The 121,261-nt window shown below is 40.4% G+C and overlaps 4 protein-coding genes and 1 non-coding gene across 10 annotated transcripts in view; 2 read left to right on the top strand and 3 right to left on the bottom strand.

Moving 5' to 3' along the window:
* bcl11ba (BCL11 transcription factor B a) overlaps positions 1–3,736 on the bottom strand; it is a 53,352-nt gene extending 49,616 nt beyond the window's left edge. For both annotated transcript variants that reach the window (XM_058399214.1, XM_058399215.1), the window contains exon 1: positions 2,680–3,736. In XM_058399214.1, coding sequence (XP_058255197.1) covers positions 2,680–2,752 — 73 coding nt within the window. In that variant the 5' untranslated portion in view covers positions 2,753–3,736. The remainder of the gene's footprint in view (positions 1–2,679) is intronic.
* Positions 3,737–27,226: 23,490 nt separating this feature from the next.
* Positions 27,227–47,732, bottom strand: setd3 (SET domain containing 3, actin histidine methyltransferase). Of its 2 annotated transcripts, none has more exons than XM_058399216.1 (13): positions 47,631–47,732; positions 45,719–45,849; positions 45,544–45,636; positions 45,308–45,456; positions 44,913–44,985; positions 44,047–44,303; positions 37,204–37,262; positions 34,884–34,998; positions 33,779–33,853; positions 32,351–32,517; positions 31,424–31,509; positions 31,005–31,165; positions 27,227–29,208 (listed from the first exon to the last, which is right to left on the bottom strand). In XM_058399216.1, exons 2-13 carry the CDS (start codon positions 45,819–45,821, stop codon positions 28,849–28,851), a joined length of 1,698 nt encoding a protein of 565 aa, XP_058255199.1. In that variant the 5' UTR covers positions 45,822–45,849; positions 47,631–47,732; the 3' UTR covers positions 27,227–28,848. The 2 variants fall into 2 exon arrangements, with proteins under 2 accessions (XP_058255199.1, XP_058255201.1); XM_058399218.1 differs by lacking the exon at positions 47,631–47,732 and adding an exon at positions 47,380–47,558.
* Positions 47,733–49,458: 1,726 nt separating this feature from the next.
* Positions 49,459–92,386, bottom strand: ccdc85ca (coiled-coil domain containing 85C, a). 4 transcript variants are annotated; one of them, XM_058399207.1, is made up of 7 exons: positions 92,199–92,386; positions 90,761–91,698; positions 65,440–65,516; positions 61,447–61,548; positions 55,685–55,780; positions 54,308–54,406; positions 49,459–52,722 (listed from the first exon to the last, which is right to left on the bottom strand). In XM_058399207.1, exons 2-7 carry the CDS (start codon positions 91,464–91,466, stop codon positions 52,633–52,635), a joined length of 1,170 nt encoding a protein of 389 aa, XP_058255190.1. In that variant the 5' UTR covers positions 91,467–91,698; positions 92,199–92,386; the 3' UTR covers positions 49,459–52,632. The 4 variants fall into 4 exon arrangements, with proteins under 4 accessions (XP_058255190.1, XP_058255189.1, XP_058255192.1 ...); XM_058399206.1 differs by having other exon boundaries at positions 65,440–65,519; XM_058399209.1 differs by lacking the exon at positions 61,447–61,548.
* Positions 92,387–97,558: 5,172 nt separating this feature from the next.
* hhipl1 (HHIP-like 1) lies at positions 97,559–106,681 on the top strand. Its single transcript, XM_058399785.1, has 9 exons — positions 97,559–97,921; positions 99,714–100,360; positions 101,114–101,257; positions 101,894–102,222; positions 102,330–102,456; positions 103,629–103,774; positions 104,558–104,639; positions 105,149–105,231; positions 105,905–106,681. The coding sequence occupies exons 1-9, from the start codon at positions 97,664–97,666 to the stop codon at positions 106,480–106,482; spliced, it is 2,394 nt and encodes a 797-aa protein (XP_058255768.1). The 5' UTR covers positions 97,559–97,663; the 3' UTR covers positions 106,483–106,681.
* Positions 106,682–107,798: 1,117 nt separating this feature from the next.
* trnat-ugu (transfer RNA threonine (anticodon UGU)) lies at positions 107,799–107,871 on the top strand. The gene has a single exon. It is a non-coding gene; the product is annotated as a tRNA-Thr (tRNA).
* The last annotated feature ends 13,390 nt before the right edge of the window (positions 107,872–121,261 follow it).

Here is a 121,261-nt window from a genome sequence, read left to right on the forward strand (position 1 = left end):
ATTCATGTAAGTGCACACTACATTAAAGCGGACTCAAATGATATGTTGAATGGTGTGTTCTCACACACACACACACACACACACACACATACACACACAGCAGAGTAAACTCTGGAAAGAGCTGAGCTCCTAAGCTCTGATGAGTATCAGCCAGCACCTGGCAGTGTAACGGCATATCTCAAACACACACACACACACACACACTGTTTACACGCTCTGTGGTTGTGTTACTAAAAGTACTAAAGGTACTAGGAAAGCATGTGGAGTGTGTGAGCATCGAGTTCGGCTCTCCCAACCCTCTTCTGGGTTAAAAAAAAAAAAAGTAAGAAAAAGAAGGAAAGGCTGATGGTTTGGTTTAGTAAGTATCGCGCTGTGTGTGTGTGTGTGTGTGCTACTTAGTGCAGCACATGTACACCGTATAATGCAATAACAGACGGAACACGTTACTGTAACCTCGTAACACACACACACAAAGAGACGTTAATCTGCATTAGCAATTTTTACGCAATTATCATTTCATGCTAAAACACACACACACACACACAATTAATTTTGCAAAGTGTTTAAATACACACAATATTCGGTCACGCCCTCGTGTCGTGTTTCGTGCCTAAGAGTTGTGCGAAAAGGTCAAATTTATCTCGTCACGAAGACCAGAGGACGCAGCAGATCCAGGCGGGTTTTTACGAATTAAATCGGATTTCCTTTAAATATATATTTTTATTAAAATAAATAAATAAATAAATAAATAAAAACACAGATTTATCGAGCTAAGCAAAAGCAAGCACTAGGTGGTCCTGCTGTTAGACCTACATGTTGTATACATCCCAGAGAAGGACAAAAAGGAAGCGCAATCAATCATTAACATCTGGCAACAACTGGATAGTCTCTTTTTCCCTAAAAGCCTCTTTCCTCAAATCGTCGACTCTTAACATTCCCAGAGTCTGTCTGTCTGTCTGTCTGTCTGTCTGTCTGTCTGTCTGATGTCTCAAAATCCTCGAAGTGCGATTTAAGGTCACTCGAGTCACACTAAAGAGAACGACAAGCTCGCGGTGCACTTTGTGACCTTTTGCAGAAATTTCAGAAAACCGTGGATTGTTACATACGAATAATGTTAGAAAGAATGAAAAGAAAGAGAGGAAGAAAGAAAGAGAGGAAGAAAGAAAGAGAGGAAGATGAACAGTTTTTAGAAACCGAACCGAAAGTTCAAACACCTCGATGTTTTCGGTCTGTTTCCTATTCCATCTTCACTCAAACACCGATACACAGAGCACACACACTCCAGCTGTAACACCTCGTAGATTTTAATCTGTTTAGAATCTAAATCATTAAAAAGAAAAGAAAAGAATGAAGAAAGAAAAATTGAACTGAATTGCAATTCAGAAGTAGCAGCGTGACCACTTACAAGCACTGCGTCTGTGAAAGATGGAAAATGAAAATAAATTTTATTTATTTATTTATTTATTTATTTTTAAATTACTTAAAAACTGAATTAAATCTCAGATTTCTTTTTATCTATTTATTTATTTATTTATTTATTTTTAAAAAATAGATTTTTATTTAATTTTTAAGCATGAAATTATTACAGGAATTTTTTTTTTATAACCTGATGCTCTTAAAAACTATTTTGACAAGATAACCTTTTTTTCTTTTTTTAAAATAATAATAATAATAATAATAATAATAATAATAATAATAATAATAATAATAATAATAATAATAAACTATTGCGAAATGGGGGGGGTGTACATTTTATTAGCATTTTTTATTATTAATGTTGTTTATTTCCTTGCAACAAGATATTGAGTTTTGACACACTAAACTTTATCTGCAGCTTATCCACAGGCCAGGCTTTATTAATATCATTATTATTATTATTATTATTAATATTTATAATTATTAATTTTTCTTTAAAAAAATAAATAAACAAATAAGCAGCATTTTACATGAAGGATTTACATTTACTTTAAAAAAAGAAGTCTCATTCTCTCTTTTTTCTTTTCAAATAGTATTTCTTCACTTGCAAGTCTGACATATTCCCTCTCTCTCTCTCTCTCTCTCTCTCTCTCTTAATATATAATCCTTCTTTTCTCAACTTCTTGCATTTTTAAGAACGATTTATTCCTACTAATCAGGATCATGATGCTACTGTTTTCTAAAAACCCTGTGTATTATTTAACCAAAGGCTGATCCTTTACACTTCTGCCTCTGTCTTTACTTTGCCTGTAGCTCGTGAGTATTATATGAACATGAAAATGGATGGATAGATAGAGAGTATATAAAGTAAAGATTAGGTGTTGTTGTTGTATTAAAGCAGATCATTATATATATATATATATATTTTTTTTTTTTTTTTTTTTTTTTTTTTTTTTCATGTTCCATATATTCGCATTCTGGGATTTAATTGTGATATTTGCCTTTTAGATTTAAGATCGGGGGGGGGGGGATAAAAAAACAATTTTTTGCATTGAACATTTGGAAGTGCAGAAACGTAACAGGAAAGAGAGAGAGTGTGAGAGAGAGAGAGAGAGAGAGAGAGAGAGAGAGAAAGAGAGAGAGAGAGAGGTACATTATGCGTGCGCGTGGAAAGTTATTTTTTCACGCTTTTACGTTAAAAAAGCAGCAAACAGAAAATAAAAGAAAGAAAAAGGAAGAATTATGAGTGAATGTTGGACTTACTGCTTATTATCTCCCTCTGTGATAGATGCTGAGGGTTTCCCTGCTTGCGACGGGACATCGCCCTGCCTGGCATCTACACTGGCATCTACACTGGCAGCTACAGTGGCAGCTACAGTGGCATCCCCGGCGTACTCAGATTCTCCGTGTCCTTTTTTTCCTCCTTCCTTGCTTTCTTTCTTTCTTTCTTTTTTTAATGGAGGAACTTTTTTTTTGGAGTTTGTTGACTCGCCCACGCGCTCGGTTTCAGGCTCTCACGCGCTCAGGTGAGGTTGAAGACGATGAACCAGAAGAAGGTTGAAGAAGATGAAGAGGGCGATGTGTTTGTCCAATATCCTTTCGAAATATTTTTATTTTTTTTTTAATTAACGATTGTTTTTTTATTATTATTATTATTATTATTAGTATTATTATTATTATTATTGTTATTATTATTTTATTTTTGACGACGAAGAAAGAATGCTCGAGGAATGCTCAGCTGCTCCGGATCATGCATGCACGTGCTGGTTAGAAAGAATAATGCATTAATCTATAACTAATCATGTGATGATCCCGGTGGCGTGAGTGTAAGTGTGTGTATGTGTGAGTGAGTGTGTGAGTGTGTGTGTGTGTGTGTGTGCGGTGTGTGTCCGCGGCAGAGCGCGAGCTCAGTGCTGGCGCGGTGTTTCCGACTGCGCGCTCCTCCGGCTCCCTGCGCTCTGCTCCTGTGTGCGCTCCGGCCACATCAGGCTTCACCTCCAGCACCACCTCCTCTTCTTTTATCTTCTTATTTCTCTTCTTTCTTTCTTTCTTTCTTTCTTTTAAATGCACCGGGACACCTGCGTGAAAAGCTCTCTGCTTTCTTTTCCTCTCTTTTCTCCCCGCGTGTCTTTTCTCTTGCGTCCTGTTTGTCCGGGAGCTCTCTGTCCTTTCTCTTCTCTCTCTCTTTCTCTCTCTCTCTCCTCTCTTTCTGTCTCTCCGCTCTGTGTGTGTGTGTGTGTGTGTGTGTCTGTGGCTCCCTGCGATGGGATGAAAATTCAAGTTCATGTGCGGACGTGACGTTTAAGTCCAGCATACAGTGGTGGTTGTGGTGGTGGTGGTGGCAGTGGAGGGGTGGAGGGAGGGAAGAAAAAAAAAGAAAGGAAAGACAAACTGGAGAGAGCAAGAGCACTGGGGGCGACTAGTGGTGGCTTTACACACAGCTAGGGGAGCAGAGACAGCGGAACCAGCAGTGGACACACACACACACACAAGCGCGCGCGACTGTATCTTCCTCTCCATCCTGCACTTTTTATTTATATACTTATTTATTTATTTAGTTAAATATCACTGCGTTTAGATCACTGCGATTTGAAAAAGAAAATGCATTTATTATTGCAAAAGGAAAGAAAATATGACACAAACACCAATTAAGGTGTGCTAATTAAATGAAAGATTATAATTTCTTCATTTATTTTTAATTATTTCATTTTCGGCGCGACTTCTGTTTATCTCCATAAACACAGCTTAAATCTTAAATATATTATGGATATGATGTAATAATGATGTTAGAGTGATATAGTAGTGATGTTATATGGAATTTTCATTTTTTTTACGCACCAGAAATAAACTAAAACCTTAATACACCCCTACAAAAAAAACAGATCATAAAGAATCGAGCGGTCAGACGAGAGACAGATGATTTATCTTCTTCATCTTCTTCTTCTTCTTCTTTTGTTATGTTAAGGCCTTTAGAATAAAACACTCGTGCAGGAAAGAAAGAATAAACCCGATTCGCTTCACAAACTTATTCATGTGGAATTAACGGAGTGTTTATTTCTGTGTCGCGTCTTAGAAAAAAATAAAAAATAAAAAAAAGGTTGTCGGTCACTTTCTTAATAAGGAAATTATTTAATTTTTTTTTGTTTGTTTTTAGAAAATATTTCATCTTCAAATACATTTGATGGGCCAAAAAATAAATAAATCTTAGTGTCACGGTATAAATACATGATTATTTTATTTCTTTATGCAACTAAAATATTGATGCGTATTTCCGCTGCAGATATGCATGCGTGTGTGTGTGTGTGTATGTGTGTGTGTGTGTGTGTGTTTTACCGGGATTAGTGATTAAAAATCATTTAGGAGCTATACAAAAAAAAATGGTGGAGGCTCGTGCTGTTCATAATCCTGTGCACAAAGATATACAGATTATTCAGGAATTCCACTAGACAAAAAAGTGGGTGCTTGTCTAAGCAGCAAGCAGCAGGAGGACCACTTAAGATAAGAAAAATAATCAAAATACTTTTTTTATGATATTTCAGATTGAGCAGAATGATGAAGCTTGTAATCATGAGAAGGGAAAGGAAAAGGAATGATGAGGGGGAAAAGAAAGGAGGGGAGGAAACATATATTTGAGAAGATGCAGCTTCTCATACACCGGAGGGATTTCTTTACACTCCATTTACACTGAAGAACACTAAGGTGTGTGTGTGTGTGGTCAGTAAAAGCTGTGATACAATATGTATCTGCAAAAATATCTCTGTATCTTGTTAGAACACATATCCCTACACACACACACACACACACACACACACTCCTCCACCTCCTCTATGTGAACACTAATACATTTAGGAGTATTCTATTTTCAGCTCAGTGTGTGTGTGTGTGTGTGTGTATGCTCATTTCCTATACACACAGTTGGACTGGTTTTATGCATCCATGGAGTGTGTCTTTTCATCTTCTTCCCTCGTACAAGAGGGAGCATTTAAGACTTCACACAAACTGGAGTCGCAACTTTTACTCTCCTCCAGACCGCAATTCTTAATTCAGGACTAAAGGCTAATATCAGATAGCGTAAAGTGACTGGATTCCAAACAGAAAGCCCCAAAGGAAGGTCGCTTAATTGAGGATTACAGCATTTCTGCAACCATTGCGTCTATTAAAATGTGAAAGCAAATGTGTTACAACTGTGAATTGTATTACACACACACACACACACACACAGAGGGAGTGAGTTTTCTGTTACTTTTCTATTTTATGCGCCAATATTTGCATCAAAATTTCCTCCTTCTATGCAAATTCAATACTATATATATATATCAATCATTTAATATAGTGTATCTGCATCTTGTGTGTGTGTGTGTGTGTGTTGCCATGGACATGTATTTTATCCTCCAGCATACAGAATATTATGTACGCACAGATACACACACACACACACACACACACACTATACATATATTCATCTATCTATCTATCTATCTATCTATCTATCTATCTATCTATCTATCTATCTATCTATCTATCTATCTATCTATCTGTCTGTCTGTCTGTCTGTCTGTCTGTCTGTCTGTCTGTCTGTCTATCTATCTATCTATCTATCTATCTATCTATCTATCTATCTATCTATCTATCTATCTATCTATCTATCTGTGTGTGTGTGTGTGTGGACCAAACTTCTTTGTTTGCCAAATTCATTCTTTCCTGCATTGAAAGTCATTGAAAAGAGCCGAAAATCCTGTGTTTAGTCTGTAATTGTGCTGTAATTCATCACTCATAATGCCTCTTGCTTGATTTGTTTCACTACAATACAAGATTGAAAGTATTTAAGCACACAAATGGTCATGTAGACGTCTGCGTATTGTTGTAAAAAAAAAAAAAAAAAAAAACTGAGAAAAAGCTGGAACAGTTGCAGTCAGATTATTGCTGCTGAAGATCTTCCTCTGCTGTTTGGCCTTTCAGGTGTTTTTGACTTGTAATGCAACAGTACCCTCTGTTGGCTAGCTGCATGTCAGATGTGAACCACAAGACTGGCTTGAATTAGGTATGCACACACACACACACACACACACACACACACTGTTCTTCCTCATTTCATCCTCTACATATATCTAAGAAATCTCGAATAGTGTGTAAAGTGAGTTCATATTATTTCAATAAAAAAAATGCATTTATTAGATCTATTAAATTGATCAGATCAGGAATATCCATAAATGACTCCATTGTTAGATTAAATAAATACAATAAGAGAACCTGAGTGAATGATTTCATTTTAGATTTGTGTATTAATTTTAACACATAATATTCTGTATGTGAGTGTATTCTAAACAACTACTTAAAAAAATATATTAACTTTATGATTTGAATGCATCGCTATGAATATTATAAAATGGTCACTTCCTGATCATAGAGATGTTTTTTTCTTCTTAACTAAATAAATATTTTAGTCATCACTATGATGTTTTTTTGAATAATTGATTTTTTTTTTTTTTTACGTTTTTTATTTATTTATTTTATTAATTTCTTTGGTTTAACTTTCCCTAAAATAGTGTAAAAACTCTTGTAAATAAATATTTTAGTCATCAGTATGATTTTTACTTTTAATAATTGATTTTTTTAATGTTTATTTATTCATCTATTTATTTTTTATTTTGCCTAAAATAGTGTAATAACCCTTATGGGTTAAAACAAAAAACATGATGCACACATGATGTGATGATTTTCACATTTTGTGACCCTGAAATGACGTGAAAAAAGAATAAATAAATAAATAAATAAATAGATAAATAAATAAATAAATAAATATTTTAGTCATGACTATGATGTTTATTTGATTTATTTGTTTATTTATTTATTTATTTTATTGTTTTTTTCCCCCCTAAATTAGTGTTCCCTAAAAGGGGTACAATTCCCTTAAGTACCCTCATAAAGTACCCTAAAGTTCTCTTTTAAAAAAATATTTTAGTCATCACTATGATATCTATTTGAATAATTGATTTTTTTTTTAAATTAATTTATTTATTTATTTTTATTTTCCCTAAAATAGTCTAATAACCCTTACAGAAAAGAAAACATGATGCACACATAATGTGATGATTTATTTTCACATTTCGTGACTGTAAGATCATGTGAAAAAAGAAGGAATCAGGCCAGCTCATCTGAAAAATGATGATCTGAGAGAAAAAATAACCATGAAACCATGTCAAATCTATTAACCTGTAAAGATAAATGAATCATCCTGGAAAAAAAGTCCTGATAATTATGTGGAAGTAAATGAAACAGGTGAAAAATCACATGAGAAAATGAATCATTTGAAAATAAGTGAATCGTGTGGGAGGGAGATGAATCTTGTATAGATAAATGAATGATGAAGAGTGGAAAAAATATATGAGAAGTAAATTCATATGCAGGAAAAAAAAGTCACATGCAGAGGAATCAGGTAAAAGTAAATGACTGGTGGAGAAAAAATGTGATGAATTTGGCTATAGATGATTATAGTGAAAAAATGAACATTGTATAAATAAATAAATGAGCCGTGTGGAGAGAAATCAGATTAAAACATCAAATGTGAAACATGAATCATGTGGAAATAAATGAGTCAAATGAGAAAACTTAAATTTGAAAAATAAATGATTCACATGGAAAGAAATCACATGTGTAAAAGGAATCAAATGAATCGACTTAAAGGGAGTCAAATGATATGCATGAGTCACATGAGTCGAGTTAAAAAAATGAAAAATGAAATGTATCATATGGAAAGAAAACACATGTGAAAAAATGAATCATGTGAGTCGAAATGAATCATGAAAAAGAATCACATTCATTCAAACCATAAAAGCTCTTGGATGGTTCAAAAAAGTTTTCTACTTTCTGAAAGGGAAACTTGCTTCAACGGTTCTACCTAAAACCTGTAACTGCTCTCGAACACTGAGCAATGCATTGTGGGATTTCATACATGAACTTTGTATTTCCAACATGGAAGCTGTGCTCGCAAAATAGTCCACTAAAGAGTGAACAGTGAACAGCAGTTTTAGACCTAAAACATATAAAGTAAGAAGTAAAGCACTCTGTTGTTGTTGTGTTACGGTAAAATAATGAACATGGGGGTGGTGTGTTGAAGCGGGGGTCACTCATCACCCTGAAGTTGATTATTTTCCTGTAACAGTATGTTCCTAAATTCCTTACTAATATATTGATTAGAGAACATCATGTTCTCTTTATGCTTCTAAAATAACATTTATTCTTGTTGAATTCAGAAAGCTTGAACATATCCATGATTAGATACATTTTAATCATCACCTTCTGACCAATCAGAACCAAGAAGTCAACATCGCTCTGGTATAAAATGTTATAACATTACAAGAAAGGATCCCTGATGGACTATAATGGCCTCCTTTTATCCCTGGTTTTGGCGGCCATTTTGAAACTGGCAGTCCCTCTTGGCGATCCCTTTCCAGACAGAGGTGCCCGCTTTCTCAAGCATTCAGTACAGGATTGCTCGAAAAGAAAAATGGTAGTGGAGTGTGACTAAATCAGTTTGCTTGGCAGTCGGATAGCAGTTTCAATTCCGTCGATCCCGAGAGAAAGAGACAGAGAAAGAGAGAGAGAGAGAGAGAGAGAGAGAAAACTTGGCATCAGATTGAAAAGTCAAACGCTGCCAAAGACACGCATTTACGATGATTAGCTACCTTTTTCTCTTATCCGTCCCATAGGTGGTTATCTAATCGGCAGTTTTTGTTTAGTGGAACAGCTCTGTTTGGAAACGGCACCAGGCCTGACATCACTGGAAGTGCTACAGCGGGTGAGGAAAAAATGTCACAAGGAAGAGAGAGAGAGAGAGAGAAAGAGAGGAACAGAGAAATATAGAAAATATATATAGAGAGAGAAGCAAGTATAGGTGAGGGCCGTCCTATCAGAGAGACTAAATCAGATAAGCCGGGATACACTCACTCGTAGAACTTCATAAGCTTTTAATACTTTCAGCTCCATCTACAAGCAGAAGTGTAAGCTCAATCTGTGGAGTTCACTCTTCCCGTACTCACGCCTAGCTTCCACGAGACCTACACGCTGAGAGCTGGAGCTGACGACTCGCACGGATTAAAGGGCGGAGAACGAGATGTTCAGATCCCCAGCAGAAACGCCGGCGTCTCGTGTGATAGCTTTTCATCCGAGTTTGGGTTTTGTTGAATCTCTGATGGCTCTGAGGAAAGAGAAAGTGTGTGTGTGTGTGTGTGTGTGTAGGGATTTCAAATCAAATCACACACAATTTAAAAAACTTCGCTTTATGTTTGCATAGTAAAAATTTAAATTACAGATGTAACAGTTACATCTTAAAAGAGAGAGAAAGAAAGAGACAGAGAGAGAGAGAGAGAGGGAGAGAGAGAGAGACAGAGAGTAAAGTGGCAAGAAATGGACAAAAATTAAATGCGCATGATATAATCTGTTAATTGCATTTAAAGATGTCGGTGGTGAGATAAAAAAAAAGAGGAAGAAAGTGAGTAAAAATGTGTTGTTTTTTTTAACAACAGAAATTCTCATGCTGTATAATAAAATAAATAATATGAAGGAAATTTAAAAAATGAATTTAATTATGATGATTATTAAATAAGTAAATTGTCTGTATGAATTAAATGTAATTATTTCTTCCAAAGCTCATGATCATAATACATTTTTTTTAATTGAATTTTAACTACTTAAATATAGAATTAAAAAAATAATTTAGCTCTCTCTTTGAACATTATTTTTTTAAATAATTATGTAGCAGAAGCCGTGCACAGAAATATCCTTTATTATATGAATATTATAATATTATAATTTTATATAAATTACATTATAATTATATACATATATATACACCGTATATATTATATATTAAATATTATATATTATATATAGATTAGTTTTATGAACGCCCCGTGCCTGCGTGGGTTTACTCCGGGTACTCCGGTTTCTTCCCACAGTCCAAAAACATGTACATTAGGTTGATTGGTAATTCTAAATTGCCCATAGGAGTGAGTGTGCGTGTGTGTGGTTGTCTGTTTATATGTGTGGCACTGTGATGGACTGGTGACCTGTCCAGGGTGTACCCCTGCCTTTTGCCAAATGTGTGCTGTGACTCCAGCAGATCCCCATGACCTTAATTAGGAATAAAGCAGGTATAGAAAATGGATGGATGGTTTTATGAAGCAATATAAACAAAGCTTAAAATCTAGGGGAGTGGCTATAACAGCGGTGGTGCTGACATCATCCCGGTGCTTCTTGTTTACTTCCATGTTTTAGAAATACTCCATAAACGCTATATATATATATATTGCACCATGACATGGCATTAAATTTAGACTACTTCCTTGTGAAATACTCGATTATTTTTTCTTAATTCAACATTTCTTGATTTTTTTTGTTTGTTTTAAATAAGTGAGGTCGCGTGTTATCCAATAGGATGAGAGCATTTTGGTCACGTGATTGAGACTTGGCTAATGGCGGTTAATTATGAGTCTGCATCTAATTGAAGTTTGTAACGGAGAATTCCCAGGAATTTGGAAAGTTCTGGAAAAACATTCTCATTATAAACGTCTCAATGGAGCCCAAAAGCGAAGAGTCAGAGCAAAAAGAAAGACAATGTAAGGGTTTGTTTGTTTGTTTGTTGATCTTTCCTCTGGATAGTAGGAGATATAACTAATAATTGCTAGCTTAGTAAACTGAATTAATTAGCAATTAGTTAGTTAACAGCTGTATTGTGTTGTTATGTGTATGTTTTGGATTTGTTGTAGCTTTTTTAAATGTAAATATTTGCTGAAAGGAAAGCTCCTGTCATGGCCTCCACACCAGTAATTTTGTGTGTGTGTGTGTGTGTGTGTGTGCATATGTGTGTGTGTGTGTGTGTGTGTGCATGAGGAGGTTAAGCAGGTGAAAACATCAGACACTTCCTGCCATAGCAGGGCTACTGTATTAAAGATAAACACATTCAGTGCATTAATATTACAATATCGTTGATGTTTTTAGTGATTCTGGTGTTAATATGTAGTTTTGTGTTATTTCAGGTATTTGTGTGAGATGTTTGCGGCTGTGCACTGTCCCGACAACACAAAGAGATGTTAAAGACTCTATAAGAGGCGACACAGATGTTCTTGACGAAAGGTGCAGATGAGGTGTGTTGAATTCGAATTGTGTTTACAATCTCAATCTCAATCACGATACTTTTCCTTCAATGGATTTTTTTGGAGCAGTTTGGTCACAGATGCTTAGAATCAAAACTATTTTCTGGAGAGGTCTCAAACTTTGCTCATAATGACACCAGAGACCCCAAGTGACCACACAGGAAGTCAACTTTGCTATCAGAGTTCAACCGAAACCTCCAGAACTAAACGCAAACCTACACTATATTGCCAAAAGTATTCGCTCACCCATCCAAATAATCAGAATCAGGTGTTCCAATCACTTCCATGGCCACAGGTGTATAAAATCAAGCACCTAGGCATGCAGACTGTTTTTACAAACATTTGTGAAAGAATGGGTCGCTCTCAGGAGCTCAGTGAATTCCAGCGTGGAACTGTGATAGGATGCCACCTGTGCAACAAATCCAGTCGTGAAATTTCCTCTCTCCTAAATATTCCACAGTCAACTGTCAGCTGTATTATAAGAACGTGGAAGTGTTTGGGAACGACAGCAACTCAGCCACGAAGTGGTAGGCCACGTAAACTGACGGAGCGGGGTCAGCGGATGCTGAGGCGCATAGTGCGAAGAGGTCGCCAACTTTCTGCAGAGTCAATCGCTACAGACCTCCAAACTTCATGTGGCCTTCAGATTAGCTCAAGAACAGTGCGCAGAGAGCTTCATGGAATGGGTTTCCATGGCCGAGCAGCTGCATCCAAGCCATACATCACCAAGTGCAATGCAAAGCGTCGGATGCAGTGGTGTAAAGCACGCCGCCACTGGACTCTAGAGCAGTGGAGACGCGTTCTCTGGAGTGACGAATCGCGCTTCTCCATCTGGCAATCTGATGGACGAGTCTGGGTTTGGCGGTTGCCAGGAGAACGGTACTTGTCTGACTGCATTGTGCCAAGTGTAAAGTTTGGTGGAGGGGGGATTATGGTGTGGGGTTGTTTTTCAGGAGCTGGGCTTGGCCCCTTAGTTCCAGTGAAAGGAACTCTGAATGCTTCAGCATACCAAGACATTTTGGACAATTCCATGCTCCCAACTTTGTGGGAACAGTTTGGAGCTGGCCCCTTCCTCTTCCAACATGACTGTGCACCAGTGACCAAAGCAAGGTCCATAAAGACATGGATGACAGAGTCTGGTGTGGATGAACTTGACTGGACTGCACAGAGTCCTGACCTCAACCCGATAGAACACCATTGGGATGAATTAGAGCGGAGACTGTGAGCCAGACCTTCTCGTCCAACATCAGTGTGTGACCTCACAAATGCACTTCTGGAAGAATGGTCAAAAATTCCCATAAACACACTCCTAAACCTTGTGGACAGCCTTCCCAGAAGAGTTGAAGCTGTTACAGCTGCAAAGGGTGGACCGACGTCATATTGAACCCTATGGATTAGGAATGGGATGTCACTTAAGTTCATATGCGAGTCAAGGCAGGTGAGCGAATACTTTTGGCAATATAGTGTATCTTCTAATGCATAAAGTTATACTTCTCTTGTGGTGTTAAGGAACATTTTCATATCCAACAAAGACGACCGAACTCTCCGTTCCACCGTAGCATTAGAGTTGCTTCTTAGTGACTTCCATTTCCGTGGTTACGGTGTGAAGCCTGATTTATTTCCAGTTGTTGTTTCTGTCCCTACATCCACCGTTGCTTAAAATCCCTGTTCCTAGAAGAGTTACAACGGTGTTTAATAAGGGGAAAGAAAGAAACAAGGTTATCAGCAGGTAGAAGTGTGGCATTGTGGGTAATGTAGGAAACCATTTATGTAATAAATAAATAAATAGACTGACATGCTGAAAAAAACTGAAGCTAAAACTCCATTTCCAAAAGAAATTTTAGAAAAGAAAGATTAATGCAAGCCATTAAAGTTAGATTTCTTTTAGCGTAAATGCAAATACTTTATTCAGAAAGGCACCATGAGTAGATAACACTCTGCTGTTATTTTTTTCATTTTTTATTAATTCTTTAATTCTTTATTTTGTGGCGCAGAGATTATAAAATGTGGAAATGTTTCTTGTTACAATTTAAATGATGCTTTGCTTTATTTCTCAATATTGCCGTGCGATTTTTCTGGCCCTGAAATAGGCCCTGCCCCACCAGACGAGTCCTAGCGGCTTATTCGCACAAATGTTACCTTAAAAAAACGACTCGTGGTGCCAGTGTTTCAGATACAGAGTACAGGAAAAGTTTGTTAAATGCTTTCGTTGCAGTTTTATTGCAATTCATCGCCCAGGCAGCAGAGGGCTCTAAGAAAAAATACAGACTGCTCCTTTAAAGCGTTCAGCGCTCACTGTATATGGAGATTAGTGCTTTTGATGATGCATAATAGATAAAGAAACACATGTTCGCACACATGTAGATGAGAGCGCACACACACGCAGGCTGCTTTTATCCAGATACGCTCTCCGATGTTGAATAATGGTGTCCTCTTTGGGAAGCGGCAGTTCCGGCCTTATTGCTTCCCATCCAGCTCCATCAGCACTTTAGAAGATTAAGTTCTAGCGTGTCTTATCGCCGCCGGCTCTGTGCTCCCGGCTGTGCATTGGCTCTCGCAGACCCGGCCACGTCCCCCTTTCTCCACCCCGCCATCTCCGCAGGACCTTAATTCGGCCCCTTCTTTCGCTCCTATCTGCTTGTTTCACGTTTTTTCCTCTCCGGCTGCTCGATTCATCAGCTCAGGATCAGGGAGAAGGGCCTCGCAGTCACAGAACGTTATCAGCCATCTCAATGTCGTCGGCGGTGCAGGACACGGAGAGACAGGAGGTTTATAGAAAGATGTAGAGAGATGTACGGCTCTATCGGTTGACCTTTTCAGCCGGCACAGACAACGCAGCATCTAGAGGAAGCGGGCCGCCTCACACGTGCGCGAACCTTAATCCGTTATCAATAGCACGCCTGCCCTTAATTATGCAGAGGTGACTGATAAATTAGCGTAGGCGGAATAGCGATTATCTCTTCAATCCGTCCTTTATCTGGAATTAAAATCACGGGCTCATCAGCAGATTAGCAAGTCCTAAAAGGGCGGCGCGAACACACAATCGCATCACACACACGTATCATAGCTCACAGCATATCCGTCATATCTCCTCCCAGAACAAGATCACTGTGCGATTAAACCCAGCACATCCTCATGGCACAGCTGCGTGCAGCTGGAATCCCGCTTCGAGACGTTTCACGTAACGACCGGGCCGCACTCCGAGGTCTCCGTCCCCGCCGCCGCGGATCACGGGTCAATCGACTCTCATTAATTACGCTCTTGCACGTTAACTGCATACCGCTGCCCTCTTCTGGCTGAACAATCACCTCTAGTGGAAAACCATAATGACTGAGAATGAACAAAAGGTTGAGTTTAAGAGTTTAACTGACTGAAATTCATTGGCAAGCACATGAGCAAGAAGTTTAACCCTTTAAATGCTCAGGTGTTCATTTAGGTTTGACAAAGCAGCTGATTTAATGAATATAAAAGGGGTCAGAGCAGAGCTCACTCTCTCTCACACACACACACACACACACATACAGAGAGTTACCTTATACTTTGTGCATCGTATGATTTAATATAATACACTTGAGTAAGAATTAACAAAAATTTTTTTTTCTCCCTCACCAATCCTTCTATTAGTATGAAGGTGCTTCAGTGGGGTGATCCGTCTTATATGTGGAATAAAGGGTAAGGGTATATGAATAAGTTATAAATAAAGACGCGTGTGTGTGTGTGTGTTTCTGCAGATTTTAATTCTAGATACAAGAACATAAGCGAGTCTCAGGTTGGACAAAGAATACTTTCCCGGTAATGTGCACTTTCCGCACTAAGGCTACACCAGGAGATGCGCCGGTGTCTCAGCGTATCTTCATCACCCACTCACCCGTTCCCTGTGTCCTGACCTAAAAACAAAGTTGTGCGGTGCTCAGGCTGACCGGCAGAGGAGTGACAGGAGCGCAGGAGCCGGACGCTCAGGTGGACACACCGCAGAGATGAGAGGAGCGCAAGATGAGATGGGTTGTGGCACGCCGCATCTCCAGCCGGCCAACTAGCCTTGCTGTCAGGACGATTGTCTGAAGATCACACAGAGGGATTAGGGGGATATATATATGTTTTATATATATATATATATATATATATATATATATATATATATATATATATATATATATATATATATATATATATATATATATTCGAGGCTCATCTATAAAACCCCTTTCATACATGCACCAGAAAGCGTTCCAGCAATTTATGGAACACCATGAGATAGAGTCAGAACAGGAGTGAAGTACTCGTGTACAATTCCCAGCAATGTTTTTCCCAGCTAAGATGTTTCACACGTTCTCTAACTTCCATCACCCGAGTCTTATCTGATTTCCTACTTGTTTTTAAAATTCAATGATTTTAAAATAAAATATATACACAATATATACAATATGTATTCCATGGATTCTATAATCAGCCATAACATTGTGAGCAGTGAGAGGTGAAGTGAATAAGACTGAGTATCTCCTCATCATGGCACCTGTTAGTGGGTGGGATATATTAGGCAGGAAGTCAACATTTTGTCCTCAAAGTTGATGTTAGAAGCAGGAAAAATGGACAAGTGTGAGGATTTGAGCGAGTTTGATGAAGGGCCGAATTGTGATGGCTAGACCACTGGATCAGAGCATCTCCAAAACTGCAGCTCTTGTGGGGTGTTCCCGGTCTGCAGTGGTCAGTGTCTATCAAAAGTGCTCCAAGGAAGGAACAGGGGTGAACCGGTGACAGGGTCATGGGCGGTCAAGGCTCCCCCACTGATGCATGTGGGGAGTGAAGGCTGGCCCGTGTGATCCAATCCAACAGACGAGCTACTGTTGCTCAAATTGCTGAAGAAGTTAATGCTGGTTCTGATAGAAAGGTGTCAGAATACACAGTGCAGGACGGGTCAGAGGAAATGGTCTGTGTATGTTGAGCTTGGAAATACCTGAAGCAAAGCTTTACAGAAATCCTTCACGTTCTTCACTGCAGAAGTGTTCCAGACCACTAGGGGCAGTATTTATCATCTACACAACCTAGTGCATTTTAAATTCACTTTCTTATTGCTTCCCATCCTCTTGTCCATACCGAATAGCCAACAAATTGTTTAAACATAATAAAAGATATCCATTGTGCTCTGATTGAGACACAGTAAACAAACCGATAGGCGTGAACTTCGTCCCAAGAGTAGAGGTGTGTGTGTGGGTCAACGACACACACACAGCTGCTCTGTATAAATATTCAGATTTATAACGAGATCTTTTGAACGTTTACTAGTTGTCCAGAATAATGCAGTGTTACATCACCTAATGCAATTTGCATATAAATGGAGTTTTGTTCTACTAAAGAACGTGCAGCGAGCAGTGTCGCCACCTCACAGCTCACCAGTTCAGGGTCACTGGTTCCAACATGAGCTCTAGAAACTGTCTGTGTTCAACGTGTGGGTTTCCTACGGGTTCTGCGGTTTCCTCCCAATGGTGACTCCGTGAAAGATGAAACAATGGTTAATGATGAAGTAGGAACTAGACATCAGTTCATGCCATAAAGCACAGACACGCCCACTCCGACTTCTTTTCTTTACAAGCGAAAAATCATCAGATGTCAAAAAAAAACCAGCGCCACACTTCCAAATATTATCTCTCGCCGCTCCAGCCTGCCATTGTCTGTTTCTTCCTCGTATATATATTGATCTCGAGATAGACACAAATTCATTTTTGCGTCCCCCCCCCCAACCCTTCTGTCCGTGTACCAGTGAAGAGATTGTAATACTCTTCGGTTATTAGAAAAACACACAGCGCAGAAACAACGACTGCGGAGCCTCCGAACACCAGCCGGAATTCTATTACAGGAAGACCGCTTCAGATACAATGAAGTACTTTCAAGGGATCTAGAGACAACAAAGTATATAAAAATGCCATAAATAAAAAATAGCAGACAATCTTAAGAGCATTAGAAGTTTGATCCTCTTCAAGGCGAGGCCACCGGGGACTTTCACGCCACTAATTATTCATAAAAATGAAATGGCGTATTAGTTTGTCTCCATCTAATTTAATTTTGACTTTGAGGTTGTTGTTTTTTCCCTTACAAGGCAGCTTGGCAAGACGTATGCGATGGATTTTTTTTTTTGGCTCTAAATAGAGAGATGGATGGATGGTTTCTGTATTAGTGCTCTTTAAAAAAAAACGAGTGAAGAATATAGATATATTTATGTGCGTATATATAAATATAGCCTACAGTCATAGATTCCTTGCTGAAGAATCAAAAGTCCAGGCGTAGGACCTGAACCACGACACCTGAACTACAATCTCGCTCTATTTTTGGACTTTTGGTTCTTCTCCACACGGGTAGGAGGAGCTTAATCAGGTCCGACTCCATCCCCGGCCTTGGGGTACTTAGAAACAGTGAAGTGTTGTGAATTTTTTTTCTCAATTGAAAAATACTAGTTTTAAAAACTATTGCCACCCCTTTTCAGAAATGATCAGACCTTCCTCCATATTCATTTCAGCACATCCACGTGCGTACACATGCCATCTTCGACTGGCTTTTGTTTGAGACCGAAAGTGGACACTGGAATGGTCACTGCACAACCACATCGTTTTCTGTATTGATCTGGATGCGTGTTCAGGGATGTTGTTGAGCCTTTAAGCATCAGGGATCCATCTTCTTGTATATAGTTTAGAAACATGGTGATAATATTAATAATAATTAAATAATAATAATATTTTTATGTATCATATTCCACAGCAGTTTGCCAAATCTATTTATAGTTATATTAATGATGTTTAACATCCATAAAACCAATCAGTTCCTGTTCTCACATCTCACCAGCCTCTCTTATAACTAAGACAGCTTGTCATTTTGTTCAGAAACAGGAAAGACTTTCCCGTGTGGGAAAACTTCAGTACAGCTTTGTTGCTCCAACACTGGAGACTGCTTCTATAAATGCTGAATTATCTAATCCTCCCAGAAAATGTCAACAATTTTCTAATACAAGTCCCTGTGTAAGTTGTTACTATAAAAACCATATTAAAACGAGTTGCTGAACCTACTGTCGTTATTGCTATCACAGAAAATTTATCAACACCAATCAGATTACATATTCGTGTTCATTTAGTTAACGATCAGTGAGCGTTCATGTGTATTTCACTGGAAGAGCGTAAAACAGCTCGGTTCAGCAGAACTCCACAGGCTTTGACAGAGAGGGAGAGGAGACTACGAGCTGCCCGGGATGTCCTCCGAGTCTCAGACATGCACCTTGTTAAGGCTGTTAGGATCAACGCCTTGATTGATCTACATGTCAGATCCTTAAGTGAAGCTCCAGTCTACAGCTCATTTTACACCCCGAGGTCAATTAAGGAGCTGCAGAGGTGAAGGAGGAACCCGGGCCGGCGGTGCCTTTGTCTCGTGCTTGGACTCTCTGTTTTCGAGAGCGTGTTTCAGTCCTACCGCCCACCTTTACGCATCCGTGCTGCCTCATTTGCCTGTCCTTCTCCTTCTGCACTCATCATGGGGGAGGGTTTGGCCCTCAAGGACAGTATTATGTGTCTTATGTATCCTGCATGCACGTGAAGCCAGATTTGGGGCCAACGTACACGCATACAAATGAGGGACAAGGACAAGGGACACTTGTTTTTGAGCATTTTTTTTTATTTATTTTAATTAGCGCTTTCAGAAGAAGTGTTAAACAGGAATAAACTGATTAGTCACATTAGCCTACTTAAGGCCACTCCGTCTGTGATGGACAGAAAAGAACGTCTTCAGGTCTTCATGGCATTAAATATAGATGCTGTCAGATTAACATATCACAAGAGAGCATGATTAATGGGAGGGTTGACTCACTAGCACCGTTCCTTATTTTGTCACTAGCAGGCTAATGGGCTTTGATTTCATTTAGATCATCCTTTGCCCATCAACCTAACTATCCGCTCTTCATAGGAAGAGGGGTTTTCCTTACCGCGCCATCCACCACTACAGCCTTGGAGTACAAACTAGACGAATTTTGACGGATCATCAGAAACTCGACATGAGGTTCCATGCCAATCTCTGGACCTGTTTTCTTCTAAACCGTTTATTTTCGAATCAGCATCAAATGGCCCGTCGATACCGTCAAACCTTCCCCTTTCTCCTTGAAAGACATGCCCGGAAAGGGTTAAAGCCCCTTCCCCCTGGCTTTGCCTCCCTCTCCATCTAGCCCTCTCCCTTTTTCTGTCTCCCTGCATCCATTTGCAAATGATCTCGCTTGTCTGCATATTGTCACTTGCAGCCTGCCTGCACATTCATCAACTGTCGGCCGGTGCTCGGCGGCGCCCCCCGCGCCCTCCACACTTAATTGTTCCTACTCTGACCTGCGAGAATAGAGAATGATGTCCCCCTCTCTTGTGCTGGTGCAGGGTGACGAGGATTAACAACTCTGCAGGGATGGACGAAGCCTGTCACGGTCACGTAGCCTCTCGTTTCACATACCCCCACCACCACCCCCAAGGGTTCTTGGGGGCAACGCCATCCCCCCAATACTGCACTATAGATTTGAGATGGTTATGCTTTGCTCTATGTGTTCCAGATCTGAGCATACAGCCTCCGGTTTCTTCCCCATGAAATGGCTCAAGTGTTGTGTTTTGATTCCGTATTTATAACAGACGATTTCACGATGAAGTGTTTGACCCTCAATAGTGTTTAAGATACCAAACAGCTTCTAAACATACCCCCCGGTAGTTGTTGTTCTTTTGGCTGCTCCCTGTTTGGGGTCGCCACAGTGGATCATTTGGCCCGCATGTCTTGATTTGGCACAGGTTTTAAGTCAGATGCCCTGACGCAACCCTCACATTTTATCAGGGGTTTGGGACCGGCACTGAGAGTTAACTCTTCAGTGGCTGCGTTAGCTTCCTGCCTGGAAATTGAACCCGGGCTGTGGCAATGAGCACGGGGCATCCTGCCACTGGACCACCAGGAGGCCCAAACATACCCCCCGGTAGCAATATATGGAGAACCAGGAATAGCTTGGAATAGCCTTTGTTTGAAGGAGGAGGCTTTTGCACTGCCGCCTTACCTTCCTCCACGTCTGTCTACTTTAACCAGAACCGTATTCTATAAGAGCCCGTGTGTTTTGTAGAGTTGTGCCCTAGATGTTCGTTAGCTTCAGCATCATCTACACTGACTAACAGCTTCAAGCCATCACCAGGGGGTGGAAACCGTCCCAAAATAGAGATGGTATATTAAGACGGAATTGCGTTCACGATTCGCAAAATTCTGACAACAAATGCTGGTAAAACGCTGCTATTTTAGAGCAAGACCTACCCCCTAGGGGTGAGACATGTACACTGAAGAGAACATGTATAGGATGCCCCGTTATATATCGGTGTCTATGCTGGATTCAAGGTGCCACATGAGCACAGCATTTGCTTGTATGAGTAGTTGCATGGCTCGGGCTCCAGGTCAAGACTCTGGTTTCACGTTCTCTCACACATCATACCGACTTCTAAACAACGCCGCCGCATTAGCTACGACAAGGCATCAATTATAAATGATTTCACTGTTGCAAAATACTATTTCCAGTCGCCTTAAATGGGATTAAAAATTAAATGCTACTGAAAAGGAATAGGAAAGCAGCTTGAACTCCTGCTACTTTCAAGCAGAACAGCTCGGGCCAGTGGGGAGCAGAAGAGGGGCTGCTTTTAGGCGAGAAACATTCGTTCAAGGCCACGCAATGCCAAAAATCTAAACCTTTGATGGCTGGTCTCTCTGAGCAGATATCCAGCAAATATTTACCCAAGTTAAGCCTTCAGTGCATAAACAAGCACAGCTTTAAAAAGTGCTACTTAAAAAAAACATACATAGCAAAAAAGTGAGCTGGGGAGTAGTTCATAATTCACTACCAGCTGCTGTTAGGAAGTGTAACTTGTGTTCAGATACAGTCCATGAGCCTGGCACTCATGTTTGTGTAGGTATTAGTTCACCTTTTTAAATCTTAAACAGCACAGAGAGAAAAGAGAGAGAGAAAAGAGAGAGAGAAAAAGAGAGAGACTTGATTTTCTCAAGAGGGAAGAAAAACGATGAGCAGGAGATAAGAGGAGCAAGTTCTACTGTTAGAGAATGAATACTGCTTTCTTTTTAGTTTTAAGGAGCGCTAGGTCACCATGTAGAATGTTCAGTATTATTAGTAATTATTATTATTATTATATTATTTTTATTAGTACATACAATTTTGCCTTCTGCATCAGACCACATGGCTGAGTCTGAGCAAACTTTTAGTTTTTTTTTCTCTTCTATAGATAAAGTAATAATAAAAACTAAACCTTTCACTCATCACTAACCCTGCTGAGTTGGTTGGATGGTTAGCAGATTTGGGTTGGTTAGTTAGTCGGCTGGATGGATGACTATCATCAACTAGACAAGTTAGATGTGCTGATGGATGGGTGAAAGTGCAGATAGTAGATTAGAAGGGTGGGTGGATTATGACTAGTTGGATGGATGGATAGATGGATGGATGGTTGGTTGGTTAGTTGGTCGGTTGGTTTGATGGGTGGATTAAAGGATGAATAGTTCATTAAATTTGTGGATACTTGAGTGGTTGACTGGGTGGGTGGATTTAGGATAGTTGATTAGATGAATGAATGTGTTGATGGGATGGATACTTTATTGGATGGATGGATGGATGGATGGATGGATAGATGGATGGTTGATAGGGTGGATGGATGGATAAGTGGTTGGTTGGTTGGTTGGTAGATTAAACAACGGATTTTTTTTCAATTTGTGGAAATCGAGTGGGTGGGTGGATTTAGGATAGTTGATTAGATGTGTTGATGGGATGAAAGGATGGATACTTTATTGGGTGGATGAATAGTTGATTGGATGGATTGATGAATGGATGGATGGTTGGTTGGTTGGTTAGATGGGTGGATTATAGGATGAATAGTTTTTTTTTTTTAATTTGTGGAGCTTGAGTGGATGGGTGGGTGGATTTAGGATGATTGATTATTTAGACGAATGTGTTGATGAGATGAACAGATGGATACTTCACTGGATGGATGGATGGATGGATGGAAAAATTGGCCAAATGTATAGTTAGATGACTTGTTGATGGATTGTTTACTGAAAGGACAAATGAAAGATTTATTCTGGATGGTTGTATGTGTATAAAAATGGATACACTAAATATTCATGTCTGCTTTTCTCTTTTTCTCTGTCTGAAACATAATTCTCATGAGCTCTCACTAACCACATACACAGGTTTAGTTCTCTCAGTCTTTTTCTTCTTCTTCTTCTCTCTTCCCCCTCTTCACATACAACCCCAACCCCAAGCACATGCACACCCCGAGCTCTGATGGCTCTGTACAGTCTTTAAATAAGTTCACACACTTTACAGAAAATCCATCCCTTTGAATTCTCTTTTATAAACTGAATGATTTCAGTGCACGGTGGATGTTTATACTGAACCACACTGAAAAGTTGATTTTTCTCAAGAGAAAAAAAGAGAAACCGATGAGCAGCAGATAGAAGGAAATATGACCGCTTAATGGCAACCACTTCAAACAAACAGTCAGCAGGTGCTATTGCAGTTCGAGCGTTTTTTATACATTACCGTTAGCACGAGAACCATTGAAACGGTCTGCGCAGAAACCACAGGCAGTGTACAGTCCAACAACATCTCACCTTTACAGAGTCAGAATCGAGTTGTGAGAAGCCTCCAACCGCCTGCAGCGCTCTCAAACCTACATGTGGCTACTGCGACAGCCTTAACACTTTCACTGCTAATACGGGCTGTGCTACTCTACTGATCTCCCTGTAAACACAACATTTATGCTGGTTTATTAGACTAATTTAATCACATGCAGCAAACACAAAGTTTCCATTTTTTTCGTGCTTTGGCAGTTACGTGGTAGCGGTTAGCTGTGACGCAGTGGTAACACCTAAAGAAGCCAGATATAAATCATACAAAAGCACCTTATCATAAGTGACGTACACAGCGTCCTAATAATAGCTTCGTAGAATTATTTTTAAAAATAGAAGTACTTTTGAATGCTTGAATCTGATCCGAAGGTTCAATTCATTTCATTTGTACAGCGCTTTTAACCACGGACATTGTCTCAAAGCAGCTTCACAGAAGTATAGAAACATAAAAAATGATGAAGTTTGAAGTTAAGTTACTGTTTATCCCTGACATTCATCCCTAATGAGCAAGGCTGAGGTGAAGGTGGTGAGGAAAAACTTCCTGAGGTGATATGAGGAAGAAACCTTGAGAGGAACCAGGCCCAGAAGGGAACCTCATCCTCATTTTGGTGACACTGGACAGTAAATAATGTAAATGTAAATAACAACAGCAACCAAGACTTCTTGAGGAACTAATAGGTCAGTGTAGTTTCTGAGATCATTATTGACTTAATTCATTAAATCCTTTCTGCCGAAAGCTGACCTATGTGACAGGCCAGAGATGGCGTGAAAGTCTCTAAGTGGTTCTGTCCACAGCAGTAGTAGTTCCGTGTTGGTTTTGGTTAACACAACACAGAAAAATATCTTTTATACTATTACTATGATTGGCTTGTACAGCAGACATGCCGCTTAAACAAAGATTAAGAACCGTGGAATTATTTGAAATTATTTCTGTACTCGGATGTTCACGGAAGGAGTCTCCGGTTTCAGTTACAGCTTTACTTCAAAAGCGCTAATTGTTGGAGTTTGTAGTTTATCTAAATTTAAGAGGAAAAAATGAATGTTCTACAGCTATTTAAAAAACAGTATAAATGGTATGGATGTATATTTCTAAACACTGTCCTGTTTTATTTTTTGCTTATTCACTGACACATGATCTGCTCATTTTATTTATTCATTTGTATATTTATTGCACTCGAATCATGCTGTAATGGCACGCTGCCACACCTGGGCTTGTAAGGGTCGCTGTTAAAAATTGGACACGCACATGAAGACACTCCAATACCTTGAACGTAAGGACCTTTCCTTTCATAACGAAGGAGGTGATCTGTAGTAGCCACAGGATAGCCAGGTTAGCAAAGAAAAGCCAAAAACACAGGGAGTGCAGGGATTTCTACATGGTACTTTTATTTAGGCAAGATAAAAAATCCAAACGAAGCAAAGCATGTTACTTAATTTGCTGAGAATTTCAGAAAAGTGGAACACACAATAAATTTTTTCTGTACACAAATTAAATTCTAGTTTACCCTAACAAAAAGTAGTGCCACCTTGTGGCGTCATTTGGCATTACTTTATACCCACGTTGCTAAGCTTTTGTCCATTAGAAGCTGTTCTGAAGGCCATTTTCTTGCACAGATTCCCGTTCCACTCTGATCCCATCCAGGATAGTCATTCCAGAAGTTATCACAGTCGTGTGTGTCGACCCGTCCTGGTCCGGTCCCAACCAGCCCCTGAACTCCAGAAGAACCTCCATTAATACACGATGCTGTGGACGTTGCATAAATCTGCTCAATAAGAATGGAGAAAAAAAATCTCCTGTCAGATCACATTTTGTCAAAACAGGGAATCGGATTTACGTAAACATCCGAGGTCAGGACCGTAAAAACCCGAAAGAACCACAGCAACCTACCAACGTCAGACCGCGACGCTTTGGGTTCTCGGACAAAGGAAGGGAGACATATTGGTAAATACGTGCATGACAATAGCATTTCTGTTCGAATGCGCTCGGATCCATTGTATATTAATAGAGCGAGTGTTTTATTCATGATCCAGATTACTCCGGCGCAGGCCGAGGAAGCGGCACACACTCCTTCCTCTCAGACGTGACACGAGCGATCCTAACCACACCAGACAAGTTCGGCGCTGCCCCCGTTTACCACTGCCCACCCTCCTGCCCATTATAATAATCTATTCAAGGATTAAAGGGGGTTTTTTATCTCAGAGCCCATGAATAATGAATGCCATATTTCAAAATTTAATTGCCCCGAATTAAATGATTCAAGATAATGTTTCTTTTATAAATTTGTAATGGTGGTAAGGGGCAAGAATACATTAGATAAAATCCAAACCCTTGTTCTTATCACTGGAGGGAAAACAGCAAAGGGGTGACCTTACATCATCATCATCATCATCGAACGAAAGTCTAGGTAGTAGAAGACCTGAATGTTTGCAGGTGAGGGACTTTAATCTGTTCATCACAAAGCGTTTCCCATGAGGCTTCTCTGTGCTGCTGATGGAATCCTCCGAGGACACGGAGTGATGAAGGATTTGAGGAAGAGTATAGAGAGAGACTTTCAAATGCTTTAACACTAAACAAGGCATCAAGGAGACTTCCAGCAGTGTAAACACTTGACTTTTCTGTAATGTACACGTGAACAATTTCGACTCCTGAAGCAACACAGGACGTTAAAGCTAACTCGACATTTTGCTAAGAGTGATCACGGAGCTGTTAGCTAGTCACAACTACATTTTCTTGTCGTGATGTAATCAGTTTAAAATAGTTTCATCTCCCATGCAGAGGAGCAGTGCTGATTCAGCAAAGAATAACCCACGACTGACCGTGCTGTTTCATAAAAATAACACGTGTCCAGGGTGGTGTGATGTAGCACAGCACGCAAGTGGAGTGCCGCTACCCCCATAAAGTGGTATTTTCATATAACTGCAGTCTGGAGAGTGTTACTCACTTATATACCACAGTTTATAATGCTTCCTTTATTCCTGTACGAAACATCGAGCATTGTTATAGCTAGAGTTTATGAGACGAGTCATTTCCTCTTCTTACCAACGTTATTTAGCCAGGATAACGAGTTGTTCCCTCACCAGCTTCTGCCTCTCTCTCTGTAAAAGTATTATTAATTTATTATTATTATAATAATTACTCTTTTGATTATGTGGCACATCCCCTGTACAAGCCCTTGTTTTTACAGATATACGATAATGTATGACAACGACTGCATTTATATTAACGTGTCTTTCGCACGTTACAGCCGGAGCTACCTCTGAAAAATGACACAGCCCTTCTGACCAATCAGATTTCAGCATTCAATCACGCTGAATGAATAATCTTTTGATATGATCTGCTGTTACAGATAATTACTCAACATCTTCTGACCAATCAGAAACGAGGAAGCTAGCTGATCGAATAATTTGGTTTCTTTAATAGACGAAATGTAGAAAAAGCAGCCATTTTGTTGGATTAGCAAATAAAAAGGAATATAGTTAATTAACCTGCTTTTTTTTCTTTTTCTTTCTCCAGATCGACGTATCCTGTTACGAGCTCAGAGGTCAGTCGTCCACATCGACGACTTTTTTCCCCCTTCGCAAACAAACAGACCAACACCATCATGATTCAGTGAGTCTTTTATTATTATTATTATTTTTTTAAAGCTTACCCTTATGCGTACATCTCTGCATGTCAGGCTCAGTTTCCCAAAAAAAAAAAAAATCTGATTTTTCTTCAACTTTCCCCAAGTGAAAAAGTCCAGCAGCCTTTCTGTTTTTGCATTTTAATTTTCCAAAGATCTGGAATTTGTCATCCCTCGATATCTATTCCGGCTTCAGCTGGAAAGTTTAAAAAGCAGCTTAAACCTTATCCTTTCCCTTCAGCATCAATTTTTAAGCCTTTTTTTGAAATGTATTATTATTATTATTATTGGAGTGGATAGAATAACTTTCAAAAATAGTCGTTAACATTTTCTTTCGGATTCTAATTTACAAAATTAATATCACTCCACTGGTTTTAATTCTTTATTATATTAGATATCTGTGTTTTGTAGTTGTATTGTAAAGCACTATTTGAGCTGCGATTATTAATACGAAAAACCAACATCTGTTTTGCGAGGAGAGAAATCCCGCACAGGAAACCGTTTTAAGGCTTAAAGAGAACCACAGACGTTAGCGACGCAACGAATTTGGCTCCCGCCGTTACAAACTTCTCGGCAACCGAGGCGGTCGTCGCTAGGACACGATTAGCCGACTGTTCGATGCGACGGCGCATTCCCGACTACATTCAGAGCAAGACTACTTCTCAATAATTCTAAAGTCTAGCTCCTAACATTCGTAAGGTTCGATCACAGTAGGTCAAACAAAAATATATACCACTTTCCAAAAATATACTGACTGTTCCCGAAGTACAAGCAAAACAAACACATCCTCAGCTTCTTCTTTGTCCCTTTCTCTTCAGGAGAAATGTCCTACTGAAAAGACCAGGACTTCTCAGGTAATATCATTAATCCAGAAGCAAAGCAGAATCCAGAAACTTTAAAAAAAAAAAAAAAACAAAAAAAAAAACGATTGTCTAGCAAAACACGTTAACAGAACAAGCGTTATGTAAAAGTAACAGTTTCGTGGAAAAAAAACGCACACAATTTTCACTTGTACAGAAACGTAGCTGATCAGCAAAGACGTGAAAAGTTGCTTTGAACCTGAGCTGTAATGTATAGCTCACATGTTACTCTTGAATACTCTTCAGCTAGAAGAACGCAGGGAATAGAAACGATCGGCTCAATCAGTGCACCTAGCCGTTATCGAGGGGAACTCTGACTAGCTTCTGAGCTGACAGAAAACCAAAAGGAGACGTTTCCTTAGTATTTTAGAATTTAACCTGCTTAACAATGCAAAAGATCTCACCTGAACAGATTTACTTCCCAATGTTTTGGCATATCATGAAACTATTTGATGATGAAAGCCAAGCTAACATTTTTGTGATGGCACCGCCTCCCAATGATCGAGGGTGGAGTTTTGTAGACCAGTTCACTATAACAATTTTAAACAGCAACTTAAACAAGGTTAAGTTTCGTAATAAGCTCCAGCATGTGATTCTCATTCCTCTTTAAACATAAAGTGTAGATTGTAAGCTAGTCTCTGCTCCAAGCACTAAAACACGCTACGTTTCAGGTAAAGGGAAACCTTGTGTATGTTTTTTTTTTTACGTAAAACAAAACAAAAAAAAATCTCTTTTAATAAATGCCAGCCTCCTTTAGGAGCAAACAAAAACAGTCATACTGAACCCCTGGCCATCAGATCAGATCCACGGGTCAGACGATGACATTTTGTCACATACAGTTCCCAGTCTTTGTCCTCCTGAGTGGGAGGAGCCACCTGCTTCAAATAAACAAAAAATTATATATAAATATATAAACTAGTGTGGCACTGTTAAAACTCTAAAGGTTGAAAGGAACAGCAGGACATCCTCCGAAATCATCTCATCTATATTTAAAAAAAGAAAAAAAAAAAGCTGTAAGTAATAGACTGCTGTTTTAGTTGCGATTGCTTTCACTTCTATTCGTCAGTCATTTAAAACAGAAAATAAATAAGGAGCAGGAATCCGCAACGGTGTCGAACGACGCTATTCCCGATCTTTGGATGTATCCTCAGTTCTTTGCGCGCTCGACTCCGCAGTCTCTCCTCCGGTCTCCTTTCGTGCCCCGTTAAGAAGCGGCATCTTCAGCTCATCGTCCTCTTCTTCCTCCTCTAGCTGGCGCAAGACGATGGGCAGCTTGGCGTCGGCGTTCTCCAGCAGCGCGATGTCGCTCTCCTCGTACACGGGCAGAGGAACGCCGTCATCCAGCTGTTTCTGGAAGTGCAAGCGCTTGGCACGGCCACAGGCCTCGGCACGCTCCAGGATTTCTTTCTCGGCCAGACGCAGCTTTATAGCCATGTGCGAGTGCGGAGAGAGGTCGGGTTTCTGCATCATGGATCTGTCCTCCTGAAACACACACACACACACACATCATCATCCTGACTACTTAAATATATGATGCAGCAGTTTTGGCAGTAGATTCAACTGTTTGTAATTCAAATCACAGATTTCTATAGCAACCGTTCATTCACTGGGAATGGTACAGAAGTCTCACCACTTTATTATTAACAAATATAGTTTAGTAAGGAATCGTGTGTGTGTAACTATACATAGATACACCGATCAGGTATAACACTGTGCAGTGAGAGGTGAAGTGAATTAGACTGATGATCTCATCATGGCACCTGTTAGTGGGTGGGATATATTAGGCAGCAAGTGAACATTTTGTCCTCAAAGTTGATGTTAGAAGCAGGAAAAATGGACAAGTGTAAGGATTTGAGCGAGTTTGATCAAGGGACAAATTGTGATGGCTAGACCACTGGATCAGAGCATCTCCAAAACTGCAGGTCTTGTGGGGTGTTCCTGGTCTGCAGTGGTCAGTATCTATCAAAAGTGGTCCAAATGAAGGAACAGTGGTGAACCGGAGACAGGGTCATGGGTGGTCGAGGCTCATTGATGCACGTGAGGAGAGAAGGCTGGACCGCGTGATCCGATCCAACAGACGAGCTACTGTTGCTCAAACTGCTGAAGTTAATGCTGGTTCTGATAGAAAGGGGTCAGAATACACAGTGAAGGACAGTTTGTCATGTATGGGGCTGCATAGCTGCAGACCACTCAGTGACCATGCTGACCCCTGTGCACTGCCAAAAGCATCAACAATGGGCACGTGAGCATCAGAACTGGACCACGAAGCAACGGAAGAAGGTGGCCTGGTCTGATGAATCACGTTTTCTTTTACATCACGTGGATGACCGGGTGCGTGTGCGTCTCTTACCTGGGGAACACATGGCGCCAGGATGCACTATGGGAAGAAGGCGGAGGCAGTGTCATGCTTTGGGCAATGTTCTGCTGGGAAACCTTGGGTCCTGCCATCCATGTGGATGTTACTTTGACACGTACCACCTACCTAAGCATTGTTGCAGACCACCTACAACCTTTCATGTAAACGGTATTCCCTGATGGCTGTGGCCTCTTTCAGCAGGACAATGCACCGTGACACAAAGCAGAAATGGTTCACGAATGGTTTGATGACGTCAACAAATCAGTTCGAGACGTTGACCTGGCCTCTAAATTCCCAAGATCTCAATCCAATCCAGCATCTGTGGGATGTGCTGGACAAACAAGTCCCATCCATTGGGGGCCCCACCTCACAACTTACAGGACTTAAAAGATCTGCTGCTAACTGCTAACATCTTGATGCCAGATTCCACAGGACACCTTCAGGGATCTAGTGGAGTCCATGCCTTCGATGGGTCAGGGCCGTTTTGGCAGTAAAAGGGGGACCAGCACAATATTACGCAGGTGGTCATAATGTTATAGCAGATTGGGGTGTGTGTGTGTGTATATATATATGTGTGTGTATATATATATATATATATATATATATATATATATATATATATATATATATATATATATATATATATATACACACACACACACACACACACACACACACATACACATATATATATATATATATATATATATATATATATATATATATATATATATATATATATATATATATATATATATATATATACATACACACACACACATACATACATACATACACACGTTATATGCACAAACTCACACTCACGTATATTTTATATATACACATGCGTGTATGTATTTATATATTGTATATGTAGGTATGTATGCACGTATAATAAATTAGATTCAGACTGCTGCCATACTTCAGACGTGGTTTTGTAGGTTTTGAGGAGCAGTGCTGCTCTCGTCTCCAGGAACGTCCACAGTTTGATCTCGTTCTCCCAGCTGACGGGGAACTCTGCGTTCCCTAGTGTGAAGATCTTGTTGATGGCATGGTCACCCACCAGGTAGTCCCTGAGTTCCTCTGAAACGAGATACATGGTGTAAACGTTTTACTCTGTGTTTAATTGCAAGAAAAAAACAAGGGTGTGCGCGCGTCATTTATAATAATAACCTACAGACGATGAATAGCGATGCCTCAGTGAGAAGAGGTTTATCCACAAGACACGTGGCCTTTGCTCTATGGGATTCATTTCTTTTGTGCCCCCGTGCGATTAAATAATGAAATAAGTGCGTTTTCACGTGCGTGTGTCTCTCCAGCAACCACACTGCGTTCTCTTACCTTCGGTCATGCAGAAGACGCGTAGGAAGGCCAGGAGCTGGGCCGAGATGGGCGGCTCGTTGCAGTGCAGGGCGAAAACGCTGGACCTGCAGAGATAAAAGGATCAAAGTAAGTCTTCAAACTGAAGCCTTGTTAACTCCGGCAGGCCGAGTCATCCGCGTCACGTGACGACCGATTGATCTGAAGCGACGACGCGCTCGATGCATTTTTAAAAATCATTTATAATTTAGTGCTTAATTACTGAAGAGAGTCCAACCTCTCGCCTTTCATCTCCGATTCCAACAGTCGGACGTCAGGAGGGGGAAAAAGAAGGAAGGAGAATCATTTGTGGTGAATCAAAAGGTAATTTTGAACAGGCGACGTTTTTTCGACAGCTTGATCAATGCGACAATACAGAGGCGGCCCGGGCGACGATATTATAGCACAAATACATTACGCCGCTTTCTGTGCAGTGCCGCAATTCGATTACCCCGTGCCCCGGGCTTCATAAACACGATCCAATACAGAAACGTTTAACCCTGAGCACAACACACACAGCTATATCCCTACATCCCCCAGAATATTAGCTAACACAAACAGCATTATCAGGTGTAGCATTGTTTTCTCTGTAGCGAGAGTGTAATCTTTAATTAATGACAATAATACACTGGAACAAGTAAAGGCACAAAAGACTTTGGGGCATGCTGATACAGGAAAATAATCAACACCAGTGGATCGTTTTCCAGTCACCGTTAGCAGCTACATTACATAAACAGCAGACTTTCTTTATCTCTCATGAATTTAAGATGTGTTTTCTGTCTTACTGTAGAAATGATTGAACAGGACCAACACCATAGGACTTAATACAGATTTACAACTCCATAAATATTATTATTATGTTAGACCTAGCAATCACTGCCTCATGAGTTGCTTTACAGTTTTACTTACGCAGGGATTCCAGCGCGGGCCAGCACCTCGGCCTTCATGGCATACAGCCTCTCGCTCTTGCTGACTCCTAGTTTGATCTTCACTCGGTCGTGTGCGTTGTCCTCGAAGAAGAAACCGTTGTGGATGACAAACTCGGCGTTGGACCTCGTACCATAGAATATGTAGATCTGAGAAAGAGGAAAACACGCAAACAGATACAAAGGAGATTAATATTTTCAGGGTTTAGTGAGCATCATTAAAATATAATAGCACTGATGAATCCTTAAAGATTCATTAAAATACTCTTAAATGATTCAGTCTCAGAGCTGATGATAAATTCATAAGCAAATGAATCCTTTCAATAATAATAATAATAATAATAATAATAATAATAATAATAATAATATATTAATAAGGGAATGTGGTACATATACAGTTGGAATAAATGTGTTCTAAGTAAAGACGGAAAGCAATAACTAACTTGTTCAACTGTTTTTTTGTCTTATCTTCAGAGAGAAATATAAAGAAGTGAGACTGCTATAACGCGAGTGAGAAGAGAAACATGGACAAATAAAACACCTTGTGCAAAAATAATCAACAGGATGTAGCTGGAATTAAAGGCATGACTGATTATTTTCCCGTAACAGCGTGCTGTGAAGTGTTTTATATCTAGCACGGTTTTATTTTCCCCCCTCGTGGAATGAACTCGAGTAGAAACCTTGTACCTCGTTAGGAAAAGCTCATTAAAAGGTTCTGGACTGGTGAAAGCGGAATTTTTCCCAGGATCATCGCCTGTGTGTGTGTTGTGATCCTTGCGGGATGAGACGGAAGATAACTTTACCGTTTGCATATCGTATCAGCCCCGCACTTCCACACCCCGCTCACGTAGTCCTGCTCCGTATATAAACACCCATAACACTTACAGATAGTGCAGAGAGAGGAGAGGAGAGAGGGACTGATAAAGAGAGAGAGAGAGAGAGAGAGAGAGAGAGAGAGAGAGAGAGAGAGAGAGAGAGGGGAGCTCTGACGTTAAATCAGGGATCAAACAGCTTGGAATGGAGAGACTCTCTCAGACACCACAGTGTCCGTCCCACATGGCGGCCTGCGCTAACTCCTCCTCCTCCTCCGCTGCCTTCACCAATCTTATCAAATAATTCACATTTCACAGAAGAGGGGGAGTTTGGGAGGCCGTGAGTCCACCCGGCCTGTCAGTGTTCACCCTGCGTATCCTACCTCTCTCCCTCACGCCTCATCTCTCTGATATTACCCACGAGCCCCTGTAATGGCCGACGGCCGATAAGCGTGTCACGCGGCCTCGAGCGGACTAAGCGAAAAACGTGGCTGCGGCTGAGGGTAAACTTTTTGCTTTCTGATCCGATCGGACGGCTGGATATCGCTCGATGAGCCGTGGGGGATTTCTCTGCTACAACACCGTCAGATCTCACTCACCTGCTCGCCCTCTTTATAGTCGTGCAGAGCAACACACTCGCATCGGTCGTCTTCCAGGTTGTAACCGGTCGTAATCTGAGAAGAAAGTAAAGTGTTAAAATGGACTGCAAAAGTTTACACTTCTCATGATGATGAAAAGAAATTGCTAAGCCATTCACACACACACGGAAATAATCACGTTAAGATGCTTAAACATATTTTAAAATATCACCCACTAAATTAAAGCATACACAAACAAATATGAATCAAATGACTATAAAAAGAAATTCGTAAAATTTAATAAAACTTAGCCAATTTGTCACAACTCCACGATAAACAAGATTATTACAGAGGAAAAAAATATGCATTTTTATTAAAACCTTAACCAGGGGAATTCTAAAAAGCAATTTCATTAAGCGTCCTAATAACTCCCATTTTCAGCAATCCAAAACATGAAATTCAGCGTCGGGTTTAAACGCATTTCCCCACGCAAAGACGTATATTGCTCTGTGGCGTGAGGCGCTGAACGCAATCAAAGCCAAATTATTCAAATAGAAATAAAATATCCCTGGAGATCCGGGTACAATCAGCGGGAAAAGCACATTACTTTAGAGGGGGTTTTTTCTTTTCTTTCAATATGTGTGATGGTATACACTTATATACACAATCAGATCTTCACAACAGCCTGAGACACACAACACACACTCTCTCTCTCTCTCTCACACGGGTCATGAGAGTAGCTCAAGATCAAGATATATATAGTAGAATTAAACTCTAGCAGCAATCCGAGTAAACAGCCTGTGTGAGTGAGTGAGACAAAGAAAGAGAGAGAGACAGAGTGAGAGAGTGAGAATGAGTGACAGAGAGACAGAGTGTGAGAACGAGCGCGAGAGAAAGACAGAGACAGAGTGAGAACGAGTGAGAGAGAGAGGCAGTGTTCAAAAGAGAGAGACAGAGCGTTAGACAGCAAGACAGAGTGAGAATTAGCAAGAGAGACAGAGTGTTAAAGAGAGAAAGACAACATGTTAGAGAGAGACAGAAAGTGTCAGAGAGAAAGACAGCATATTAGAGAGTGTGTGTGTGTGTGTGTGAGAGAGAGAGTATGAAAGAGACAGAGAGGACTCACCAGGCCGTTGGTGTGATTACACATGTCCCACAGAGGGATGAGAGCCAGCGTGACCCGACTGCCGTCCTCTGTAGGGATCTGGTTCTGACGGGTCATCACAGACGATACGGCCCACCTACAACACAAAGATTATTAAAATCAATTCTTATCAATCATTTCATAAAGCACACGCACACACACGCACGCACACACACACCCTCTTTCTCCTCTAATACAGATGCATGTATTTTGTCCTGACTGGATCCAGAGTCGTTTTTTTTGTCTAATTTACGAAACTCCACTGACCGGAAATTATTTACATTTTATTCCATATTATTTCCTGTCCAGTGTCACCCAAATGAGGATGAGGTTCCCTCCTGAGCCTGGTTCCTCTCAGGGTTTCTTCCTCAGATCACCTCAGCGAGTTGTTCCTCACCACCATCGCCTCAGGCTTCTCATCAGGGATAAATGTTAGAGATAAATAGTAACTTTAAACATTATATGTTTTTCTTATACTTCTGTTCATACTGATGTCAGAAGTGCTATAAAAATAAATCAAACTGAATTGAATAGTTTATGGAGAGTCTGATCACCTTCTTTAAATTCTTAAGGCTGATTTATGTACCTGAATTAATAATAATAAAAATCATAATAATAATAATAATAGACCCTTTAAACCTACCCAAATATCCGATTCAGGATTTTCTAGATCGTTAACTCGTTTATCGGCGTGTTTAACGTCGGTGTGCTAACGACTCGGAAACAGAGAACGGAGCTGTTTCGGCTCCAGATGTACATGCGGCGAGAACGCGAAGGATATTTGCACTTGTAATTGTAGCGTGCGACTGAAATGCGCGATTTAAACTCCATAATCCGTACATCAGACTGCAGTAACTCATTGATAAATAGACGATTTAAAGCGGATCGATCAAGATTCACACGCTTATGGAAATTTATGCAAACTCGCTGGATACCAACACTTTTACACCGCCGCGTGTTCAGACGTCCTGCTGGTAGCAGATGATGCGGAAAGAAGAGGCTGTCAGAATTATAATATCTGGGCTGGAAATTAGTAGCGATGGAAGATTTCTATAGTTATTTATTTATTTTCTCACTTACATGTGTGTGATTTCACATAAAAATCTCTGTGTATCGTTGTGTGGTGGGGTCAGAGCATTCGTTCATTCATTCATCATGAGAGCTTTATCACACTCAAGGTGGTAGAAAACACGGGGGTGACACACCCACCCACCCTCGAGCAATTTAGAGTCACCAATCCACCTACTGGAATGTTTTTAAAAGGCTGAAGGAAACCAGAGAACCCCACACAGAGACACGTGTGAAACATGCAACACTCTGCATGGACAAACCCCCTAGATTATGACTGCACTGCATGCCCTGGACCTCTATTGCACCGACACTGACGACCCAATCCCATATTTTCATACGAAAACATACAACGGCTAATCAAAAGCATCCTAAACTAATTCATTCCATCATTAAGTGACTGCATAATATTTCTAGTTTTTATCTGTTTTTTTTCCCCACCTGATTGATCATCATCATAATAATAACAATAAGTAGAATATTTATTGGAGCTTCACCACCACCTGGGCTAACTACATTGTAGGTGAATTATTCCTCACAGAAAGAGTTTTGGTCTCATGAACTCCTCATGGTTTGTAAAGTGAGTGTAGCGATAGTCTTGGCTTTGAATTTCTTCTACATATTAAAAACTTGTTGGTGTATAAAACTACTCGCATGGATAGTTCAGGTTTTTCTTGCTGCTTCGTTCACAGAAATAGCACAACAGTTGGGTTTTGACCGTAACGAAACACGGTTAAGACTCTCTCTAAAAGCGATCTGGTTGTCAACAAACACGTCACCTTGCTTCTTCATGATCACTCTTAAGGCCCAAACGTTCGGCACCTGGCGGCGTAGCTCTGCTGATAACGACCTGGATATAATTAGTAAAAATCCTCAAAATTCCGCGGCTAGCGAAGACGGATTCATTAACTGTGACAAGATGCTATTTCATTCCTTTCACACGTTGCCCAGCGGGAGCAGAAGCTTGCATCATGCTCAACAATCCGAAGATAAAAAGGGACCAGTGATAAATTATTCCCTCACAGATAATTTGGTGCTAATGAAAGAACAATGAGAACAAACGCCTCGTTTTAAGAGGCCATTTTCTTACCTTTACAACCACTCTGGAAATTTTTTTCCCTTCCTTCTTCTCTCTCTCTTACACACACACACACACACACACACACACACACACACACACACACACACACACAGTGAAGCTGCTCAAATTTGGGACACGGTAGGACAAACCAACCTGTAGTCGTCAAAGGTGAAAGCATCCTTCAGGGGCAGTTTGCTGGCGTTGGGATGAGTCTGGGGATCGAAGGTCGTCACAGAAAGGACGACGGAGAGGAAAGGAGAAGAATAAGGAAGGATAAAATAAAAGGGACAGCAGACAGGGAGGAATGGAGAGAGAGAGAGAAAAAAAAAAACACACACACAAATCAGTCAGTGGAATTTCATTATATGGCTTCCTAACAAGAGCGTGGAGGAGGAAGCAGCGTCCGGCGGTGCTACTGTGGGATCATGGTGGCATTAGCCCCCCATACATCACTGTCAACTTAATTTGTTGTGCCCAGCAGCCGTCATAAATCTGCTTCATCAATTTGGGTGACAGAGAGCCACCGGTGCCACAGAAATCTACATTTAAAGGAACAGACCCGCTCCCTCCAAGGGCTCATTTGCAGCGCGTGTCATGGACAGGGGGAAGAAGGGGGGGGGGGGACTCGTTTCCTATGGAGAGAGAGGGGGGAAAAAAAAGAAAAATAGAAGGAAGAATGCAGAGGTCTAACTCATCCATAGCATAAAACCCTCCTGAACATGCAAAATGAATCATAAAAATAGACTGAGGGATGTGAGAGAGAGAGAGAGAGAGAGAGAGAGAGATCTCCCCACCCAGGTGCTCTCGAGGCTGTGCGTGTGGCTCTCGTCCTGCTAAATGAAGCCCCACGCTGCACAAACCGCCGGGACACAAAAGTAATTCATCATCTCCGTTTGGCCGCGATTACTCGTCAGCATTAATCAAATGACCAGCACATCGCACATCAGATCCAAATGACCAAACAGGTATTAATAAGCAGTTTTAAGAAGGGAAAAAATAAGGAAAGGAAAACATAAAAAACACTCTTCTGAGGCGTGACGGTGAAGGAAAACAATGGACAACAAGCTGGTCATGATGAAGCGGTTGTGTTAACATACAGATGATTATTTTCTTAGAACAGCATGACCGATTTATTCCTCTTACACATCAGCGGTTTTTAAAAATAATCGTTGTTTACGGTGTGAAACGTCTGACGCACGTTATGGGTTTTAGTTCTGACGTCACAAAGTGCTCACACTGGAGAGGCTCCTTCCATGAAATGTCAAATATTTACACACACAGCTCTGAAATGTGAAGCTTGCAGCTTGTTGCTATAGAAACGATAACATACTAGAACAAGCAAGTTCATATGATCATTTAAACTTTTTTCATTTCTGACCAATCAGAAGCGAGAATTCATGGAAACAGAATCCAGGAAATTCTGTATACACATGGAACGGATTTGACCGTAGCGAAACACGACGCTCGATCGGATCCGTACTTCCAGAAATCGTCATAATAACGCGACACGATGCCGAAAGCGCGTTTTATCTCTGCACTATGCAGCACTTTAAAGCGTTGACAAATTTGTTGCAGTGTCTCGTTTACAGCAGTATACCTCCCACCACTAGAGGATACACTCACTCACTCACACACACACACACACACACACACACACACACACAAGCATCAAGCAGTATAATTAGATCGACTGGAACGGAGTAGAATAAGCATGAAATGAAACCACTCAGAGGTGGTAGCTAACTTTTGCCTTGCATGTCTCATCCCATTAATCAATTTCACTGACACTAATTGAGCCCTGTACTACCACTTGCTGGTTTGCTCCATAGACACAGAGAGAGAGAGAGAGAGAGAGAGAGAGAGAGAGAGAGAGAGAGAGAGAGAGGAGTATGAAGTTTCAGGCTGGAGTTGGGCCGTGAAGTCGCCCTGCAGCTCAGTCCCCCTTCTCCTCCAGCTCCTCTTTTACACACTCTTGGTACACTAGCTGAGATTCAACACACTTAGGAGCAGATAAAGTTTAACAAATACACACACACACACACACACACAGAGCGAGAGAGAGAGAGAGAGAGAGAGAGAGAGAGAGAGGGTCACTTCAGCACATCCCCAATCCCTGATTTTCTCCTTCAAAGCCGGTGTTGAAGGACTGGACCAGCTTTGAAGTGACGTCCACAAACCTTTGATAGACAACCATTAAAAGATAAGCAGCCTGAGAACGCGAGGGCGCGGGGTTTGAGGTCGGCACTGCGCCACTGCAGCTTTAAAAAAAAAAAAAAAGAAAGAAAGAAATACGACCTATAAATAACATCTGTCAGATAAATAGAGTGCATTAGGAGCTTTGATGGAAGTAATAGCGCAACTCTCAAGAGGACGTTCCTCATCTTCACACTTTCACAGCCAGCTGGACCAGACGCAGGAGAGCGCCATGGCCTTCACCGGAGAGCGGGAACGGGTTAAACATGGAATGACGGAATCCTCTGCCCTGCGAGGGAGAGATGGAGCACCTGGGCATGTTAATAGACCCAATTACATATGTAATTAGCTGCAGGGAGCGGTGAAGCTCTGGGGGAAACGGTGGTGGTCCTCTGTGTACGCCGGACGCCGATCTGAGCATCGGGGTCGCATACGTTTCTACAAACTTTATTATCCGGAGCAGGATTCGGAAGAAAGCGGGGAGGGAAGAAAAACAGAGCATGAAAGAATACGACACGGAAAAGAAGGGATGCTGAGGTGGCTGGAGACAGCCGAGGTGATGAGAGTGGAGTTTTCAGAAGGGAGGATGCCTTCTAGAGCGCTTGATGCATTAGCATTACCGGAGAGGGGTAATTCATCATACAGCCGAGCCCACACCGGCACCACGTGGGGCGGCGGAGGATGGGAGGGGGCAGCGTCCCGTAAATCAATTAAAAAACAAAAAGCTCTCACGCCGAGCTCCGGCTTTCTTTAACGAGCCGACGGGAAACGAAGCTAATTGGTCGCCGGTCTGCGGGAGGGCTTCGGGTCCTCAGAGCCTCGAGGCCTTCCGTGTTTCAGACCAAACGACGTTACAAGAACGTTTTCACTGCTATTGATTTTTTTCCCCCTTTTATCAGATGAATCACCTGATGACCCCTTCTTCCTGTCTGGGTTCTTCTTTTAATTAAACATTCAAAAAAAGAAAAAGCACTCCACAATAGCCCAAAAAAAAAAAAAAGTGGACAGACCAGCTAAAAAAAAAAAAAAAAAAAAAAAAAAAAAAAAAGCCTGTTCATTTTGCTCTCCCATACTAGGAAGGTCAGGCGAAATATCTTGCGAGATACGGGGCAGGGGAGCGGCGAGCGTACCGCAGGGACCCTGTTCATTTCTCATCAACGGCGGCAGATGCAGCACACCAAGGTTACTTTGCATTCGCTGCATAGCGGGGTCACCTTATGAGGTCCTCCTCCCCCCAAACACGGCCCTGGCGAGGACAGAACAGCCATCATTGGTCCCCCGTGGACAGGAAAAGCACTCGGATACGCATCAGAGATCCCTGACAATGGCCTATCCCTCTTTACGTGGGGAAGAAAATGCATATAAAATATATGTTAAAAAAAAAAAAAAAAGAAAAGAAAAAAAAGAAGTCAGCCAATTCCAGAAGATGGACGGCTGTAGCCTCGCTAGCGTGACCTGATGATGGGGGAGGAGGGAGACTCCCTGATAAGGAAGATACATTAGAGAGAGGCTAGAGGGATGGAGGGAAAGGAGGGAGGACGTCAGTCTCTCTCGCTCTCAACATGTGCGGAAGGTACAATCAGGTCAATTCGATTCAAAGCCGATGCGACAAGCTAATTTTCCAGCCCGGTCATCTGCGGCCGCCTCCGAAGAGAGCCTGACATTGACGGCAGTCATTACGGTGACACCGGCTCGCAACCTGAGGAGCCGAGAGGAGAGGAAGAGGAGGAGGAGGAGGAGTGTGGACAGGACACTCGACAAAAGGGCCAAAGTGACAATGTCCAAGCTCTGAGAGAGGAAAAAAAAAATCCCAGATCTCCAGCCAAGCAAGAAACAAGTCTTCCTCTGAATCTTCTCTACTTTAATCAAGTGACAGAGAGCATCACGACACCTGAAAAAACATTTCTGAGATACACTTCACACATCATGTAGAGAAGTGCACACTTTACTAAGCAGCTGCCAGGAAAGCACTAGCACTCATTAAAAAAAAGTGTTTTTAAATACAATTTATATATATATTTACTTAATATGGATTTAAAATTATTTAAAATAAAATAAATTTAATGCATTTAATATAAATATATTTATATACATTTTCTCTTTTTTAAAAGAACATTCTACATTTAAATAGAATAAAAAAAATACTGTTTTAAAAAAACCTATGATTAAAAAAATCTAAACACGTTTGCATCATCTCTACAAAATAAACAAAAGAGAGAAAAAGTAAATCTAACTTTTTAAAAGATTCTAAACTACATTTATAGAAAAAAAAAAAACTTTACTGCGACACAACTCGTGAAAATGTTAATAATCCATCATATCATCCCCCAGCAATCCTACGGCTCTTAGGAGACTTCATGAGTCCAGATCCTGGGTGAAATTCCTGCATGGAAAAGTTCTAGATCAAGTAAATCTTCAGCCCTGCCGTTGACCCTCTACTGCCACCTAATGGACAGATCTCTGTGTGTAGATTGTGAGGGATCACTGTACAAATATACATCTCTCTCTCTCTCACACACACACACCCACCCCTAATGAGTAAAATAAGCTTAAAAAATCCTCTTAATTAAAAACATCCCTGATGTATATCACTGTATCCAAAATGGCAGAGATTTGTCAGATTAAGACGAGATTAAGGCTGAGAAAACAATAAAACACGGTCTAATTACTCGACAGCTCCTCCAGCCGTCCAGCCGGAGTCTAGAAAACGTTTAATAAAAGCCAGAACGTCAATCGGCTCGACGACGCGCTGACGAACGCATTAACTGCTGGCCATGAATATTTGATGCCTTATCTCGACAATAATGTGAAATATTACCTTTTTCTAATTGACAGTCATCTAATGAAAGAGGCAAGGAAGTGGCAGCGAGACATTTCGAGCGAAATTCAGAGGAACAGAGCGGATTATTGCTCCTTTAATCGCCCAGACGAGGAACGTAAACACACGTAATATTTATTGCTCCGAGCTGAAATTAATCGCCGTATAAGAGTCACTTAAGATAAAAAAAAAATAAAAATAAATCACTTACAAATTGCAATCTGTAATAATAACACAATCAATTAATTTCACTCTGGGATGACGGGGGACTCGTTAATGTGGCGGTCGAGAGGTACGCAATGTTCTATTACCTGGAATCGCTTGAAGACTTTTACGCGATCGTATCGTGAACACTGAGACGTCTCCGATGATAGAAACAGGAAAAAAATTCCACCGTAGAACAAAGAAAAGAAGAGAGAGTTAAAGAGCAGAGTAAAGACACGCAGAATCGTTCCCATGGGAATCTGTCAGTCTTTGGTGAAATACCTAACCAGCTTGACCGGTTGTAGTGACCGGTGTAATACAGGCGTGTTTAACCGGATGTTTCTCGCTTACACGCAACTCTGCGTTTTACGGCTCGGCGACACAGATCTTCGATATCATGATCGATTGACTCGATGCTCCTTTTTTCTTAAATATCACATACAAGATATTTCACTTCATCGATTTCTCACTAAACTTTACTTGGTAGTGCCAGGAGTGTCTACAGAACCACACCGAGGTGAAGAACCTCAGAAGAATCAGGGTTCTGTTCAAACAGTGTATGTGAAAGCACATTAAAGCCAAAAAAGGTTTAAAAATGACAAATAAAAAAAAATGTTCACTTCAAAATAAATCTCACACGATTTAGGAAAACCTTTTACATAATGCAAATCTAATTTAGAAAAATAAATAATGTATAAACAAACCATTGTTGAAACTCAAGTCAGTCTGGACTGATGTGATGACCGCGTTAAGAACTGTTCATTGTACAGGATCATCGGGGTGAAATGTCGCCCTCTGGTGGACACAGTGTCCTACTGCGCTTCTTGAGTTTTTTCAGAGACGCTGGAACTGGGTGCGAGACGACATTAACGAGTTCTTTTACTCGTCTGCAGGAGTGCTGCCAAGAACTAGACAGCTTTAAAAGCCTGATCTGAAGAGCTGGTCGCTGAGCAGAGTCTGATAAAGCTCCAGTTTTCACACTACAGGAACATCTGGCACCAAGTCTACACTTTCTATTCTGCACTGACCATCAGTCCAGGAGGTGATAAATCTCTCTCCATCTATCTCACACACACACAGAATTAATAAGAAAATAAATCTGAATAATCTGGAGTATTGCTTGTAATAATAATAAAAAACCAAACTATTTTTTGAACTTCTCAACTTTTGTAAAATATTTAAATTTAATTTCTTAAAAAAAGCATCTCATTTCACACAGAATTTTTTTTAAATAGATATCCAGAACATTTTATATTACATTTTTTTTTTATTAACCCTGTCATAATTTTCAATTAATTTAAAACCAATTCATTAAGGAGTATTTTTTTTCCCCTGTACTTTTAATACATGTCCTGTTTAAACAAAGAGCCAATCAGAGAGAAGCAATGGACTTCCTCTCTTAATAAGGAGGAACATAGAGAAGGATTAAACTCTAAAAATCTCACAAGATCCTCCTTGCCCTTCTTTTTAAATGATTCCCTAAAACATAGCCGTTATAGTTTCTATAATAAACTTTACAAATTTAGTATGTAAAGGAAGGAGTCTCCAGGGTCAGTGTCTGATGTAACAGTCAGGGTTAAAGCACTTGTTTTAAGTGGATATTAAAATGCAGCTATAATCGGGTAAGTAGAATGTTGTGTTATTTGTTCATTAATAAAAATTGCATAAGAGGAATAAAACTTGCTGTAGTAACAGTGCCTCCTGAGCTGCTAGAGGCTGGTTTCAGGCTTCTACGACGCAGTAAAGAGGAAGATGATGCGCAGAAAGCGAGACAGACTCACGTGGATGACTTTGTAGAAGTAGGCGTACTGACGCGCCGTGTTCTTGTACTGGCTCAGCACGTCCTGAATGGCCTGCGTGGCCAGCAGGTGGCGCACTTCCTCCTCCTCGAAGTATAGAGGTGTGTCGTAGTGAGTGGGCAGGGTTTTGATGTAGGGCAGCCAGGGGGACTCCGGGGTCGCCCTCTCACACAGCAGGTGCAAAGCCAGAGTCACGTTGCCCATGGCCTGCAGGATCCGGTCCTGACTGTACAGCGGACCTGACGACAGATGGGCACAGGTTAACGACCTCATCGGACTGTCTCTATAGCAACAACGGCGTCTCAGGGGCATGATTGGTTTCAACGTTATGGGGGGAAAAAAAAAAAAAACATGGTTAAAGTACTATGTAATGTTTATGGAAGAAGTCTCCAGTATTAGCACTTTGGGGTAAAAGGATGAAAAGAGCTCAGGAAAATAATTTGCTTAAATTAGTGCAACAAAGTAGAAGTTCTAGAGGAATCCAGAACACTGTGTAAGAGCTGGAACACTCGCGCTCAGTGAAAAAGACTGTGGAGAAAAATGACACTTGTGACACCTACTTGCAATAAACGATGCAAAACAAAAACATACGTTTATCGACTCGCAATTAATCCTTCTTAAGTCCAGACAAAACATACAAAAAAAAGTGCAACTCTACTACTGACCAATGGAAGAAAATGACATTTTTTGTTCTACACTGTTGTTAATCTGATGAATTAAACATACGGCATAAGCCTTGTTAAGTGTACTTTTACAAGTGTGTGTAGGGTGTAGAAGTGGAGGGACACTCCAGCTATTGTCCAGTGAAACCCGCGACTCGGCTAGCAAGTGGCGACACCTGGACTCACCAAGGACGGAGTTTTTAGCAGATTCTACGGTCATCAGCATCTTCCTGGGAATCCAGAGAAACAGCTCTTCAGCCTAGAAAGGGGAAAGAGAAGAACTCTTTAATGGGAATATCCAGTCATGGATTAGATGTGTGTGTGTGTGTGTGTGTGTGTGTGTGTGTATAAAGAGAGTGCAGTCAACCTGCAAGACACCAAAACACCATGCGAATTGTCATTTAACTGCAGAGTAAGCGAAAGATTCCAATTTAAAATAACAGACATTGCCAGCTGAACTCATGCCTCAAAGCAAAAGATGACCAATCATCTAAGTAACTCATCAACGAGATCTCACTCGCTTTCACGTTCACGTTCTCTCTCGCATACACACATTCCCTTTCTCTCTCTCTTTAAAACACCTTGATGTCTCTGGTGGCTCTGAGGCCATATCCTTCCTCTCCAAAGCTGGTGATCTCGAAGCCCTCGCAGGACGCCTCACATAAATCAGCCCAGGCCATGAGCTCGGGGAAGTAATCCTCCCTACTGCCCTCAAACACCACGGACACTCCTGCAAGGAGAGGAACGAGACACAGCCATCAGTCTCCATCCTGACTACAGAGAGAACACCACCGGGAACCTGGTTCTCTCTCAATACCTTTCTGTTTCTTGCGGATTTTCTCCACCAGGGTGCGGATCTGGATGTACTCCTCCCACTCCTTTCCCGGAGATGGAGCCGCACCGCTGCATTCTGGGAAACACAATAAGAATAAGAACATAAAAATGCACAGGTGAGTAGTCTACCCTCGAGCTGAGGTTACTCTGAGACTTACTCTGCAGGAGCTCGGAGATCAGGTTCATCATCTCTTTGGGAGACACCACGGCTGTCCCGGCCGTCCCCGATTTCTGAGTCTTCACTCGACTCTTCTTACCCATTGTCTGGCTCGGTTACGAGGGAAGATTCCTGAGTCAGAAATAGAGAAATTTAAAAAAAAAAAAAAAGTGTGAAAATGGAATGTCACTCTGTCCACTAGAGGGCGCACACACGGTCAGCAAGTGACGTCTCCTAACCATTCCCAGAATCAGAAAGAGTTTTATTGCCAGGTACAGCAAAGGGTCAGCAAGGAGCACTTTACAGTACTAGGAATTTGTCTTGGTGTCAAGTGCAAACATATACACAAGTAAATAAGTTAAATAAATACCGTATAAGGTGTCTTGTATGAAAATTAGTGCAATAGAAAAATTTAAAAGGTGAAAGTTCCGACCACCAGAAGTTGTTTGTAATGTCCAGATAAATATACAACAAAAACACTGACACACGTTCACACGCTCAACAGCTTCCTCCGAAAGCTTCACACATCCTACGAGCTGCCTTATAAGGAAAAAGGGGGTGGGGTTAATTTCCAGCAGACATTTGAACCAACAAGGCTTAAAGAGGCCACAGGTTCCCAGTTTATAAACTATTACAGAAATACAGAAGGAAGGAAGTATGGAAGTAGGGAAGGAAGTAGGACGGACAGAAGGAAGGAAGGAAGGATGGACAGAAGGAAGTAAGTACAGAAGGAAGGAAAGACGGAAGAAAGGAAGTACGGAGGTAAGTAAGGATGCAAGTATGGAAGTAAGTAAGGACGCAAGTACGGAAGGAAGGATGTACGGAAGGAAGGAAGGAAGGAAGGAAGTACAAATGGATGGATGGAAGGAAGGAAGAAAGGAAAAAATGAAGGAAGTACGGAAAGAAGAATGGAAGGAAGGTCAGCCAGAAGGAAGTAAATACGGAAGGAAGGAAGGAAGTATGAAAGGAAGAAGGAAGGAAAGACGAAAAGAAGTAAGGAAGGAAGGAAGGAAAGAATTACAGGAGGAAGGAAAGACAGAAGGATGGAAGGAAGTACGAAAAAAAGAAAGGAAAGAAGGAAGTACAGAAGGACGGAAAGACAGAAGGAAAGACAGAAGGAATGAAGTACGAAAAAAAGGAAAGAAGGAAGGAAGGAAATTAGAGTAATAGGCTGTTCAGAGATTCTTTACTTCACACACTTTACTTCACACACGACTGATTTTTTTTTCTTCTTCTGGATATTTTGTTCTTGCCATCATTGAAGAAAGAAAGAAGAATTTTCATTTCATCTAAAGTTTAGATACACGCCATAACCCTAACTAATACTGAGGCTAAATAAATAAATGAATGAATGAACCAACACTATTCCTGACTGCAGTGTTCATTCATCTTCCACCAGAGCCACAAGAAGCACTTTAACACAGAATTATAGACGGGTTTTATTATTACTTCCCGATCACTAAAACTAAACAAATCCATAAAGAGTTAGAGATTTAAAAATAGCTCCGAGGTTTGTGTAGAAGTGCAGCTGTGGTGTAAAGAGCAGCTTCTCCAACCCTACACCACTCACAGGCCCATACCATGAACCTTAAACAAATAATCCTCTCAATCCTCCACACACACACACACACACACACACACACCTGTTATACACCATCATACCTATCCATTAACTGCGTGTTCAATTTCCGGGCCTGAAAAAGAAATAAAAACAAAGCCGCTTGTCTTAGCTACAGCTGCTTTAATCTCCCCCAGCTCCAGGCTTCTGGTGTACTGCAGCAGCTCTGGGTGTTAGCTCTGTGTGTGTGGTGAGATTTCTCTTTAACAAAAAATGAAACAAAACGTGCTGTCTGTAACAAAGCGCTTAATTCTTCTTCTATAAAACATGTTTCGTGATTTTAAAATAAAACTACCTTCTGAAATGAATCCAAAACGCTCCTCTGCTGCCACTTGCTAGCTGGGCGCAACCAGACCCTACAGCTCCTCCTCTTAACGCTGAGACATTATCGTAGAATTCCATTGGTTAAACGGGTTGCTTTGTCCCGCCTCAAAAAGAAAGATTGCGCAATACGATTGGCTGTTGAGGAAGAAACTGTACAAATTTGCGTTATATTTTTTCTGAATAATATTAAACGCAGAGTTATTTTCGGATCCCTGATTGTTTTTTTTGTTTTTTTAAAATAATTTTCCGTATCCGTTTTATTCAACACGCTGCATTTAACAAGGTTGGTTTTTTTTCGACGAATACAGTAAACAGTAGACTAACAGCTACATGCCGTGTCCCAAACCGCACACTTCCGCCCTAACTGAAAAGCCGCCATTTTGAGGGGAGGTAACCCGTTATTCGATATCCTATGTAGTGCACTGATATAGGGAGCATGAGGGTATTTGAGATACAGCCCCAAACGCGCGTTCACATTAGAAGTGCTCGAGTGACCATAAAAGGAGACAATGCTTTTGAAGAGCGTGATTTGCAGAAATAAATAAACTCAAGACTCTGGGCCAGGGTCGTGTTTTGTAAAATATTAGTAATTAAAAATTAATTAATAAGTAAATTACATAATACATACATACATTATATATATATATATATATATATAAAATATGTAATATATAAAATAGTGTAATATCATAATATTTACACTATAATATTCTACGCTTATTTATTATATGTAGGAGATACCATGCAGAATAATTATTAGTTTACAATTATAATAAATATTAGTAATAATTTAGGTAAATATTATTATTATGATTATTCTTATAATAATAATAATAATTATTATTATTATTATTATTATTATTACTAGTAGTAGCAGTAGTATTAAAATATTATTTTATAATTATAATATAAATATTTAATTATCAATAATAATATAATAAATTGTTATATAAATATATAATAATTATTACATTATTATTAATATTAATATTTAGCTAATTAAAGATAATGAAATAAAAGAAATACTGGCTCAATTCCAAAATAAATAAAACGGTGTGTTCCTTCTTTAAATGCTTTCACATTTTCTTTTTTGGGACATTTATCTAATTGTCATTTTTTCTCACTTTTTTATTTGTTTTTAGTTATATATATATATAAAACATATATATATTTTAAATTGTTTTTAATAATTCATATTACTGCAAATGATTAAATGTATATGTATGTAAATGTATATGCAATTGGTAGTTAAATAAATGAGAAAGTATTTTTTTATTTAAAACGTTGAAAATAGAAATTTATATTTATATAGGTAATATAAATAAGTATTTATTTCTATTTATTTATTTATTTTTAAAAAGCTCATTAAGAATAGAATAAATAACCACATTTCTAATGGGTGTAATTCATTTAATGTTTAATTCTATGCTACAGTAACAATAAGTAAATAAAACTGGTATCAACATATTATTTTGCAGTGAACTTTATTTGATTTAATGACATTTAAGTTATTTTTCTCCCTTTTGAATTCGCTTCAGTTTTTTTAACAAACAAAAACAATAAGAATAAATGCATATGAAATGAATAATTTTTAACTGCTGCTTAAATTTTAATATTAAGTTCTTCATTATCAATCAAGTGTAGAATATAAAAGTTTAGAATAGCTTATAATACAGCGTGTGTTTAAAAGGATCTCCAGGAGGGGGCGCCATTGCACCTTTTATATTTATTTTTTATCCCGGTTTTCCTCTCTGCATTTATCCTTTTCTAAAAGTCACAAAGTGTGTTCAGACCCAGCGTTAGAAAGAGTGTCCATTTTATTTTCAATCATCTACAGGAAGTGCACTGAGTTTCATCTCGAACAGCGTTTCATTTCCTAAATGAAACCTACAGTACAGTTCTTATGAAAAATAACAATAATAATAATAATAATTATTATAATTATAAAGCATGCTAGTTACAGGTATTCTACAGGAGAGAGGTATTTACACAGCGAGTTCTCCTACAACAGTTTGCTCAGGTGGCACACAAACACAGACTGGAGTCAGACATCCTCACGTCATCACGTCACGTCATGTCCTTGCTCACGAACCAAGCGGTGCATTTGAAAGGGAAAAATCAGGAAATCCAGGATTTATAGATTTGGTTTTTGTGCTTTCAAATTAACAAATAGAGTCACTACATGGACCGGAGCTCATTTTTAATCCTAAAACATGGTTGAAATCTTTCCCTAGCTCATCTTTCAGAGCATTTCATTCTAAAAACCTGAAAATAGAAAGGATATTTTTTCCTTTCAAATGATTGCTGCTCGTTTTTTGTTCAGTCACATATCAGAAAAATCTGAATAAAAACAAAAACACAAGCCTGCCAAAAGCCACCTGCTGCATCTTGGCTCCAGAACAAACCCAATAAAATTCATCTGGGTTTATAAATCAGACCTGCTCCCATAACCTGCTCTGAGAACCTGAACTTTCAGACTTTGGAGAATGGAATTAAAATACAAAAACCATTATGGCTTCTTGAAATCTTGTTGTACTTCGGTTAGGAACTTTGCTCATGCTTCCTTGCCTCCTTACTTGTGTGCTCTTGTACTGTGTGTGTGTGTGTGTGTGTGTGAGCCGATGTTCCAGAAATGTCCGAGTCGTTCACGTCAAACTATTTCCTCCGGGCTGCAAACACAGGATTCTGGGGATATTTTAGACGCTACGCTGCGCGTGCTAATTCATTTCGGTGGCTGCACCTGCAGTGCTGTTACATCCTGGATCCTGATTGGTTAGAAGGCACTGATGCGTTTCTATAGCAACAGCTTACGAAGAGACTTGACGCTGTGCATCAAAGATAAAATGATACGTTTTTTCCAAAAGGAGACGTTAGAGAAGACGTGAAAGAAGGAAGGAGTCTCCAGGTTTTCAGGAAGGAGGATGCTGAAGGGAAGACAGCTGCTGTGACGCTAGTGAGAACCCGGAAATGTACCAATAAACGGATAAAAAGTTGTCGTTGTTTAATAAATAAAATGTGGAAATTTCTGTAGTATAAGAGGAATAAAAAAACCTTCAGGATGTGTAGTTAGAGGAAAATAATCAGCGTCACATGACCTGGAAGTTGATTACTTTCCTCTAAACAGCGAGCGTCCCGGAGTGTTTCCTCCCCGACTCTGTCTCATCTGCGTACTGAAGGACTTTCCCTCTCAGATTCGAGCTTTATAATATCGTATATCAGTGTTTTGTTCATATTTATAGCCATTTCTCCGTATCTGTGTACAGAAAGACACGCATCTTTCGGAAGATCTGACGCTCTGATGGAGTTATCGCTGACCACCAGATGCTCTCCTCGCTGCCCCTGCACTCGTTCTGAGCAAAATTTCCTGAGCTGCCGGAAATTAAACCCTCACAGGGTTGATCGTTATCTTTTGAGAGAAAAAAAAATCTAGAGCAAAAGAACTTTACAGCTGTGGTTATCTCTGTACTAATGCAGCAAATGTCTTTATTGGCAGTACCGCGTCTTCCACACGCATCAGAGAGACGTTAAAGGTGCGGTTTGTTATTTTCAGAGCGCTGTGACCGAAAATAAACATAATCTCAGAGTGAAGCTGCAAATAGTTTGCTTTTAAGAGAACAATCTGGCCTGCGTAGCTCCTTTCCGCTTGGGGGCGGAGCCTATTTCAGGGTCAGAAAAGAGTACGTTAATACCAGGAACTAAAGAAAAGAGACGCGAATCGTCGTTTTCCTATTTCACACACGGTCCTCGTAACCCATCGCTGAAATATACCAGAACGGAAACTCTCACAGATTACAAACCGCACCTTTAAACAGCAGATGTTTCCTCTTCTGCGCAATTCTTCACACGTGACTGCTGAATCTCGTGTACGTGAATGACGGAATGTTTTCCTAGAGAGCGCTAAGCTTACGTTCACACGGGCGTTAGCGCTTTTACGTAGCTCGTCTCTTGTGGGTGTGGCCTGTTTGTTTGCTTTATTTCCAATGAGAAACAATAGGAGCTTCTAAAGCTAGCGTCCTTCCGAGCTTTTCTCCGTAACATCTCTCAATCGGAGGAACCCTTTGAGCCAATGGTATCGTGTCCACATCTAAATTGCATAGAACTGAATAAAATCCCAATTCAAGTGTCGTTCAATAGATTCTTTTTCGCTCGCGGGTGTGAACATATGGCGTAAACGGCTACGTGTTTTCAGACGGCATTAAAACCTCGTCCTGTTTTGCTCGGACACAATTCAGCATTCGAGACAAACCCCGGGTTCAGACGTCTGTGCTGGATCTAAAGCGTTCGTTAGTACAGAAGTGCTTTTACTCAAGCCAGCGGAATTACCCGGTGTTAAAGGGACTAACTGCATAAGTACTTATAGCTTCAGGATTTTAACAGTTTATCATTTACAAACGATTGTCAGATCGGTCTAAAATAAAAGTCGATATAGATGTCGCTGTATGCGGTGAGACGGGAACTAATCTGAGAGAATCATTTGTCCTCACCAGCCAAAGACAGCGGTTTTTCATGCGCAGGGTATAAAACACGGACTGGTTTCTTTCTAACATAAAAATGGAAGCGGACGAGAAGGGGTGCAGCGGTCCTGCCGTGTGCTCATGTAAACCTCTCTAGAGTAAGGTGGAACAGAGGGTGGACTGCTACGTCTCGTTTCCTTTCGTCCTTGGTGTGACTGTTTGTTCTCCTGAAGTAGATCGTATGACTTATGACTGAGTGGAGCAGCTCCGTTGCCGGCGGAGTGTAAAAGTTTAATCTCGGTGTTCATTAGAATGGGAACGGATGCCACTAGCTGCCTTAAATCCTTGATGGGTGAGTAGAAAAAAAGTTCTGCATGACCCTAATTTACGCTAAAACATGGCTGCCGGCGTGGAGCTTTAGGAGTGCAGGTTTGTACGCTGATTGCTTTCTGAAGTGCACTGAAGTGCCGCTGGTTCTGGACGGACTGGCTTGTGGGTGTGTGGTGACCGAGGCCAGGGCTACATCGGGGCTTTAAACTGGTTTCCAGAGAGATGCTGCCGGATGGACGGCTTGGAACCCGCTGCATCGCCGAGTTTCCGCCACACCACCTGAACACAGAAGAAGAGAAACAGAGAGAAGGAGAAAGAAAGAGAGAGAAAGTGAAAAAAAGAGGGAGGTGTTACACACTGCTTTTGTTGCAGAGACAGTGGAGTAGGCGGCGGGGGTTGATTCAGTGTATGTGGAGAGAAGAAAGGACCCATTGTAGCTGTGTGTCATCTCTGTGATTGTGCCCTTGACAGGCGAGAGGGCCTCGAGTGCACACTTATCCGTGAGGGAACCGTGCGGCTCGGCAGGTCCCACAGTCCACGCCAGTCCCACGGGTTTAAAGAAGAGGCCCCCTTACTAAACCTGCCCCAATCTGCCCTAATCGGTCCCAAAAACAAATATAATGCATATAATAAATATTCACCCTCCTTTGACATTTTCCAAACTTGGAAACTGAAACGGACTTAATTTGGTGCATCAGGATTTATATCTACACAGAATAGTCTATAATATTGAACTAAAAGGGGAAACTCAGTAAGTTCAGAAAAATAAATCTATTGCGATTGCATAAAGATTCACCTACACTGCTGTAAAACCCCTAAATTCATTCTGGTGCAAGGAGAAGTCACATGATTAGTCGATCTGTGTGTAATTTGAGTGTCAGGTGATCTCAATAGTGTTTGTTAGAGAATACAGCATCGTAAAGACCAAGGATCTTGGTTGGCACCTGGGACTCGGGAACCGAGAAGCAACCGAAAGGCCAAAGGTAATCTAATACCCTAAAAGAAGCTCTTCAATGGACAACCATTCTGTAGAGACTGGACAGTCGATAAAAAGAGGCTGACTTGAAGCTTGCCAGAAGTCATGTTGGCGTCTCAGCAAACATGTGGGAAAAGGTCTGTCTTGTCTGATGAGACCAAAATAAACTTCTGGGCCTTAGCACAAAAGCTGTACATTTGGCAGAAACCCAAACCTGCTCATCAACACCGGCCCCTGCAGTGAAGCATGATGGTGGTAGCACCATGTTGAGAGTTCCTCCTGTCCTTGCGGTTGTTTCTCTGATTTTCCTTTCTGATGGTGGGCCTCCTCTTGGCAGAGTGGCAGTCATGCAGTGTTCTGCCCTGTGCTGTTCTTATCCAATATGCCCCGCTCTGTTTGTTCTTTTTCTGCCCTACAATTCTCCACAGCTCAGAGGAGCCCGAAAGACCCACATTGTCCTCGGCTCTAAAGTTATTTTAATTACTCTGACGGCTGCACCATAAACTCCACAGAGAGCCTTTCTTTCTGTTTGTTTGTTGTTGTTGTTTTTTTTTTTAAAACAGCATGAAAACCAGGTCCTGCCAGTGGGGTCACTGAAACGCTGTCCTCAATCAAAGCCAGGGCAAATCTGACAGGAGAACAAATTTGGGTTCTCAAGCATAGCCTGCTCCTGATTATATAAATGCATATTCATTAGAGCGGTGTGTTCCCACTTGCTGTGTGGGAGTAAGCACTCAATGCACCTCATGAAGGACTTGTTAAGGAGTAAATGAGCTACGGATGAGGTTGGGGTTGGGGTGTGGACCATAACGAGGACCGAGGGATTGTACATGCCGTTTTATGACAGAAAACAAACCCACGTTCTTCACCTCTAGTATAATGACTTACGTTACACATTTCCCTCACGATCGCTTTCTCTTTCTCACTGAGATCCTCCTCGTAGTCCTCAGGAATCTTTCTGTCCAGGTTCTCATGGACCTCCAATACCTGAAAGAAAGAAAAAAAAAGGGTAAGAGTTGCAGTAGTCAGAATGTGGCAGATCCCTAAATCCACCAAGCATAGCTAACATTAGTTTGCAAACATACACTATATTGCCAAAAGTATTAGGACACCCCTCCAAATCATTGCATTCAGGTGTTGTTTTTCAGGGGTTGGGCTCAGCCCCTTAGTTCCAGTGAAAGGAACTCTTAATGCTTAAACATTTTGGACAATTTCATGCTCCCAACTTTGTGGGAACAGTTTGGGGATGACCCCTTCCTGTTCCAACATGACTGCACAGCAGTGCACAAAGCAAGGTCCATAAAGACATGGATGAGTGAGTTTGGTGTGGAGGAACTTGACTGTCCTGACAGGCTCTCAGTCTCTGCTCTAATTCATCCCAAAGGTGTTCTATGGGGTTTAGGTCAGGACTCTGTGCAGGCCATTCAAGTTCCTCCACACCAAACTCTCTCATCCATGTCTTTATGGACCTTGCTTTGGTCACTGGTGTGCAGACATGTTGGAACAGGAAGAGGTGATCCCAAAACTGTTCCCACAAAGAGCATGAAATTGTCCAAAATGCTTGATACGCTGAAGCATTAAGAGTTCATTTCACTGGAACTAAGGGGCTGAGTCCAACTCCTGAATTCAATGATCTAGAGGGGTGTCCCAAAACTTTTGGCAATATAGTGTATGTAGCCCCCCCCCCAACAATATCTCAGATTCTCTATGCAGAACAGACAATCCTTCTTGTCTGATGAGACCAAAATGAACTTTTCTGGCATAAGTACAAACATTTGGCAGAAACCCAACACTGCTCATCCACACTAACCCCTGCAGTGAAGCATGTTGGTGGCAGCATCATGCTGAGAGTTTCCCTTTGTCCTTCTGATTACTTCTCTGATTTCTGGTGGTGCCTCATGCTGTTCTTTCACAACATTTTCTCTCTTTACTTTTTTTTCTTGTTTGCATACAAACCAGTTTATATTATTATTATTATTATTATTACTATTATATATTAAATTATTCTTCTCGCCTTCTGTTAAGTGTTAATAAGAACGTTTGAAGGATGTTGCTGAGACAAACATAATAAAAAAAAAACCAATACGCTACCATGGACTTTTAAAATTACTGACAGGATAAACACACCTCTTCGTATATGCACATAAATTTGGACTGGACTACATGTGCATGCAATCTGCACTAGGAATGTTCATAAGCGCATGTTAAAATAAACTTTCTGTGAAGTGAGTAGGAGATAAATAGTCTTACATGTGAAGAATTTACCTTCATGGCATGAACCAGAGCCTCTGGTTTCTGAGCAGATGTTATGTAGGGAGTGATGGGCGAGGGCAGATCTCCACCGGGGAGTCGAGCGGTGCCCTGTGGAGACAAACACACACTGAGTCATGGCTGCTAGTGTTACAGTCATATTATCAGAGAGGAGGTGTGTTATTGGAATAAGTCAGGCCTGTTTTTCTGAAGGGTTAAACCGTCTCAGAGCTCATCTTTGCCAGAGCGGCTCTCATCGCACTGAGCTCGTCAACAATGAGTCCTTTGAATGGGTTAGGCCTGGCGAGGCCCTGTTTAGACACAGCCTTTTGACTATCGTTCTAGCGTTAAATCCACAACAATCGAACCCGCATTCCAGCAGCGGGGGCCGCGAGCAGAGCGCTGAACAGGAGTAGCTCCTCGCTTTCAGCCTGCGCTGCTCATTTACAGTCGCCAGAACGCTCACATCGGGCTGGAACCGTGTGCATGTCACACACTACTGACATGGATACGCCCACGGGCACGAGGCTGATCACATTTACAGCCCGGGGGCAGCTCGCAGCTTAGGGGCCATGTTCTAATTCCTATTAATTGAAAAAGGTGTTACTGTTGAACCCATTACGCCAATCTTACCATCAAGGAGCTAATCATCAAAACTCCACAAAAGCTCATATACAGTCCTTTACATTTATAATCCAGTACTACTATACTATATTACCCCACTATACTACAGTACAATATATTCAAGAGGTAACACTCAAATATACTCCACTATACTACAGTACAGTTTATTTATCATCCATTACCCATACTCAACTATATACTCCACTATACTACAGTACAGTTTATTTATCATCCATTACCCATACTCAACTATATACTCCACTATACTATAGTATAGAAATTTACTATCCAGAAACCATACTCAAATATACTCCACTATAGTACAGTACAGTAGATTTACTTCCTAGAGGCCATTCTCAACTATATGCTCCACTATCCATTGCCAATACTCAACTATATTTTCCACTATACTACAGTACAATAAATTTACTATAAATATGCCACACTCAATACACTACATACTTCACTATACTACAGTACAATCCATTGCCCACAATGTTATACTCCGCTATACTACAGTACAGTAAATTTACTATCCAGTCCTTAACTACATTACACTCCGCTATACTTCAATGTAGCAGCAATTATAATCACTTCTCTGTATTACAGGGAAGCAAATACACTATATTATCATCTCACTATTTTAATAAAATATAGAAATAGACCTCACAATATTTTAGTAAATCTACTATACTTCACTCCAATACACTCTAGTACATTTCAGGTCATAATGTGCACCAATTTAAAGCTGGAGAATGAAATTTAACCAATTAGGATGTACACAGGACCACATTACTTTGCATTCCTAGTGTAAGGTTTAGCTTTAAATGTCTCCTTTCTGTCTGAGGTTTATCATGGCAAATGTTTTAGAAACAGACGCTGCAGCTTCAGTCCACTCCAGTGGGCCAAACCAAAACATTCCTTGCGAGGTAGATGGCGTCGTTCTCGAGGGTGATATCTGTCTGTTAGTACAGTAAGTACGATGGAATGGAAATGCAGAAGTGCAATGCACACAAAATAATAGTGTGAAGATTAAATAATAATCATGCTGCGCTGCTGCTGTGTCCACATCTGGAGCTGTGCCACGGGCAGCACGTGTGTGAGTGGCACAGAGGGAACATTTAATTACACAGGATTAGTGTTTCTACAAGCTTCCGGACAGCTGAGCTTCTCTGGAAACATCATCATTTTCATCGTCTCCATCGGCCATACGTTGTGACATCACAATACACACACACACACACACACACACAGTGGCTGAAGAGAAAATTTCCATATTTCCAACTAGATCATATCCTAATCATTCATCTGAAAGCCTCCATTTGGTCTGGATGGCCTCCCAGATCCAGCTTTAAACCCTGAACGACGCATTAACCGTTAAAACACTGATGAGCGAGATGCTACACACAAGCTAACACAAATCCTCACAAAACAAACAGACAGACCTACGATGACCAGGCGGTGCTCTGAGCGCCAGATAAATCCGGAAGAGTCTGACCTCTGAGCCACTTCCGTCTTCAACAGGCTTATCGAGGAATATAAAAAAACCTTGGTGGATGTAATCCCCTGTTAAGAGAGACCACGAGCTCTGCACAGCTAATCCAGTCTGACTGAATTAAACCTCAGGTGAGAAATACGGCGTCTCTGGAGTCATGCAGGACGTGTGAGCAGAGAAAGAGGAGATGGACGATCTGCTGCAGCAGTGTCAGAGCAATGAGGCTACAAGATAAATAAACTATAAATAAATGTGTCTTTAAAATAAAACTGTGACGGAATCATCTGTGTAACTTAGATGGAAAAGAGTGAGAGATGGAGGAAGGAAAAAGAAAGAAAATTAGGAAAGTATAAAGGAAGGAAGGACAAGAGAGAGAGATCCAGAAAACTAAAGAGGTAATTCTGGCTGTCCAACACGGCCGTGTTCGAAAGAAAGAAAGAAAGAACTGAAGGAAGGAAGGAAGGAAGGAAGGAAGGAAGGAAAAGAGAGAGAGATACAGAAAAATAGAGAGATTTCTAGCTGTCCATCATGGCTGTCTTCAGAAAGAAAGAAAGAAAGAAATAAAGAAATAAAGAAAGAACTGAAGGAAGGAAGGAAGGAAGGAAGGAAGGAAGGAAGGAAGGAAGGAAGGAAGGAAGGAAGAAAAAAGAAAAAATTGGGAGAGTAGAAAGAAAGAAAGAAAGAAAGAAAGAAAGAAAAAGAAAGAAAGAAAGAAAGAAAGAAAGAAAGAAAGAAAGAAAGAAAGAAAGAAAGAAAGAAAGAAAGAAAGAAAGAAAGAAAGAAAGAAAGAAAGAAAGAAAGAAAGAAAGAACTTATTTGTGTGCTACATTGTCCCATGTGAGTAAAACACTTCTCTGGAGCTCCGTATTTGTGTGAACACACGCTGAAGGAAGAGGAAGAGGAAGTGGAAAAGGAAGAGGAAGTGTTGTGTAACATTCTCCTGTGAGCTCCAGCAGTGAAGCGATCAGTATGAGGTCAGTGTGAGCGTCTGATTCTCTCTGATCCTCCTGTTCCTCCGGTCAGCACTCCAACAGTGCTCAGGCTTGTTCCATTATTAATGCAGGAGGTCTGGAGGTTTGTTCACAGACCTGTTAAGGTTTATTTTAAGAATGTCGGGTGTTTCCATTCTAGTCTGAGGATTGAAACACCCGATTTATTATCCTGTTTATTTATTTATCTATCCTAACACAGGATTTTAGTCTGATTTATTTACCTTGTACGGTATTTACAGAAATAACCAGAAAATATATTAAAGAATCCCAGAGATACTGAATGACCATCATGGTCATCTTCATCAGACAAAAAAAGAAAGAAAGAAAGAAAGAAAGAAGTGAGAAGGAGAGAAGGAAGGAAGGAAGGAAGCAAGGAAGGAAGAGATAAAGAGAGAAAAGCAAGGAAGAGAAAAATCAGGAAATGTACTGAAGAAACCCCTGAGGTACAGAACACGTTTTAATTAAACATAAGAAAATGTGGACAGATTTAAGATTTATTATTATTATACATCTACTTGTTAAACCCAGGTATCCAGGCAACCTGAAATAACCCCTCTGGATGAAAGGTACCAGGTTCGAATTGAGATCTCCCATAGAACGAGGCCCAGAGTGCTGATTTCGCCCGTCACGGCCACTGAGCACTCTGATTAGCTAAAACTGGGGAGCTCCGCGGAGGGGGTTAACATCCACGAGGCTGATCGTGACCTTTTTTTTCTAAGGAGAAGAGGCGGAGGATAAAGAAAAGTACCTCAGGGGAAAGAAAAGAAAGCAAGAGAGAGATGAAAAGAGAGAGAGAGAGAGAGAGATGGAGTGGGCGGTGATGAAGGAGAGAGGAAGACGGTCTAAATAAAGAAATGTTCATTTCATGCTCCGTCTCGTTAAGCCGTGTGCAGCAGCCGATGGAGGCTGGAGGTATGAAGAGAAGGAAAAGCTAAATAGTCTCACGCGCAGACGTTTTATTGCTGCGAGTTATTACAGAGAGATGTTTACACAGCGGTGCAGGTTAGTGTCACTTGGAAAAGGACAAGCTAGCATGAGACTGTCAAAACTGTCTGGGTTTAAAGAGCTCCCCCAAAAAAAATCAAGAATTTGAACCAAATTATTTCTCAATTAATTTTATATTCCTATCGTAATCCAGGAAGGCTAACACGTATTTCCTTTGAAAGGAGAAAGCGTCACGGTAAGGACTTTTATGAAGCTCGGAAAACATCACAGGGTCGTGATACAACACGCTGACTGCAGTCCAGGATGACTCAATCCTCGTGTCTTTAGTCTTTAGTGAAATTAATTAACTCTCCAGAACAGCAGGGGGCAGTAGAGTGAAGTCAGGTCTAGCTAAATAAAATTGCACCTTCATTGCTAATTATACTTGGTGTAAGATTGCGTACATACCAAAAACCTTCTCAACCAATCAGAGAACACTATATCACCACTGACACACGATGACAACGGCTAATGAGCACCAGTGAGGTAGGACACACCTCATTTCTCCACATGCACTGAATGTCCAAAAGTATGTGCACCCCTGTCCATCACATCCACGTGAGGTTCTTCACAAAGTTGGAAGCACAATAGTACAGAATTGTATAGAGTGCACAAAGTCCCTGAGCTCCACTCCGTGAAGTGAAGGTGAAGGTTGGAGTGAGAGTGGAAGATCTCGAGTGTCCTGCACAGAGCCATGACTCAACCCCACACAACACCTCTGGGATGAACTGGAACTGGAGTCTCCTCAACATCCCAAGATCTGGAACTGGAGTCTCCTAAATATCCCAACATATGGAACTGGAGTCTCCTCAACATCCCAAGATCTGGAACTGGAGTCTCCTAAATATCCCAACATATGGAACTGGAGTCTCCTCAACATCCCAAGATCTGGAACTGGAGTCTCCTAAATATCCCAACATATGGAACTGGAGTCTCCTCAACATCCCAAGATCTGGAACTGGAGTCTCCTAAATATCCCAACATATGGAACTGGAGTCTCCTCAACATCCCAACATCTGGAACCAGAGTCTCCTAAACATCTGGAACTGGAGTCTCCACAACATCCTAACATCAGAGCCTGATCTCACTAATGCTCTTGTAGAATGAATGAACGAACACTAATCCCCACAGCTACGATCCAACATGTAGTGGAAAGCCTTTGGAGAATGAGTGATGTTAAAAGGTACGCAAACTTTCGAAGAAGAAAGCCAGACCTTCATGACCACACAGCAACAACACTGCTCTACATTACATCAGGGTTCGAACCCACAACCTAGGGCAGTAGGGTATGATTTAATATTTAGACAGCTGCATCAATCTGTGTACTTTAAGAGAAAGGAGAACCCGGTGCTCTGAGATGCGCATACGCCTGTTTATACACAGTTCTGAAGTTACAGGCTTACGTGATCCCAGTTCATTTAATAGCCTGCTTTCTGAAGGTCAGCTCCAGGGCTCTGATCTCTGAGACACACTGTCCTCCTGCAGAGACAGGAAATCACCTGAAAGATCAAACTCTCAACTACTCATCTTTTTTTCCACATTTCAGCAAAGCAATAAAGACATGATGTGATTTTTTTTAAACGTGATTTACTCCTGCCATGCAGCGCGAAATATTCCGAAAATATTCCGAGGTCAGAAAGGAAAAAAAAAAAAAGCCCAGAGCGAGTGAAGTCCATACGTACATTCTGTAAGGCGTCTTGCTGCTTGGAAAGTGCAGAGAGCTGCGACTCGGAGTGATACAGCGACAAGCCTTTCTTCAACGTCTTCAGATCGCCAACGCTTCCCTAACACACACACACACACACACGTAAACAGTTAATAAAAGTGACTGGAACAGATGATGAAACACACACACACACACACACACACACATGCAGAACTATAGCACTGTTAAATTCTCCAGGGTCAGAGCTTTGGAATGGTCAGTACGTCTTCAAAAAGTAAATTTTTTTGTCAATAAATACAACATTATTGACAAATAGCGGCGCTATAAGTGGAATAAAACACTTCAGGTGTCGTGTGCTGTGTCGCTGATTCATTTCCCAACACATCCTGAACTGTTTTATTCAATGCTTTGTATTTAAATTAATTAATTAAAACATATTTAAAAGTATTTAATAATATATTAAATTGTATTTAAATTGGACAAAAATTTAAATATTGAAAATGTGAAAAACTGTATAAAAATTAACTTCCTGGTTTGAACAATGGGTAAAAATATTTCAGTATTTAATAATATATTAATATATAAAAATAGCTTTTAGATTGTAAAAATAACTAAATAAATAAATAATCTACTAGGTTGAACAATGACAACAAATATTTTAGTATTTAATAATATATTAGTATATAAAAATTGTATTTAAAAAAATCACTTCCTGATTTGAACCATGGCTAAAAATATTTCAGTATTTAATGATATATTAATATATAAAAATTGTTTTTAAATTGTAAAAAAAAAAAAATAAAATAACTTCTTAGATTGAAAGATGGCTAAAAATATTTCAGTATTTAATGATATATTAATATATAAAAATTGTTTTTAAATTGTAAAAAAAAAAAATAACTTCTTAGATTGAAAGATGGCTAAACATATTTCAGTATTTAATAATATATTAGTAAATAAAAAAAAATTTTAATTAAAAAAATTTAATTAAAAAAATTAAAGTTAAAAAAAATTACGAACGATGTCTAAAAATATTTTAATATTTAATAATATTTTAGTATATAAAAAAAACAGTATTTAAATTGTACAAAAAAAAATCACTGCCTAGTTTAAACGATGGCTAAAATATTTCAGTATTTAATAATATATTAATATATAAAAATTGTTTTTAAATTGAAAAAAAAAAAAAATTCAGTTTCTGGTTTGAAAAAAATGGCCATCTAGATCAGTTTCCTAGTTCCGTCCAATCTTCTTCTTCTGGTCTTCACAGAGGTTTGAGATTCCACTGGAAAATAGCTGGTCTTTTATATTATATACATTTCATAATTTTTATGTAGTCCTACAGAAACCCATGGCACATAAAAATCCAGCAGTTTTCCTACAGCCTGTCCCAAATGAGCTGTAATCTGTGTAATTACTGTTCATGCCCTTAAATCAAATCCCTCGATCATTTGCAAATATCATAAAACACTATCCTGGGATATTTCTCTGATATTCTGATGATTTTTTAGACAGAAGAATGGATGGACATCTTTTTTCGAAAACGCGCCCTGGAGGACAGTCTCAGCTTGTCCGTCTCATTATTGGATGTTTGATCAGAGCTGATATCGACTCAAGTCGATAAAAACTGCCCTCAAGACCTCACGAGTCATTAAGAAGAAACTGAATTTATTACTGATGAATTCTGGCTGCTGGGGAAAGCATCGCAAGTCTGAAGTCGGTCCAGAAACTAGAAACACTGATTGATCCAGATCTGATGTAGAGAAGATAACAAATAATCGCAGCTAAGAAGCTAACAATCTGGTTCATAAACTTGTTTATATACAGTTTTATCCTAACACACAGTCGGTTCCAGAAGTATTGGCATCCTGAGCCGACTTCAAAGTCTCATTACCAAGAAAAAGATGTTTAAGGGTCAGGACTTGTTACTAGCTGACCACAAATTTTAATAAAAAAAGGCAGAATAATCACTTTTCCTAATTGTACATGCCTGGTTTGCTCTACGTGTTTGGAAAGCTCATAAGCTTCGGACGGCCTGCTGGGTTGAAATCGAGGTATAGGAGCTCGTGTCCATGGACAGAAATCCTCCTCGTACTGTTGCTCGATGACTGAGGGAATTTTTCACACAAGACATCATCGTGATATCTTTCCATTGAAAGCAAAACACTTTTTCTTCTGTAGTTTTATACGCTCCATTTATCTGGATCGTCTACCTCGCTGTTTTTTCTATCAACTCGACCCCTTTTTTTTTACTGTGTGACCCGTCAGCAGTCACATCAATACGAGTTCAGAAGGTTAAAAGCTCAAAAGACGTTGAGTTATGGACCTGAGAAGAAGAGTCTGGTCACGCCTTATAAACCGCGAGCCATATCCCAGCTTCACCTGTCCGCGGCTAATCCGCTCAGGACGTCGTGACGATCTCCAAACAGACCTCAAACGCAGCACAAGACTCCGTGATGTCTGCTCCCAAAGCAATTTAGCACTGGATGTTATCTATCTAATGAAATATTCTCCCTGAAGACTTGAAGATGATCTGTATCTGATCTGCCTTTTACGAGCTGGAGGATTTCTTGTCTCGGTTAATAACACCCGTGTAATTATCCTGTCCATCTCGCTTTTTTTTCCCCCCTCCGAAACCTGCTCTGGTTGTTGTTGGGTTGGAAAACATCTCTCTGTTCGCTCTGTGGGATTACTGCAGCTTAAAAGTGTATGTTTGTACAGTGTGTGTGTGTGTTTGTATTAAAAAATATTTTTTTCCTTTCCAACTCTCCGTGAGGATTGAGATCGTCCGTCTCTTTTTATTGTTACTGGCTGCTTCTTAACTCACTCCACTCGACCGGTGTCCAGCTCTAGAAATAAAACAGCGGCATGTTTCCTGGAACCTCGAGATGTTGCCTGAATTTATCTTCTTCTGTATACTGAGTAAAGAGTGCATCTCTTAATGGTGTGCTGTTCTAGAAAGTAAGTTTTATACCACAGCCTAGGATTACAATTTTTAATTTTTTGTTCTGTGGAACAAGTTCATTATAGCAGCTATAAACGTCCTGAAGAAACCATCTAAACCTGTGAAACGTCTGACCAATCAGAATCGAGAATCCAGCAGCGCTGTGGTTTAAAATACACATCAATCTAACGCTTTTCAGGCTTTTGGTCGCACGTGAAAACCAGCGACTCGGGGGTTAATTCCGTTTCTCTTCACTTGTGGCCATACTGCGGCCGTACTGGAGTTCCAGTGGATTCTGGAATCCATAGAGTTTCCATTAAAACCATTTCTCCGAGTCGTCTGTCATGCTGCGGTGTTTCTGACGCCAAGTTTTCTTTTGAAATGTGTGATCAAATAAGAAGAAGAAGAAAATTTCCTTCATTTTCGAAACCTCAAATGCACGAGTGTAACGTGGCTAATCATTACATATGCGTGTGTGTGTGTGTGTACACCGATCAGGCATAACATTATGACCACCTGCCTAATATTGTGCTGGTCCCCCTTTTGCTGCCAAAACAGCCCTGACCCGTTTAGGCATGGACTCCACTAGATCCCTGAAGGTGTGCTGTGGAATCTGGTACCGAGATGTTAGCAGCAGATCCTTTAAGTCATGTAAGTTGCGATGTGGGGCCTCCATGGGTACTTTATAGGGTACTTACAGGACTTAAAGGATACTTTTGATAGATACTGACCACGGCAGACACACTTCACAAGAGCTGCAGTTTTGGAGATGCTCTGATCCAGTGGTCTAGCCATCACAATTCGTCAAACTCGCTCAAATCCTTACGCTTGTCCATTTTTCTTGCTTGTAACACATCAACTTTGAGGACAAAATGTTGACTTGCTGCCTAATATATCCCACCCACTGTCTAATATAGACAGTGCCTAATATATGCCTAATATATGCCTAATATATCCCAACAGGTGCCATGATGAGGAGATCATCAGTGTTATTCACTTCACCTCTCAGTGGTCATAACATTACGCCCGATTGGTTTACGTGTGTAGGTGTACATCATCTCTCACCTGGGAGAAAATCTGCTTGTTTTCATCCTCCAAAATCCGGACTTTCGTCTCCAGCTGACGGACGTAATTTGAGGAATCTGCTGAAATGAAAAAGCAGAAACACGGTTAATCTCAGCTCTGAAGCCCGGCATCCACGCATTCGTCCATCTAGACGTGTGTGTACAGCGTGTACGACACCGATTACTCCGCTCTTCACCGAAGGAACGCATTTACACCATTACCATCTGGTTTCAGCGTAATCCCTACAGTTCAGACAAACTGTATTAGTGCACAGAATTCTCCCAGAGCAATCTGGTGGTTCGAGACGTGAGATAATCCGAAAATTACACCTAATCCCGTGTCCTGGAACTCTGAGACAAAAAAAAACACGAAGAAAGGATGTAATGAAGCAGAAAGGCTCACTGAGGAAAAACCCAAAACAAGGGAAATAAAAAAGACTTATGATTCAAATAAATAAGCTCGTTTTGTGAAGTGTGAAGTGGGTGGAGCTTAAAGAAAGTTTAAGATGATGTGATGATTTTTTTATTATTATTATTTAATAATAATAAAATGATGTTCTCTCAAATGATGTAAACGAATGATTAGACGATGAATCCACTGAATAAAAAAAAAGACTAAAGTGTAAAACCTTATATATATAGATGTATATAAAGCTGGAGAGGGGGCGTGGCTCCATCGAGCTCTGTGGGTGTGTGTGTGTGTGTGTGTGTGCGTGCGTGCGTGCGTGTTACACTGCATTCTCGGCATACGTGTCCTGACCTCGCTATCTGAGCGTGATGAAGAACTCTGAGGTTGGAGAAGATCGTGACCCGAGTCACACACCCTGTTTCCCGCTCACAAACACACACACACACACAGCTTTAAGTGTAAATACAACACTATATATTTTATTATTTCTTTTAGTTGCCAATGTTCTTTCAACACAACCCACCCCCATCAAAGCTGTACAGCCGAGTGCAAAAGTTTGTGCCCCCACATCCAGAATGTTCAGAATCATGTATTATTTTTTTTTAAAGACGCAAGTGTGTGAGGGCCGTGTGTTAAATTGTGTGTGTTGGATTGAAGACCTCATAGTGACAGCATGAGTCATCTTCAGGGTCAAACTCCTGCTGCTGCATTCTTTTACACACACACACACACACACACACACACACTTTGTATCCCACTACGCCCTTCCTGTCTATCTTCACGCCTAATTAGCTCAATTCACGAGTCATTCTCTTTAACGCTTTCTCTCTCTGTCTCTCTTTCTTGGTCTCTCTATCTCTGTGTCTAATTCTCCCTCTATCCGTCTCTCTCTCTGTCTCTTTCTCGGTCTTTCTTTCTGTCTCTCTGTCTCCATCTCTCTCTCTGCCATAAATCCATCAGACTCACACCTGTCCCCGAACGCTCTCTCTCTCTCTCTCTCTCTCTCATACCCATCGAGGTCACGCCCGTCCTCCTCCTTTCAAACAGGGCTCGTCTTTAACTTTTTACGAGCAATAAAACACACGTGACGGCCCTTCGCTCCCCGCATATAAAACCCCGGCTGTTGCACACATCTCGTCTCGATCGCTCACCTCGGCGCTCGGCTACCAGCAGGTGTCAGTAACATCGCAGGCACGTTTAGAAAGCCCTCACGAATGCCAGAATCACAGGGGACGGTTTTAAAAGAGCCATTAACACCGTAACACTTTCACAGAGAGAGGAGTGTGTGTGACAAACAGCTGCTAAATAGCTTCTCCTGGCGAAGGATAGAATCTGATCTCAGTAAGCAGAAAGGTTGAGAGAGCTAGGAGCGGATTTCTTCCAGAGCACACAAAGAAAAGTATTAATGAAATAAATGCAACTTTTGTCTGTTTAAGATTACAATTAGTGCTGTGTTTTTTTTAACGTCTGCTTACAGAAAATGTCTCCATCATCTGTGATTTTTTTTCCTCCTTATTAACTGGTTCCTCCCTCCGTCCACGTCAATATGAAGAAGCTGTTGCAATAGAAACAATAAAGCATTCGATCGATGTGATTTGGTCTGTCACAGAGAATCAGACATTTCTTAACAGCACTTCTATTTCTCAAGCTCAGGGGTGGGGCTTAACTCCATTTCACCGTGCCTTGGGTGCCTTGAGTGAAGACGGATGAAATCCTCTTTGCCTTCCTCGTGACTCTCTAATCTAACTCAAGTACATCTGATCAGCTGACCTGGAGAGGATTAGAGGAGCCGACGTCCCAGCAGGCTGGGCCGGCCGGGGGCCGAGAGCGCCGACCTCCCGCCGCTCGTCTGCAGAGGAACAGAACGGAGAGCATGCTGAGAGAAACGCCCTCTCCTCGTGTTTTCGAGCTCTTTCATCTCCGCAGGGCTGCGACGCAGTAAAATAAATAATATTTTTTTTCAAATCACGCGGGTTTATCTGTGTTTTGCTTTGTTTCGGACGCTCCGTGGGACTCGGATAACCTCGGAGTCGTCATCACAATGGAGCGCTCGTCCGCATTGTGTCTCATTTCCATTGTTGACGATGGGAAACAGCCAGGATTAGACGCTTAAGCTCGGAGTATCACGCACACAAACAGCACAATGAGAGACGGGAGTGACTCGGGTGGCGGGAGCCCAAACCCGACTCTTTAACTACAATTCAAATTACAATCTAGAGTTCTTTCTGTAGCCTTTTATCAGGCGTCCTGTGTGTAATTACCTTCGGTCAGACAAGACTGCACATGAATCGGCCTCGGCTACAGATATTTGCTGTGTAATGATGGATGTTTATGGAGTTAAGGTTGCTTTGGGACATCATATCATTCGCTTAATATTTCTCTCTCGTTACAGAGGTCCGTTAGGTCGAATAAACGTTCAGTGATCGTGGTGCTAATTTGTAGGATTGTGCTATTTTTGCAGTGATGTTACTTTACACACCTGAGACTCTGCTCAGCTAGTCACCCGACAGTGGTGTTAGCATGAAATTTAAAACTTTGAATGCGGACCTGTTCAAGCTGGATGTCGTGATCCAGCTTGAACAGGTCCGCAAGAGATGACGTGAGTGTTAAATAGGAAACTGTGTAATTGTGAACAAACAAATAGGCAAAAATAAACAAACAAACCTCAGATCTGATTGATTAGATGAGGAACTAAATATCAGATTCTAAAACTAAAGCCAAAGAATCCTGATCTAAGCGAAAAAGATGTTACGTTGGAAGTCTATTAACCAATCCAAAAACAGGAAGTGAGGCAATATCTTCGCTTTGATGTAATATAAATGTCATAAAGGAACAAGTGCTGATGGTTTTTTTGTCAACAGGTGCTTGGCCCCCTTAATCACTGCTTGCAGTGGTATAAACAGAAACCTAACACAATCCGTTTCCCAAACGGATCGAAGCTAACGGGAAACTACGCAAGAAAAAGAGGCTTAGACAGAGACGAATATCACCGTAGTACAGTTTCACAAAGGCTCGAGTTAAATGGAGAGACAGCGGGGTGGAGGACAGCCTTGAAAGAGATAAAGAGAAAGAGAGAGAGGGGAAAGAAACAAACACAAGCACAGCGTCTCTGTATTTGTGTCGCTGCTATCGTCAGCGAGCGGCTTTGACTTAATTAGAGAGACAGCGGGGTGTGGGATGGCCTCGGACAACGTCTCTCTTCATCACATCACGTCTCGTGTTGTATCGGAGCCCTGACCTACTTACGGCTCTGCGCTTTTGTTCCTCCCGCTTGACACGAACCAACGTTAAACAGCACGCTAGTCATCGCCTGATACCGCAAAGATGATTAGCATACTGAAAGAAGAAATTTCTCAGATCTTATATTTTTAGAAATGGAGAAACTGGGAGGATCACCAGCATCATCATTTCATGGAATAAGATCACAGGAAATGACTTTTTTTAAAAAAAGATGCTAGTGCTCATGTTGCTGTAATTCTTTTTGTGTTGTTAAAAAATGGACAATGTTTTAGCGCCAAATTGATGCTATTTTAGGATCTATTTCTAGAACCGGACATGTTCTATTCCTCTAATATACTACAGTGATCTTACAGGGGTTGGACAATGAAACTGAAACGCCTGGTTTTAGACCACAATAATTCATTAGTATGGTGTAGGGCCTCCTTTTGCGGCCAATACAGCATCAATTCGTCTTGGGAATGACGGATACAAGTCCTGCACAGTGGCCAGAGGGATTTTGAGCCATTCTTCTTGCAGAATAGTGGCCAGGTCACTACGTGATGCTGGTGGAGGAAAACGTTTCCTGACTCGCTCCTCCAAAACACCCCAAAGTGGCTCAATAATATTTAGATCTGGTGACTGTGCAGGCCATGGGAGATGTTCAACTTCACTTTCATGTTCATCAAACCACTCTGTCACCAGTCTTGCTGTGTGTATTGGTGCATTATCATCCTGATACATGGCACCACCTTCAGGATACAATGTTTGAACCATTGGGTGCACATGGTCCTCCAGAATGGTTCTAACCCTAGTCCTTGGCAGTGACGCGCCCATCTAGCACAAGTATCGGGCCTAGGGAATGCCATGATATTGCAGCCCAAACCATCACTGATCCACCCCCATGCTTCACTCTGGGCATGCAACAGTCTGGGTGGTACGCTTCTTTGGGGCTTCTCCACACCGTAACTCTCCCGGATGTGGGAAAGACAGTGAAGGTGGACTCATCAGAGAACAATACGTGTTTCACATTGTCCACAGCCCAAGATTTTCGCTGCTGGCACCATTGAAACTGACGTTTGGCATTGGCAAGAGTGACCAAAGGTTTGGCTATAGCAGCCCGGCCATGTACATTGACCCTGTGGAGCTCCCGACGGACAGTTTTGGTGTAAACAGGAGAGTTGAGGTGCACATTTAATTCTGCAGTGAGTTGGGCAGCTGTGGTTTTATGTTTTTTGGATACAATCCGGGTTAGCACCCGGACATCCCTTTCAGACAGCTTCCTCTTGCGTCCACAGTTACTCCTGTTGGATGTGGTTCGTCCTTCTTGGTGGTACGCTGACATTACCCTGGATACCGTGGCTCTTGATACATCACAAAGACTTGCTGTCTTAGTCACAGATGCGCCAGCGAGACGTGCACCAACAATTTGTCCTCTTTTGAACTCTGATATGTCGCCCATAATGTTGTGTGCATTGCAATATTTTAAGCAAAACTGTGCTATTACTCTGCTAATTAAACCTTCACACTCTGCTCTTACTGGTGGAATGTGCAATCAGTGAAGACTGGCCACCAGGCTGGTCAAATTTAGCCATGAAACCTCCAACACTAAATTGGCCAGTGTTTCAGTTTCATTGTCCAACCCCTGTATATCCATGTTATTCAACATCGTTGCTTAATAAGCCTCTCTTTGTTTTTTTTATTTCTTTCTCCACTAATAAGTGTTACAGCTTTACCTCGGACTGTTACGAAGCACTGACACTGGAGACTCCTTCCTTAAACGTAACAGATACATACACTGATCAATTATAGATCGATTATAACCTAATATTTGATGCCTACAAATAAATGTTTGATTTTGTGACACACACAGAGAACCGTTCTGTCCAAAAAGCTTGCCCTAAGCAGCCGAAGATTACTGATCAATTACACAGACAGAAAGGATTATTAAATAAAAACTGAATATTTAGTAAACATCTGTTACGTCACATCTTAAGCACCAGTGTGACCAGAAGATTCAGGATTCAGATGAATGTATGAAAAGAAACTCCTTTTCCACTGCAGCTTTCCATCAAACCCCAGTCCTGGATTCAATAAAACTCTCGTTAGCGTCGCTATCCGACCCGCTGCTGAGATCATACAAGGACATATATATACTGTAAAAACAAACGTGCCGAACGTGGACGGCGCAGAGGAATGACGGAGGCCCAGGACCCAGTTAAATTAATCCAAGATGTGGAAGTGGGGCTGAACAAACAGTGGTGTATTGTTGCCATCTCTCTCTCTCTCTCTCTCTCTCTCTCTCTCTCTCTCTCTCTCTCTCTGGTGTTAAGCATTTCCTCCTGAAACCTGAAGCTGTGTGACTTTCACTTGGCCTGGTTTCAGTCAGCGGCGTCCACTACTCCAGCTCTCCTGCAGCTCGCTGATTGCTCTACATACTGAATCCATCAGATCTGAAGAGAAGGAGTGGAGACTGATCCCTGGGCCTCACTGGAGAACAATCAGACTCTACGATCAAACAGAAATCTTCCTTTTTCGGAGTGCGGTGAATAAAATCCGATCTTACGATCTTTTCAATTCTCGCGGTCCGACTGACCAATTAAAAAAAGTCCTCTTTCTCTCTATGTACTTCCTTCGACATCCTGCATCGGTCAAACAGACACGCCGAAATCTTTGCGTATGTTATTGGCTGGTTGACAGTTTTTTGTGTCATGTGTTATCCATCATAGTGATGCGATGATACGAAAACAAAAGTGCTTGGCCCCCTGAGTCGCTTCTTACAGCTAAATTTCTGTAATGGAGTGTTTTGTTAGATGTCTCTACAACAATTATAAAATAAAACCCAACTCTCCTCCTTTGACTGATACAAAATGCTAAAACCGGAGACTCCTTCCAAACGGTCGCCCCTGCAAACAAGTCCCAGAACCAGCATCTGAGCCACTTTAGTGAAAACGGACTCACTGACCAATCAGAATCGAGAACTCTACAGCACACACACCAATAAATAAATAAGTAAATAAATAAATAAATAAACTCAGCTCTGCTCTTGACAACTTGAGTTCTCACCAAGCAACATGAGATAACATGACATTCCACAAGAGTTTAATCTGTTAATCTGTAAAAAAAAATAAAAAAAATAAAAAAAAAAAATAAATAAAAACCCCAGGTGATGCTATCTGACGGCGTATCAACTCGGACTCGCATTCTTCAGTTCTGTTAAGATCGTCTTCTTTCCAAAACCCAGGCCGCTGCACCTGAGCGGTCTGCTTCTGAAATCTGCTTTCACAAGACAGAGAACCATACAGGCTATTTTTACGACTCAATAAGAGTGCTTCGTTCCGGGTCGGCCCTGACCCTGGGGTTTAGATGCAGGTACAGATAGAACACCTCGAACTTGATAAAAGATTAGCATGACGTCGGTTTGTCATGACGGTAGCATGACATCGGACGTCAGTTTAATCTAGCTCTCAGTAAGGTGTGCCGTATGCGGCAAGTGTTTATGCGAGTGCCGGCTCTCTCGCAGGCCTGGTTCTAATGACACTCAGAGCTCTCGTTCCGGCGACTTCCTGTGAAAGGAGCGGGAGAGCTGAGGGAGTTCAGATTGCACAAGCTCAGCGGGAGAAAGAGCAGCTCCAGCTCATTTCAATCATTAACTGCAGTATAATGATATCCGCCCATCTCTCTCTCTTTTTCTGTGTCTCTTTATTCCTTCTTTCTCTCTCTCTCTCTATTCTTTCAGTCTCAGTCTCTCTCTCTTTCCGTCTCTCTCTCTCTCTCTCTCTCTCTCTCTCTCTCTCAGTTCTTTCAGTCTCTCTCTCTCTCTGTCTCTCTATTCCTTCTTACTTTCTCATTCTTTCTGTCTCTATTCTTTCAGTCTCTCTCTCTCTCTCTCTCCCATCCTTCTTCACTCTTTCAGCCTCTCTCTCTCTCTCTCTCTCTCTCTCATTCTTTCTGCGCTCTGGCTCTCTTTTCTTTCTCAGTCTCTCTCTCTCTCTCCCTCTCCCTCTATTCTTTCATTCTCTCTCTCTCTCCTTCATTCTTTCTGTTTCTCTCTCATTCTCTCTCTCTCTCTCTCTCTCTCTCTCTCATTCTTTTTGTGGCTTTCTATTCTTTCATAGTCTCTCTCTCTCTCTCTCTCTCTCTCTCTCTCACATTTACTCACTCACTCTTTCTCTGCATCTCTATTCTTTGAGTCTCTCTCTTTTCTCTCTCTCTCTCTCTCTCTCTCTCTCTCTCTCTATCTATCTATCTGTCTCACAGAAAAGTTCCAAAAAAACCAAACTCTTCAAAGTAAATGATATCAAACCCATTTCTGCTCTCTGAGACACTCTGAGTGCTTGTTCATCTAAAAAGCAGCTCAGATTTGATATTTAAGCAGTAAAATTCAGTGTAAGGTTCTCCAACAGAGGGAAAAACACGTCTAAAACACACTGGAAGCCGACATTTTAGATCAGACTCACAGCCTGAACATCATTCGGTTCTTTATACTGATCGAAAACATCTCATAAGTCAGTGGTATGAAAAGCAATATTTCTGGTTTAAAAAGGCTTTATTTTAGTGTGTCTAGAAAACCTCCTGATCCGTATTCAAGATTCTGGCTGATTTTGCATTGCTGCACTGATTCCTATTAAAAGACGCTTCACTTCCATCCCTCTGCTTTCACTGCTGCCTCCTGCGGCTTTATTTCATTAAAGAAATGTCACTGGATAAATACAAAGACGCGATTATTCAAGCTTATCAGATGGACGAGTCGCGCAAAGAACGTAACGGAACGATAAACAAACGACACGAGTGATGAATTAGCGCGCGTTAATAACCCTCATAACTCTCACATCTCTGAGATCGTGAACTTTTTCTCACGCCGTGACATTTAAAAGTCGAACAGGATCCGTGTTGGGCAAGAGAGAGAGAGAGAGAGAGAGAGAGAGAGAGAGAAAAAGAGAGAGGGAGATGGAGGGAGAGAGAGAGAGAGAGAGAGAGAGAGGGAGGCACACGTGAGACCGCGATGGAGCGTCCACTCATGTTACACGGCCTGTGGGAGCATCCGAATGTCAACAAATCTTTATCCTGAAGATAAAACAGCCGTGGGGGCAGAAAGAGAAAGAAAGAGAGAGAGAGAGAGAGAGAGAGAGAGAGAGAGGGAGGAAAAGAAGAATATGATTGAGGAGAACTCAGGGTGTGTGCTGTGTCCTTGTGCAAGCTGCTGTCACTACTCATCTCTTTTAGCACTAGGAGACGGTGAGAGAGAGAGAGAGAGAGACATGCATAACACTACCACCAACAGCAGGTACACACACACACACACACACATTCTCTCTCTCTCTCTCTCTCTCCCCCCCTCTCCCACTCTCTTTGTCTCCCTCTCTCTCTCTCCACCCCCCCCTCTCTGTCTCTATGTCTCTCTCTCTCTCTCTCTCTCTCTCACACACACACACACACACACACACACACACACCCAGATCTGTAATAACAGCAGCCAGAATCAGCTTGGTTCCTCCTGCGGGCAAAAAAAATTGACCCGAACTCGTACTTCCTATTGTTTGGACGAGAGAGCCTTGCTTTCCACTGACCTCATAACCGTACTCTGATGAGATTGAACATGGAGCAGTGCTCCGAGAGGCGGCTGGACTCGGCTCTCCGTTAGTTCTCCGTTCGCTCTGATTTAATCGGGTTAACTGGAAGCAGAGTGTGTTTTATAATAACAAGGCGAATTGATTGGTTCTGTCGGAGCTGCACTAGATCTTACTTTATTACCGGTTGTGGAGAATCGCCGTGCTGTGCCTCGCCTCGTCGTGCCAGGCAGAGATCGTGGAAAATGTGAATAAGGCGCAAAACGACTTTCTTATGGAAGTTAGCTTTGAAGTAAAGGCAAAAATATCCTACACAACAAAATCAACAAAGCCTGGTGTGATGAAGCGGCGTTCCATGGCGACCTTCCGCATTTTCCTAAAGTGTTTTATTTCTCTTTTTATATATAAGAGCAATTTCTGCGAAAAACATCACCTTTTGTCCTTTTAATGTTCACGAATCGACTTATCAGCTATGAAGAGTCGATCCTTTACCGGCTTCTTCGTTTATATCTTAAGTTAATAAAATAAACTGAAGCTTTGTATAGTGAATGATCTGTTACCATAGAAACCATGACAGATCACAACCACTGACATGTTACATGCGATGTTACGGAAAATGAATCAAGAATCATATGTGAAAACGATTCAATCGACTCCTAACCTGATTCCTTTACGACTCCGAGTGTCACGTTCATTCAGGCTAAAAAAAAAAAAAAAAAAAGCGCAGAACAGAAGGAACATGGTCAGGGAGTAAGTCGAGACGTCCAGCGCGTCCTTTCTACTAGACTGTAACATGACGCCCTGAGATACGACGTCAGGCTAATGAGCTTCTCCGTGCCGTGAGGTCTTAGGGTCAGTTTAAACAGAGACGCCATTTTATCCTCAAGAAACCTGTGATCATCTGGCAAGGAAGGAGAGATGGATGACGGACGATGATGATGAGGATGATTGTCTTTCTTTTTGGAGGCATTTATAAACCTCTAATGATCATTTCAAAGAATTGGAAGAAAAGTTTTGACTTGATTCTGATTTTGATGTTACTTTATTTTATTTTTTTTATTCGATTTAATTTCTTGATATTTTTGTTATTTGATGTTACTTTATTTTATTTACTTTTTATTTTATTCAATGTTATTTTAATTTTTTTTTTCCATTTTATTTGCTTATTTATTTTTTGTTATTTTATTTTTATTTTTTCATGTAATTTTATTTATTGATTTTTTTATGTTGTTTTATTTTGCTTTATTTTTATTTTATTTTATTTTTTTAATTTTTTTATTTTATTTGAGGTTCAGGTTGAATGATACAGTAGGTTTGCTTTTCCTGACTGGTTTACTGACAGATTGAAGACACACGCCTAGTTTGGAGAAAGCAGAGCAGATACGCCATCTCTGGCTTATCAGCTCTGCTATCTAAACACCTGAAGTGCTCAGGTGAAGAAAAAACACACGTTTTTTTAAGACAAAGAGTCTTGTGTAGGTTGGAATTAGAACAATGCCTCAATGAAAAATGAACTGTTTTGACTATTTCATCCTCACCAAACAATACCAGTTACATATTTCACATTGTTTTCCAGTCTAAAATGAACAACGTTAAAGCACAAGCATGAGCAACTCTGAGATTTCTCAGAAACTCTGAGCTGTGCTGTTACAGGAAAATAATCACCAGGATCATCAGGGTGGTGCGATGAAGCTTTAACAATAAAAAGCATTATGTGGTACTTTTTATCCGATTGTAGTTACATTTAAGGTCCACGAAGCCTGTTACCAGTTAGCATTGCGTCACAAGAAACGTAAACAAAACTCCTCGCAGCTTGACCTCTGGCACTGGAGACTCCTTCCATGGATTAGTTAAATAACCGTCTCGTTAAAATCATTTAAAAAACGTTTTAGAATTACAACCAGCTGCTGAAATCGAAAATTCAGCCAATAAATCACCACCACCTTCTGACCAATCAGATTACAGAATTGCTTTGTGGGGGAAAAAAAGCCAAACTTCCCAGAATGACCAAAGTTCAGATCAAACGAGAAGTTGTGTCTGGGAAATCTCCTTCCTGTTCCAGCTGTGTGTTCCAAAACACTCACACACACACACACACACACACGCAGGCAAGCGACCAAAACTAACTTGTGTGTTCTGTTTTTCTCGAAGCCGCTCACAAACAGAGACATATGTCTGGCAAAACATTATTATTTATCCTTGAGTAACAGCTGTGTCTCCAAAAACGGAGCACTGTGTGTGTGTTTGGAGTGAGTGTGCGATTCGTTTGCATCATTTCTCTCCAAATGATGAATTAAAACCGATAAAATAAATGGACACAATGATATGGGGAACGCAAAGGGGGCGGGGCTACGAAGTGGCACAGAGAAAACACTATAACAAATCCGGTGTATCCTGAGTGACAGATGTCTCGTACAATCGGAGGTAAGAATTCTATTCACAAACTATACCTACCTTTTCTGGTCAGTCTCAATTGTCCTTACGTCTAATTCTTCCCTCTGACGAGACATTGGTCACTCATGATCTACAGGTCCAGCAGTCTGCAGCAGTAGAAAGTGGATTGGTGTGGGTATGAACGCATCTCTGCTCTTATAGCGCTCCTTATATCCTTTAATCCGGAATAGTTTAGTCTTCCAGAACATTCCTGGTGTGTTTTTAGAGATGCTAAACTAATCTTTACTCCATGATACGCTATCAGTATATCCAACATCACGCCATATGAACGTCCTTCCTCACAGTAGCGATGAATGAACTCCATTTTCTTATAAAGGTAATTATATATGATTGATATTTTTTTTAAAGATTTAAAGTTGCGTATAGATTAATGGTTTATGGTTTAAAGTGAAGGCAGAACTCCACACATGTACAATAAATACAGTTAGATACACAATTTCCTACTTCCTGTATATTTTGAGAGACAGTTTTTTTTTTGTTTACATTTTTTTGTTATTTTGTTTACTGATTTGTTATTTTGTTTTTCTGTTGTTTTTTTACAGATTTGTTATTTTCAGATATGTTTTGGTTATGTTTTTTTGTTATTTTGTTTATGGATTTGTTATTTTGTTTACAGATTTGTAGTTGTTTACAGATTTATTTTGTTTACAGATTTCTTTATTTTATTTTTATATTTTATTATTTTTTTATTTGATGTTATTTTATTCCACTTTTATTTTTTTATTTTTTTGTGTGCGTGTTCATTTTTCTGGCCTGGACATAAGCTCCGCCCTGCTTCTTTTTTTTCCTTATAAGGCAACTTGACAATGCACTTAACCAAGAGGAAAGAAACTTTTATCAATGTTTTCATGTTCATTTCTAACCTCGATTTGTTATTTTGTTTACAGTTTTGTTATTTTGTTTACAGGTTTATTATTTTGTTTTGCATGTCTTGGCCACAGTAACTTAAGGATCGTTTATAAACATCAATAAGCCTCATTTCTGTGAACTTGGTCTCACTCCGGGACGCAGATTACAAACACACAAAATAAAAAAAAGAGACACTAATGTATTTCCTGAATGTGGTCGATAAGCCTTGTTTAGGCGGTATGAGGTGTTTGAGGTTGAGATCTTCCACCAATAGGAAGAAGGCGTAGCCGGGCCAATAGGAAGATTTCCCATGCTGTTCCTGGCTTTACGAGTGATGATAAGTAGAGCGTAGTCATGTTTTTTTTTTCTTATGTCTATGGTTAGAAGATTGTATAATCATCAGATAATCTGACACGGGGTTTGAACATTATCTCAGACAAGATGTTAGTACGATCTCGTGCTCTGTAACGAGCATTAATGTTAAATGAGGCAGAACTCAGGAACTGCGTCTTATCGGTGCTTCGTGGTTTGGGATTCTGTGAAAAACTTCAGACGTGAAAGAGAAATGAGGTTCTCACGAGTTTCCTAGTGGCTTCTTAGTTTCTTAGGAAGAGTTGTGTGTGTGTGTGTGTGTGTGAAGACACTCAGAGTGGAAGAACTAAAGCGCAGACAAACCCTTTAGTCAAACACTGGGGCTTGTTGCTAGGATACGTTCTTATCAATACCTTGGTATGCCATGTGTCTTGCTCGTGTGTTTCCCGTCCTCGCGCTCCGCCTCGCACTCTGCCTCGCGCTCTGCCTCGCTTCACTTTTCATTCTCCTGTTTATTTCCGAATCAGCTCCTTCAGATTCGGCTCTGCGCCAAACCCAACCACCAGACCTAAACATCCCGCGCGGTTGACTCGTCACGGGTGAGATACGTGTCTTTCATGCTAAACGAGTGCGAATCGTCACGGCGCAATCAGAGCTCTGTTTGAAGTCGGCCGTTATCATCTGGTGCTTGGACCCTTAATAACCTTAAAAATTATATAGATTATTTCCTAAATCTGATTGGTCAGAATTTGCATATGACCAGCTACGATTTTTGTTCTAACTTCAAGAAGAAGGAAAAAAAAGGAAGCTGGCGAGGGAACGACCGCTGATGGGGCTTGAGAACGTTACACGAATCCAAATTAAACTCTAAATGGATATCGGATGCTGTACAAAGCATCATAAAGTAAATAAACTGTAATCTTTGCCAGATTTCGGTGGTGTAAGGGGAATAAACCAATAAACCGTTATTGGAAAATAGTGCAGTCATATGTTCTTGCGTGCGTCTGATGATCACTTTCTAAACCTTAAAATTGTGATTTCATCAATAATCGTGAAGCCTTAAGGCGAGGAAGAAGAGGCGGAGAAAGGGGATGGGAACTTTTGCTGACTAAATAGAGTTGTTGCAACAAGATCAACAAACCTGTCCCCACCCTGCAAACTGGTAGTGTGAGTACTCCATTACTCACTCGGTTACTGACAGGTACTGGAGCCGATTGGATCGGCAGACATGTCTCCGGTGCCAAGATCAGGGTTTTTTGTTATCGGTCTTGTAATTGATTTCATTTCTAAGTAAGATGGTTGTGAAAACATCGAGACACAACATCGCGTGTAGGCGACAAGTACCCACATGACTCCGTATGTGAGCGGGGAGTGTGTTTGCGCTCCTTCATGTGTGCACTCGGAGGTTATGGAGAGATCTTGGACAGAGTTCAGTTGGGAAAATAGGAGGCTGTGAAAAGGGATTTTCAGTGCTGATAACACGGATGTCCAATTATCTTTTGAGCAAATTCCTGAAATGTCTCGGTGCAGGGCGTACCTGTCAGTCTGGGAAACATGACTCCCTAAAAGAGCTGCTTCTTTTGCCAAGATTTTTTTTGTTACTGTTGAAATATTATAGTTGAGCCAAACCTTATTGTTCGACTGAATAAAATAATCTTAATTAAGGAATAAAACAGGGCAAGGTGTAATGAAGTTGGAGTTGCTTTAACAACCTTCCATTAATTAAAGCACAAACTTTTCATCCATTTATAGTTACATTTCATGTTTTGGAACGGCCCTTATCAGACCTTCCTTTTTTTTGTCTCTCTAAAAATTAATCAAACAAAAACCTTTCAGCTTTACTAACTAACTTACAAAGTCGTCCATCATCGTTCACCTTATGGAAAACTGTTACTATGGAAACGGTGCATCAATATAAACCTTTGCACTAACATCAGAGCTGCTACTATAGAAAACGAATCAGCTTCTTCCGACCAATCGGAATGGAGTATTTGCCAGCGCTGTAGTACAAGCAAGAAGGATGAACACATTACTGCATTTTATTATTATTATTATAATCATTATAAAAGCTCATCTGGTTGCAAAGCGAATGTAATCCGTCATGCGTGAACGAACTAGATCCCTCCACCTAGCCAGCTACAACACGCTAAACTGCTGAAGTTCTCCTGAAGTGGCTCAAGGGCTGAGTTTTGTATCTGTACGTTGAATCGAAACGTCTGGTCAGGGCATGACGAGGGGCTCGTCTAACTTCAACACCAGTCAGGAAATGCTAAATGCCCCCAACAAATCTTAACAGCAGCCTGAAGGTGGTGTAATTAGACGGCTAAATATCTATGATATGCTGCACAGTTTGGAATGAGAGCATAGGTTTAATTCCTGGAAAGGAATTCCATGCATCTGATGCAATGATGCAACACGTCAAATATCTTCGATTTGTAGAACAGCTAGCTACTTCTGATTTTTAATAATCTCCAGAGCATTTTATTTGATGCAACTTTAAGACGCAATATAGACTTAATTACTTTTTTCCAAAATATATACAGATACATTATTGGTTTATATTGCCATGTGATATACATAATAAAAAGCTCGGAAACATCATGACTGTGTAGGCACTTGATTTTTTGGGTAAGATGGTGTGAAAAAGTAATTGCAAAACAATTCTACCAAAAAGATGCGTAAAAGCCATTTCCATGCTGATTAATAAATCAGCCTTGTTTTATATTATTCAAATCAAGGTTCCTTGGGCAAAATGGATGAAAAGACACTCGTCTATCACAGAAACTTTTAGAGAAAAAGAACAATGTAAGAAAAAAGTTCATGCTGCTGTTGAATAAGATTTTGCGTAAAAATAACTAAACCAAGCCTAATGCTGAACCAAAAGCCCAGTCCGCTGAGGCTGAAACGTTTCATTAAAGCACCTCCTGGCTTTTACAGCAAACCAGAATGATTGTGTTAGATTTTCCCCTCACGTGCTTGTTCATCATGTGCCTCCTACTAACTTCGCCCCAGAGCAGACCTCAGCCGAGCATCGCAAACCGCCTGGAGACTGTTTTTTTATCTCGTTACAGAAAGCTGAGTATGCCTGGAGGAAATGTGTGTGTGGTTATATAACCCACCGGGATAAACCTCAGCTTTACAAATAAGCAAAATGGAATAGTGAGCACCCGGAATAGTGGAGTAGCACTCACTAAAGCCTACTGAGACTTGGCAGAGAGACGGGAACAGGCTAATGGAAAGAGTAAGGGAATGTCAGGAGTCTAAAAGGTTTCACAAAACGTCCTTCTTATCAGCTGGGTGAAAAACAGAACCCCCAGTTTGCAAATAGTTGCAAGGTGATAAGAGCTTTGTGACAACTTTGAAAATAAAAGCAGTGACGGGATTGGTGAAGAGATGGAGGAAAATAGAGCGAGAGAGAAAGAGAAAGAGAGGGAGAGAGAAGATTCAGGAACAAGCCCAATGACGAATGAGCTCAGGCCTAAATAGGATGACGTTATGGCTCCATTCTCGGCGGTGGTCTTTGAATACCCCTTCCTCCTTTGTGCTTTGAACAATGCGGGTGGACAGATGGCCCCGGTCTAAACCGCCGGCACTCAGCCACTCTCAGACCCCCTAAAGACAACACACAGCTTCAACAACCCCATTTCCCCACTTCTGGAATTGACCAGGGTGGGGGTGTAAGTGTTTAATATGTTCTTGTGTTTGGATTTTTTTTTCCCTTCTACTAGAAGCGGAACAGCAAAATGTCTTTACTCAGCATTAATGTTTAAAGGCTCAATTGAATGTCTTTAATCAGAACGGTTATAACGAGGCCACTGGGACTTGAGCACAACAAAAGTGTAAAACAAAAATGGGTCAATTCTTTTTTTACCTTACCCTAGAATCCAAAAAAGGTGCACGAAACCTAGGTCATGCTTCCCATACATCTAAAAAAAACAGTACTGCTTTATGTCTCTTGATCCTACCAGATCTGTACCAATATATGTACAGTAGACATTTCCACACTTCCGTCTTACCCTAGGGATCAAATGATACCTCTTACTGGACCACCGACATACCCCCCAGATGGTGTTCCTCTATCTTGCATTATGTCGAGAACTGAAGCCAAAGCTCAGAAGAGTGAGTCATTAATAACCCGAGTAATTTCTCACCGTCTCAGTCAGCAGTTACTGCATCACAAGCTTAGACATGTGCAAGGTATAAAAACAGACATATATGAACAGTTAAACTCTGGAAGAGGCGGAGCGACGGATTAACGGATTTTCAGATTACAAACAGAAGCTAAACACTGGTCTAAGACGAGACGATTGCTTGCTTTAGTGGCCTTTTTGTGTCAGACAAATACAAATGTGTTGCCACTTGTCCGTCTTGAAATACACAAAAAAAACACAAATCTGTACTATCCAGATCCGGACCTGCACAGAGATCCATTTACAATCCAGTATACGAGACAACCATAAGGCAAGCCCAAAATAAAATCTGCTGAGGGAGTCTTGTCTAAAATCGAAAATTGCATTCAATCCTTTTAGTTTGACGGGATCGAATTAAAGAACACAATCCACGAACCCTGTTAGAGAGCTCAGAAATAGATCTGATAATAGAATTCCGCTATTTGATGATGGGGGAAAATGAAATCTATACGTTATAGTCCTCAAGGACACTTAGCCCTTAGGTTTTATGCTGAGCTCATGTTTACAGAGTGAAGATGAACACTGACCTTGTCGAGACCAGCACTTCGACCTGGTCCGGAACACACCTCCATCTGACCCTCCCAATTTAACCCAGAAACCAAAAGAAACCACTTGTCCCATGACCACTGCGGGTGCAGCTATCTAGACTCTGTACCCTAAAACCTCAAAGATACCCTAAAGTATCCCCTAAGGTACCTATTTTATGCTTCAGTCTTACCCCAGAACTCAAACACTGCATATTGCTTCCCTTCAGGGTATTCCCAGAACCCGAAGGTAGTGCTTTCTACCCTTCGAGTGTACCTCAGAACCCAAAGGTACCTCTTTCTACCTTTCCAGTTTAACCCAGAACCCTAAGTTACCTCTTGCTACCCTTCTAGTGTACCCCAGAACCCACTGTTTCTACCCTTCCAGTGTACCTCAGAACCCAAAGTTTCTACTCTTCCAGCGTACCCCAGAACCCAAAGTTTCTACTCTTCCAGCGTACCCCAGAACCCAAAGTTTCTACTCTTCCAGCGTACCCCAGAACCCAAAGTTTCTACTCTTCCAGCATACCCCAGAACCCAAAGTTTCTACTCTTCCAGCGTACCCCAGAACCCAAAGTTTCTACCATTCCAAAGTTTCTACCCTTCCAGTGTACCCCAGAACCCAAAGTTATCTCTAATTACCCATCCAGTTTAACCCAAAACCCAAAGGTGGAGCTTTCTACCCTTACAGTGTACCCCAGAACCCCCAAGTTATCTATTTCTACTTTTCCAGTGTACCCCAGAACCCAAAGTTATCTTTTTCTACCTCTCCAGTTTAACCCAGAACCCAAAGATACCTCTTTTTACCATTTTATCTTTAACACTGCTTCTTAGTCAAGGGCTAGATGCTGCCTCTTTCTCCATCTTGCTCCTAAGCCTCAAAAGGTTGAAAGACACATTTTGTTCTCCTCCATCTTACACAAGAAACAAAAGCTACCTCTCAGTATGCCATCATCACACCCCACTTCTTGTGCCTTCATCTTACACCCTAATATTATGTAAATAAGAAACCCAGAAAATACATCACTCTCATCAATATGCCTGAAAGGCATCACTTTCTAACCCTCCATCTTACCACATGACCCCAAAGCCACCTCTTCTTATCTCTCCATCTTATTTCATCATGGCTCAAAAGCTACTGACTACTTCATACTACCTCATGATGTTCCCCATGATGTTCCACTTCTGTGGGTGACCTCAGCTTGTACTTCCCACATCATAAACTTAGGAATGTAGTAAAAGGATGAGAGTGCAAGTTAGGGAGAGTGAGAGAGAGACTGAATCACCCTAGTGTCATGAATAATGAATTCAAACTGGACAGACTTTCTTCAGCGACAGTGGACAGAAATGGAAAGTTCATACCCAAGCTGCTATGTGTGATTTAATTTATTGAGTGTTGAATCAATTCCACAGACTCTGAGACAGGCTTAACCAGTCTCCCAACGGCAGGTGTTTCTGCAGAAAGTGAAGGAATTCATGACCTGTATCTTGGTCCATTCACAACGAAACCATGCAGAACTTGCTTTATTGTTGTCGGGGAATGTAGAAACTCCAGGTCTGCCAGCCTTCTGCAAACTTCCTTTGAACTTGAATAATTAGCATGAACCATTAATGTCACCAGCCATACCAATCCACACCGTTTTCAATCACGCTAATTTCAATCAGACCTCACATATGAGCTCGTCCATTTGGACGACCGCTAAACTGTCCACAAGGTTACACGAGTTGCAAATTCCTAGCAAATGCGATCATGCGAGTGTTAAATGTGCACTTTCTGCCTCAATGCCCCTCAGCCTGTAATTATTAGCTCACAGTGCCAACACTAGCAAAATCTCGCTAGTAATCTTCAAGCTTGTCCATTCAGCATAAGCAGATATCCAGCCCAAGTCTGACCTGTCTGACCTCGGCTTTAAACTTCATCTAAATAAACAAGGTCACTGACTTGGGGGTAGGGGGTGGGTTATTTACACACCAAATTACTTGTTTAGAAATGCAACAGATTTGATTTAAAAGATTAACGGTCGAAGAGCATCTTCATACATCACCGAATGCCTAATAAACAACGTTCCGAATATCATCTAAAAACAATGTGGTCAAGCAGCCTTGTTTTATAAAAGATCTCAAACACACGAATAAACATTCCAGAATTCTTCTAAACTATCTTCTAAAGTTCAACCTTCAACCTAGATTGGACTTGCCAGTAGGACACCGCTACCCAAGGACCGAAAATCCTGGCTACATTCTCAGAAATCCGTCCCATCAAACCTCTGGCAGCTAGCTATCTCCTGCTACTAATCTGGATCCTGTCCAGACCTCCAGACCTCAACAAGCACGAGCATTATCACCACTACGCCGTTCCCTCGTCGTCTCTCAAAGCCACAAATCACTACACGGAGAAAGAGCGAGACAGCAAGAGAGAGAGAGAGAGAGAATTACAATGTAGGCCAAGAGCATCCCGGTGACACAACAGGCGGACCGTGGGATTTTTCCGCTGGCCAAAAGAAGCTGAAGCGGATCACCTCGTCGAAATTTGCATCTTAATAAAAACGTATAGGAGAGCTCATACGAAGAGGGAGCCGTTTCCCGTCAGAATGGTGAGCTTGGAAAGTTGTATACGGACGTTCTGTAAAAGTCCATCGCTCAGAGATTCATGAGCTCTGACAAGTGGTTCTGGGTCTGTTGTCTCAGGAGAGCTGTTAGTAACAGCCCGAGGCATGGAGTCAGGGAGGGCCCAATTACAGGGCCATTTAAACCCAAATCTGGCCAGACCACCTCACAAGCTCACACGCCTTTGTCAGATTATTATTATTTTCTTTCTTTCTTTTTTACGAGGCAATCCACAGCAGCAGGGAATATGCAATAACCTCATTAAACTGCCTTCAGTAGAGGTTCTGTGTTGCGGCTGAGAAAACCCACACTCCATATCGAATATCTTTTGCTATGGGTGTTTCAAAGAAAAAAAAACAAAAACGTGACTAAACAAGTAACAACAAGCGGAGTTAAACGCTCCGGCGCTGGTTGATCCGACAAGGAGAATTCCCAAGCGGACAATTTCAATTACTTTTATCACTTTTGAGGCTGAAGGACTTTTTCAGACAAACAAGATAAATCACGATGAGCGTTGTTAAGACCGATGAGACATTTACTCGGGTAATTTAATTGCGATAATTATACCCTATTACACACACACACAAACTGATGTTCCTTCGGATGAGTCGTAGCAGCCATTTTTAAAGGCTAAATGTGTTTCATTGTGTCATGGTCGTAAATTGGATTAACCGCATGACTCGATGACGATGAAGGGTCATGAGAGACCAGAGTAAAGTTCTTTCACTCGACGCATGGGAAAGCCGGACAGTGTAAAGTGACCCTGGCGTGACCCCCAAGCGTAGTCTCTAACCTATAGACAGCCTGCGGGGGGGGCCTGTGTCTTTTCAGTGGCAGCAAGAGTCACTGTTTTACATGTCAAAGGAAGTGATAAATCTGAAAGCACCATAAACAGCAATAACCCACTGGAGTTTATATATATATAAAAATTTGTTATAAAACTGATACAAAAGAAATACCTGTCATATGGGGATGAGGCAATACGACAAAAATATCATATACTATATATCAATACTTTTTCGTGATATGGATCACGATATAGGTAGAGGGTAAAGTTTTAGGATACTTTTATTTGATGTCTACCTGAGTCAGCATCGTTTTTTTATCAGGTGTTGATTAATTATCTCTATCAGCAGCTCTGACAGTAGTGCATGTTGTACTGAATTATGGTATCGTTTCTATAGCAACAGCTCAGGAATTGTATGACTGACGTTAGATTTTTACAAAGGCTTTGATATGGTGAAGGCGACTTTTATTTGCCATTCGAGGAAGGAGTCTCCAATGTCAGAGTGACAGATTTCCGTTTTCCGAGCAGTGTTCAGGAATCCTTGGCGAGGAAGATCCTTATTGCCTACAAAGATGGTGAGAGTTAAACATTTAGAAAAAGCACAAAAAGGTGCAGGATTGAAAATGTTTATCTCTGAATTTCAGTCTGTATGCTAGGAGCAGTTTCTCTTTTCCCCAGTGAGGCATTCCTTAGTCTTTCACAACAGACGCAGTGAGGAATCGCTGTCTCAGCGCAGCGCAGCGCTCTGCCTGACAGGAAGCTTGTTGACTTTAGTGGGTGGCATTATTATTATTTGAAAGTTGCTGGCGTTGTAAAAACAGAAGAAGACATGCCTGTTGCAGGTAGCATACAGAAGATACAATGCCGACGTACTCGGAGCATGTGAAGAATTCCACGCATGGTTTTATACCACAGATAAAAAAGCTGCACCGTCACCAGTTAAACCAAAGCGCACTTATAAACGTTATAAAGCCCGTGTTCTCACGCAGAAAACCACATAAAGGCTTCTTTTGTAGCATGTCGTGCATTGTGCATCGTTGTTGTGCATTATTTTTAGGGCCTGCCTGAAACTGGCTGAAATTTCTTTGTCTGTGACCTGTCGAGTGAGTTTCACCTGCAGGTTTCTGCTCATGCCGTGTTGATGAAATGATTAAATGTTCTGCGATAACAGCAGCTCTGATCATAGCACGCTGGAGTAAAGGCAGTCTAATCCAACAAGACTTGCATATGGACACTTTAAATGGGGCAGAAAAACATGTTAGGGTCCTGTGAGGGAAGCATGGTGATGGTAGCATCACACTATGGAGCTTCAGCTGGAACCTGAGCTCCAGTCAAGATAGAGGGAAGATTGGATACAAATAATCTACTCTGCCAAAAAGCTTGATAAAGTCAAAGCCTTTGATTTTAATCCTATAGAACAGGGCTCCCCAACCACCGGGCCAGGGACCAGTACCGGGCCATGGATCATTTGGTACTGGGCTGCAAAGAAACAATAAACTTATTATTTTATGTATATAACTTAAAATGATATGTATTTTATTTTGTCACTTCCAACCGGGCCACACTCCCGCATTCGACTCAGGCGCGGGTTTTTCCATACATCAGTAAGTCTGCAAGCTAACCCACCCTAAAATGACAGATCCATGGTACAAAAAAGGTTGGGGTCCACTGCTATAGAGAGCCAGTGGAATTATTTGATGAGTTTGAATCCCAGCTCCATCAAGCTGCCACTGCTGGGCCCCTGAGCAAAGCCCTTAACCCTCAATTGCTCAGTTGTATAGAAAGAGATGTAAATATAAACCTACTTCTATTACATCGTCGTTTCTATATATTTTCTTATCTAACTTGCTGAAGGAAACTATTACGCTGCTATAACGTGAAGTGAAAACAAGAAGTAAGTTTGTTTCAGGAAAGTTCCAGAACATGTAGCTAGAAACTGACTTAAATGTCTTTTAATTGACAAATTGTGGCATAAGTGAAATAAAAAACTTTGTGGCATGCTGTGGGAAAACAAACCACATCGCAATCACACTTCAGACTTCACAAGTGGATTATTTTCCTAGAACGTCACGTGTTAATCCACGTGTTAATCCACGTGTTATTAAATGACAGCTGAAACTACTTCCATCATGAATTTAACCAAACTCATTACAGGCTTAAAAAGGGCAAAATTAGCTCGGGTTAACGAATTATAATCATTTAGTTATGTTACTGCTGAAGTAGTGTGTTATGAGGAACTACAAAGTGACCGGGAAATCAACTACGGGGGAATCCATCAAAATAAACACGTTGGTCATATTTCTTTCCTTTCATGATCGGCGACGGCGACTCAAACACGACCACACCTTTTTATTCTCTCCAGCATTACCTCCTGAGTTGATGGACTTGAGAAGGTGAGTGAGTGAGTGTGTGTGTGTGTACCCATTATGTAAGCTCAAATCTTGATAAAGAGAATATAAGACAGATAAGTATGTGATAAAACAGTTGGAGGAAAATAATTAACACATGGCGAAGCCGAGACTCTGTAACTATCTCCAAGTTGATTATTTCCCTCCTGAACCTCATACAGTTATCACTTACATAGACAGGAATACAGATTCCTTCCTTATAGAATCCGTCAATTCCGGATGTTTTCGGGTTACTATAGAAACGATAATGTATCCGAACGAGTGTGTTAATAATAATAATAATAATAATAATAATAATAATAATAATAATAATAATAATAATAATAATAAACCTGTGATTTTTTTTTATAGCTGCTCGACTAACTTCTCTAGCAGAGCTTTCACATCACAGGAAGAACATCACGGAAAAAGAAAAAGGTTGAGATCAACAAAGCTGCAATTTCGCACCAGCAAACACTAAACTTATAACACTAAACTTAAAATTTATAATAAATTTATTTACTTAAACTATTTGAAAAACAGGCTGGAATTTTTTATCTGCAGTTGAACTGAGAGACCAACAAACCTTGGTCCACATAGAAATGCTCAGATGTTTGAATATTCACTAATATGCGAATTTAGAAAGCACTGTGATGTGTTTAAACCTCTCGTTTCTGAGCAGGCTTTAATGCTGAGCTCAGCTCTTCAGTTATAAAGGTTTAATAAGGCTGTGAGAGGAGCTGCTGCTGCAGCGAGGTGTGTCCTCGGAGTGAATTTACAGTGCGCTACACAGCATTAAATCCTCATTAGACCCGACTTCACAGGCCATGCTAATTAGCGCAGTGCCATCTGTCCAGCCAGGCCTGCTGTGTGTGTGTGTGTGTGTGTGTGTGTGTGTGTGTGTGTGAGAGAGAGAGAGAGCCGTCTCGCACGGCCATGTGCAAACACCGAGCCACGGGTCCGTGCGCCGTTTCCACGGTTACTCCCGGGAGATCTGCAAAGGCATCTCACATCATCCGCTTAGTTAAGTTCCTTTACGAGCTGATGAGAATTTGGGCTTTAAATGGCTTTTACACACACACACACACACACACACACACACACACACACACACAGAGATGTATGGGGAAAATATAACATTGTGATATCTGATGTCCGATATGTATCACAATCTATATTGGTTTGCTGATAAAATGCCAGAAAAAAGAGGGGAAAAAATCACAATTAAAACCAAAAATTTAAATAAATGAATGAATGAATGAATGAATGAATGAATGAATGAATAAAATAAAATAAAATGTTCTGTTTATAAGGTGCCTTCTTAACACTCTTTTCTCTTTTTTTTAATTATTTTGTATTATATTTATTTTAATAATAAACTAAATAAAACTTTTTTTTAGATATTTTGTAGGAAGACGAGATGGAAAAAAAAAAGAATAAAAAATAATTAAAAAAAATTTTAAAACACAATTTTTTTTACTTTGAAATCAGTGTGCACAATCAGAAATAAATTCCATTAAAAAAAAAAAAATTCAGGATTTCATCTGAAAGCTGATGAAAACTTTACAACCAACAACCGTTACCATAGCAACCAAAAACAACAGGCGGATGCAGGTTCTGTAGCTAACTCCACAACTCGTGGACATGTTGCGACTGCTACTGCTGCAGCTTGTGGGCGTGGCCTGTCAAGAGTTTTCTTAACTCACTTATTTCTAATGAAATTTTTTATATTGACATGCTAGGTGTCCTTGCCAGCTTAGCAAAGCAATCCAACTGCACTAGCTACATACACACCACCACAAGCACCAGTGATCTCTGCTACTTCCTTCCCATCAGTGACGTTTCTACAGACATTTATCAAGAGGTCGTGTGAACAGGATGAGATGAAATCCACTTCATAAAAGTTGGGAACTAAACATGTGAATGGGGAAGTGAAGAAATGTCAGACCTTCGAGTCACAATGGAATCTGTTTGTAGCTAGTTAACGAAAGCGGACAGCGATTTGCACTTCACTTACCGTTCAGTCCGTTGGGTATGCTCCTGTGGAGGTGGTTGGTCGATAGATCATCCATAGATCTTCTTATGGCTGCCATCTTTCCTTCGACAGGTTTGTGCCCATGACCGTGATGGTGGTCCGGGCTTCCTGCGCTTCCCGTACTGGATGTACTGCTTCCGTCCCCCACGTCCCTCACGTTATTCGTGCCTCCGTTCAGGTTGGTCAAGCTGGACTGGCTGTCTATAGAGCTCCTCGACCCGGCACCGTTCCTCTCCTCCTCCAGCATGACGATGATCTCCTTTAACTCCACGTTCTCGCGCATGATGGTCTCCTGATTGATCTCCAGCTCCTTCAATTTTTGCTGATAGAATCCGACCTCCTTCCAGACGACACCGGCCGTGTACCTGCCGAAGCGCTGCCACTCCCGCGACAGCTTTTTGCCCTTTTGCCGGTCGTCGTCCAGAAAGCAGCACAGCTCCCTGAGCTCCTGGTTGTCGTCCTGCAGCTTCTGGTTGACTTCTTTCAGATTTCGGATCTCGTGAAGGTGAACCTGTAGTCTCCGGTTCACGTCTCTCATCATGTTCCCGTGCTCCACCATTAGGCTGATCTTTTCGCTGTCAACTCTGCGGAGCTTTCGAACCAGCTCATCTTTGCTGAGTCGGAGGAGTTCCTCATCTGAGATTTTGCTTAAATCCTCCCTCGGGACGTCAGTCACATTTTTTGCCATATTCCTTTCCGTGGATGGACGGCTGTGAGAGGAAGCTGAAGGATGTCTAATGATGCCTACATAAATGCAGAAGATCTAAAATCACACCCATGGTATTGAAGATATATCCAAGAAGTGGGAAACCTGTTAGGCAAAATAACACTCCTGCTTTTTTATCTCTGAAATCCTTCGTCCTGAAAGGTCAGCTCTTCGTTCCAGTGAAGTGAAATCAGAATTTCTGGTCATGCATAACCTGCAGGATGCATTATAAGAGAAGAGGACAGAATGAGAAAATAAGCTGAGCCTGAATCACTGCAGTGGATGTAGATTAGGTTGCCAGATTGGGATTATTTGTGCACACTTAAACCGTTGTTTAAAATCTCAGATTCAAAATGAACTCTTCGTAATAATGATCAGGATCAATCACTCATACTCACAATAATTTCCTTTTTATCTGTATGTATAACACAGACGAAGAAATGTACTGAAATTATCCCAATCTGGCAATTCGGTAAAGCCGAACTATTCAGTTATCCCACATTCTCCTAATTCCACACAGATGATAAACACACCTGATGTTAGTTATCATTTTTATATCTTCACTTCAATGTTTTGTTATTCTCACTCTCTTCTCTTTTATAGAGAGAATAAAACGAAATTTCACGAAACATAAATTCGCTGTCATAAAAACAGCACTTTACCCTTCACCATTCAGCGGCGACACTTTCAGCCTCCGAAAATGATATATCTTACCTTTTTTCGAAACAGGGGTCTATTCCATATTTCCCTCCTTCGTCTAAATGTCTGGTTCAGCCTGTGAAACAGACCGAAACGTGCCCAGAGAGCGGGTTATATAAACCGCCGAGCCAGCAGGTAGGTTCCGATAGAGAGAGAGAGACTGCCTTTAACCATTTAGCTAGCCTACTAAAGCAGATTGAGAATTCTTAAAGACACACGAGCCTCAACATTCCCCGAGACCTGCAACCGCTTAGCCCCGCCCACCGCCTGTCACAGGCTTTAATAACACAGCGTATTTAATCAATTCTCGATATTAATTGGTCAAAAAATGTTTATTTTTACGTAAGGAATGACGTATCATAACTTGTGCTGTTATATGCAAGCGGAGTGCATTATTATTGTATAAAAGAGTCTGCTTAAACCACAGCAATTATGTAATCAAGGATGATTAGTTTATTAATGAATGACACGTCACGGGGTTTAATATCTAATGGTTAAATTGGATAAAATGGGATGGTTATCTTATAGTTGTGATAAACAGCCTCTCTCTCTCTCTCTCTCTTTCTCTCTTTCTGTCTTGCTCTCTCTCTCTCTGTCTCTCTCTCTCTCTCTGTCTATCGCTCTCTCTCTTTCTGTCTCTGTCTCTCTTTCTGCCCCCCCTTTCTCTCTCTCTTTCTGTCTCTGTCTCTCTTTCTGTCCCCCCTCTTTCTCTCTCTCTTTCTGCCCCCCCTTCCTGTCTCTCTCTCTTTCTGTCTTGCTCCCTCTCTCTCCCTCTCTCTCTTTATCTCTCTCTCTTTCTCTCTCTCTCTCTCTTTATCTCTCTCTCTTTCTGTCTTGCTCCCTCTCTCTCCCTCTCCCTCTCCCTCTCTCTCTTTATCTCTCTCTCTTTCTCTCTCTCTCTCTCTCTCTCTCTCTCTCTTTCTCTCTCTCTCTCTCTTTATCTCTCTCTCTTTCTGTCTTGCTCCCTCTCTCTCCCTCTCCCTCTCCCTCTCTCTCTCTCTCTCTCTCTCTCTCTCTCTCTCTCTCTCTTTCTCTCTCTCTCTCTCTCTCTCTCTCTCTCTCTCTCTCTCTCTCTTAAAACATCAACAATCCTACATTTTACTTTGTTAAACAAGCACACAATAACTGACTCTTTTCCTGGCATTGAGCTGTTAGTATGAGCACATTAATATTAACCTATCTTCCATGTTACAGCCGGAACTACTTTCCAGTTCTTGTTGTTTGCCCAATCACACCTTCTGACCAATCATATTTGAGCGTTATTATATCCCCTGTGCTATGATCATTGTTATCTCTATCTGTGATAGAAGAAATGTGAAGCACATGTTTACATTCAAGTGCTTTTGCTAATACATTTTCCACAACTACTTACGCAGGGACTAGTTTGTTGGATGCTGGACATTTTGAAAAATGTGTCGTTTTCAGCAGAAGCCAAGCTGCGTTATTATTTATTATTTTTTTGTTTGTCTACTTTTGTCTAAATGACTGTTTATAGCAACAAGTCATTGCACCTATGAACTAAATGTAACTATATACAGATAAAAAAGTATCACGTGTCCTTCTAACATGTTATCGTTTCTATGGTAACGACTTAAACAGGAAGGAGTCTCCAGTGTCAGCTGAGGTAAAGCTGTAAATAAGATTTGGGATATCTTCAGGGCAGAGATGTTTTAAAATCTTCACAGCATTCTGTTGTTGATTATTTTCCTATAACAGCACACCATCACTGTGTTTTAATCCTTGCATCCTTGCAATGGGTTTTTTTTTAAAGGTATTTGTACATTTCACACATGTCTGCAGCACTGCTTTAACTCACAAATGTTAAATACTGTAATTTAATGTCATAATTTAATTTAAATAATGTGGTGATTTGGCATTGTGGGAATGCATTGGGCTTCAGCTGAGTGTAATGTGTGGATCAATCGCCCTCTAGTGGACAAACTTTATACAACATTTCTGCGTGCTGTTACAAAGTCATCACGTATAAAATTAAAAAGAAAAAGAAAAAGAAAACTACTTGTGAATTTCAGCTTGTTTTTAACATTCCTTAAAGGAGAAGTTCACTTCCAGTGCAAAAATCTTCAAATAATTGAATCATTTTCTAAGAAAATGAGCGATGGTTTGTCTAGATAAGAGCCTTCTCTCTGGGCTGGGATGGAGGTTTAGAGCTCTGTGAAGCTGCATTTAAACTGCATTTTGGAAGCTCAAACTCACGGGCACCATTCAAGTCCACTCTATGGAGAAAAATCCTGAAAGGTTTTCCTCAAAAAACATCATTTCTTTACAACTGAAGAAAGAAAGACATGAACATCCTGGATAACAAAGGGGTGAGGAAACGATCTGTAGAGTTTTGTTCTGGAAGTGAACTTCTCCTTTAAAGGTGAAGACTTTCAGACATGCTCCAAATATTTCTGATGTTTTTTTTTTCTTTTCTTTTACTGACCACTAAAAAAAAAGGTACCAGGTCATTCTGTTTCGTTGCTAAACTATCACCTGAGAAATAAATGTCATGCAAAATGTTATCTGGAAACAAAAAGAACCAAGTCTGTAGTAATCAGTGATCAAGTTCCTTTGTAAACCCGTGTTGCGTGCACCTGAAACAGGAACATGGCTCAAAGTTCAAACTTCCTGCCACGTCGTTTTACACACAGAGACGCTTTGCTGGACTTTTTTGTGTCCAGGTGGAGTTTTGTATTAAGTGTAGAGTTTGGAGGTTCTAGAAAACAAAATACAATTCAATTCAGATTTCAGAGTTACATCCCATAATAATAACAACAATAATCACATGACAACTTGTAAAATATTGATCCTTGCCAAAATCAGTGTGTATCTAAACACAGGCGCTGTGACACAAAAAGTTCACATCCTGACTCGGATCTCAGTTCGCTGTCCTCGTTGTTTATGTTTTAAAGCTAATCATTAAACCCTCCATGTCTTTAATCTGCTGTGTTTAATGTTGAACTCGCGATCGAAAGCTAATTATTGAGCTTCTCACAAGGGGCACAAGTTCTTCGGGAGTTAATCCGTCATTTGTGTTTCAGATAAAAATCACACTGACTTTATTGTAAGTAAATAAAGCATGTTATTTTCAGCAGCAGACACGATGACAGAAGATGGTTTACGGATGGAGATTTCAATCCCTTAGGAACTCATTCAGTACAGCAGACGGGTGGGATAAACACTCGATGTGATTAAATGATGTTCAGTGAGAAGAAAAGTCCTGGGAGGAACAACAGGGATGTCTTTATGACTCCAGCAGCAGCAGCAGCTCTTAGGTCCAAATCTACAGTGTTTAAAGATCTCTAAAGCATGAGATTTATGGAGAAAAAAATGTCTAGGTGTTTAAAAGAGCTTTTTCATTTTATAAAGAAGAGATCATTTCTCTAAAGAGTTTTCTATCCAGGTTTATTCTATTCAACTCTATTGTACTTTTCTTGTAGGCCATTTCACACTATTCCACTCTATTCAGGTTTATTCTATTCTACTCTATCCTAACCAATATATAGTCTACTCTCCTCTGTTCCACTTTATGCTAATCTTCTGTACTGCTATTCTACTCAAATCTATTCTATTCTATTCCCCTCTCTTCTACTTTATAGTATATTCTATCCTCGTCTAATCTTTTCTCTTTTACTCTTCTCTGTTCTACGTTATTCTAGTCTACTCAACTCTAATCGACTATAAAATATGTAAACATTTCTACCTATTTATCTTCTATCCTGATAAAACCCTATTCTGTTGTATTGTACTCTATCCTACTCCACTTTATTCTAGTCTACTCTATTGTTACTCAGCTCTATTCTTCTCTCCTTTGCTCTACTATATTCTAATCTACTCTAGTCTTTCTATTCAATTCTGATGTACTCTGTTCCATGTTATTCTTGTCTACTCTATTCTACTGTACTCTAATCTACTATAAAATGTGTAAAGTGTATAGGCCAATTACTGACTTTTATTCTATTCTACTCTATTTAGGTGTTCCTCTGTTCCACTTTATGCTAACCTTCTGTCCTGAAGTCTATGCTATTCTACTCAGATCTATTCCACTCCTCTCTGTTCTACTTTATTCAATTCTATCCTCTTCTAATTTATTCTATTTTACTCTCCTCTGTTCTACTTTATTCTAGTCTACTCTATTCTTTCTACTCAATTGCGATCTACTCTCTTCTCATCTATTCTACTTAACTCTAATCCACTATAAAATATGTAAAGTTTATAGGCCAATTACTGAGTATTCTATCCAGGTTTATTCTATTCTACTCTATTCTTCTCTCCTCTGTGCCATTTCACACTATTCTACTCGATTTAGGTTTATTCTATTCTACTCTCCTCTGTTCCGCTTTAAGCTGTTCATCTCTTCTGAAGTCTATGTTATTCTACTCAAATCTATTCCACTCTTCTGTTCTACTTTATGCAATTCTATCCTCTTCTAATTTATTCTATTTTTCACTCTTCTGTGATGTTATTCTAGTCTACTCTATCTCAACTCTAATCTAGTATAAAATATGTAAACATTTCTACCTATCTATCTTCTATCCCGATTCTATACTGATAATCTATTGTATTGCACTCTATCCTACTCCACTCATTTTACGGTGTCCTATTCTACTCTACTCTACTTTATTCAAGTCTAGTCTCAGTACTACTCTACTCTGTTTTGTTCTACTCTATTCTGTACTTCATTACACAGTTTTAAATATGTATTATCAGTCTTTTGGTTTATCGGGAGCCATATAAATCCCTGGGATTGAACTGTGACTATAGAAACTAAAACATGTTAGGAAGAGAACATTAATATTAACTTTAGTCTTCCATGTTACAGCCGGAACTACTTTCCATTCCTTGCTGTTATACATGAAACAGAATTTAAAATAAATAAATAAATAAATCACACCTTCTGACCAATCAGATTTGAGAATTCCGCTGTGACAGAATTTCAACTTTAAAAAGTGCTTTTTCTAATACATTTTCCTCACCTACTACTACTACGCAGGGACTAGTTTGTATAAGGCTATGAGGATTCCTCTTTCTAGAAGAGATAAATTATAATTTCTTATTCTCTACTGGGATACAAATCTATTCTGTTTTATTTTATTTTATTTCATAATTTAAACAAGTGTCCCGAAATTGTTCCTTTTAATATGCAAATAATCAACGACCTTTTGGAGAATAGATTATTGCTATTTCCTTGAGAAGATTTTTTTTTCTTACCCCGAATTGGTAGAACAGTGAAGAGTAAAAAAGGGGGGGGGGTGGAGGGAAAAGGAGGACACTGAGCCAGATCATTTACATTACAAAGTCCGTTCAAAGTGCAGTGAGGACAGAAAGCGCAGTGAGCCTCTTACATAACTCCTGCACGCATGCATGCATGCGCGTGTGTGTGTGTGTGTGTGTGTGAGAGAGTGAGAGAGAGAGTGAGAGAGAGAGAGAGAGAGAGAGAGGGAGGTTAACACTGATCTGATGATCTGAAAAGAAACAAAATGCTCCTTCCGTTTCTGCTGTATTTGTCGGCGTTGTTGTGTTTCACACCTGCACGCGCTCACCCGCAATGTCTGGACTTCAAGCCGCCGTTCCAGCCGCTGCAGGAGCTCCAGTTCTGCGCCATGTACAAGAACTTCGGCTGCTGCGACTTCGCCAGAGACCAGGAGCTCATGAAGAAGTTTTACCGCATCATGGACAACTTCGACTACTACGGCTATGCGAATTGTGCCGGGTACGTGCAAGACCTTCTGTGTCAGGTCAGTAGACAACACACACACACAAACACACACACCCTCTTTCTCCTCTTATACAGATGCATGTATTTTGTCCTGACTGAATCCAGAGTCGTTTTTGTCTAATTTACGAAACTCCACTGACCGGAAATTATTTACATTTTATTCCATATTATTTCCTGCCCAGTGTCACCCAAATGAGGATGAGGTTCCCTTCCCAGTCTGGTTCTTCTCAGGGTTTCTTCCTCAGATCATCACACACACTCCACACACACACTCCAACTATTCAAATCTTACTGTTGAACTCGTATAAATAGTATTTTCATAGTTATATAGAAAAACAAAAGAAAACAACATATTCTTCTTCTTCTTCTTCTTCTTCTTCTTATTATTATTATTATTATTATTATCTACTTGGTTTAAATAATTCAACTCAATTGTACATTAAATCCATTGCTGGTCCTGTGAGGGATACCCCAAAGACTGGACCTCAGATTGGTACCAAAACATCTGCTGTAATCATAAAGACTGTAACGTGTTCATCCAAATATTCAAAATAAACATCCATTGGACACGTATCGAAGGATGTTTGTCATCATGCCCTCTACAGATTTCGGTAAAGCAGCTTTGTGACCGTGTCTGTTGTGAAAAGTGCTGAACTGAAACCGGGTTCTTAATTTTGTACCTCTACACTATCAGAAAAAAGAGTACCTCAAAGGTACAATTTTGTTCCTAGGTGAACAAAAAATATATTGGTACCTTTAAAGGTACACAATAGGTCCAATAGAGGTACAAAATCGTACCCTTCAGGGTACCACCCCAGTGACGGCCACTTGTACCTTAAAAGGTACAGTTTTGTACCTTTCATTCTGAGAGTGTAGGGATCCATGTGTTCAAGTTCAACCCCCTAAAAAGACACTTGTAGACACACTTGGGGGATGTGGTAGCTTAGTGGTTGTGAGTTTAAACACCAAGTCCACCAAGCCACCATTGCTGGGCCCCTAAGCAAGGCCCTTAACCCTCAATTGCTCAGCTGTATAAAATGTAAGTCGCTCTGGAAATGACAGAAATGTTGCAGTAGACAACCCAGGATAAAACCTTGCCTAGACCATGACCTTGTTCCAAGTACTTCGTATGATTTTAAAATACCAGAAGCCTAAATAATAATAATAAATCCAGACCCACTGTCTAAACCTCGCTGAGGAACTCTAACCACATTTTGAGAGAACGTCGAGGACCTGAGATGACTCATTTCCAGCTGTGAATTTTGTGTGGATGTTCCTATAAATAGAGATGAGTAATGGGGGGGGGAAATTAATTTTTTAAGCAGTCTCATGTCACATTCTGTCGGTCATAACGTGTTCCACTCGTTTATGTTGTTCTCAAATTGACAAAACTCAAAACAGCGAGCATTCCCAGTGTCTCCTTCGGGATGATCTTATCTCTGTTTGAGCAGAAAAACAAAATCATTACCCTGGTATGTCTGCTGCTACAGTTCAAGCTGTAAACACACACACATATATATATATATATATATATATATATATATATATATATATATATATGCACTGTCATGTTTATACAAGAACATGTAGTGATTTTCTTTTAATTCAAGTCTAAACACATGTTTTCGTACAGTCTAGGACAGGGTCATGTCCTTCCCTGATGTAATCAAACAGTCTAAAACTTGCACACATATTGTCTGTAACTTTAAGGAGGATCACATTATTTGTGTACGTGCAGAACAAATGTACTGGACCGTATCCAATTCCCTGAGTCTGAGCTACCTCCTCACTCTTCCTGTTTCCTTCATCAGGAATGCTCACCATACGCAGCGCATCTTTTTGATGCTGAAGATCCCAGTACACCCCTGAGATCCATTCCAGGACTGTGTCCGGACTACTGCTCCATCTTCTACTCAAAATGTAGATCCACCATCCCTCTGCTGTCAGACGACCCACACCTGTCACAGCTGGAACACGACCGCACCAGATTCTGTCAGTATCTAGAGCTGGACGATTCAGACTACTGCTTCCCTCGTGTCCTGAGCAACGAGGTCTTAAACAAGAACCTGGGACGCGTCACGGCGGATATGGACGGCTGCCTCCAGTTGTGTTTGGAGGAAGTAGCTAACGGACTCAGGAACCCTTTAGCTATGGTGCACGCCAATGACGGCACCCACAGGTTTTTTATCGCCGAGCAAGTCGGCCTGGTTTGGGTATATCTTCCAGACAAGTCGAAGTTGGAGAAGCCGTTCTTGAACATCACAAAAACTGTACTGACGTCTCCGTGGGAAGGCGATGAACGCGGATTCCTGGGTCTCGCTTTCCATCCCAGGTTTAAGTACAACGGAAAGCTGTACGTCTACTACTCCGTAGAGGTGGGCTTTGACGAAAGGATCCGAATCAGCGAGTTTCGGATCTCTGCCTCAGATATGAACGTCGTTGACCATACTTCTGAAAGGTAAGATCTTCAAGTTGAATCAGGAGCATACCTTGAGAATTATTTCGTTTCTGTTAAGGACATTTCTGATTTCAGAACGAAGGAATTTCTGCTCTCTGAAAGCCACAAAACCGCATGCAATCAGAACTTATTCCCATTCCAAAAACACCAAGGACAGGAACATGGATTAAAGTGTCCACATAAGTATTAAAGGTGCTTAGGGATAGAGATGGAAAAAGCTTGAAAGATTTAGCTATGGCCTTTGAGTTGAGGGTGGAACTTCATGAACACGTGAGGAAATGGGGGCGTGGTCTCAATTAGTAAAAACAAATCATGTAAAATCTCAAACCCACTAATTTGTTATAGACTCAATCTAAAGAAAAGAATGAACTCACCTAATGTTGTGTCCCTAAAACAAGTGAGCTCCTGTTTTCACTTGCATTGTAGCAGCTGCCTCTCTTTACTGTCTTGTGAAGTTCAGAAGATAAAAATATAGTATGTCATGTTACCAAAAAACCACAAAATATAAACTCCTCTCTAACAAAGACTACAGAAAACATTACAGAAAACTTCACCATATCAATGGCGTTTTATAACAATATCAGGTTATATAGATAAGCCACAATACCAGCATATTTGTTGGCTATGGAAACTGATACTGTTAGAGCTCATAGAGCTGTAGATATCTGATAGAGCTACTGTTACAGAAAATGAATCAATTATTGTTTTGGGGATTTAGCTGATGTTTCATTTACTGACTCGTTGTTTTCTCAGAGTTATTTTAGAGATTGATGAACCTGCTTCCAATCACAACGGAGGCCAGCTGCTGTTTGCTGATGATGGCTACTTGTATATCTTCACTGGAGACGGTGGCATGGCCGGAGACCCTTTTGGAAAATTTGGGAATGCGCAGAACAAGTAATGAGTTATCTGTTGAGTCGTTTACATCACACAAATGTTTCATTTCATATAAGTGAAGCAAACAAAAAAGCGTCCAATCTCTAAACCTTTTTCTTTCTGATAAACACTCCTTCTCCTATATTCACTGAACAGTATTTGGCTAACTTCAAGTTCCCAGCAGACACAGACTGACTTGCCATGGTTACATCTCGTACAGTGTAATCTCACTCGACAATAAATTCTCTAAATTTAGCTTCTGCATAAATGCTTTTCATGTACATTTCCGATTGATGTTTAGCAACGAATTAAATGCTAGCAAACATATGCTAGTCACAAGTGTTATGTAAACTTGTGGTCATGAGATATCAATAACTCAAAAATAAACAAACAACATTTTTAAAAAATGTTCAAATTTACAGCCTCAATAAACAAAACAATTTTGTTATAGACATTTAAATATTGGGGCTAGTGAACGAATAGTTAGGATTATGTTCATGAAAATAAGGGAGTTTGTGTTTTTTTATGGGGGGGGCTCTGTGTAATCAAACAAAGCTATACCAAAACAAATGTGACATTAATGAAAAACATAAAGATAAGAAACAAACCAAGCTCTTGAAGAAAGTAATGAAGAATTGGCCTGATCTTCATTCCCAGGTCTGCTCTTCTAGGAAAGGTTCTCCGCATCGATGTGGACAACAACGAGAAGGGCCCGCTGTACCGAATCCCTCCTGACAACCCGTTTGTGCATGAGCGCAATGCCCGGCCCGAGGTGTACGCCTACGGCGTGAGGAACATGTGGAGATGCTCTGTGGACAGAGGTGACCCTCTCTCCAGGGAGGGAAAAGGACGCCTCTTCTGCGGCGATGTGGGCCAGAATAAATACGAGGAGATCGATCTGGTGGAGAAAGGCAGGAACTACGGCTGGAGAGCAAAAGAAGGTTTCTCTTGTTATGACAAGAAGCTATGCGCCAACAGCTCTTTAGGTGGGCTTTCTGTGAAAACATTGTTAGAACTGAAACAGTCCTGCTCTGTTATGGGAACAGAAATCATGACACAGCATTTTCTTTCTCTTTCTTTCTTTTTTTTCCAGATGATGTTCTTCCTATTTATGCGTATCCTCATAAGATGGGGAAATCGGTCACGGGAGGATACGTGTATCGAGGCTGTGAATACCCCAACTTAAACGGAATGTACATATTCGGAGACTTTATGAGCGGGTACGTCCATTACACATTACACGTGAGTCAACGGCATGCATAAATAAAACCAAATAATTTATTATCATTTCATATATAATAATATTTTTATCATTTTCATAAATGTTACATATTATGAATATTAGTGGATTATCAGATAGTCCAAAATTGTTAATATCAAATTTTAAAATAAGTCACAATAAAAGAACAAAAGAATCAAATATATTATAATAATAATAATAATAATAATAATAATAATAATAATAATAATACTATTATTATTATTATTATTATTATTAACACAACTGCCAACAACAACAGTAATAATAATAATAACTTTCACTTTCCGTTTGGTGTTTGGATAATGAAGGATACTGACAATTTTTTTCTTATAAAAATTATTTGAAAAAGTCATCAAACAGATGATGTTTGGTCATGTTGGTTCTTGAGTCGTTTTTCTTTTTCACCCAGAAATCATGGGGTGTGTAAACATTTGCACTCTTGATAGCATTCATACTTTAAATACTTTTAAATGTAAGTATATAATTGCAGGATGTTTTTAAATGCCGAACACTTTGAGCAAATGCGCATGAATTTATTTTTATATTTTGTATAATAATAGTCTATTTTATACTATATTTGTATTATATTCTTAAATTCTTTTTATACTTGATATTTTTTTATTTTATATTCTTCTTTTCGTCTAGTGTATTTTTTATTTTTTATATCCTAGTTTTTCAATTTTATTTAAATTATTTAATATATTCTATGTTCCAGTTTTACATTTTTATTTAAATGCTATTTCTTATATTTTATATTCTTGTTTTGCATTTTCATTTAAATTATTTCATATATTTTATATTCCAGTTTTACATTTTTTCTTAAAATTATTTCATTTATTTTATATTCTAGTTTTACATTTTTATTTAAATGCTATTTCTTATATTTTATATTCTTGTTTTCCATTTTTATTTAAATTATTTTATATATTTTATATTTCAGCTTTATATTTATATTTAAATTGTATTTCTATATTTTATGTTCTAGTTTTACATGTTTATTTCCATCATAGGACAGTCGTAAAAAACATTTCACTTCATGTCGTATGTGACCAATAGAATTTGAATTTGAATGATACACTTAAACATTAGTCTGTTTATTATAATGACCTGACCACAATCACTTTCCTGCAGACGCTTGATGAGTCTGAAGGAGAACCGTAACACACGCAGATGGGACTACAGTGAGATCTGCATGGGCTTGGGCCGGACCTGTGCGTTTCCAGGCCTCATTAATAATTACTACCCCTATGTCATTTCTTTTGGTGAGAATGAAGCAGGTAAGAAATAATCTGTACATCATTTCCAATCTGCTACCACGCTGCGTGATAGCATTACGGTTAAGAGGTGTGGTTGTACATACACAGCTGTGCATTTGCATCGTTTTGCATAACTTACAGTATTGTGAGAAGTCAGTGACCAACATTATTTAGTCAAATTTCTATTCAGAAATGACTGTTAATCATCACATTAAATCCAATTTCTTTAATCGTTCTTATTGTTACATTGAATTAGAAAGGAATACACTGATCAGGCATATCATTATGACTACCTGCCTAATATTGTGTTGGTCCCCCTTATGCTGCCAATACAGCCCTGACCTGTTGAGGCATGGACTCCACTAGATCCCTGAAGGTGTGCTGTGGTTTCTGGCACCAAGATGTTAGCAGCAGATCCTTTAAGTCCTGTAAGTTGCAAGGTGGGGGTCGCCATGGGCTTAACAGATTCTTACAGGACTTAAAGGATACTTTTGATAGATAGTGACCACTGCAGACACCCCACAAGAGCTGCAGTTTTGGAGATGCTCTGATGCAGTGGTCTAGCCATTACAATTTGGCCCTTCGTCAAACTCACTTGTCCATTTTTCCTGCTTCTAACACATCAACTTTGAGGACAAAATGTTCACTTGCTGCCTAAGATATCCCACCCACTAATAGGTGCCATGATGAGGAGATCATCAGTCTTATTCACCTCACCTCTCACTGCTCACAGTGTTATGCCTGATCGGTGTAAATAAATCAGTTTAACAACCAGTGCTCTAATATATCCGTCACTGTGATTAGGTGAACTCTACTTCCTGTCCACCGAAGTGCCAAGTGCAACGTCACCCACCGGGGTTGTATATAAAATGGTCGATCCGTCACGGTAAGGTTTTTTCGCCGTTACAATGCATGTGAAAACCACAATGCAGAATTTGCAGAATCAGCACGATTCCTCTTACTGGCATGAAGCATGACGTTTCTTACAGGAATTTAACATCTGCTCATAATTATGTCGTACAAATCACTACAAAAAGCATGTTTACAAAGAATTGTGAAGCTTTTCATTTCACTTAAATACACAATGGAATTCTGTTTTCACTTGCCAAAGGGATGAAGAAATAAATAAATAAATAAAAAATAAAATGTGAAAAGGCCGGCTTTGGCAGCACTGCACAGAGCTGTCATCTAAATCTTACTCTTTCTTTGGCGCAGAATAAATCCGCTGGCCGACTTCCACACAGCTGTAGCGCTCTCTCTTCACTCTCTTTCTTTCTTTGTTAGCAGCTTTTCTTCTCCACGTTCACTTCAATGCTCTTGAAATTCTGTGTTGAGGTCAAGACGAGTGAAAACACAGGCTGAACAGATAAAAGAGTGTTGCGTGCTTTATTACAGGCGTGCCCCACCTGGAAAATGTCACTACACGCCCCTTCCAGTGCAAGTCAAGAGCAAGCTCGTAACATTTGAGCCAAAGGAAAGTAGGTCTTCTGGCTTGTTCTTAATAATGTTCCTAGGTTTCTGTCTAGAAAATCTATCTTGGCAGTGCTTTACTTGGTTTGGATGATGTTTTCTGAATGTAGTGCTGGTGTAAGTATGAGCTAATAACACTCACAGAAACAAGGGTAGCTTTTGCTTGTCATTGGAGTCGTACCATCAAGAATGTGGGGTTTTTTTTAATACATGTATCTCTCAGCTGGAAATGTGAAAATTAAAATACACTATGTTGCCAAAAGCTTTGGGACGTCTGCCTTTACATGCTCATGACACCCCATTCTTAATCCGTAGGGTTTAATATGGAGTCAGTTTGCACTTATGACCATTCCTCAAGAAGTGAATGAGTTGTCCCAAAACTTTTGGCAATGTAGTGTACCTTTAAAAATAATTGAAGGTACCTGCACTGATTAAAAAAGATTTACTCTAAAATCTAAAATTGGACATGTAAAAGGACATCATGGTACGTATTCGGCATTAATAATTATTAATTGTGGTTTATTCAATATGATTTTGACTAAAAATTTGGTTCTGCTTACGTCCCTTCAACATTCTCGGGTAGAGATAGAAAACTTGATGGTACAGCCCCGCTTTATTTCTGACAGTGCAGCATTATTATCTATTGTCAAAGTCTTATATATTTTTTATGTCTTTCCCAAGCATTAATTGGTGTCGAAATACCAACAAAACGACCGAAACTCTCAGAAGTAAAACCAACAGAATCTCCGCAACAAACGACGAAAGACTGGATTCAGGAGTTGTTGGACATCCTGAGAACGGAGGACGAGTACGACGTCATGTATAAGACCACAGCATTTCCGACTACTATGACCACCACAACCACCACTCCAAGACATTCCCGTAGAGGCAGACGGAAAAAAGGTAAGAAGCCGGAAAACGGTGCCGTGAGGCTGATGGGAGATGAACGAGGCCAAAAAGACCGTGGCAGAGTGGAAATCTACATCAACGGGGAATGGGGGACCGTCTGCGATGACCTCTGGACCACCCAAAACGCCGCAGTGGTGTGTCGACAGCTAGGATTCGGCTACGCTTTAAAAGCCTCCAGACAGGCCGAGTTTGGGGAAGGGAAGCATCTGAGAATAATGCTGGATGACGTGCAGTGTGACGGAACAGAGGAAACCCTTCTGAACTGCCAGCACGCGGGCGTAGGCATACACAACTGCCACCATCACGAGGATGCAGGCGTGGTCTGCACCTCAGAACATGTTGATTATTAGCGCTCTGGATGGCCTCAGTGTGAAGTACAGACAGAGAAAGAGATGTAAACTGTTTAAAAGTAGCACTTAGGTCTACCTCATCAACTGAAATAAAAGAGAAATGTCACAATAACCGTTAATGAGCACGTAACTGGGCTGGATCATGTTTAATGGAGCAAATGCTTGGATGTGAATACTTGGATTTTGTATTGTGTTTTCAAATAAAGTAATTATATGAATGAATGCAAATCTCAGTTATTGAGTTTTCTCACAAAACATGCAAATGTTTTAACAAAATTTAACAGCTAACCGGAAGTTAGCACCCCCCCCCCCATTTTGTCAAATAGACTCTTGACTTTTTTAAGTGTTTTCGTTTACATTTTAGACTATTTACAGTCTATATCCAATGTAAATGTTGTACATTGAATTTTGAACGAGGCTGTTAATATCTTGTTAGCCCGGAATCGTCGAAAGAAATAGGAAATAACTTGTAGCGTTGTTGCTAGCTTAGCTCAGCTTAGCTAACTGTGACGGCAGTCGGGTTAGTTAGTTTTAGTTGATAAAAAGGTATTTATTAAATGAATACAACAGTATGTAAGACCACTTTAGCGAGAATTCTTTTGTTATTATTATTATTTATTTTAATTATTATTATTTGATTAATTAAATAAAGCATTGTTTGTGCTTTCTTGTTTGTAGTTAAACCTAGGGCTGTTGGAGTCGACTCCGATTTTGATTCCCGGTGTCCCGATCACAGCAGTCCGTTTCTAAACTACGCACAGCCTGCTCAAAAAATGTGGTGAGCAATTTACCAACATTCAAGTGCGCACCTTACTTCGTATTCTTGCAAACTAGAGTGGAATTTAGTCTATACACGTCAGTATTTATAGTCTAATTTAACTCATGGCGAGACTCGATGATCCGGGAATAAAGAACCGACTCTTGGAGTCAACTCTAAGGCGGAGTCGACTCTCATACTGATAGCTGGTGTTGAAGATAACTGGTGTTCAGTCACATAATAAAATTTGCATATCGACTAATTCGCCTGAACTATTTAAGGCATAATTCTCATTGCGGTGACAGAAGAGGTAGGTGTAAAATCAGTAAAATCTCATACTCTATCACTATTTCATGCAAACTAGACCGGAATGATTTGTTGAAGAATCGACTCCGTTGTGATCCACTCCGAGATCTAGTGGCCACAGCTAGGTATTGCAGGCAACTGGTAACGGTAAAATATTAAAAATAAAAATCAGCAGTAAAAGTGGTGCTTAAAATTAATTTATTAGGGCTATAAGCTATGGGGTTATATATTTGTTTGAGCAAGTTGAGTGCATGGCTCCATAGCTCAGTGGTTAGAGCACTGGTCTTGTAAACCAGGGGTCGCGAGTTCGATCCTCGCTGGGGCCTGAATCCTGACTTTTCAATTTTTCAGATAATTTTTTTTTTTTGTTCTTTCTTAATAATTAAGTGTAACTTTATATCATATTTCCTGTGTTTTGAGCTTGAGAAATGTCACGTGACATGTTTTAACAATGAATAAAGCCGTCTACATGGCACAGCAAACAATACAAGCCTTTATGGAGGCTTATTTTTATTTACAGGCTTCTTGGCATCGGTTTCAAACCTGTCCTGTTCATTTTAGTGTTTTGACACTGATAGACCAAAATGTAACATTCAAGTGTATATTTATTTGTCATGTTTTATATTTATATTATTATATATATTTTTTTTATTTTAATAGGATTTATTAATTTTCAAATGCTCATAAAATTGTGTAGTTGTTCAATCTTTTAAACCCGATACATTAAAAGTGAAGTTGTAAGGCCATCTACTGGTGTAACAGGAGCACAGGAGTGTAAATCAACACATCACCAACAGGTGGCGCTCGCGCACTGCACTATAATCACTACACTACACTATACATTAGGGATCATCTTGTGTGCATTAGGGACGGACGATATGACAAAAATATCATATAACAATATTTCAAGACATTTCTGTGACAAACGATATACCTCAAAATGTATAGGCTTCTTAACAAACCTAGACAAAACAAATAGTGCCTTATTTATTCATGTTAATTTGCTTGATGATACTTTTATTCAATTTCTACCAAATTTCAAAACTAAAAATACATTTTACAATTTTAACAATTCATTAAAATCTGCTTCCATAATTTTTGTGATTGTTACCAAAAATATTTAAAATGTATAAATGATACCCAATATACACCAATCAGGCATAACATTATGACCACTGAGAGCTGAAGTGAATGAGACTGAGTATCTCCTCATCATGGCACCTGTTAGTGGGTGGGATATATTAGACAGCAGGTGAACATTTTGTCCTCAAAGTTGATGTTAGAAGCAGGAAAAATGGACAAGTGTAAGGATTTGAGCGAGTTTGATGAAGGGCCAGATTGTGATGTCTAGACCACTGGATCAGAGCATCTCCAAAACTGCAGCTCTTGTGGGGTGTTCCCAGTCTGCAGTGGTCAGTATCTATCAAAAGTGGTCCAAGGAAGGAACAGTGGTGAACCGGTGACAGGGTCATGTGCGGTCAAGGCTCATTGATGCACGTGGGGAGCGAAGGCTGGCCCGTGTGATCCGATCCAACAGACAAGCTACTGTTGCTCAGACTGCTGAAGAAGTCTCAGAAAAGCGTGTCATGATATAATTAATCATGAAGTTGATATCATTGTAATCGTATCACCCAGCCATAAGCATATCTATAATCTGAGGCACAGATGATTATGCCAACTGAAGTAGAAATTTGTTTGCTCTTTTTATAACAATAAAGTTTTAGAACCTCAAAAGGTACACAACATCAGCAACGTAACTATTGTTGCTGTTTGTACAACATGAAAGAAATCGGGCATGTTCAATAATCTTTGTTTTATTCTCCGGTTAGACCGTTTACACGGCGGCTCCTGCCCCCACTGCCCACACGCTGAAGACGGAAAGCACCTGAACTGCATCTTCATTGAGAACCATAACGGACAGAAGAGAACATTATTACCAGACACATGGACCTCGCTGAGTGTCTGGAGGATCGGGTTTTTTATACAGATGAAAACAAAGCACAATGTCTATGCACTAGAGCTAGCTAAAACACAAGGCCTCTTTAAAGGAGAAAGGCTTCTTATTATATACACTGACCAGGCATAACATTATGACCACCTGTCTAATATTGTCTTGTTCCCTCATTCTGACACCTTCCTATCAGAACCAGAATTAACTTCAGCAATTTCAGCAACAGTAGCTCGTCTGTTGGATCGGATCACATGGGCCAGCCTTCTAATCTCTCCCCACGTGCATCAGTGAGCCTTGACCGTCCATGACCCTGTCGCCGGCTCACCACTTTTCCTTCCTTGGAGCACTTTTGATAGATACTGACCACTGCTGACCAGGAACACCCCACAAGAGCTGCAGTTTTGGAGATGCTCTGATCCAGTGGTCTAGACATCACAATCTGGCCCTTCATCAAACTCGCTCAAATCCTTACGCTTGTCCATTTTTCCTACTTCTAACATCAACTTTGAGGACAAAATGTTCACCTGCTGTCTAATATATCCCACCCACTAACAGGTGCCATGATGAGATCATCAGTCTTATTCACTTCCCCGGTCAGTGGTCATTATGTTACGCCTGATCGGTGTATCTTGATACCTATTTATTTATTTGATGGATGTTTAATGTGTTAAGCCATACCGGGGAAGCATCTTTGGCTTATGACATTCAGGTTTATCTGAGTTATACATAAATGACATAAAATCTTCCACCAGTTTGAGCCAGCAGGTTTGATAAATTACTTTGAGGTGCTACTACACCAGATCAGAAACATTTTTGTTCTCAACAATCTTTCCTTTCCTTTTTTGTCTTTTTTTCTTTTTTTAAATAAGCATCTATGTAGTTAATGCAGAGGTTTTAATCATTTGAAAGGCTGTCTGGTCTATAAATAGGAGAGCAGTGACAGGATCAGCGAGTGGGATTAAGGGTTCGAGATGAATCTGTCCCCAAGCTGGAAGTCGATCCTACATGCAGCTGTTTACTCGCAGTTTGAGGTCTGTCCCTTCTCCATATCATTTCCTCCAGAAGTAAAAACCCTCCTGAAGAGTTACAGATGACTCCGGATTAGGGAAGGAGCAGTCATGTGTAGCCCTTACCTGCTTTTTTCCTTCGTTCCTGCATTGAGAAATGCAGATTTCTTTAAACATGGCGGTCATTTGGTGTGTGCCGAAGCCTGCTTTTCTCGAACGCTTACGTGCCTGCTCACATTCCTGGCCGATCGGATCAGCATGCCATTCGGAATCAGGAGATGGACTGGTTTAAAAGCATGACAAACACAAACATAAAGCAGCAATTAAGAAAGTAAACAGAGCTAAGGTCCAGGGGTGGCGTTATCCACAAACATGGGGTCAGCTCCACCCGTGAAACAATGGGAGGTCTATGTTTACGGCCTTCTCCTACAACAAATCCAATTCTCTTAAGAACCAGGTGAGTTAAATTCACGGACTGTGACAGAAGAATGGAAATTGTCTAGGTCAGCGATAAACATCTCGAGTGCTGGATCTCTGTGGGGACAAAACAGACAATAGGTTGACCCTTAAAGTTCTAACCACTCCAACATGCTGACATGTTTTTGCACGTCTTGTGCAAACTGTTTTGATGACTGGACACACAATAGAGTTCTCGCATCTGGGTGGTCAACCGACGACACAAACTAAAACAAGAGATATAAGAAAAATTGACATTATTAACTTTATTCCATATTTTTGGCATCAATTTTCTTTCAAGAGGAAAAGATTTGCTTGCGTTTTTAGCAAAAACTTCAACATCTACACAAAATATGATGAACTAACATCACTGTTCATATCATTTTAAATAAAATTAAAATCTTAAGTTACTTTCACTGAAAATAAACAAAAATGAGAAATGTCTTAGTTTTCTTCTTCCCATGATCCTCAGGAAATTCCGATGATGCAACAACTTCCTGTCGAACAGGTGACTTGTGGAGTATTCCGAATATTTCACAGGGATAAATCCGTTCATGTAAGAGCGGCGAGAGAGCGAATTAACATCTTTCATAACTTACAGATTTATTAGTGGTTTCTGGTCCGATTTGTTATTGGACTACATCACTGGTCACTTGAATTGAATGGATTTCATCCTAAAAATAAGCAGGCAGTTTGGAAGCAATGTGCTGTGGAAGGTTCTTAAATCTGTATAAATTTGTGGAATTGAATTGACCTTTTATTCTTATTTTATTTCCTTAAAATGTTAAATATGTTTGCTGTATACATTCTATCTATCTATCTATCTATCTATCTATCTATCTATCTATCTATCTATCTATCTATCTATCTATCTATCTATCTATCTATCTATCCAAAAGTTTTGGGACACCCCTCCAAATCATTGAATCACATGAATTCAGGTGTAGTGTTTCAGGGGTTGGGCTCGTCCCCTTAGTTCCAGTGAAAGGAACTCTTAATGCTTCAGCTTCATACCAAGACATTTTGTAAAGCAAGGTCCATAAAGACAAGTCCTGACCTCAACCCCATAGAACACCTTTGGGATGAATTAGAGTGGAGACTGTAAGCCAGGTCTTCTCGTCCAACATCAGTGCCTGACCTCACAAATGTGCTTCTAGAGGAATGGTCAAAAATTCCCATAAACACACTCCTCAACCTTGTGGAAAGCCTTCCTAGAAGAGTTGAAGCTGTTATAGCTGCAAAGGGCGGGACGACTCCATATTACATTCATGTGCATGTAAAGGCAGACGTCCCTGTCTGTCTGTCTGTCTGTCTGTCTGTCTGTCTGTGTTTTCATGTTAGTAATAAAAATATTTTAAAAAATATTAAAAAGAAAGAAAAGAAAAGAAAGTCTTTTTAAAGACTTAACGCCCGCCCACTAATTCATCCCAAAGGTGTTCTGTCGGGTTGAGGTCAGGACTCTGTGCAGGCCAGTCAAGTTCCTCCACACCAAACTCACTCATCCATGTCTTTATGGACCTTGCTTTGGTCACTGGTGTACAGTCATGTTGGAACAGGAAGGGGTCATCCCCAAACTGTTCCCACAAAGAGCATGAAATTGTCCAAAATGTCTTGGTATGAAGCTGAAGCATTAAGAGTTCCTTTCACTGGAACTAAGGGGCCGAGCCCAACCCCTGAAAAACAACACCTGAACTCAATGATTTGGAGGGGTGTCCCAAAACTTTCGGCAGTATAGTGCATCTCTAAGCACTCTGCGTTATGGCGGTGAGGTCCGAGATGGGATGATGGAGATGGACATCTGTTTGAGCCTAACGATCACACATTACTGATTCAGAAAGAATGATGGAGCTGAGAAGGCTCGCCAAAACAATTCTTGAGTCACCTGCACAGGAAGTGAAGTCAGCGAATCAGCTGCTCATCAGAGATCATTTTGGCCTTAATGGAAAAATGATCAAAGTCTTTGGTTCTGAAAAAGAAATCCTTGTTCTCTGACACAAGACAGATCCACAAAGATCACAATCTCTAGCATTTAGCTAAACTCAGAAAAACCCATTTGGAGAAATTAGCATTTGCGCAATGGTAGTTTTAGTCATGACTGCAGAATAACAGTGGATTTTGTGGTCTATAAACAATATTGTACAGGTATGTAGCTCAACCCAAATCATCAAACCTCTGATGGTGAGCAAATGTAAACTTGAAGACACATAGGGATTAAATTCTGACCCACAGTGGCTCTCGGGCTTGGTTATAATAGCTGTAGGCGCTAAAGCGCTGTGAAAGGCGAGCTGTGTGTATTGACGGTGGCGGTTGAGGCCCTCTGCCAGCTCCGGGTGGTTAAAACCCAGTTTACTTTCTCAAACCAAAAGAAATCCCAGATTTCCTGCGTGTGTCCTGCTGAAGAGCAAAAAATGACCTTCAATCAGCAGCCTGCCAGGTTCTTTACTAAAAGAGCAGTGTGTGTGTGTGAGTGTGTGTGTGTGTGTGTGTCTCCAGCATCTTTATTCAACAATGCTACCACAGTCTGTCTAGGCGATTATATATATATATATATATATATATATGTGTATGTACATATATATATATATATATATATATATAGATATATTTATATATATGTATATATATATATATATATATATATATATATATATATATATGTGTATGTACATATATATAAAATTTCCTACCCTGAGGGAAAATGCTGTTTTACTGTACTTAAAGGCTTACATTTCAAAACATATTAAACTTTATACTCAGTATATGGAGCCTCAAGTCAGAAAGCATTTAATAAATACATTTAATCTGTTTTATGTATGTGTATATACTGTATATGGTGAAAGAGGTCTTTCCTACAACATGGTGGCTTTGATTTTGCCAGAACAGTTCTTTTTTATTTCTTAATTTAAGATTTTATTGCAAAACATCCACTTGACAGTCAGTATTATTTTATTTTATCATATGATTTCTCATGATATTTATCTTAGAAACTAACATTTTTTGCATGTTGATGAGCAGAGCCTCACTTTATATACACTATATTGCCAAAAGTATTCGCTCACCTGCCTTGACTCGCATATGAACTTAAGTGACATCCCATTCCTAATCCATAGGGTTCAATATGACGTCGGTCCACCCTTTGCAGCTATAACAGCTTCAACTCTTCTGGGAAGGCTGTCCACAAGGTTTAGGAGTGTGTTTATGGGAATTTTTGACCATTCTTCCAGAAGGTCTGTAGCGATTGACTCTGCAGAAAGTTGGCGACCTCTTCGCACTATGCACCTCAGCATCCGCTGACCCCGCTCCGTCAGTTTACGTGGCCTACCACTTCGTGGCTGAGTTGCTGTCGTTCCCAAACACTTCCACGTTCTTATAATGCAGCTGACAGTTGACTGTGGAATATTTAGGAGCGAGGAAATTTCACGACTGGATTTGTTGCACAGGTGGCATCCTATCACAGTTCCACGCTGGAATTCACTGAGCTCCTGAGAGCGACCCATTCTTTCACAAATGTTTGTAAAAACAGTCTGCATGCCTAGGTGCTTGATTTTATACACCTGTGGCCATGGAAGTGATTGGAACACCTGATTCTGATTATTTGGATGGGTGAGCGAATACTTTTGGCAATATAGTGTATTTAACAATGACAATTAATCAGTCTTTCAACTTATTATTAAGATCTGATGAATTAATTAATCTGATTTAAACAAAAAAAATCTTTGTATCCTTGTAAAGTTGATGCCCAATATACACTATATAGCTGAAAGTATTGGGACACCCCTCCAAATCACTGAATTCAGGTGTTGTTTTTCAGGGGTTGGTCTCGGCCCCTTAGTTGCAGTGAAAGGAACTCTTAATGCTTCAGCTTCATACCAAGACATTTTGGACAATTTTATACTCTTTGTGGGAACAGTTTGGGGATGACCCCTTCCTGTTCCAACATGACTGTACACCAGTGACCAAAGCAAGGTCCATAAAGACATGGATGAGTGAGTTTGGTGTGGAGGAACTTGACTGGCCTGCACAGAGTCCTGACCTCAACCCCATAGAACACCTTTGGGATGAATTAGAGTGGAGACTGTGAGCCAGACCTTCTCGTCCAACATCAGTGCCTGACCTCACAAATGTGCTTCTAGAGGAATGGTCAAAAAATCCCATAAACACACTCCTAAACCTTGTAGAAAGCCTTCCTAGAAGAGCTGAAACAGTTATAGCTGTAAAGGGCGGGACACCTCCATATTACATTCATGTGCATGTAAAGGCAGACGTCCCAAAACTTTTGGCAATATAGTGTAGACTATGTCTATAAGAACTGTGCTTTTTTTTTTAAGTGCATGACATCATGTCCTGGAAGTGACCTCATTCCTTTAGTGTCTCAACAACAAAACAACATTGTTGCTCCTTATTTTTTAAAGTCTAATGTGACCATTATGGTCACTCAAGCATTGGGAAAAACAGTATTCGAACACTGATTAAACATAATTTCATCAAAGAATTATGAAGCATTAAATATTTAAATTATTTGAAAATCTAGCAATCTAGCTATGGTTCATTAGATCATTCAGCTGAATCAGCCATTTACCTAAAACGTTTTTACACCAGACCGCTTGTGTAAATGTTTCCATAAGAATCCCATTTCTTGTCAGATAAGAGTGTGTGTGTGAAGCTAATAACACCGAGGTGTATGAGAGTGTGTCCGTGAGTGAGTGATAATAACCAAACGTGTGGTGAATGAGCGCCACGTCACGATGCTGAAATCTGTTCTGCTAAACACGACCCTCACACAGCTGCGGCTGATTTGAGCTTTGGTCCATCGAGGATTCTGCGCTATGTGTTACTCTGAGATTGTGTATTGCGTGAACTCTTGAGAGAGCAATAACACACAGGTCAGAGATGTCAGTCCCAATTATCTGTAACTGTTCTCGGGGACTGGTCTATCCCCTAATGTTTACATTCTGTAATGATTTATATTTAAAGAAATTCTTTAGTCGCTCAGCCTCTGTGCGAAAACCTGTCCTAACATTTTTACTTAATTAAACCGTTAAATCATAACGTCGTCAGAATTTATATTACTGAGACTTGTTTGTACAATGAGGCAGAGTGTCTAAAGTAACGGATGTATAATTTGCACCTGATAATCGAACATTTTCTGCCATGTAAGCAAAGCATTGTTCACTTTTCCCTGTTTCTCCGTAACACAACAATCTGCTTTATTATAAACACAAAATGTTGATAGAATGTTTATAGCTGTTATAATGAACGTGACAGCTTACCTCACAGACATCAAATAAATTAATAAAAATATTCTAAAGAACATATTCTTCTTTAATTATGAAATATTGTTATCTGTGGGTAAATTGTTGTAGGATGAAAGGGAATAAAAATTATGATAGTGATGGGAAAATCTGCTTCATTACATCACCCCTTCCTGTAGCTGATCTAGAAGCTTGAACGCTGTTGGATTTTTCCTTTAATTTGTCACCATGTGTGGTTTAAAATTTTGGTGGATCTGGGTAGTTTGTTTTGGTCCGCTTTTTTAATTTTTCTGGGCCAGAAATGAGCTCCACCTCATTTCACTACAAGGGGAGAAATAAATGTAATTTTTCTCTGACATCATGTAGCTGATATTTTTTGCTTTTCTCTGCAGTTCACTTTGCAGATAGTGAAGAGCTCAAAATGCTCCTTATTGTGACTTCAGGGATGTACAGTATATAAGTATTCAGTGTTCAGTACCTTCATTGAAACGTACATTAATTTACATTAATTTATAGGGATATTAAGATCGGTGAGGAGCAAAGCCTTCGTGAGCAGGATGCCAGATTTCGTCTGGTCCTGGATGATGTCCAGCAGCACAAGGAATAAATTATATCAATTCTGGGAAGTGGTAATAATGCAAACAAACAGAAATGTGCTAATGACTGGATTTCTTCACACCTATAATATATATATATATATATAATATATATGTTAAATTGGTAGACCACGTAATGGTCATAGGGTGTAACAGAATAGTGATTACAACAGCCTGGTGTCAAGGTGTCATGTCAAAAGAACAGGAATGTTCCTAATGGATACAGTATGATTCCATGGCGGAAAACAAAGACAGCTCAGAGAGCGAGTTGTTTGCTAAGGCCTGGTGTTTGCGAAGATGCATTGTGTTAGGAAAGGCAAAGATTTTGGCGAAGGAAGCCGCAGCCAGCTTAAACCGAGCGCTTTGATCTCGACTCATCATGGCCCGTTCCCCCTGCCCCCATCTGGACTCACTTTTCTTAGGTCTGTTTTGCATCTCCCTCTCTCGTTCTTTTACAGCCTTGAGAGCGATCGTAAAACGAGTCCTTCTCTAGCGCCATTCCCACTGACCGAGGGCCTGCTCACTCCTGCACAGCTTTGTGCGTTGGACGGCAACAAACACAATCGTAAACCTGCACGGTTCAGCGACGCCACCGAGGACCTCGTCTTAGGTGTTTGAGACGGAGAAAAACCATGTGAGAGAAAAACAAAAGCCAAAGGTGACATTATTTTTTTTACATTAAATGAAATGAAGTCAATGAGCCAAGATGAGATTGCGGTTTGAAGCTTACTTTAGTTAGCAATGCTATACAAGTATATCTATAAGATTAGCCTTGTTTCTGCTCTATATGTGACATCATTGCATGTATAAATAAGGTAGCAACAGTAACATGTTGGTACTAGCAGAAAACCCCACCTTCTAATTAGGCCACGCCCCCTCTCTGAAAAAGAATGGACTTAATGTAAATCTGTGATTGTTTTTTAGCATGACCTTTTGTCCATTTTTACATATAACCACATATCATACAATGTCAGAAACCACACAGTCTCCTTGACATAATAAACAACACCACAAAGCAGACTGAGGCAAATTTATCTATAATATTAACCACGTACCTCCAGTGCAACACGAAATAAGTTAGGCATGGGCAGTAAACTTCCAATTAAAGCTCAGATTTAAACACTGACCCTTTATATCAAAATTGTAGGACATGAGAAAGCGCAAAGGGCATGTACATAAACGAAGCTAGCCTATACATAATGAATGTGGAAGTTGGTCACTCTCTGGAAAGCGTCCTTTATGTTTGACCAGTGTCCTGTAACCGCTTCCCTATTCATTTATTTTTGTTTCCTCCACTCGCTGGAGACAAAGGGCAGGCGTCCCTCACCTCTCCGGGGGGTTAGGAAGGGGTGTTTTCATTGCAAACAGGGCCAGATACAGGTGGAGTTAGCTTTGTCTGGATCCCACCAAGCATAGCTTTAGCATGGGAGCCATAATGCCCTGACCTACAATAAATATTCTTCATTTTTACTCTCCTTGTTATTGCCACTGGAAGAAAAGCAACGCCACAGCAGGAGACGGAGGCAGTTCAGACGGTTGACATTCCCTTCAAAGGGCGCATAAACACGGCTTTGCCATTAGGGTTTGAACGACAAATATTATGCGTTCAATAAAATGTAAGATGACTGGAACATGGCATGTTGTACTTGTAAATTAAATCTAAAACGTGCTGTGAACTGGAATTTTCTTCAATCTCTGTGAAACTTTCTCACACACAGCATGGGGTTGCGTGTACACAGTATATATCTGGGGGTTCCATTAATTACAATATTTTGGGTTTTAAAAGTTTACCAAATTGTCTTACATGTCATACATCTGGTCTGGATTTTCGATATTCAAAAACACTAACTGCATTCAAAACAAACTAAAACACCAGCCGGGCCTCAGAAAGCCCTTGGATCGACCTCATAGTGACCGCAGCATTGTCTGTGCTGTTTTCTGAAGTTAAATAACAGACACTATGGAAGAAGAGTGAAAAGCAATGTAAAATGGGAGCACTGTATCAGCTTGGGTCTGCTGGATAGATCTAACTAAAGATGAGGAAATGAACTGTGTGTAATTGTTTTCAGTGATCCTGAGTCGATCCTGAGGGCACTGTGGATAGATGTAGATAGTAGTAATAGGCAAGGTGAATGGAGGTTATTTATGGATGGATGGATGGATGAATGGATTGATAAATGGATAAATGGATGGATTGCTGGGCTGGATGGACTGAATGGATGGATTGATATACTAGATGGATGGATGGATGGATGGATCGATTGTTGGGCTGGATGGATGGATGGATGGATGGCTGAGTGTATTGTTTAGCTGGATGGACTGAATGGATGGATGGATGGATTGTTTGGCTGAATGGACTGAATGAATAGACTGAATGAATAGGATGGATGGATGGATTGTTTGGCTGAATGGACTGAATGAATAGACTGAATGGATGGATGGATGGATGGATTGTTTGGCTGAATGGACTGAATGAATAGACTGAATGGATAGATGGATGGATTGTTTGGCTGAATAGACTGAATGAATAGACTGAATGGATAGATGGATGGATGGATGGATGGATGGATAGATAGATGGATGAGTGGATTGTTGGGCTGAATGGACTGAATGAATAGACTGAATGGATGGATGGATAGATGGATGGATGAATGAATGGATGGACTAGATGGATGAATGAATTGTTGGGCTGGATGGATTGAATTATTGGCTGGCTGGCTGGATGGATGGCTAACTGTGGGATGGAATGGAAATATAAATACTTGGGTAGTGAAAGTGATGACCACTGACCACTCCATCAACACCATATTTATATGCAGAGTGGATTAGATGGATGGATGGATGAGTGGATTGTTGGGCTGGATGGACTGAATGAATGGATGGATGGATGGATGAATAGATAGATGAGATGGATAAATGGATGAATGAATCATTTGGCTAGATAATCTGAATGGATGAATGGATGGATGGATGGATGGATGGATGAATAGATAGATGAGATGGATAAATGGATGAATGAATCATTTGGCTAGATAATCTGAATGGATGAATGGATGGATGGATGGATGAATAGATAGATGAGATGGATAAATGGATGAATGAATCATTTGGCTAGATAATCTGAATGGATGAATGGATGGATGGATGGATGGATGAATAGATAGATGAGATGGATAAATGGATGAATGAATCATTTGGCTAGATAATCTGAATGGATGAATGGATGGATGGATGGATGGATGGAGGGATGACAAGTTTGGCAGGATGTTTGAATAAATGTTTGGATGTATGTATAGATGGATGGATGGATGAATCGTTTGGCTTGAAGCAGGGTTGGACTGATGAAGGAGGAGACAGACAGACAGACAGATTGATATCTTGATCTTCCTGTGGAGATTTTTTCAAGAAGGATTTTTTTTTAATTTATTTAAAATATAAGTTAGGGGTGTCAGTTAATTTGCTGTGTTTGTTTTTTTCAGAGAACATGCTATAAAAAATAAAAGCAGTTCTAAAACCAATAATAATGAGTTCATTTTTCTCACAGTTTGAGAATTGAGTGTAATTCAGAATTGTTTCTGTTCACCACCAGAGGCACCTGATGTGGACTGGAAGCCGGATGCATTGTGGCTGAAGCGTTTAGACGGCACTTAATGTGGAGGCAATTAGATCATTAGTGCTCCAGATGGCGGTTACATCACTCGATAGTTATTCGCTGATAAACTGTGAGGAGCGACTCTCACTTTCTTTTCCTCTCGACAGTAACTCCAGCAACTCCAGTATAAGCGCCACAGTGCTGACGGTGACGATGACGGTGTTCACTATGTGTTGACAGACGGCTTATTAATAGGCATTGTTTTCGGATATCTGTGAGGAAGTAAATGTGCTGACGAGTTCGTTAGTTCTGGGAGTTCTTTCTAATTAAATTATGACAAACAATTACAGCAATGGACGATGTACAGTATATGGAATAACGCTGGGTGGTGTGACGTCATAGAAAAACAATCAGTGTTATGAAGCGGAGTAACTGTTCCACCTGGAAGTAGCAGTTCTATTTATAAATAAATTACATCATCATTATTTTTTTTTATCAATTTAGTGCTAGGTTTATGTTGTGAAATGCCCGCCTTAAGTTTCTCAAGTTATCACAGTCTCTTTTATATCTCTTTGGAAGCTAATAAGCTTGACATGTCATCAGACTCCCTATTGGAGGGATATATAAAAAATGTACGCTATATTTCCAAAAGTTTCTGGACATCTGCCTTTACATGAACATGAATGTAATATGGAGTTGTCCCGCCCTTTGCAGCTATAACAGCTTCAACTCTTCTGGGAAGGCTTTCCACAAGGTTGTGGAGTGTGTTTATGGGAATTTTTGACCATTCCTCTAGAAGCACATTTGTGAGGTCAGGCACTGATGTTGGACGAGAAGACCTGGCTCACAGTCTCCACTCTAA

The sequence above is a fragment of the Hemibagrus wyckioides genome, linkage group LG09 (assembly GCF_019097595.1).
Source record: "Hemibagrus wyckioides isolate EC202008001 linkage group LG09, SWU_Hwy_1.0, whole genome shotgun sequence".
Classification (NCBI taxonomy): domain Eukaryota; kingdom Metazoa; phylum Chordata; class Actinopteri; order Siluriformes; family Bagridae; genus Hemibagrus; species Hemibagrus wyckioides.

What these genes read in the sequence shown, in the direction of transcription:
- ccdc85ca (XM_058399206.1), bottom strand. Translation starts at nt 91,466, where the DNA reads ATGGCAAAAAATGTGACTGACGTCCCGAGGGAGGATTTAAGCAAAATC. An exon ending in CATACCCAACGGACTGAACG is followed by an intron (nt 65,520 to 90,760) that starts GTAAGTGAAGTG and finishes TTTTCATTTCAG; the next exon opens with CAGATTCCTCAAATTACGTC. An exon ending in ACAAGCAGATTTTCTCCCAG is followed by an intron (nt 61,549 to 65,439) that starts GTGAGAGATGAT and finishes TGTGTGTGTTAG; the next exon opens with GGAAGCGTTGGCGATCTGAA.
- hhipl1 (XM_058399785.1), top strand. Translation starts at nt 97,664, where the DNA reads ATGCTCCTTCCGTTTCTGCTGTATTTGTCGGCGTTGTTGTGTTTCACA. An exon ending in TGCAAGACCTTCTGTGTCAG is followed by an intron (nt 97,922 to 99,713) that starts GTCAGTAGACAA and finishes TTCCTTCATCAG; the next exon opens with GAATGCTCACCATACGCAGC. An exon ending in ATGCGCCAACAGCTCTTTAG is followed by an intron (nt 102,223 to 102,329) that starts GTGGGCTTTCTG and finishes TTTTTTTTCCAG; the next exon opens with ATGATGTTCTTCCTATTTAT.
- setd3 (XM_058399216.1), bottom strand. Translation starts at nt 45,821, where the DNA reads ATGGGTAAGAAGAGTCGAGTGAAGACTCAGAAATCGGGGACGGCCGGG. An exon ending in GATCTCCGAGCTCCTGCAGA is followed by an intron (nt 45,637 to 45,718) that starts GTAAGTCTCAGA and finishes TGTGTTTCCCAG; the next exon opens with AATGCAGCGGTGCGGCTCCA. An exon ending in TTCACCTTTGACGACTACAG is followed by an intron (nt 34,999 to 37,203) that starts GTTGGTTTGTCC and finishes TTTGTGTTGTAG; the next exon opens with GTGGGCCGTATCGTCTGTGA.